Genomic DNA, 142780 nt, shown 5'->3' on the forward strand with positions numbered 1-142780 from the left:
ACTGCAGTTCTAAAAGATCTACCGACCGCTAAAACAGCGGAGTGCTCACTGCTTGGCGACCGCATCAGTGATCAGTGCGTCACCGGAGGACAAGGTGATGCGCCCCGCTCCACAGCAACGAAACACATCAGGCGCAAATAAAAGACAGAAAACATTAAAGGAAATGAGCCGACATGAACGATCGCGTGTCAGTACCGACGCTCTGGCACAGCGCGTTGCCCCCCTGAGCGCAGGAGCTTGTCACCTGCTGACAGCAGGCTGCTGTCTTTTCCGAGGGCTGCATCTTGCCGGTCATTATCACGTGACAGCGACTAGTCGATGACAGGCATAACAAGTCACTATAGAGCGGTGAAGTCAAATAGTGACTAGTTCATACAACCCCTACTGCTCCCCAGAGTGTTCTGCAGCATAATCAGCACGTTCTCTTTGAACTTGATATCAAATTTTCGCCTCCTCTTCATCTCCGCACGGCACGGTTGTCACGGTAACCGGTATAGCGGTTAACCCCGGTAAAAAAGTTGACAATAAAAATAACCGTCCAGTTTTTAAAAAACTAAATTATCTCGGTGGGTTTACCGTGGCCGCGGTTTCGGCGCGGTGACCCTTACAGCCACCGTCGCTTCAGCTGAAGTTCCCGCGCACACGCACTTTTTAGTTTGCAACCAAAACTTTGAAGCTGAAATAATGGCCGAAGGAGGAGACGGCAGCGCCCAGGACATCCATCAGCCCTCAAAGAAGACTAAATCGGAAGTATGGGCATATTTTGGATTTCTGAAAAATGCTGAGGGACAGTTAATAGAAGACGGCTATCCCGTTTGCAGAACGTGCAGGAAACAAGTGTCTGCAGAAGGCAGCAACACTTCGAATCTAATGGCACATCTGCGTGACGATCACCCACGTCTCTACAGCCAGTGCAAGGTAAGTTAGCATTAGCATTTTAGCTTAAATGCATGACGCGAGGACTTTTGGTTGAGGGAGAATGCAACGAGTCACTATAGACTGCAGCCGCAGCGTCCTCTGCCAGCATTTAAACCGTGTCACGGACACCCTGTTGCTGGATGAAGCATCTTATTTGTTGATGATGAAGAGAAATATACAATTAGTTCCTTGTCATTGATTTGTTTACTTATTCAATGCCATTTATACTTGAACATTTGGATTTGATTACATAGTGTAGTAGTTATTTTAGTCATTTGTTTAAAGTGGCTATTTATTTTAAATACATATTTTTTAAGGTTGACTTGTACAGCGCTCAAGTCAAGTGTGGACTGGAGTTTTAGATTTTCATTTTGATAATGAAGAAAACAAGTATATGAGAAAACAAGTGGTGTTTCTTTGATTTGTTTACATATTGTTTATGTTTTGAATGTTTGGATTTGTATCATTTAAACCTGCACTGACTACTGTAACATGTTCCAGAAAAAGAAGCTATTTGTTCCTTTACTTGTGAAAAGTTGCACTTTTGCTAAGGCTTTGTGTTATTTTAGGTTTAATAAACACTGTTAAACCTTTTCAGAACTATTTCAGTTTGTGTAGAACAGGACTATCAATGCTTTCTGAACATGTGCAACACCGTTTAAAAAATACCGCGATAATACCGAAAACCGTGATAATTTTGGTCACAATAACCGTGAGGTTACATTTTCATACCGTGACAACCCTACCGCACGGTTAAAGTTACCCTTGTTTGCTTGTTTCTCCTCAGAGACACGATGGATATAAGGAGATGACAATAGTCAAAATGTCCCCAAAGGAAGGGTCAGTTAGCCTGTTAGTGAAGGGGAGGTAGCTTAGCCTGGCCTGCCAGACTCCTCCTCTGTTTAATTCTGCACAGAGAAAGGCTCTGGGAACTCTCCTATTCAGATAACCCCACCCACTGACAATTCTAACCGAGCCAATCAGCGCTGAGCAGCGTTCGTCACACACCATAATGCCGAGTTTGTCATAAACATGGCGACTTAAGCGGAGTTCGCTGCGGCTCTTTCCTCTGTTCTAAATGACTTGGACACGTCTTTAAAACAACAAGTAGAAGCGCTAAAAACATTTCTTCTAAAAAAAAGATGTTTGTGCCGTTGCCAGACGCCATTTTTGACTCCAGCTAAAAACTACAGCGCCGTGCGGTACAGTCGGCATTTCTGTCTTTTTTCTGATTGGTTATTTTTGAGGTGCTAGTCCCGCCCCTCATGTGCCTCTGCCTGTGAGTTACCAGACTCTTTCTCTGTGCAGAATTAGAGGACGAGTCTGGCAGTAGCTGTCATAAAACCCTGATCCAGCCCATTGCCTCCTGCTGTTGTTGTTATTATTATAATATTATCACAAATATAAAATGAGCATCTTGGAAGTTTAGGATTTTTTATGGTTTTAGTGTTTTCAGCAGCAGAGCCTGCTTCACGCTTTGTCTCATTTCCTTTGGGTTCAAACAAAATAACAAACCAGGCCAAACAGGTCCTTTCATGTTGTTTATTTATCTTATTTCATCCATAATTCATTTAGTTCTTAAAGCTCAATTTTTAGGTTGTTAATCTAAAAACGATTATGTAAATATAATTAAATAACCTGTTAAAAGCAATAGAATGTGGCAAATAACATCTGCTCACTAAAATGTTGCTGTGGGAGACCCCCAGACCAACTCCCCCATCACCTGATGTCTTTGTCCTCAGAGCTGAGGACAATACTGGGACATGTGACTTCTCTGAGGAACAGGAACTTGTTAGCAGAAGGTAAACAAAGGCTTTGCTACTCTGAGAGGAGGGACACGTAGAAAACATGCAGCCCCTGTGGCCTTCAAGGACCAGTTCTGCTCCCCTGTTAATGTTCAAAAGTACTGGTACTTTCATCTGCAGCAGTTTCACTTGCTGGAGAGGGTGTGTGTGTGTGTGTGGCTACTTTTTTGATGTGGAGTCCTTTTTCACCCTTGACCCATTTTCATGTCTGTATTTCGCGTGTCTTTAGCCCCGCCCACTAGCTTGGAGATTTCCCCGTTCCTAAGAAGTGTTTGTAAACAAAACCTACTGGTGCGGGACCCGGACCGATGTGATGCAGTCCGGTCTGTGCTGCCCCAGATGTGAATGCGCCAATACAGGCCCGATTATCAATCAATCAAAGCTTGTCGGGAAGCCCAAGGCGCTGAACACGGTACATGAGAAAGTTAAATATGGTGAATAAATCGAAAATAAAAGCAATTCAAATATTACAAAAAAGGTAAAACATTAAAGTAGAAGACAAATGGGTAAAACAAGGGAGAGAGTGAACCAATGAAAACAGGGAAATAAAATCAACATAAAAGAAATGTGTAAACTTTTTCCCCTGGGCAACATATGGAGAAATGACTGAATTTGGTGGCGAACAGTAAAAATCATAAATTTGACTACTTTTAATACAGGATCAAAAACTGGTTTGCACTGAAGTCAATGGGACGTTTTTGTCCATAACAGGCACAAGAGGGTGGTAAATTTTAAATCTGCTGCTACACAAAATCTAAAAAAGCATAAAATGTGATATTTTGCCAGACTCTTGACATATCCAAGGCTGATTTAAAAATGTTATTTCAGTCACTCAAAATATGTTTTATGTAAAATATCTCCTCATTTGTCTGCCTTTTTTAATGAAAAATGAGCATCACATAATCAAACTGGCATATAAAGGGTTAAAATTTAGATAAATATTCAGTATTTGATTTTTTAGATCAGAACTGAAGTTGATCCCAAGATTTAGACCCAAAAAGCAGAAAAAAATATTAATCAGGACTAGGGCTGGGCAATATATCGATATTTTTAAAATATCTGTATAATTTTAAAACAAGATATAAGATGACTTTATATCTTTATATCGATATAACTGGTTAAACTGCTATGCTAGCGATTAGCCGCTCTGCTAGAGACATGTTGCTCCGTCTCTAAGCGGCTATTACATGTATTCTTAGAAGTTTGCTCAATCTAAGAGCCTCTGGGTAAATGTGCTGCTCTAAACTTTGCATTTGGCGTCCTGGTTTTAAATTATTTGGGGACGTTCAACGTCAATGGAGTTCTGTTTTCCATCCTGCTTGTGCAGAGAGACAGCCAAATCCCTCCCTCCCCTGTAATGAGGAAACAACTGCGGAAAGCTGGAGTGGCCAAATTACCTCAAATATATTGTAAGGGTTTGAATAGTAAACTACATGGTTACTGTTTTATTTTGAAGGCGATCTCAACGGGTGAGAAATGTTGTTCTGTTTTTTTTCCGCTCTGGCTTGCTATGTTAGTAAATACTCCGTTACGAGCGATTCTGTAGTAAACGTTAAGATTTTGTAAGGCGTGGGTTACGGCGACAGTATCCCGAAAATAATACTCATAAATGAGCAACTAGAGACTTTAGATCATTACAGTATAATCGCTGATATGAGTCAATACTCTTAGGGTTAGGAGGAAAAATATCGAGATATATCATATATTGGAATTCAGCTAAAAGATATTGAGATATAGGTTTTGGTCCATATCGCCCAGCCCTAATCTGGACCATTTTTCAAGCTGTTTTAAAAGTGGCAATTTTTTCCTCTAATGGCTCAAGTGTATAGTAAATTTTAAATCTGCTGCTTTATAAAAACTATAAGTGCAAAAAATTCAAAATTTTAGATATTTCATAACATAATCCAGATTGATTTGTACTAAACACCCCAGGCAAAAAAAAGGTCTTTTTTAGAAATTAACTCAGTTTTAGTGTTTTTTTTTTTTTTTGTTTTTGTTTTTTCATAATGTGTCAGACACAAGGCCCACGGGCCAGATGCGGCCCACGGAGCATTTTTGTGTGGCCCGCGAGATAAATATCAAAAATATATTAAAACTGGCCTGCTGGCCGATTTTATCGCAAAGACTTCAACTCCCATGATGCTTTGCGGCGTTAGCACGGAGCCGACGCGCCCCCTCCGTTGTCTTTTTTCCAGCTTCTGCTGCTGGTGTCTGCAGCTCCGCGTCTCGGACAAACTACACTGCTCTCACTCAGCGCCGAGTTCACTCAGCTATTTTCTGACGTTGAAGCCCAGAAACGGAGATTCTAGCCGCTCAGTAATGTGTTCACGACTGAAAGAGAAAGTTTTCCAACTAACGTCCAGACAGAGCTGATATAACTCCAGCGAGCAGCGACACGCTCAAACCAGCACGACTCTGTGGCTGCTGTAGTTTTTATTTTTCCTCCCCGACACACAACAACGTGGTCAAGCTGCTCCGACATGTTCATCAGCACAAATCTACCGTAAATCCTCTAATACAGGCCCGGGCCTGTATTTGACTCAAGCTCATCAAGCTCCAGGCCTTTATTGGAAGGAGGGCCAGTATTAGAGGCAGGCCTCTATTTCTATTTGAGCAAAATGAACTAATGGTTTGCTGGAGTTTTTGACAATTAAAATTGTGCCCACATTTTCAAAGTTAAACACATTTCTTTTAACAACGGTAGTTTCTGCTTCAGCCCTCTCCCCCCTCCCCCCGCGCAGCAGCCGCAAACTCACTGATGCGTCTGCAGCCTCTCGGCGTTCCTGCTGCTCTAAACATTAAAATAATTATTTCATTTTCTGTTCCTCACTTCTGATTACCTTCAATGGTGTCTGTATGTTGCAACAGCAGGTACAAAAACTAACTTGTTTTTATTTGACTATTTTTCTGTCCTGTCTGTTTATTATCTTCCTGCATCTCCTCTCAATCCTAAAGAAAAACTGCTGCCTGGGTTCATATATATTCACCTTATGAGTTACCTTTGAACTGCAGTTCTAAAATATCTACCGACCGCAAAAACAGCGGAGCGCTTGCTGTTTGGCGGCCGTATCAGTGATCAGTGCGTTGGAGGACAAGTTGATGCGCGCACCACCCCGCTCCACAGCATGCAGCGAAACGCATCAGGCGCAAATAAAAGACAGAAAACATTAAAGGAAATGAACCGACATGAACGATCGCGTGTCAGTACCTACGGTCTGGCACAGCGCATTGCTGATCACAGAGAATGTGATCATACGATAATTCAATAGGGAGCGTGGTTTCACAGACGCGGAAGTGATAGCGTCGGTGAAACGCCGGCTGCTCTAGGAAACCCCCGAGCGTTCGAGCGTCAACGAAGTGACACGGAAATGCCGGGCTTTCCAGAAGTAAGTAAGATAACTTACTATGAGCTGATAGTTTGTTGGATTGATCGGTAGGTTGGAAACTCTGATCATGAATCTGAAGAAACGATGACTGAGTGGTGAGCTGTAAAGGCGACTTCCGTTTATAGCCGCGGTTTGTGACGTAGGTGCGACGTGGAGGGAATCCCCGCGAGGGGCATGCTGGGAGTCCCTACTTCGCGGATTTTCACCTATGGCGGCCAGGTCTGGAACGCATCTACCGCGATAAACGAGGGATTACTGTAGTTCATACACCCCCTACTGCTGCTCCCCAGAGTGTTCTGCAGCATAATCAGCACGTTCTCTTTGAACTTGATAGTGTAATGACCTGGCTGGGGTTGTAAGCCAGGTGCATTCTGGGTATTGTGTTATATGTGTTTCCTATAGTTCTGCTAGTTCCTATGTGCTGATTTGCGTGTTGTGTGAGTGTTATGTAAGCCACAGGGAAGGTGATGTGTGTTCTGTGGAGCGGGTTGAATTAGCATGGTTAACTGACAACGTGACTCTGTGTGGTAGGAGCGTGATAGAGGATCGTGTCTGAAGCGTTATAAAGCTTGAAGAAAAAGCCTAATAAATGTCTGCGTGAATCCCTACTGCCCCCTGCTGGTTGATTTAGGGACTATAACCCTGCTGCTGGGACGCTTGTACTTGCTTGTTACCACATTCCATCCGGCCACAATAAGAGACCGGCCATTATTTACCTCTGCTGACTCTGACACCGGCCAAAATTGGAGACCCGGCCTTTAATTGAATACCGGCCTGTATTAGAGGATTTACTGTATGTGAGCACCTGTTGTCATCTAATGTTGTCATTATTATGATGAAGATGAACAAAACAACAGGAGTCTCCTCCTCAGCTCAGATCAACCCCATGATGCAGGTATCTGGCTGGAACAGGTGAGCATCACAGTAAACCAGTGGAGCAAACTGAGCTTTAAATATGTTGGTTTTATGCTCTTTTTCTGCTCCACAACATGAAAGTTAACAGGTGAGATGTTGCATTTTCATTTAAGATAAAGTTATATTTTTATTTTGTTGTTGGCCCCAGGGCCGGCTTTGCCAACAGGCGACACAGGTGGCCGCCTGGGGCGCCATCTGATGGATAGGGCGCAAAATTACAAAAAAATAAAATAAAATAAACAAAGTTTTTTAAATTTATGTTTGTTATATGAAATGCACTCTACATACTCAAAGTTCCCCTTTGAAATGACATGAAATTAAAACATCAATATTTAAATTCTAATGATCTGGCTGCATGACGAGCTCCCGCTTGGGCCACCGCTCCGATGCATTTGACCGTTAAGGGTGCCGTAGATCACGTGCGTGGGTAGCGCTGTAGAAGGACACCCTGTTGTCGTCGCGTTGAAACTTTTGGTATTTTACGATGAAAAGAACACCTAAGCCATCGGGATCAGCATTCCGAAAGTGAAGGAAGGAGAAAGAAGAAAAAAACGGGCCCAAAGCAGAGGTATGTAGACTTTATAAATTTGGCAAAGGAACTTTTTGCGTTACCATTTTAGCTAACTGCCTCTCCTGCCACGCACGGTCCGTGGGCAGACCCTCGCTAGCTGTTTACATACACAATACAGTATCTCACAACTTTAACCCATTATTTTTACTTTTGAATCGTCGTGTCCAGATGCAGTGAGACAATATCTGCAGCCACACAGGCACCTGTTGACACCACGGGGGCGGGACCGTCTTCTACACCTGTTGAGTCTCACTGTGATGATGAAGAATGTAAGACTTTTTTTACTGGTTTTTGGAGTATGATTGCAGCCTTTTTATGAACTTTGTTTCAAGTTTTAAGTACGCATACAATATGAATTTAATATTTTCATATCAGAAGAACGTTAGGTGTGGGTGTAGCAACATTTCAACACATCGGGCGGGCGGCACCGCCGCGGCCGTGGCGGGGACTCCCCCGCTGCCGCCGGGCCCGGCGGGGAGTGAGAACTGCCTATCGCACTGCCTAAACACAGCATGACATCTTATGCCGTCTCTTTCTTGTTTACGCTGCAGCGTCTTCTATCCAGGCATCACGCAGCAGCAGCAGCACATTTACTGAGCTACAATCTCAGCATCTAGAACCAGGTGAGTAAGTTACTTGTTAGGCTATTTGTAATCAGCAGTAGAAACGGGCTTTTTCAAATTAAACGGCTTATCACGTATATCGATTTGCAAAATTAATTAATTTAAATCCACACCAGACACTTGTGTTTGGCACAATCAGTGCAGCATTGATTTAGCATTGAGAATATTAATTAATGAGAACATGCACATCTGAAATTGTCTCCTTAAGATGTTTTTGTCAGTTAGGCTGTAAATTTGTAAAAAGAAAAGATGGACATTAGTTTTTGTGACATAGTGAGTCATCTTCAAGGCATAAAGGTTTATGCCCTTGTAACCCAGAAGCTAGAACCTTAATGAGGTATTAACTAATTGGCTTACTAATATGATCCATCCTCAATTTAGATAAAATATAAAATATAAATTAAGGAAATTAACAATACTAATTAATAGATATCTAATTAACTAATAGATAATTTCATAATGAATTATTGGAAGGGTGAATAACTAAAATAACGAGTTTAATATTAAACATCGGTTAAAACAAGAATCTTGAACATCCCTAACAGAAACAGAAGAGGAAAGCTGTATACTATTGGTCCAGGTGGGAATCTGAAATTTCATTGGCTGAGAGAAATAAGTCCCGCCTCCGCGAAATAAAACCGTGCGACGCAGCTGAGCGAGAGGAGAGACAAACGGCTGTGCAGCACGCAGATACAGAAAGCAAAGACTGAGCGGTTAGAGAGAGAGAGAGAGAGAAAAAAAAAACAACGGTCGAGGCCGTGAAGAACCCTGATTTGGGTGCCGCATAGATAGAGGGAGAGGCGGACTTGACTCCTTCTAATAAGAGCTAGGAACTTGGAACCAACGCGGTGAGTAAAGAAAAAAGAAGAGAAAAAGCTAACGATGCAACTTAAAAAAAAAGGAAACTTAAATAGCTTATCAAATTAATTCCATTCTTATAGATTTGTGTGGAGACGACAGAGTGAACCAATCCTCTGTAGGAGGGAACCGTTGGAGCGCGTTGGTGAGTGAATGAGATTAAATTCAGTAAATTATTAAATTCAAAAAGCTAATTACAGCAACCGAGGTGACAGCAGTGGGCTGCTAGACGTTAGATCCCAGGAGTTAACATCTCAAACTACCAGTTAACGGTGGTAGGGCATATAGGAGTTAACGGCTCAAACCGCCAGTTAACGGCGGTAGGGCATATGGGATTCCCAGGAGTTAACGGCTCAAACCGCCAGTTAATGGTGGTACGGCCTAGATGTACAAGGTCCTCAGGGGCGTTATAGCTAACGCCATAGAATTAGCAATGCGTCCCTTAACCAAACATTTAATAATAAAAAAAATAGATAAATAAAAATAAATAAAAGCTAACTGATTAGGGAGGAATTATTTTACAAAGGTGGACCAAAGGACCAGAATTTATATTTTGTTGAATTTTGTTATAGAACATTTTATTTATTTATTTATTTATTTATTGTGTTACAGATATACAAGGTGTCACAATGCTGTATAGAAACACAACTAAATGTATCCTTGTTGTCATGAATGTATTTCTTGTTGAATAGTGTAGAGTAATAGAATCTAACTGAGCCTATTGAGCTGAACAATTGTTGTCATATGTAATTATATTTCCAGAGCTACTGAGAATTATTTTAATAGACAATCAAATTGATGTTATGTTAGTTGAACTGTGAACCCAAACATGATTGGCTATGCCAATAGAGTGAAGCATTTGTTTAAGTCTGTAAGACTTTATGCTGTGATGTGACGAGAAGGGTCGATGCCAACTCGCTAACAGTCCTGTTGTTTACAGGCTGGGTTTTTTTTTTTCCTTGGGTTTGATCCCGACTCCTATGATCACTCACTTGGAACGAGAACTGGATTTCTTCCTGACGAGGGAGATGGCGAGCCTTAACCACTGAACGAACCAGGACATCTCAAGTAACTGAAGAGCAGACTGCTCTCTTCTGTGAACAATCTCAACGGTGCGGTAGGAAAAAATCGCACCACCGGACTCTGACTTTCACCCCAAGCATGGGGATTTGACTTGACGCCGGCTGACTTGTGACTCATATGATCAAATCTCATACCGAGCATTTTACTATTGTCGATTGTTTTCATCTGTTTTTGTGTGTTATTTTTATGTGTTATATTTCCCATTATTATTAAAATTTAGTATATAAACCGTTTCATGCTATACCCGTGACTCCAGTCATTCTTAAACAACCTCCAATTCTCCCCGAACCTAATTATTGGCCCATTTGTTTATTTTCTCTTTTAATTATCTTATTGTATCCTGTAATCCGGTTACATAAAACTTGGCGAGCCAGCCAGGAGAATTGTAGAGTTGCTACCTTAGCTAACCATTGACTGACATCATAAGAGTGCCTGGAGGTCACAGTGGTTTGCCATTTTGGCATTATTGGTACTTTTGAGTGTTTTAAAATGGAAGTTGTGAAAACAGAAAAGGTCAAAGTTTCAAATGCTGTTTTAATCAGTGGGTTAACTGATACAGACCTTGATAACGAAGTCTTTGGGTTTATGGAAGGATTCGGACCAGTTAACAGGCGCATTAAGTTACCAAACTGTGATCAGATTATTGTGGAGTTTCAACATGAAGCCACTGTTAAGGAATTAAAGAAACAATGTTTACCCTATGACAAACCTTGTACTAGGAACCCAGATGTTTTCTTTCATATTCAAGACCTAGCCAGCGCGTACAGTCTAGAAACTAGCACATCTGCCACTGATGCCTATCTGTCAGAGCTCAGGGACATAGCTGCGCGTAGCAATCAATCATTTAAAGACCTTCTAATGGAGGAACTGGCAAAAATTGGGGAATCTTTAGGAAGGGATACCCATGCATCTGAACCAGTCACTGAACCAGAGCCAATGCTCCATAGTGACCAAGTTACATATTCCCTGCCTTTAACACCAGAAGTTAACTATATGAACAACTCAAAGGACAATTGTCCACCTACAGAGACTGGAAAACAAAACCCTTGCATTCCACCAAATCTTTTAAACACACCTGAGGTTCAGCGAGTTATTGTGGAACACATTGTTAAAAGCAGTGAGGTTATCCCTCCGCCTACTTCACAATACAGACTAAAACCGTTCTCAGGGCGAGTTCCACACCCTTCTTTTGAAACTGACTATGATACTTGGCGTAGTAGTGTAGTGTTATGCATAAATGATCCTTCACTCACCAAGTCCCAAATTGTACGAAGAATCGTGGAGAGTCTGTCAGCCCCAGCAGCGAGCATCGTTAAAGCTCTTAGTCCAAAATCCGACCCGGAAACGTACCTTGAACATCTCGATTCAGCTTACGCAGCTGTCGAAGACGGCGACGAGCTCTTTGCTCGCTTCTTAAACACAAACCAGGACAGTGGTGAAAAACCTTCCGATTACTTTCAGAGGTTATACACCTTGTTAAACCTAGTTATTCAGAGGAATGGAATTTCCTCCAGTGACGCCGACCAGCAGCTGCTCAAGCAGTTTTGCAGAGGCTGTTGGGACAGCTCGCTGATTTCAAACCTGCAACTCGAACAAAAGAAAGACAACCCGCCTCATTTTACAGCACTTCTCCTCAAACTGCGCACTGAAGAAGACAAACAGGCTACTAAAGCAGCACGCATGAAACAACACTTAGGGGCACAACGAACTAGAGTGTATTCAAATGTGCAAACAACATGCTCTCAGAGTAAAAACACTTGTGAACTGGAAATAGATGATAACTGTGATGACTTACGCAAACAAATCGCTGAGCTCAGGAGCCAAATTGCACAGCTTAAGGTTAACAACACAGATAAAAAGGCAAAGAAAACTCAAAAAGAGTCAAAACCCCGTGTGGGGACTAAAATTCCAGATGAGCCCAAACAGATTCAGCAGATAACAGCAGTGGTGCCCAGACCAAAGCCTGGATACTGTTTTAAGTGCGGAGAAGATGGGCACATAGCTTCTAGCTGTAGCAACGAGCCAAATCCAGCACTAGTTGCAACTAAAAGACTTGCTCTTAGACAGAAGCAGCGCGAGTGGGAGATGTCAAAGCCAATTGCTCAGTCTCCTCCTTTAAACCGGTAGAAGCTCCTATCGTGGGACAGATAGGTGCTAAAGTAGAACCAAGTCCCTCTAAGGAAAGGACAGAGAGACTTTTTTGCAAGCCAGTTCATGCTCATTCAGTGCCAAAACTTCCCAAAAGATTAGTGGGTGGGCGATGCACAGCTACAGTCTCAGTTAACAGTGTTGAATGTAATTGTTTACTGGATTCAGGGTCCCAGGTAACCACCATTGCCAATTCTTTTTACCAAGAACACTTACCTGACCTCTCAATTAAACCCATCAGTAATCTGTTAGAAGTCGAGGGCGCAAACGGTCAAGCAGTTCCTTATTTAGGATACATAGAGATAAGTGTCACATTTCCAAAAGAGCTCGATCAGTCTGGACTTGAGTTACCTACCCTTGCGTTAGTGGTTCCGGATATAAGCTCAAACTCTGATACACCACTACTCATTGGCACAAACACACTCGATCCTTTGTATGAGCAATTGTCTGCCAATAACTTACCTGATTCCAAGGCACTCTCTTATGGGTACCAACACGTGCTAAAAGCCTTAGCAGTCAGAAAAAAACAAAGCAAAGATGGACGAGTTGGTGTGGTGAAGCTTTGAGGGAGAACCCAAGAAGTTCTCCCTGCAAATAAAAAACTGTTACTAGAAGGGTTTATGCAACCCAGCCAAAACAAGCATGAGCCTTATGCACTCATTGAACAACCCACCAATGGTTCTCCACCAGGGGGTATAATTGTAGACTGTTGCCTCATTTCCTTACCTTCACATGGTCCATACAAAGTACCTGTTGTACTAAGAAACGAAACTAACCATGACATCACATTACCCACTAACTGTGTGATCGCTGAGTTAGTTAAAGCCGATCGTGTTATGCCATATCCAGAACCTGACAAAAGTGATCAGAAAGTACTTGCGGCGTGTAGTTCGCAGCAACAGACTTCACCTTCAAATCCTCCTCTCAGTTTTGACTTCGGTACTTCGCCCTTGTCCGAAGAATGGAAAGGGAGGATCACCAACAAACTTAACACTTACTCCGATGTGTTTTCGCACCACGATCTTGATTTTGGTCATACACAACAGATAAGACATCACATCAACTTAAAAGACGAGACCCCATTCAAACAGAAATCTCGGCCGATCCATCCACATGATTATGAAGCCGTGAGAAAACATTTGGAAGCCCTCTTGGAAACCGGTATAATAAGAGAGTCGGAGTCTCCATTTGCCTCACCAATAGTGGTAGTTCGGAAAAAGAATGGTGAGGTACGTCTATGTATAGACTATAGAAAGCTTAATCTGCAAACCATTCGCGACGCATATGCCCTGCCTAACTTGGAGGAGTCCTTTTCTGCTCTCGCTGGATCACAGTGGTTTTCTGTGATGGACCTCAAGTCAGGTTACTATCAAATAGAGATGTGTGAAAAGGATAAACCTAAAACTGCTTTTGTTTGCCCGTTTGGGTTTTATGAATTTAACCGTATGCCACAAGGAATAACAAATGCTCCAAGCACTTTCCAACGGGTTATGGAAAAGTGTATGAAGGACATTAATCTGAAGGAAGTGTTAGTTTTCCTAGACGACTTGATCGTCTTTTCCAACTCCTTGGAAGAACACGAAACCAGACTTTCTCACGTTCTTGAACGGCTTAGAGAATACGGACTCAAGCTATCACCAGATAAGTGTCGTTTTTTCCAGACATCTGTGCGTTATCTTGGACATATAGTATCTCGAGATGGCATAAAAACCGATCCAGATAAGGTGGAAGCACTCAAAACATGGCCGAAGCCTCAGACTTTGAAGGAACTCCAATCTTTCTTAGGATTTACCGGTTATTACCGACGCTTCGTTAAAGATTACTCAAATATTGTCAAGCCACTAACATCTCTCACGGCTGGTTATCCACCCAAACGGAAAAACTTTAAAACACCACCATGTAGATCAAAGTACTTGAACCCCAAAGAACCCTTTGGGAATCGTTGGAGCCAAGACTGTGAGAAGTCCTTTCAAACTATTATTGAAAAACTTACCACTTCGCCAGTTCTTGGCTACGCTGACGCAAAACTCCCATATCTAGTACACACAGATGCTAGTACGACCGGACTCGGTGCAGCGCTATACCAAGTGCAAAACGGTGTCACACAGGTAATCGCTTATGCAAGTCGCGGTTTAAGCTCTAGTGAAACTAGGTACCCTGCGCACAAGTTGGAGTTTCTAGCCTTAAAGTGGGCCATAACAGATAAGTTTCATGACTATTTGTATGGGAACACATTCACTGTCATTACTGATAATAATCCGTTAACTTACCTCTTAACAACGGCAAAACTCGATGCAACGAGCTATCGTTGGCTAGCTGCGTTGTCCACCTATAATTTTGACATCAGATACCGTGCAGGTACACAGAACGTTGACGCGGATGGCCTGTCTAGGAGGCTGCATGATAAACCTGAAGACAACTCAAAATTCACTGAGGAATGCCAACGACTAGATGAGTTCCGATCTCATCTTTTATCCTCTGTCAAAGAAGTCGAGCTTCAACTTCAAGCCGAAGCAGTGAAGGCAACATGCCAAAAGCACATGGTCTTGGATGAGACTGATTCTCCTTGTGGTTTAGTTCAGTCACTTGCCATGTCTGCAGCGGCCATTCCAGACCTATTCCAGTTGGAAGACAATAGTGACAGTTTCTTTGCTGTGCCCAAGTATAACCATGCTGACCTTGTCTCCTTGCAGAGGAAAGATCCAACCATTGGCCGAGTCATTCAGCTGCTTATGACTGACAATAAACCGCCAACTGATACTATTGCAGAACCCCCGGTGGTTCTTAACCTTTTGAGAGAGTGGAAACGGTTTGAGTTTCAAAATGATTTACTGTACCGGAGACGCCAATTAGGACCAGAGACATCATTGCAGTTAGTCTTGCCTGATTCATTACGTTCAACAGTCATGCAAAGCCTACATGATGATATGGGGCATCTTGGGGTTGAACGTACGACAGATCTCATTCGGTCCCGTTTTTACTGGCCAAGAATGGCTAGTGATATCGAAATCAAAGTTAAAACTTGCGAAAGATGTATCCGTCGGAAGGCCCTCCCTGACAAAGCTGCTCCAATGGTGAGTATTACCACCACCAGACCTATGGAGTTAGTTTGCATGGATTTTCTCTCCATAGAACCAGACAGTAAGAACACTAAAGATGTCTTAGTGATTACAGACCATTTTACAAAGTATGCAGTGTCCATCCCAACCAAAGATCAGAAAGCCACCACCGTCGCGAAGAACCTGTGGGAACATTTTTTAGTCCACTACGGGTTTCCTGAGCGTCTTCATAGTGATCAGGGACGGGATTTCGAATCACGTACAATCAAGGAACTTTGTTCTTTACTTGGTATCCGTAAAGTCAGAACGAGCCCTTATCACCCTCGTGGCAACCCCGTTGAACGGTACAATCGTACATTACTCAGCATGTTGGGAACTTTACAAGCCACTGAGAAACATCACTGGCGCGATTTTGTAAAACCACTTACTCACTCGTACAATTGTACAAAAAATGACGTGACGGGATACTCTCCCTACGAGCTAATGTTCGGTAGGCAGCCTCGGTTGCCTATAGATATTGCCTTTGGGTTACCGCATTTGAACAAGCCCTCTATAACTCATTCTCAGTATGTTAAAGAACTGAAGAGTCATCTGGAACAGAGTTATGACATTGTCATAAAAAACTCTCAAAAAACAGCGAGGAAGAACAAAGAACGGTTCGACAGAAACATTCGTGAGTCCACACTAGGTGTGGGAGATCGTGTTTTAGTCCGAAATCTTCGCTTAAGAGAAAAGCATAAATTAGCAGACAAATGGGAGCAAACAGTGTATATAGTTCTCAAACAGATGGAAAACTTGCCAGTATACACTGTAAAACCAGAGAACGGAGAAGGACCCAACAGAACACTCCACAGAGATCTTTTACTGCCTTGTGGTTTTCTCTCTTCATTAGAAAATGAAACAGAACGCGTTACGAAACCTAGCAGACCTCATACAAGACAGAGTTCAGCCTTAGAACCTGACCCAGATGAGCCACTTGACGAAGAGGTAGATGAGTTTTATTACTCTGATCTTCCACAAGTGCTAAACCGACCATCCTATCAAATAGCGGTCACCTTGCCAAATAGGGAACTCATAGCAGATTCAGGACCGGTAAATAATATTCAACAACAAAACACACTATCCTTACACACAGGGGATCGCAAGGAACCAACCTTAGCTGGTAATGAAAATGCTGAATTGTCCTTACTTGACAAAGGCATCAACACCGAAACATTCTTACCTGACAGAATGAGTGAAACTGCGACATTCTTACCTGAAAGAGTGAAAGAAGCAGCAACATACTTACCTGAAAAAACGAAAAAAAACGAAGTATACTTACCTGACGTAGAAACGGGGGATGAAACTAACACAAACCTACTTCAATTGGATGGTGTCCTAAAGTCGCAGCAACGTGATGTAAGTTTTGAACCCATCATACACGATCAGACACATACATCTGAAAAGACCAAAGTCTTAGAGAATAGCTCATCAGCTCTGTCGGAAACAGAGAGCTCACTTCGTCCTGTCTCAGTTGAGAATCAAACCGAAACGGATGAGCATGATACTGTGCAACCAGAGATGTATGTCAGGAGATCTGAACGAAGTAGTCAGCCTCCTCAAAGACTAACTTACTCTCAATTGGGCAATCCACTAGTGACCGTAGTTAGGTCCCTTTTCCAAGGACTTAATAAAGCTTTTATTGACTCTCTTACTCAAGAAGTTGTGTACCCCGTAGAAACAATGCACAGGGACGTGCATGATATTTAATGGGGGAGGATGTAACCCAGAAGCTAGAACCTTAATGAGGTATTAACTAATTGGCTTACTAATATGATCCATCCTCAATTTAGATAAAATATAAAATATAAATTAAGGAAATTAACAATACTAATTAATAGATATCTAATTAACTAATAGATAATTTCATAATGAATTATTGGAAGGGTGAATAACTAAAATAACGAGTTTAATATTAAACATCGGTTAAAACAAGAATCTTGAACATCCCTAACAGAAACAGAAGAGGAAAGCTGTATACTATTGGTCCAGGTGGGAATCTGAAATTTCATTGGCTGAGAGAAATAAGTCCCGCCTCCGCGAAATAAAACCGTGCGACGCAGCTGAGCGAGAGGAGAGACAAACGGCTGTGCAGCACGCAGATACAGAAAGCAAAGACTGAGCGGTTAGAGAGAGAGAGAGAGAGAAAAAAAAAACAACGGTCGAGGCCGTGAAGAACCCTGATTTGGGTGCCGCATAGATAGAGGGAGAGGCGGACTTGACTCCTTCTAATAAGAGCTAGGAACTTGGAACCAACGCGGTGAGTAAAGAAAAAAGAAGAGAAAAAGCTAACGATGCAACTTAAAAAAAAAGGAAACTTAAATAGCTTATCAAATTAATTCCATTCTTATAGATTTGTGTGGAGACGACAGAGTGAACCAATCCTCTGTAGGAGGGAACCGTTGGAGCGCGTTGGTGAGTGAATGAGATTAAATTCAGTAAATTATTAAATTCAAAAAGCTAATTACAGCAACCGAGGTGACAGCAGTGGGCTGCTAGACGTTAGATCCCAGGAGTTAACATCTCAAACTACCAGTTAACGGTGGTAGGGCATATAGGAGTTAACGGCTCAAACCGCCAGTTAACGGCGGTAGGGCATATGGGATTCCCAGGAGTTAACGGCTCAAACCGCCAGTTAATGGTGGTACGGCCTAGATGTACAAGGTCCTCAGGGGCGTTATAGCTAACGCCATAGAATTAGCAATGCGTCCCTTAACCAAACATTTAATAATAAAAAAAATAGATAAATAAAAATAAATAAAAGCTAACTGATTAGGGAGGAATTATTTTACAAAGGTGGACCAAAGGACCAGAATTTATATTTTGTTGAATTTTGTTATAGAACATTTTATTTATTTATTTATTTATTTATTTATTTATTGTGTTACAGATATACAAGGTGTCACAATGCTGTATAGAAACACAACTAAATGTATCCTTGTTGTCATGAATGTATTTCTTGTTGAATAGTGTAGAGTAATAGAATCTAACTGAGCCTATTGAGCTGAACAATTGTTGTCATATGTAATTATATTTCCAGAGCTACTGAGAATTATTTTAATAGACAATCAAATTGATGTTATGTTAGTTGAACTGTGAACCCAAACATGATTGGCTATGCCAATAGAGTGAAGCATTTGTTTAAGTCTGTAAGACTTTATGCTGTGATGTGACGAGAAGGGTCGATGCCAACTCGCTAACAGTCCTGTTGTTTACAGGCTGGGTTTTTTTTTTTCCTTGGGTTTGATCCCGACTCCTATGATCACTCACTTGGAACGAGAACTGGATTTCTTCCTGACGAGGGAGATGGCGAGCCTTAACCACTGAACGAACCAGGACATCTCAAGTAACTGAAGAGCAGACTGCTCTCTTCTGTGAACAATCTCAACGGTGCGGTAGGAAAAAATCGCACCACCGGACTCTGACTTTCACCCCAAGCATGGGGATTTGACTTGACGCCGGCTGACTTGTGACTCATATGATCAAATCTCATACCGAGCATTTTACTATTGTCGATTGTTTTCATCTGTTTTTGTGTGTTATTTTTATGTGTTATATTTCCCATTATTATTAAAATTTAGTATATAAACCGTTTCATGCTATACCCGTGACTCCAGTCATTCTTAAACAACCTCCAATTCTCCCCGAACCTAATTATTGGCCCATTTGTTTATTTTCTCTTTTAATTATCTTATTGTATCCTGTAATCCGGTTACACCCTGAAGAAGGTCGTACCGAAACGAGTCGGCGTTTCCTTGTTTAATAAATGAAAACCTCAGAGTGCCTCGGATCACCGGTTCTTCATCCTCATATTCTACGATTTATTTGATGCTGAAGAGTACCTGAGAGTGAGACATAAGTCTTTTCAAATATTCCCCACTTCCACCTGTTTTTGATAATTTTATTCATGTTTTCATAGAACAGATTAAAAAAGATCAATAAAATAAAAAGACCAGTAACATTAAAAATAATGAAAAGCATCACTGCACATGACTGAGGAATATTGAATGTGAAAGTGGCACTGTTCTTAATTTATGCTTCAGAGGGTTAAGTTGCTGTGTGTGTGTGTGTGTGTGTGTGTGTGTGTGTGTGTGTGTGTGTGTGTGTGTGTGTGTGTGTGTGTGTGTGTGTGTGTGTGTGTGTGTGTGTGTGTGTTTTCTCTCACAGAAGAAGAACCAACACCACACCAGCAGACTCAGTGCTCCAATCCAACAGCCTGAAGAGACACCATCATCAGCTTCAACAGAGGTCTGTGTGTTCTGATATCAAAGGTTATGTTAAGGAAGACTGTTTTCTTGTATTAGGTAAATGTTTAAATATGCAGTTGTAACTCCCTGGTGCCACCTTAAAAACCTGCAGTTGGTAACAGGACATGATGTCTCAGTAAATAGGAAGTAAGTCTGTGAATTAAGGGCTGTGTCTCAATTCAGGGTCTGCATCCTTCGAAGGACCCAGCCCACCCGGCCGACGTGGGCTGCGTCCTCCGTAGACCGGGTAGACCGGATGTTAACGGCTGTGAATTTGGACAGGCCTAGCCTTCATGAACTCCCTCGGCGAATGTTCCGTCGCCTAGCAACCGTGGAACCGCTGGGCAGAAGGGAGAAGGAACTTTAAACGATGAAGCTCGACGTTTTATTTAGCTTTTTAACACCCAGAAACCCAAATTTAGAAAACAACTGCAAAATCTTTTTTTAACCTTTCACATGTTGTTCTAGGAGGCCAGATAAACGGGCCTATTTACACATTTTAACAGCCAATAGTGTTGCAGAACTGAACAATAGGACCTATTAGCAATGTAAATGTAGTTTTAAAAAGAAAAAAATGGGGAAGGTTTATTTTCTTTAAATCTGATGTTGTAATATTACAACCGTGGGTCTCTGGGGGTTAATCATTTCCTTGACTGTTGGAGAGCTAATTCAGAGAAAATACTTTAGACAAGCTGAGCCTGAGCAAAGATGTGATAATAGTTTTTAATACTTTCTAAGGGTCTTAATTTGACCAAAACCCATTTATCACCTTTTAAGACTTTTCAAGACCCAGCGGATACCCTCTAGTAAACAATTCTCATTTGTAAACAAAAATAAAATTCAAGAGTTTAATGCAGAACTGATTTTATTTAGATATTTCTTTTATATGTACATGTTTAATCTTTATTAACCATTTTTTCTAGCAAAGTAAAAAGCTGTCAAAGTTCTTCCTTCTCTCCTGTGCTCTCTGCTGCTCTGCCTCCCTCTGCAGCCTCATGTCCTCCCTGATCAGATCCAGAAGCTGGTCATCGCTGGCACCTTCCCCTGGATGCCCATTTTCTCCAGAATAGTCTTAACAAACATGTAAGAAAAGAAACAGGAAGAGAAAAGAGGACAACGGGTTATTCCTTTCATGTTTTCGCAGAAAAAAATTAACTCAAACGAGTTTTTAAAATATGAGATGTTATTGTACCTCCATGCCACAGCCACCGAATACTTTGCTCCGGTGATCATGTGGTCCATCTCCGCCCTAAGCTTAATAAAGTCCCTGGTTTTCTCTTTTGTTCCTAAAATACAAACTTCTATTAAAATCAGGGGGAAACGTAGCGGGAGAAATACGACACCGAGCGGCCGAACATACGAGCCGAGACCGCAATACAAGCACTTTTACTGTAACATTTCTAACTAAAATAACGTTCATGTATCACAAAAAGTCCTTAACCTAACAGTTTTCAAGTTTATACTGACATTTATATGCGCAATCCTCTCCGACAGCTCCCGCTTCACTGTCCGCCATTGTTTTTAAGTTTTTCTGCTGGCCGGCCCGCAAGGCATCTTGGGAAATGCTACCTATTGAAGGATACACCGGACCCATCCTTCATTCAGGCGAAAAGAAGGCCGCATTCGTCGACCGCATTTGAAAGAGTCTTCGAATTGGGACAGGCCTAGTCGCGGCGCTGTGACGTAACCGGCCGACGAATCCGGCCGACGTAGGATGCAGACCCTGAATTGAGACACAGCCAAGGAGAAGGCATGTGCAGCATGGTGACCTTAGCCAGATAAATCCAGTGGCATCCACATACATCCTATGTCTTTGGTAGCATTGTGGGTATGTATAGACTTGTTTTATATGTTATGTGCATGTATAAATCATTTTCTTTCGAGTAAGTTAATTGTTTTTGTAAGTTTAATGATAAAACCGATCTTGTGCAGTTTGAGCTAGCAATCGCTAATGGAGCTAGTTAAAGGGGAACAGCAAACACATTAAAGCCATTCATTATAGCAAGACTTGTTAAAATCATAATTTGATGTTTGTAATTGAGTTAAAAAGATAAGTAATTCATATGGACATTGCATGTTGACATATTTAAAAAGAAACTGGGTTAATACATTTTCATCGTTATATATGTACAGGGTGAATAAGTACAGTGATTATGCCTTGTACTGTTTGTTACAGTTTCACCTTTCCCTGTGTCAATAAACCTGTGAACCGGGAATCGTGTCGTCGAGAGTCTTGATGTGGGAAAGGAGTTTAGCTGACTGCCCATCCCTAGCAGAGGCTAGGGATGGGCAGTCTCTGTGCGAGAAAACACACATACATACACACACACACACACACACACACACACACACACACACACACACACACTGTGAACATGCATGAGCTGCTGGCCCCATGGATCCTGCTGACTGGCCACAGCAGATGAACAAAATGGAAAGTAGAACTTTCTTTATGATGACACTGATATTTGAGTTTTCCTTTTGATTGCACAGTTTAATGATGCTTTTGATTTTGCATTCCCCCCATGTGACATTTGCACAACATTTTGAGTTGTTGGTTATTGTAATATTCTCAGGTTACTTATCTTTCAAGCTTACATTTATTCTTCAGGCTGTTGACTTTAAAGAGTTGCTGTGTGAAAATTTAAAATAAAAAATTAGTAACTAAGGATCGAAGGATCTTTCATGGCGGTTAAAACGAAGAGTCGGACTACCCGGCCCGGAGGGTTACCGGAGTCCCACCCTGGAGCCAGGCCTGGGGTTGGGGCCCGTGAGCGAGCGCCTGGTGGCCGGGCTTTCGCTCATGGGGCCCGGCCGGGCCCAGCCCGAACCGGATACATGGGCTCGTCCAACTGTGGACCCACCACCCGCAGGAGGAACATGAAGGGTCCGGTGCAATGCGAATCGGGTGGCAGACCAAGGCGGGAGCCTTGGCGGTCCAATCCCCGGACAAGAAAACTAGTTTTTGGGACATGGAACGTCACCTCGCTGGCGGGGAAGGAGCCGGAGCTTGTGGCAGAGGTTGAGCGGTACCGGCTAGATATAGTCGGACTCACCTCGACACATAGCATTGGCTCTGGAACCCGAGACCTGGAGAGGGGTTGGACACTCTACTTTGCTGGAGTTGCTCCGGGTGAGAGGCGGAGGGCTGGGGTTGGCTTGTTGTTAGCCCCGAGACTCTCTGCCTGTGTGTTGGGGTTTACCCCGGGGGACAAGAGGGTAGCTTCCTTGCGCCTTCGGGTCGGGGAACGGGTCCTGACTGTTGTTTGTGCTTATGGGCCAAATATCAGTTCAGAGTACCCACCCTTTTTGGAGTCCCTGGGACGAGTGCTAGATAGTGCTCCATCAGGGGACTCCATTGTCCTGCTGGGGGACTTCAATGCTCACGTGGGCAATGACAGCTTGACCTGGAGGGGTGTGATTGGGAGGAACGGCCCACCTAATCTGAACTCGAGCGGTGTTTTGTTATTGGACTTCTGTGCAAGCCGCAGTTTGGCCATAACGAACACCATGTTCGAACATAAGGATGCCCACCGGTACACTTGGTACCAGGGCAGCCTAGGTCACAGGTCGATGATAGATTTTGTAGTCGTATCATCTGACCTGCGGCCGTATGTTTTGGACACCCGAGTGAAGAGAGGGGCAGAGCTGTCAACTGATCACCACCTGGTGGTGAGTTGGATCAGATGGCAAGGGAACATGCCGCGTAGACCTGGCAGACCCAAACGCATAGTGAGGGTCTGCTGGGAACGCCTGGCAGAAGAACCTGTCAAGACGGTCTTCAACTCCCACCTCCGGCAGAGCTTTGACCACGTCCCGAGAGCAGTGGGGGACATTGAGTCCGAGTGGGCCTTGTTCCACTCTGCGATTGTCGAGGCGGCTGTTGCTAGCTGTGGTCGTAAGGTGGCCGGTGCCAGTCGTGGTGGCAACCCCCGTACCCGCTGGTGGACACCAGAGGTTCGGGGAGCCGTCAGGCTGAAGAAGGAGGCCTACAGGGCGTGGCTGGTCTGTGGGTCTCCGGAGGCAGCAGACAGGTACTGGATAGCCAAGCGAGGTGCAGCAGTGGCAGTTGCCGAGGCAAAATCTCGGGCATGGGAGGAGTTTGGTGAGGCCATGGAGAAAGACTATCGATCGGCTCCAAAGAGGTTCTGGCAAATTGTCCGGCGCCTCAGGAGAGGAAGGCAGCAACTCGCTCACACTGTTTACAGTGGGGATGGGGAGCTGCTGACGTCAACTGAGGCTATAGTCGGACGGTGGAAGGAATACTTTGAGGAGCTCCTCAATCCCACCAATGCGCATTCCGAGGAGGAACCAGAGCTGGGAGGCCTGGGGATGGACTGTCCGATCTCGGGGGCAGAAGTTGCTGAGGTAGTCAAACAACTACACAGCGGCGGAGCCCCGGGGGCGGATGAGGTTCGTCCTGGGTATCTCAAGGCTATGGATGTTGTAGGGCTGTCATGGTTGACACGTCTCTACAACATTGCGTGGTCATCGGGGGCAGTTCCTAGGGAGTGGCAGACCGGGGTGGTGGTCCCCATCTTTAAGAAGGGTGACCTGAGGGTGTGTTCCAACTATAGGGGGATCACACTCCTCAGCCACCCTGGAAAGGTCTACTCCAAGGTACTGGAGAGGAGGGTCCGATCGATAGTTGAATCTCAGATAGAGGAGGAGCAATGTGGTTTTCGTCCTGGCCGTGGAACTGTGGACCAGCTCTATACCCTTGCAAGGGTGATGGAGGGGGCATGGGAGTTTGCCCAACCAATCCACATGTGCTTTGTGGATTTGGAGAAGGCTTATGACCGTGTCCCCAGGGGCACCCTGTGGGGGACGCTCCAGGAGTATGGGGTGGGTGGCTTTCTGTTAAGGGCCATTCAGTCCCTTTACCAGAGGAGCGTGAGTTTGGTCCGCATAGCCGGTAGTAAGTCGGACCTGTTCCCAGTGATGGTTGGACTCCGCCAGGGCTGCCCTTTGTCACCGGTTCTGTTCATCACTTTTATGGACAGAATTTCTAGACGCAGCCGTGGTGTGGAGTGTGTCGAGTTTGGTGGCAGGAGAATCTCGTCTCTGCTTTTTGCGGATGATGTGGTCCTCCTAGCTTCACCCAGCTCTGACCTTCAGCTCTTGCTGGGTAGGTTCGCGGCCGAATGTGAAGCGGCTGGGATGAGGATCAGCACCTCCAAATCTGAGACCATGGTTCTCGACCGGAAAAGGGTGGCTTGCCACCTCCGGGTCGGGGGAGAGGTCCTACCTCAAGTGGAGGAGTTTAAGTATCTCGGGGTCTTGTTCACGAGTGAGGGTAGGAGGGATCGGGAGATCGACAGGCGGATTGGTTCGGCGTCTGCAGTGATGCGGACGCTGAGCCGATCTGTCGTGGGGAAGAGGGAGCTGAGCCAGAAAGCCAGGCTCTCGATTTAACGGTCGATCTACGTCCCAATCCTCACCTATGGTCATGAGCTTTGGGTAATGACCGAAAGAACGAGATCGCGGATACAAGCGGCCGAAATGAGTTTCCTACGTAGGGTGGCCGGGCTCAGCCTTAGAGATAGGGTGAGAAGCTCGGACATTCGGGAGGGACTCGGAGTAGAACCGCTGCTCCTCCGGATTGAAAGGAGCCAGTTGAGGTGGTTTGGGCATCTGGTCAGGATGCCTCCTGAACGCCTCCCCGGGGAGGTGTTTCGGGCGTGTCCTGCCGGCAGAAGGCCCCCGGGTCGACCCAGGACACGTTGGAGAGGTTACATCTCCAATCTGGTCCGGGAACGCCTTGGGGTCCTGCCGGAGGAGCTGGTGGACAAGGCCGGGGAGAGGACGGCCTGGAGCTCCCTAGTTGGGATGCTGCCCCCGCGACCCGGACCCGGATAAGCGGAGGAAGACGAGAGACGAGAGTAACTAAGGAATAACTCTGGAGTTGCTTTTTCCAATGTGTGGTGGGTGGGTGGACTTGGGTTTGGGTGAGAGGCGTGCAGGCACGGGGGGGGGGGGGGGGGGGGGCACACATGGGCAGTCTCACCTTGGGCACCAAATTACCTAGAGCTGGCCCTGGTTGGCCTGTGATAAAAGATTTAACCTACAGTAAACAGGAAGTGGAAAGGCTGCAGATAGATGAATAGAATAGAAAATCCCTTTATTGTTCCTCAGTGGGGAAAGCTAGATGTCACAGCAGCGATGACACGTATTACAGGAGAAAAAAAGGAGAATAAAAATTTTGAAAAATGAATAAACAAGAAAACATAAATCCTGAATAGATTTTAAAAATTCTGATTATACCACAAGTAATGAATACCACTGATGCCTTTTATTTAAAATTGACTTGCTCGTGTGTAATTTGGTTATTCCACATTCAGTGTTAATGTTTGTTTCCAAATTTAAAGGTTCAAAATTGCATATATGTTGATAAAGAAAATGTGCAAATTTGCCGTCACTTTTTCAAAAAATATTAAGTTTGGCCCTCGACTCCGTCCCAGAATTTCATTTCGGCCCCGTGTGAGTTTGACACCCCTGAATTACATCAATGACTTTCCAGGGGTTAAAAGCCTCAAAATTAGGGCTGCTCGATTATAGCAAAAATAATAATCCCGATTATTGTGACTGAAATTGAGATCTCGATTATTTAAGATGATTTTTCAATTAATGTTGATTGTATTTGTTTTTATTCTGTCATAAAACTGCTCAGGGCACAATCAGGACTAAAATAAATAAGAAACAAGATGATCACTAAAATAACTCCTGATTCCCAGTATAAAAAGACCAATATTAGGGCAGGGCGATATGGCCAAAAAATAAAATACCCGATTTTATTTGTTTTAATTCGATTTCCGATTTTGTCCGATTTTTCTCAGACAGGTTCCAGCAGTCAAGAGCGTCTCTCAGTCCTTTGGCGATAAGTTCACCGGTGTGATACTCAGGAAAGTATGACGTTTGGAGGGAAATACTATGTAAATCCCACGCATTGTTACTCCACATGTCGGTTGTTGCCAAAAAAAAGGACAGCTCCTCCAGTTCTCTGCCAACTTTTTAGCGTGTGTTTCTGTACAGCTGCGGCAAGACTACTTCACTGAAATACTTTCGGCTGGGTAGCTCATACCTGGGATCCAATGTTTTCATCAAATTTATAAACCCCGTCTTCTCCACGGTATATATGGGTACCATGTCTTTTGCTGTACACAAAGCGACCGCGTCGGTGATTGTAGTCCACCGGGCCCCTTTCTTGTCTTATGCGGTCCCCTGTGCGAACGATTCGGCTACAGTTAGCTGTTTTTTAGCTGCTGGTTCTTGGTCACTGCGGCTTTGTTCGTCTCGGAGAGACTGGCATTTTTTGTGTTTGGCTTGATGCCTCTGTTTTAGGTGTTGAAACAAGTTAGTGGTGCTGCTGCCTTTGATTGCGACGGGTTTTAGACAAAGGTTGCAGCGTGGGGTCTCTTGTTTTATGTCTGTTGCAGCAAACCCATACCAGTTCCAAACAATAGATGATTTTATCCCCTTCTTCGGAACAAACTTCCCACTCTCACCTAGGGCTGCAGCTATCAAATATTTTTGTAATCGAGTACTCTATCCAATCTTTTATCGATTAATCGAGTACTCTAATAAATTACTCTTTTGCGTTTTGTAAACCATATCAAATAGCATGTTATAAAATATGAAAGACCTCTTGAAATGAGCAAACAATTGCCAGTTATTCTTCAAGTTTTATTCAAATTTAGTTTTGAAAACTTCAGCACTTCAACTTTACTTCACAGTAAACAAATGCGAGCGGCTGTGGCCCAAACAGAACCAGAACCGCTCACGGCGCATGCGCAAACATGGCTCGCCAGCCATTTCCCTATTAACACACGTTCGTTTTAATTTCTACGCTTTTTTTTTCTCACACAATAACAAGGATTGTCGAGAAAGCATGTTTGCCGTGATTATGTCAAATTACACTGATCACAAAACATTTATTTACTTTCTTTCGTTTTTTTCCGTCACTCATAAATACCTGTGTCCTCCTGTAGCAATCTCGAGGGACAACAGACATCAGTAACAACACAGTAAAAAGTCAGACGTGTTGTAAAAACTGCTATTCTTAGCACATTTTAAGTCCAACGTGTTGCTACCAGATGCACAGTGTGAGCTGAAACTGCGTGCTACAAATGAAAAAGTCGCACAGTGTCTGCAGAATATATAGAAATACAGGCTAAAATGCATTATCTTGTAGAGGCTCCGAGTCCGCTTGCAGAAGTGACATTTACATGTGGATGTTTCCTTGTCAGGTTGCAGCATTGAGGAATATGGTGTGGTAGGCTAAATCCATTTTACAGTATTTACACTGGAGTATGTTTTCCGCCTTAAGACGTGAAAAATGGTCCCACACCTTTCGCATTTTGTCTCTTTTTCGCACTCCACCGGGGTCCACATTGTCCGCCATGGCTTAAGAGAAAGTAAAGTTATATTCGCTACTCGCGTGTGCATTCAGTGCAGTGTGTATGTGCGTCACTTATTTCGGTCTGGGTGAAACATGACCCCGGGTGATTGCAAAGCCATGAATTAATTAAACATTAATTAAACGAATCCTCGAGGCAGAGAATTTGACTCGAGGATTTTTTGTACTCGAATTATTCGAGGTACTCGAGGAATCGTTTCAGCCCTACTCTCACCGCCATCACCGGTTGCCATGTGGTCGCTTGCTGTCCGTTGTTTTGTGTGTTATTGCTCGCTCGTGGGTGGGGAACCTGATGCTACGGGACCTCCGGAGGACCAAAAAGGCGTCATTACAAAAACTCGATTTACCTACTTTATGAATCGCCCGCAACAAAAAATTCAAATTAATTCATTTGATCGATTTTTCGCCCAGCCCTAACCAATATACATATAGCTCATAGTTTATGACCCAAGGGCTATAGACCTTGGTTTAACTCATTTAAGTCTAACCAGTACAGACCCAAATACCAATGTCTTGCAAATACTGACAGCAAGAATTATACAGTGGCATTTATAACAAATAAATGCAAATAAATTGATGTTCACAAAATTTTGAATAATATGTATTTAGTCATGTTAAGGTGCTGTAGGAGCGTGCACTAGCACCGTGTACTCAGAGAGGTTAGTTATTATTTATCAGAATGAGGAACTTATTTCTATCTATTTCTACCTTATTTATAAACTATTTATTTACAGGTCCATCAGTGAATGTAATAACTGTCCCAACCACAGCTGCAACCCCCACCCCCCAACCCAGTTTCACAGCAATCAGGGGCAAGCTGCACGTGTGTTTAGTGCGCCACACGCACACATTTGTGTCACTCACTCTGGTTAATCCAACAGGAAGCCGGCTCTGAGAGCCGTTTCTGTAGCGACCAACACATCACTACATCATTCCCTTTCCTAATGTCCTAAAGAACGGTCCGGAGCGCAGGCGTAGTGTTTAGCTAACCTGCAGGAAATGTCAATGGCAGTTATCCTGAAAGTAGCTAAGGGTTACCAGAGATGTTTCTGAGATGTTCGCTAGGTACTTTTAAGATTTAAAAAGTCAAGAAGGGGGTCTGAAAAGCTGTTGGAAATAGCGTCAAAGTCGCTAAGTTACAGCCTTACACACCCTCCCGCTCTCTCAGGACTCAGCTGCTCCTGAATGTACCCAGGACTAGGCGTAAACTTCGAGGAGATCGCGCCTTTGCTGTCGCAGCTCCTAAACTGTGAAACGAGCTTCCTTTAGAGATAAGACAGGCCAGTTCCTTACCTGTTTTTAAGTCACTCTTGAAAACCCACCTCTTTACCCTTGCTTTTGACACATTGTGAGATGTTGGTTGCTAGTTTTGACTAATTTACCTGTTTTGGGGTAATGCTGTTTTTATCTAGTTTTTATTCTTATTATTGGGCTGTTTTAAATTCGATTAATTGAGCAGCCCTACTCAAAATGATTGAATTTGTTGTTTGAGCAACAGATCTATGAAAAAATAAGTAAAAAAAAAAACATTAATGTATACATATTTTATAGCCACTTTTACAAGCGGACGTTTTTCTCTAATGACTCTTTTGTATGAAAATTAAAGTGAAGCCTGAGGGTTAAGGCTCATATGATTTATAGAGGCTCAAAGTTCAGTTTCCAATTGTAAATACATTTCATTCTACTCTCAGTTTAAATCAATAATACAACTGTTATATGTGTGAAAACAAAGTTACAGCTGTCTGTAATTCACATAATATGTTTCTGTGTTTCCTACAGATTTTCAACAGGTGGTTCTGGTTAAATAAGAAGCTTCAGAAGAACAGAGTGCTCATGTCAACCACCAGCACCTAGATTTTCTCCACAAAAAGGAGGAACAGGAGAAACTCTGGTCTAGTATGGAGGGAGAGCATCTCCCTTTGAATAAGGAGACTGATGCTGCCAGGTTTAAATCCTTTAGCCATAAAACACATTTAAACAAACACACGAGAGTCCACACAAAGCCGAAACATTTTGCTTGTGAGCACTGTGGACAAAGGTTTCACCAAAAGACTAATTTAACCGCGCACATGAGAGTCCACACGGAACAGAAGCCCTTTCTTTGTGAGCTCTGTGGAATGAGATTTAGTCAAAAGGCACATTTAAATAGACACATGAAAGTCCACACAGGAGAGAAGCCCTTTCCTTGTGAGCTCTGTGGAACGAGATTTAGCCAAAAGACAACTTTAAACAGTCACATGACAGTCCACACAGGAGAGAAGCCCTTTCCTTGTGAGCTCTGTGGAATGAGATTTAGCCGAAAGGCACATTTAAATAGACACATGAAAGTCCACACAGGACAGAAGCCTTTTGCCTGTGAGTTCTGTGGAATGAGATTTAGCCGAAAGGCACATTTAAACAGTCACATGAGAGTCCACACAGGACAGAAGCCCTTTCCTTGTGAGCTCTGTGGAACGAGATTTAGCCAAAAGACAACTTTAAACAGTCACATGAGAGTCCACACAGGAGAGAAGCCCTTTCCTTGTGAACTCTGTGGAACGAGATTTAGCCAAAAGACAACTTTAAATAGTCACATGAGAGTCCACACAGGACAGAAGCCTTTTGCCTGTGAGCTCTGTGGACAAAGATTTAGCGAAAAGACTATTTTAAACACACACATGAGAGTCCACACAGGAGAGAAGCCTTTCGCCTGTGAGCTCTGTGGACAAAGATTTAGCCATCAGACAACTTTAAATAATCACATGAAAGTCCACACAGGAGAGAAGCCTTTTGCCTGTGAGCTTTGTGGACAAAGATTTATCCGAAAGACACATTTAAACAGTCACATGAGAGTCCACACAGGAGAGAAGCCCTTTCCTTGTGAGCTCTGTGGAACGAGATTTAGCCAAAAGGCAACTTTAAATAGTCACATGAGAGTCCACACAGGACAGAAGCCTTTTGCTTGTGAGCTCTGTGGACAAAGATTTAGCCGAAAGACAAGTTTAATCAAACATGAGAGTCCACACTGGCTTTTCGCCTGTGAGTTCGGTGGAAAAGATTTACCCAAAAGGTCAATTTAAACGGTCAAAAGAGTCCATAAAGGACAGAAGCATTTTGCTTGTGAGGTCTGTGGACAAAGATTTAGCCGAAAGACAAGCTTAAACAAACATGAGAGTCCACACTGGCTTTTCGCCTGTGAGTTCGGTGGAAAAGATTTACCCAAAAGATCAATTTAAACGGTCAAAAGAGTCCATAAAGGACAGAAGCATTTTGCTTGTGAGGTCTGTGGACGAAGATTTCGATGAAGGAAAACTTTAAACAATCATCTAAGCATCCATTAGGGCTGAACGATCGCAGGGGTCTCCAACCTATTTTGGCCTGTGAGCTACTTTTACACAATGAAAGTACAGCAGTTACTACCATATGATTTATTTACATTGTATTATGTCCCCGGCTCTCTAGGAGAGATGAGGATAGGGGAGTAATAAAATTGGTGTGTGGGTGAAATAATAACAATGGGCTGCGTCGCTAAAATAACAAAGGATTTTAGTACAAAACAGTATTTACAACATTAAATGGAATATCTATGTAAAAACAAAAAAAGGAGCTATCTACAAAAAAGAAGGGGAGAACGGAAAATGCCAACCCAGAAGGGGTAGGGGATAAACCGAAGAAAAATACGAATAATAAGAGCAGTCCTGAGAAGCAGGAACGCTCAAGCAGATCCAAAGTCAAATTCTAAAGCCGGTCCGAAGTCGCGTTACCAAAAGTCTATCCTAATTCCAAATTTCCATAAGCGAGTCAAATACCAAAGTCTAAACGAGAGCAATACTAAGTAAGAGCACACGAGGAGAAGAGAATAGTATAAAGAGTCTACACTACCCTGGACCTTCTCGACGAACTGTGGGCAGGTGAGCAGCTTTTAACAGCTGTCCAGTGGTTAGTGAGTACAAACATCTTGGCACCGGGAGACTGTCGAGGCAGAAGCCATTGAGGCCATCTTGTTGCCGAAAGGGGGCACGGCACGTAACACCCCCCCTCTTAAGAGAATAAATGGGGGGTCTTAAAAAGGGCCAACATTTATTCTAAAAGAAAACAAGGTCTCCTGCTATCTACATATAATAAAAAAAAAAACTAACTCACCCTAGTCTTCATGGAACACAGAAGGTGGGCAGATTAAACACAAATGATCACGCTGTGCCGATCCCCAGCACTTCGTAGTGTTTCCGAGAAGTCTGCTGACGCTGACACTAGCCTTCATTGGATCCAGCACTAGCAAACAAAAGATCACAAGCCTACAAGGGAGCCTCATGATTAAAACTGCGTGACAGAGCGGCCGAGATGAGGTTGACAGAGCCCTTCTCATGGCGAATCTCCAGGTTGACTTCCTGGAGCAGGAGGGCCCACCACATCAGCCGCTGGCCAGTCTAGAGGGTTGTGTCTGGAAAAAAATAATAGGAGTCAATGAATTGTTTTTAACTCAGACAGGGAAGTGTTGCAGAGCCTATCAGAGGGCTACAGTTTTCTTTTCGGAGGTTGAATAGTGCAGTTGTGCACGGCTGAACTTCCGAGAGAAGCAGCATACTGGATGATCAAGCCCGGTGTCATCCTCCTGGAGGAGGACGGCTCCAGCCCCTGCTTGGCTGGCGTCGACTTCCAGTTTGAAAGGTCGGGTGAGATCTGGATCAGCCAAAACAGGAGCACAACAGAGAAGGTTTTGCAGAGATACTAAAGCAGTTTGACATTCCAGGGTCCGTGAGAAAGTAATGCGAGGACTCAACATGTTGGTCAGAGGTTGAGCCACAACAGAGAAGTTCTCCTAGAGCAAAACGGGATGCCAGACTTTGGTCTGTTTTCTGAGCATCAGCCAACGATATATAAGAAACAGGTAAATCCACTTGAGGACCTCTAGAGGCCAGATCAGGCGTTTTTACTGCCGGATCTGTCTCGGTAACATCAGACAACATCTAAAACACTGAGTTGCTAAGCAAGATTTCCGGGTCTTTCTTAAGCTGAGCGCAAGGCAGCACACAAGCAGGTAGCTTATCCAGACTTTCCCCGATTTCAGGCGAAGAAATGAGCTCGAGGTAACACTAACCCACCAACAGCGTCGTTCCCCAAAATCAGGTCTACTTCCTGGATCGGCAACTCATCTAAAATGGCTACCCTTAAGTCACCAGTAATCAAAGGGCAAGTGAGGTGAATATGATGAACCTCCGCCGGAACCGAACCAATGTCAATACCCCGCAACAACACAGAGTAGCCAGCTTGGCTAGTGACAGAAAATGGTAACACACTCCGTTTTATCAGGGTTTGAGAAGCTCCCGTGTCTCTTAAAATTACCACCTCATGGTTAACATTGCGGCCTAACAGAGACACCACCCCAGCTGACAAAAATGGCTTAAAGCTTGAGTGTGAGGGGTTTCACATTTATCCAAACGTTTTGAGTTTTCAGCACAAGCAGCTATGGGCTTCGTCGGAGGGGGATTACCACTCCTCCGGTTTTTCTGCTGGAGAAGAGCGGAGTCATGAATGAAATGACCTTTCTTATGACAATTAAAACACTCAGGCGGTACGTCGTACTCAGGAGAAGTAGCAGAGGGTCTCATATGTCGAACGGAGTCAGCTTTTGACTCCCAAGACCGATAAGTTAGAGTAAACTCGTCGGCTAATAAAGCAGCAGCAGAAAAAGTTGAGACTTTCTGTTCATTTAGATACAAAACGAGTCCCTCCGGTACATGTATTTTAAACTCCTCTATCATAATCAATTCTTTCAAGTCACCCAAGGAGTTTACCCCTGAGGCAGAACACCATTTCTCAAAAAGGACCGATTTAGCATGAGCATATTCAACAAACGTCTGGTGAGGCCGAGGTTTTTCAGAGCGAAAACGCTGACGGTAGGCATCAGGAACGAGCTCATAAGCATTTAACACGGCAGCTTTTACACACTCATAATTTGAACTGTCCGTTAGAGACAGAGCCTAAATTACCTGAAGGGCCTTACCTGAGAGCTTGCACTGCAAAAGTAGAGACCAAACCTCACAAGGCCACTGAAGGGTCACTGCAATCTGCTCAAAAGCTAGGAAATAGCCATCCACCTCAGTCTCTCGGAAGGGCGGAAGGAGGGAGATACACTTAGAGACATCGAATGCGAGCGGTAACGAAATGCCAGTCGGTGGAGACAAGGCGTCTCGGGACAAGTCATGTGGAGGTGAAGACGAGGCTGCTGGGTGATCTGCGGCCAGGGGATAGCTAGAGGAGGAAGTAGCATTCAGCGTCCTTAGCTGTAGTTCAAGCTCCCAGAGGCGAACCTCGGTGTCCATCCTTTTTAATTAAAGTTCATTGCGGAGATTCCGAGAACGTCAGCCTGAATCTTGAGACGAGCCAGTCGCAGCTTCAGTCGGGCTCCTGTCAGTGGTGAACGGGTAGGACTAGCTCCAGACGAGACAGAAGCCGGAGGCGAGCATTCAGCGGAGGAAGGTGGAGCTGAAGCGAGGGTCTCCCTCTTTAACCCTCTGGGGTCCATGGACGCGTGTACACGTCTTTTGAACAGGTCTGATTTGGGACGCTGTAGCAGCAAGACTCCGCCTCCCTGAGTTTTGGTTTCAATTCAGCTTTAAAAAGGAGATTATAAACTACACTCCAGTTTTTTAAATTGTGTTGACAGGCAATGTAAAAGCTGAGTTATACTAAACTAAAAAAACAACCTATTTTTAGACAATCTGATAACTTGTCAAAACAGCAGTTTAGTAATCCGTGAGAGGGAATGTGCTTGTGAACGTAAAAAACCCACAAAAACATGAGATCCTTTTGCCGTTGGTGCAAGTCTCACATATTCAGCTGATAAAAAGCATCATTATGTAGCTGAGAGAGAGAGGAAGGCCGCACGAGTAACAAGATGTGCGCAAAAAGGAGCCGCTTCATGGGGAAAGGAGTGGCGCGAACGGAGTAACAACAAACAATTAGACAGATATTGATGGTAAACTTCATATTTTGGAGCGATCCGGACAGATATATTGTCTCTGCAGTTTAGTAGGCTTTTATTAGGCTTATATAAAGGATGATGAGAAGGATAAATGTCCACCAGGCAGTTCAGATAGTACGGCTGTTTTTTGAACTGGAAGCAGAGGAAGTGGACGGAGACTCACAGCCGGAGCCTGAGGCAAATAGCGAGGATGTTGATGACGATGTGGCAGATCCATCCTTCCTCAGAGAAGAGTTGGGTCATGATGAGGTAGAGGATGAAGGCAGAGATCCAGCTCCGAGACAAAAACAAAAGGAGTGGGCGCCGCCGCTCAGCTGTCAGATCTCGGCGTGAGACAGAGCCACTCCCCTCTCCAAAATGCATGTACATTATTGCCATATTAAAAATATAAGTATAAATTCAGATAGTCCAGGTTGTCCTGAAAAAAATGATACCCCATAAGGCAATATTTATTGTTTTTATTAGAAACTACAAAAGAAAAACAAAAATGAGTCAAAACGGTGATTTACACCCTGGACCCCAGAGGGCAAATACATTTTTTTTAATGCTTTCGTTCTTTTTTTAAACACAGAAACAGTTTTGTTTACCTGTTTGTAGCTACAGTTTCGCCGACGGCTGCCGGCTTCTTCAGGCTGACGCTGATGGTGGCGCGTCACTTCCTTCTCCGTTTATCTGCGGGCAGCAGAGGACGTTGTCGCCCTCTACTGCCCGCTCTCCCCTCTCCGACGATGCAGTCCCATGCGTGGTCCAGCGTGTAAACTCCGTCGTCCCTGTTCATGGTCCCACATCCACGTCTCCTTATCTCGATTGCTTCCTTGATCCATCTTTTGTATTTTTGTTGTTCGGTGGTTATGATCCGTGTGTTGTCCCAGTCCATTATATGGTTTTCTCTTAAGCAATGATCTGTTACGGCTGACTTTTTTATTGTACTTTCTGCTTCTTCTTTTGCTGCTCTTGTGTGTTTACGATTTGCCTCTTTCTCGCACTCCTTTCTGTGTTCTATTGTCCGTGTAATGAGTTGGCGTCCGGTTTCTCCTATGTATGTTTTATTGCATATTTTGCATGGGATTTCGTAGATGACTCCACATTTTTGTCCAGCTGATATTTTGTCTTTTGGGTGTACTAATCTATTTCTAACTGTTGTGTATGGCTTTGTTGGTGTGTTTATGTTGTTTTTTTTCATTGTTGCTCTTATTTTTTCCGTTATGCCTCTGATGTATGGTAGGGTTATCACTGGTTTTGGTTCTTGTCTTTCTGGGTTTCTGGTTCTTTTTTTGGGTTGTTCTTTGCTTTCTGTTTTTGTTTGTTGTTTTCCTTTGTTTATTGCCCATGTCGGGTATGCGCAGGTCTTTAAAGCGTGTTGTATGTGTTTGTCCTCTTGTTTACGGTTTCTCTCTTCTGTTATTATGTTTGCTCGGTGATATTATGTTCTGATTACTGACATTTTGTGTATGGTGGGGTGTTCTGATGTCCATAATAAATATTGGTCTGTGTGTGTTGGTTTCCTGTATGTGTTTATGTTTAGGGTCCCGTCGGTCTGCCTGGTGATTTTCATATCCATAAATGCTATGCTGCCTTCTGTTTCTAACTCATAAGTGAATTTTATGTTGTCCGTGTCGTCAATATTGTTTAAGTGTTGTGTTAGTGTTTCTGTTTGACCTTTTGGTATGATTTCCAGTATGTCATCCATGTAGCGTTTCCATAGTTTTATTTTGCAGTTTGGGGGGGCGGTGGCTATGGCTTTTTGTTCCAGGTCTTCCATGAAAAACTTGCACAGGGTGGCTGATAACGGGTTACCCATGGCGAAGCCTTCCAGTTGTTTGTATATTGTGTTATCGTATGTGTTACTTCACATAAAAAAAGTCAGCCGTAACAGATCATTGCTTAAGAGAAAACCATATAATGGACTGGGACAGCACACGGATCATAACCACTGAACAACAAAAATACAAAAGATGGATCAAGGAAGCAATAGAGATAAGGAGACATGGATGTGGGACCATGAACAGGGACGACGGAGTTTACACGCTGGACCACGCATGGGACTGCATCGTCGGAGAGGGGAGAGCGGGCAGCAGAGGGCGACAACGTCCTCTGCTGCCCGCAGATAAACGGAGAAGGAAGTGACGCGCCACCATCAGCGTCAGCCTGAAGAAGCCGGCAGCTGTCGGCGAAACTGTAGCTACAAACAGGTAAACAAAACTGTTTCTGTGTTTAAAAAAAGAACGAATGCATGGATTTAGAAAGACACAGCAAGAACACACCTAAGACATTTTTTTTATTTGTTATTTGCTATATTTAGTCTTTTTTTTATTTATAAATGTACAGTCTAGATTACCATTCTAAATTATAAAAAACATTCGTCATAAATGTTTGTTGGTTTCACAGTAAAATAAACAACTTTTTTCCAATTCGGATTTTATGTTTTTGAGTGATTTAAGGTCTAATATGCAACCCCTTTATGTCCAAATATAAAAAATAAGTATAAATTCATAAAGTCCAGGTTGTGCTGAAACGTTTGATACCACATAAGGCAGTGGTTATGGTTTTTATTTTGGAAATACAAAGGAAAACTCTAAATTAGTCAAAAACGGCAAATTACACCCTGGACCCCAGACGGTTAAGTCGAGCCGGTCCTTTTCCTCATCTGAGGGCAGCGGAGACACACCAGGACTGGATGGCGAAGGGAGGATTCCCTGGGTTTCAAAATAGTCCACCACCAGTTTGCGCAGAGCGTCCTTAGTCAGCTGTTTCGACAGAGGGAGACTGAAGTGGGCAGCAACCTGCTGCAGGTCGGTTTTGTGGCAACTCCAGAAGCCGGCGCGAAGGAGCCGCCACAAATGCAGGCAGGTCAAAGGTCGCCATGCTCCGACCCTAAGGGACACACGAGTTAATATTTTTACACACCGGAAAATATTGGAAAGAATGGTAAAAATAAATCCCGGACGAGCCCTCACGTTATTACTTCCCCGGCTCTCTAGGAGAGATGAGGATAGAGGAGTAATAAAATTGGTGTGTGGGTGAAATAATAACGGGCTGTGTCGCTAAAATAACAAAGGATTTTCTTACAATACAGTATTTACAACATTAAAAGGAATGTCTATTTAAAAAAAAAAGAGCGATCTGCAAAAAAGAAGGGGAGAACAGAAAACGCCAACCCAGAAGGGGTAGGGGATAAACCGAAGAAAAATACGAATAATAAGAGCAGTCCTGAGAAGCAGGAATGCTCAAGCAGATCCAAAGTCAAATTCTAAAGCTGGTCCGAAGTCACGTTACCAAAAGCCTATCCTAATTCCAAATTTCCATAAGCGAGTCAAATACCAAAGTCTAAACGAGAGCAATACTAAGTAAGAGCACACGAGGAGAAGAGAATAGTATAAACTCTAAAGAGTCTACACTACCCTGGACCTTCTCGAAGAACTGTGGGCAGGAGAGCAGCTTTTAACAGTTGTCCAGTGATTAGTGATTACAAACAGCTGGGCACCGGGAGACTGTCAAGGCAGAAGCCACTGAGGCCATCTTGTGGCCGAAAGGGGGCACGGCACGTAACACATTGATACTTTCCATGTGTGAATGTGCTTATGTTAAACATGCTATACTTACTATATTAACATGCATTGTACTCACAAGTTGATTTCTCTGTATTTCAGTACATTGGTATATATATATTTTTAAAAGTATAAGTAAACTAGTGACATTCTGAAAACCAAATTGAACAAAACATATTTAGTTTTTTAAACTAATCAGATACTTTCAGATAATGAATAACAAATCTACTTCATGTGAATGATTTGGTAATTTTTTTTAGAAGGTTAGTAACATAACTTTTTAAGCACACAGGAACAGCTAACCTGTAAAGCTGATGATATTTTAAATAAATTACAAGCTAAATGTGATGAAAACACAAAAGTCTAAATAGTTTGAATTGAAGTAAAAAATGTAAAATCAGAAATAAGACTTGTTCCTGCTCTCCTGATCTACTGAATAATTTTTATGGGGTTTTTTTGGTCATGAAAGTTAAGTTTTGCTGCGTTTATTGCTGACAATATGAAGGTTGGAGGTCCGCAGGTCTGAAGGCTGTGCGTTACACAGAGCAGAGAGACAGAGAGCAAGAGACCAGAACCAAAAGAAATGATCACATCACACCAATCTTAAAATATTTACAATGGCTTTCAGTAACTTACAGGATTGATTTCAAAGACCTTTTACTTACTTTTAAATCATTAAATGGCCAACGACCTCTGTATATAGCAGAGATGTTTGAAATGTATCACCCTTCAAAATCACTTGGGTCAGCAGATGAATCCCAACTGGTACAACCCAGAGCCTGCACCAAGCACGGAGAGGCTGCCTTTAGCTGCTATGCGATCCGTCTCTGGAACTGTCTTCCAATAGACATTAAGACCTCTCTCACCATTTCCATTTTAAAATCCAGATTAAAAACTAAACTTTTTCATGATGCTTTCCATTAATCTATCCTTGCATCTGTGCTCTACTAGGTCTTTATCTGTACTATGTTAAATATATTCTATATGTATTTTATATGTATACTTATTTGTGCTGTTTTATTGTGTATTATTGTGTAATTAAAGTGAATTGTTGTAATAAATTGTAGTTATTGTGTAAAGCAGTATATACTAGGAATGATTAATAAAAATAACAATTAGAACTGAACCTGAGTTACATGGTAATAACAATTGAAGAACTCAGAAACAATACACTAACTTACTAAGTAATTACCATGTAAGTACTAAGTAATTAGAGGACTGTAAAAGAAAGCGCTACCAATAATTGTACTTAACATGCTTTTATTTTTGTGTACTATGTTCTGTCTCAATATTCTTTGATTTTATTTTACACAACATGATGTGACATTTTAACTATTTCATTTCACTTGTGATTGTTTTAACTATGTGAAGCACATTGGGTTACCGTTTTGTGTATGAAATGGGCTATATAATAAACGACCTGAGAGAGAGTGCACAATCATGTTTTGTTACTAAATGAGACACTCAGCTGAAACTGGGGGAAATATATGATGAATCTAACAGAGCCGTGTCCAGGACTTTTAAAATGGGGTGGCCCATGTGGGGCACTTGTTTATGCATGGGTGGCACCAATGGTTATGCTTATTTAATTATTTACACAAATCATTTATTTATTTACTTTCTAGTGAATTTTGGAGTTTCACATTGCACAATCACCATTTTTTTCTATTCATCTTCTAGTTTTGTGGTGGTTAGCAAGTCACTTCTTGTTGCATTATTGCTACCAACTGGAGTTGAGTGGGACTCTAAATACTATTTATGTGAATATGAAAAAATAAATATTAATACTACAGAAATGTTCTGTAGGCCTGGGCTAGAAGACAACGTTAAAGGTGCATGCTACCACACACTATTTTTGGAGTTTACAGCTCAAGCCTTTTGTCGACAATGTAAAATCAATTTAAAGTGGAACTTAGTAGGGTGGCACCTGGGGGTGGCCAATCAGATTCTAAGGGTGGCATGTGCTACCCCAGGCTACTCCGTGGTCACGCCCCTGGAATCTAAATCACAGGAGATGTCCAGAGTTTTTAAAGCCCGTGTTCATCATGTTGGGGGGGGGGGGGGGGGGCACAAAGAGGCTACACTCACACACAGTCCTTGGTACCACAGACATATATATTGACTTGGGACTGTTTGTATGTAAATATTGTTGACTGCTTGGCCGCTTGATCAGAACCAGAAACGTATGTGTAACAGACCATCTGGGTGTTCAAGGGGCCGTATGTGGAGGGCCACACAGAGGCTACGCTCACACCCAGTTCTTTGGACTGTTTGTATGTAGATGTAGCAGGACTGGATGTCGTCTCAACCAGTTGATCGGCCAGCCTATCACACATATTAATCAAACCAGCCCACCATTAAAACATATTACAGATGATAACAACTCTACTGCTTGTACTATAAGATTAATGCGCACAGTTTAATTTAAGACATTTAACTGCATGTGTGCGCGTGTGTGTTTGCACTGAATGTGTTCGTGCACATGGTTCACATGTGCGACCATCAAGAACAAAGTAGAAATTCACAGAAAGAAAGCGAATTGACTACATATTAATTTGGTACAAGTGTGAACCTAGAGCCCCACGACTGTTATTATTTTAGGTACGGAGAGTGATCATGCTAGATAAAACAATGGGCTGAGACAATGTCTTCCTCCAAACTTGAGTTTATTTACACACAATGCATAAAACAAGTTCTTCTATATAAAAAAGGAACAAGACAGCTAAAAACCCCAGAGGGGACTAATGACACCTTCTGCTGGAGGAGGGAGGTAAACCAACCAGGGCTGTGTAACATGCATTTACTTAGTACACACGGCAATCATCATGCAAACAAGAAAAAGAATCAAAACATGCACTACTATCCACACCAACTGGTAATACAGCTGAGCCCTCTCACGTATGCGCATAGGCGTCATTTTAACCGGGGACGCCGGGGACATGTCCCCGGCAAAATTTGTGATTGGCAGCTGTGTCCCCCCCACTTTCAAAAAAGCCTGCTGATGAGGATTTTTGTTTTACCAGCTCAGATCTTATACCAGGGGTCGGCAACCTGTTCCCATCAAAGAGCCATTATTACCAGTTTCACCAGGGTAAAGAAAACACCGCAGCAGCCGCAGCGTTGTGGGCGGAGCCTACCCTCAGACAGCAGAGCACTGCTCACAACCAGGTGACAGCAGCCAGTACCAGTCGCTCGCATGGGCGTCGCACCCGTGGGGGATTCAACACCCACACTTTTCCAGCTGTTTTGCTTACCTCCACACCAGTCTGGTTTCTTTACGTCACACTCACTCTGTTTGCCTCATCTCCTTCTTCACCTCCCAGCCGATGTCGGGTTTCCAGGAGAGCAGGAGAGGGAGGGACGGAAGAGCTCGACTGAATTCATAATTTTACATCTTGACATTAGCTGTACAAAGTCTGAGTTTGATAAAGTGAAGAACAACAATTTGCAGAGGTTAATAACAGGCGCGGTGCCAGGTTTTCATGGGCCACGGTTATTCTGGACGGACCTTAATAGTGACTTAGTGAAGCAGGCAGGACGCGCTAGAAAATTTCGTTTAAAAAGACGTCATAAATGTTTTCCCCCGTCATTTTTATTTATAAAATATGAAGTAAAAACTCCCAGTTTAATTTTCATTCATTTGTCATTAATATTTAGTCTACACCCGTGCGTTAAGTGGACCATCTTCCAGTAAAAGCAAAGCTTCCAGCCCACCTCTCCAAATGCGTAAAATGTGCATCAGCCGCTAGTTAGGCGCGCCGCGCGCACCGTCAGCTACGTCAGCCCAGACAAGAGCAGAGCAACTAGAGAAAGAATAGAGGATAATTGTGTCTGGATGTGGATGGAGATTACATTTTACAGCAGCCTGATCATCATTTAAATACGTAAACCATCACCTGTCTTCTAGTCCACGCTATCAGCATTATTTTAATTGGTGTGTGTGTGTGTGTGTGTGTGTGTTTTCCACTTCCAACACTGGTCTAACCAACCAGACCTGCGTGTCCAGTAACACATTAATGTTACAATTAAACAGTTTCACTTCATGTAGGCTAGGAACGTTTCACCTGCCGTGGCCCGACCGCTTCTGCTCCACATAAACTTTGTGCGTGATCAAATGTCTCTACATGTGCTTTCTGAGCTGCTATTCTGCCTCAGACTGGATGCGTCATGCGTCTCCATATTAGAGACGGGAACAAGCGCTGTTCAGCCAAAGTTGAATAATTTCATAAAAACATTTTTCCAAGTGACACATCCCTCAGAGAGACCGGGTTTCCAGACCGCTTCAGTGGGAGGAAATCTTATCGTATGCACCGTGGTTCTGCGCTGCGCTGCGAACCCCTCTACAGATCTTCAGCCCACTGTCCACCGTGGGCGCTCCGAGCCGCGCTGAACAGTGTCCAGTATAAAGCTCTGATGTTCTGATGGGAATCAAGTTACCTCTGCGATGTGCGCATTGAAATGTCAGCTCATCCATGCGCATCAGTGTGCGTCGGGCTAATTCTTTCAAAACAACCAACATCCTTGAGTTTATCCATCAAAATACAGTCAAATGGAAATATCTGTAACCTGCCGTTTAACTGTTTTGCCTTCTTGTGAAGATTGTTGCAAACAGAAACAATTAAACTTGGTTAACCCCAGAGCCACGCGCACTGCACTGTACTTCTGACTGTAAATGAGGGGGAAACGATTTAATCGGATCCTTTTCTTTTCAACATGGTTTAATGTAAAGTTTCATTCAGTACAAACTTTAGTTACACCGATCTAACGAGACAGAGCCTGGATTTGTATTCTGAACAGTTTAAACATGTTTAAAACGGAGACGTGCGTGACGCGCCTAAAATTCACTCCTGCTCCGCTATTATGGAAATTACACTAACAAGATGAATAGCATGAACTTATTTTAGGCACAGACAACATCCCCCACACTTTTGAAAATCTTGCAACGCGCCTGGTCGCTCGTGTACGTCAAAGTTATCTTTCATAAGAAGATAATCAATAAAACGATTTATATAAAGATGATCCAGAAGTTGTAGCCCGTCTCTGCTACAATATTTTGATATTTTTCACCCTGTTGGTGGTTTTACTGAGCAGGTGCCACTTTTGTCATACGTTTCTTTTAAAAACATGTTTAGACTGTTCAGAATACAAATCCAGACTCTCAGAACCAGAACGCATGCGGGAAGGTTCCTCCCACTGAAGCGAGTGTTTTCCAAACCCAGTCTCTCAGAGACTTGTCACTTAGAAAATGTTCCCTGATTATGAAACTTTGGCTGAATAGCGCTTGTTCCTGTCTCCAATGTGGCGACACATCCAGGAGCTGAGGAGAATCCCAGAATCTGACATCCTCCAGCTCAGGAAGCGCCTATGATTACGCACAAGCGTGACGCGTCAACCTGGTCTCACAGTAAGACCGGGTTGGACCTGTTCAGGTTTACGCAGACAATCTTTACATTTAGAATTGGCTTACAGATGTAAAATGAATGCAGTAAAATATAAAGCTTTTTATTTAAATATCCATTCATTATTTTACAAGCACAGAGAGCCGCCGACCCCTGTGCTAGCCTATATTGTCCCCAGCAATTTTTAAACCCCACTCAAGTGTATGGTTATTGTCCCCAGCAATTCTGAAAACAAACTGACGCCCTTGCGTATGCGGCCCTCCACAGCCAACTTTCTAGTCGTCACAGACCCCCCTTTCTAAAAGTGACTCACAATGAAAACATTAGGAGTTTCATAAAAGGAAAAATAAGTATAACAAAATAATCAACTGAACAAAAACAGCAGTGCCAGCGCTTTCTGTTAAAAGGAAGGAAATAATTATTAAACTGCCGATTTCCTTCCTTTTCAATTAATCAGCACACGCTTACCTGTTATGTTTCATGGGAAGGGCTCACAGACAACGGGTAATCGGCACATACACACCACTGATCCTACAGCGCATTTCAATCAATCAATCAATCAATCAATCAATCAATCAATCAAAGCTTTATTTATAAAGTGCCTTCCGCAACCCTGTCAGGAAGCCCAAGGCGCTGAACATGGAGCAGTAGAAGTACAAATATAGTGAATAAATAAAAAATAAAAGCAATTCAGAAATAAAAGCAATTCAAATTACTAAATACAAATTACAAAAAAAGGTGAAACATTGTAGTACAGGACAGATGGGTAAAACAAGGGATAAAGTGAACCAATGAAAAATGTGAAAGAAATTAAGCATAAAAGAGGGCCGAATCAAACATGTTCAGGAAACGCCAAGCGGAGGAGGTGTGTTTTAGGTGACTCTTAAAGGCTGGTAGAGATGGGGACAGCCTAACTGAGGGTGGCAACTGGTTCCAGGGTGACGGTGCTAGGACTGAGAAAGCCCGGTCCCCGCGAGTACGACACCTAGAACGAGGGACAGCGAGCAGGCCTCGGTCAGAGGAGCGCAGAGCGCGTGATGGGGAATGTCTGTTCAGAAGTGTGGCCAGATAGGGGGGAGCACCACCCTGGAAGAAATGATAAACAAAGACGAGGATTTTGAATTGTGCACGATAGCAAACCGGAAGCCAGGGCAGGGAGGCCAGAACCGGACTGATGTGGTCCCGTTTCCTGGTCCCAGTCAGGAACCTTGCTGCGCTGTTCTGCACAACCTGTAGGCGACACAGTGATGACTGACACAACCCAGCATATAGAGAGCTGCAGTAGTCAAGCCTAGAAATAACAAAGGCATGCAGTACCCGCTCCAGGTGGGCTCTCGACAGCATAGGCTTGATATTTGCAAGGCGTTTCAGGTGAAAGAAACTGGACCGGATCACTGAGTTGATGTGAGCCTCAAATTTAAGTCCAGCATCAATTTTCACTCCCAAACTGGTAACAACTGGTTTTGAGTAGGGAGAAAGAGGGCCAAGATCAGCATAACGACCCACATTCCTGCTGTTGAGGTGAAAAACAATGAGCTCTGTCTTTCCCTCATTCAGATGTAGATAGTTGGACATTAGCCAAGACTTCACCTCATTAACACAGGACACAAAGGACTGGATAGAGTGACCTTTCTCCTGACACAATGGAGAGTAAATCTAGCAATCGTCAGCATAGAGATGGAATGATAGGCCATGTTTACGAAAGATTGACCCCAGAGGTAGCAGATAAATGGCAAACAAAAGAGGACCAAGGATCGATCCCTGCGGGACCCCCCAGCGGAGCCACTCCCAAGAAGAAAAAACATCACCCAGTTTAACGCAGAATGTCCTGTTGTGGATATATGATCTAAACCAATCCAGAGCAGACCCTTTGATCCCAACCCATCGTTCCAAGCATTCGAGTAAAATCGCGTGGTCGACTGTGTCAAAGGCTGCCGTCAGATCTAACAACAGAAGCACCACAGATGTTCCCTGATCTAGTGATAGATAGATGTCATTTAAGACCCTCAGTAGAGCCGACTCTGTGCTATGGCCAGACCTGAACCCTGATTGGAAAACCTCAAACAGATCAGAGTCAGCTAAATGTGAGACCAGCTGCTGATAAACGACTTTCTCAAGCAGTTTAGATGTAAAGGGCAGGGTAGAGATAGGCCTGTAATTTGTGATCACAGAGACATCAGCACCAGGTTTCTTCAGGGTCGGCCGAATAACAGCTGCTTTCAAAGCAGCTGGGACAACACCTGTGCTGAGGCTCCCATTGATAATCTGACCAAGTGATGGGCCAAGGCACGGAAAGGCAGCCTTCCAGAGGCGAGGCGGCAGAACGTCAAGTGGAGAGACAGGTGGCTTCTGTCTAGCAACTAGCTTACTCAGCTCAGAGTATGAAACAGTATTGAGGGAGCTCAGGGTGGGTGGTGATGGAGGAACTGGAACAGGGTCAGCAGAGTTACCAGAAATAGCAGCTCTAATGCCTGATACTTTATCAACAAAGAATCTGTGAAAATCTTCAGTTTCCAGCAGCTGTAGGAGACATGAAGCTAGGCTCCTGATACACCAGAACAGAGTTTAGTGTTTTGTAGATGTCGCGTAATGGTTGTTGGCTCTTTTAAGAAAGATAAACCATTCTACATAATAATCTGGAATATTAATTTTTACAAATTAATAACCAAATGTTATAGAGATTAGAAGACTCAAAGGTTGTTTTCATCGATAAACTGACGATCATATCCGTTTGTCTGTGTTTCAGTTCAATGAAAAGGTGAGTTTAAATTTGAAGAGTTTTATTTCTTCAATTTAAACTAATGATTTGAAATGACAATCATAGGAAAAATAATCAACATTGGCAACCTTGTTGGACAATCTTTAACAGTTGATATTTTAAGCTTGCACAAATAGACCTTGTGTTGGATGTGCTAAGATTTGAGAATGATGGAATTATGAATGCGTGCATGCAGGTGTCTGAGATTGCTTCAGGGAGAGAAAAGGTGTCTGAGTGAAAAGTGATGTTTTGCAATTAACTTTAGTTCTCATCAGAAAACAGCATCAGAATGCTATCTATTGTGTTCTGCCTCACCGCACTTAGGACCCCCTTTAGATCCGGACCTCAGGAGGATGTTTCTCCAGATGACACCTTGGCTGACAGAGAAGACGAAGGTGTGCTGACGGTCCAGTCCAGAGTTGACCTCGGTACACGTTGCTGAAGCGTTCGGCAGATGCGCTTTCTCAAGTTTAAATTAACTCAGAAACCAAAAGACTCTGGGACGAGGCTGCGTTAGCTGGTTGCATTTCAGCTATTCTGTCTGGCTTGACAGAAATAGCGTGGTGGGAGAAAAGAGCCTGCAGGGCTCCTTTCCCCGTGGCGTTTGTTCCGCACACCTGCTCTCATCCGATCTTACTCATGAACTGACTAACTTACCAAAACCACTTCTCTTCCCAAAGTAAACTTGTTGTGCGTCAGAGCAAATGTGTTTTGAGTTACTGTGAAGTGGGACCTGTGTGAGAAGTGTGAAGGTCATTGCTAAACATCTTCAAAAACACTAATTAATTAAGTACTGATTCATTATAGTTCATTATGATTACCCAAAGCATAATAATCATTCATTTGATTAAAATACATTTATAATGAGCAAAATGATAAAATGATTATTTAACAAAAATAAGGGAAGTTTAAGACTCTTTTATTATGACTAGACTGTGGAGAAGTCCTTCTTCTGAAGCTGCAGGTGTTGGATGTTGTGGCGTCCTTCAGACTTGCTGTCGGCTCAGGTCTTAATCTGTGGGTGAAAATGCTGCGTGACCCAGCTCTGACCCAGCCAGGCAAATACGACCTTTGGCACAGAAAACCCATACTTCCTCACGTTACATAGAGAATCCTGGGGTTCTTGGAGTTTGTTTCGATGATGTCTGAAAAATAGGCCGTTCTGGCAGCCCTCACAGCATCCTGATAAGCAACCAGAGATGCTTGAACAACTCATGCGAGACCTGTAGGCCATCCTTTTTCCACTTTCTCATAGAGGCCCTACACGCCCGCCTACAAGCCCGTGTGACATCAGAGAGCCAAGGCTCCCTCCTAGGCCGAGACTTGCAAAGTTTGAGAGGGGCAACCACGTCCAGGACCTGATTACAAAGTACATCAAAGTGTTGTGAATAGTGTTCAGTGTTAGATGGATCAGGGTTAAAGGTCTCTAACCTTACAGACATACAGTCCACAAACTTTGAAATAGTTTCTGCATCCAGGGCTCTGAACCTAGTAGCTGGAGCTTCACACACAGGGACAGGACATGGCAACGTAACATCACAGAGTATAGGAGAGTGGTCAGAGAACACAGGAGGCAAAGTCACAAGGTTCATGACGGGTAGACCAAAAGAGAGAACCAGGTCCAGGGTGTGACCCCTGGCATGAGTTGGGGATGATACCCATTGAGTTAGATTGAATGAATCTAGCAAATTAAAAAAACCTTTAGCAAGCACATTGTCAGGACAGCAGATATGGATGTTAAAATCACCAAAAAATAGGACATAATCATATTTTAGGATGCAGTCTGCCACAAGATCACAGAAATCATTAAGGAAGTTAGAGTAGAGCCCTGCACTGAAGCCCTAGGCCCTCGGGCCGGGCTTCGTGCCAACGACTGTGCAATTACCTCGGACATGGGCCGGGCGCCTTTATTTTTAATCGAGTTCATAAAAAAATTGAAACACAAATGCAGCAGTAGAGCCCTGCGCAGGACTGTTTTCTTCATCCCGCTCCTGCCCGCTCCCGCTGAATTTCTGACAATTACCGCCTGCAACCGCAACGTGTGTGTTACACTCCCGCCCACACCTGCAGCGTGCATGTCTACTCCCGCCCGCACCCGCAAAACTCGGAGAAATTATTACCTCACAATAAAAGAGATGTATTGCGTTTGCGTCCTCTCTGGTCCTGGAGAAAACATGTCACAACCCGCAGCTCTTCCATCCATCTGATGCGGCTCTCTGTGCTTGTAAAATAATGAATGGATATTTAAATAAAATGCTTTATATTTTACTGAATTAATTTTATATCTGTAAGTCAATTCTATGTAAAGATTGTCTGCGTAAACCTGAACAGGCCCAACCCGGTCTTACTGTGAGACCGGGTTGACGCGTCACGCTTGTGCGTAATCATATCGGCGCTTTCTGAGCTGAAGATGTCAGATTCTGGGATTCTCCTCAGACGGCTCCTGGATGCGTCACCAAATTGGAGACAGGAACAAGCGCTATTCAGCCAAAGTTTCATAATCAGGGAATATTTTCAAGTGAAAAGTCTCTCTGAGAGACAGGGTTTGGAAAACACTCGCTTCAGTGGGAGGAACCTTCCCGCATGCGCTCTGGTTCTGCAACGAGCTCCAAGCCAATCTCCACAACTTCAGCTCGCTTCGCTGTGCACATACGCGCTGACAGCGAGCTGCGCTGAGCAGCTCAGATGTTCAGAAGGAAATCTTTTCTTGGGTGATTTAACTACATCTGCGATGTGTGTAACGAATAAAATGTCAGTTCGTCTACTTGCGTCGGGGTAATTCTTTCTATTCTTTCTCTGTCAAAATAAACGGTCGAATACGGGAACTGTCCGGTCAACCCAAGCCCTGCTTTTAACTGTTCTGTTTTCTTGTGGAAATTGTTGGAAAGAGATAAAATTTAACTTGATTACCACCAGAGCCAGTGCGCCGTCATCTCCGTGACGGTAAATGAGGGAAAAACAAATTGATCGGATCCTGCACGTCTTTTAACACATCGGTCAGGATTGACACACTTTGTTTTCATTTAGTTGGTTAAAATAAAGTCGGGCTCGGGTCGGGCCAGAGAATCCTGAAAACCTTTTCGGACCGGGTCGGGCTGGGGCTCCACCCCCTCGGGCCGGGCTGGACACGGGCTCAGATTTTAGGCCTGTGCAGGGCTCTAAGTTAGAGTCAGTCTTTGGAGGGCAATAAATCAGCACAACGAGCAGCCGGGGGGAGATGCACAGTTCAAATAAGCACAGTTGGAAGGAAGAAAATGACATGGTGGGTGTAAGCTGTTTACAAGGAAAGCTGGATTTAAAAACAGCAACCAGCCCTCCACCTCTGCCCCGTGATCTGGGGATATTAAAACAGGAGCAACCAGGTGGTACCAGCTCCAGCAGGGCGCTTGAGTCACCAAACGGGATCCAGGACTCACAGATGCAGAGAAAACCCAAGTCATGCTGAATAAAAAAGTCACGAAGTATAAAAGTTTTGTTCAGCACAGACCTGGCATTGACCAGACCAAACCGGGTCTGCGGCGGGGCTGCAGCACCGAGATCGTGCACGGGCCCAGTCTCCTTTAACTGTGTGCCCGTAACCGAGCGCAGATTCTCCCAGCAAACCCCAGTCTGGCGAGATCTTCTAGCCGATCGGCCGTGGCGCATTGCCAGTTCACCCTCAGAGCCGGACAAGTTCCCTGGGCAGGGCGCCGAGTAATCCAGGAGACATCTCAGAACCACCGGGTCAGAAGCTGGGCCGAATCGGGCCAGCCACTTCTTCAGGGATCCAGGCCGACGTTTCACGCGCCGGCTACCTCTCTTTCCCCGTCTTCTCTGATGCTTCCTTCTCGAGCTGGGGCGGACAGAGGGCCAACACATCACGGCTTGGGGGGAGAGAGCACATGGGCAGTCCAACCAGCAGCATCGTCCGTGAGGTTCCCAGCTCGCGGAGCCCGCTACATCAACGGGAGGACGAAGCCTCAGCAGCGCGGCTCGATCGTAAGTCAGCAGAGGATCCACACCATTCAAAAAAAGCATCAGAGACAACAAAAATGCATAAAAGCCAATAAAACGCCAATAAAAGCCAGTAAAAAGAAAGGTACCACTACGTAAAGAGGACGAGCAGCTCGCAGCGTGCACCCGCGCGAGCGCCATCTTAACTCATCTCAACTTACACGTACACACACATGTACACACACACACACACACATACACACACACGCAGCATAAAGCCCCAGCCTTTCCAAACAATTGTATAAAAACTAAAAGGATCCCTTACCCGTAAAAATAGTCCTCCATGCACCCAGTGTACAGCTCAGACACGCTGCCCCACCTGTCTGTCAGGACACCAGGTAAACGCTCTCGCGCAGCTTCTTCTTCTTCTTCTTGTTTATTGGCGGGTGGCAAGGCCGGATTAACCATATGGGCAACTGGGCATTTGCCCAGGGCCCACGAACCTTAAAGGGCCCAGGGCAGCAAGGGCACGAGCAAAATACTGTATCTGTAATTTCCCGCTTTATGAGGACTATGGTGACCGTACGTCCTCTTTTACCCGGACATTTCCACTTTTCACACTCTGTCCAGGGCGTCCGGACTGGGGGTTCTTGTATTGATGAAAATGTCCGGTTTTTCATCCAGGAGCAGGGATCGGATTATGGGGGAGCTGTATATCCTACACATCCAGGGGAGCCGGAAAAACGTTTTCCACCTATATTACATCATTTATGGACTCTTCTGAGCAGAGAGCAGCAGAGCGATGCTCCAGGCTGCTGCGTCCAGCGCACGGTCCATTCTCAAAGTGGCGCAAACAAAAAACTATAATTAACACACGATCGTTCATGTCCGCACATGTTCTCTACTTTCTGTCTTATATGTGCCTGAAGCGCTCTGCTACTGCGGAGCTCATCACCTGTGCTGCGGTGATTTCACCTCACTGACGCAGCATCGAATCGCGCACTCCGCTTTGCGGTCAGGAGATCTTTGATCTGCTCAGAAGTAACTGATGAGGTGAAAAAGTAAGAATCCAGGCAGCAGATTTTCTGGAGAGTTTAGAGGAGATGCAGGAAGATGTGAGACAGACAGGACAGGAAATAGTTCAATAAAAACAAGAAAACAAAACAAAAAGTAAAATGTAGGTAGATTTATCTCCACTACACGTTTTCACCTGTATAAAACAATAAGTTACACACATGTCATATTTATACATCTGATACAATTCAGATCACCTTCAACACTCTGTCACACACCCAGGGCCGTTTCAAGGCATTTTGGGGGCCAAGGCAAAATATGGTCACCCTATATTAAACAAACTGTCCACCCGGGCTTTTGCGCTGCACAGAGACGCTTCGCTGCCTATGACTGAACGTCAGTTGAGAGTCAGTCTCATGCAGACTGACCAATGAAGAGAGGGCCTCAAGTTAAGACCCCCTCCTCATTGGTCAGTCCACACGAGGTGGGTCAAAGGTTACCCTGAGCGAGTTACGTGATGTCAGGCATTCAAGTATTGAGTATATTTACTACATATTACAGTAAAATATTCTGTATGTGACCATATTATGGTGATCCTTGTGTCGTGATGATGGGGTCCTTCAATATTGTTGCCCAGGGTACAACAAAGTGTTAATCTGGCCCTGGCGGGTGGCATCTAACTTCTAGGTGCATTTCCGCCACCTACTGAGCTGGAGTGTGAGTCGGAGTAAGAGTGTATCAAAAAAAAAAAACTAAATTCTATTCACTGTGTTTTAGATACTCGATAACCAACCTATATTTCCTTTCTTCACCATTTAACAAAGTCTTTACATTTATCACTCCACCTCCTATGTTTTTTAATTTCTCCCCGAGTTGTCCTTTCCTCATATTTTATGCAGTCACACAAAACATGTTCCACCGTTTCTCCCCCCACCCCACATCCACATCTGATGTTTCCCCATCAGATGCATCGTATTATTAAGCCCACTATGTCCCAATCTTAATCTCAATATTATCCTTTGATCTCTACTATTCATTCTTATATTTTTCCATTTTCCTACTTTCCCTTGTATCTGAAATAAATGTCCTCCTTTCTCTTCCCTTTCCCACTCTTCCATATATATACATATACATATACATATATACATACATATATATATATATATATATATATATATATATATATATATATATATATATATAGTCATGTTCTGTGGTATTCTTTTGACCCACGACATGCAGAATCAGAGACGGGAAGAGGGAGGTAAGAAAATAAATAATTTATTTTAAACTGGAGAACTCAAAGCGCTGCTCAAACTGATGCAGGATGTGCCAGGATGTTCTAAAAGAGAGACAAAGGTTAATATCCGTGAGAGATGATAGGATGGATAACTGAAGGTTTAGGCTTACTGTCAGGAGGTGGCTAGAGGGCATACGAAGGAGCACAGGTTGGTTTATGAAGAAGGCTTGTAAAGGGGTCCTGATGAAGACGAGGTCCAGGGTTCCTGTGTGGTGAGCTTGAAAGGGTAGGCGGTAGGGGCGTAGTGGAGAGCGTACAGCCAGGGGTTGGAGCTGAATGAAGTGGAGCTGATGAAAAGTTCTTGGAAATGGCTGGAGGAGATGGTTCCTTGAAGGGATAAGAGGAAGGATTAATCTTGGTCCTAGTCTGGTAGAAAGCTGCTTCACAAAAACATTTCTTAGTCTAAGTTTTAATCTTTAGCTTAACAATAGATTTTTATTCTGACTCGAACTACCCAGGTTGAGTAATCATCCGGCAAGAGTGTTGAGGAAGTCAGCTCCTTAAATACACCCTGGAGGATGATTGGAGATGAGCTGCAGCTGGCTGTTGCTCCTGCTCTCCAGACACGCCCACCTGCAGACTCTTAGACCTAAAAACATTGATTGTGAGAATAAAAACAGCCCGTGACAGTACCCCCCCGTCAAGGGACGCCTCCTGGCGTCCTGGCAGAGGCAGTGGCGGAGGCCCGGGAGGCCTCAGAGTCCCTAATCAGGGAAGGATCCTCAATAAAGGAGCGGGGTATCCAGGACCGCTCTTCAGGTCCATAGCCCTCCCAGTCAACCAGGTATTGGTATCCACGGCCGCGGCGACGCACATCCAGCAAGCGCCTAACCTGGTAGACGAGACCTCCACCGACAAGCCTGGCCGGAGGGGGAGGAGTAGGAGGGGGGCACAGCGGACTGGCAGACACAGGCTTAATGTGGGAGACGTGGAAGATGGGGTGTGTCTTCATGGATGCTGGGAGGTCGAGGCGGACCGATGAAGGGTTAATGATTGCTGAGATCTTGAATGGACCGATAAAACGAGGGGACAACTTCTTACAGGAGTTCTTGAGATTGATGTTGCATGTTGAGAGCCAAACTGATTGCCCAGGGGCATAGGAAGGGGTGGGCCGTCGATGGCGGTCAGCCAAGCGGCGATTGCGTTCCGCCGTTCTACGAAGAGCCGCTGAGGTGAGGGACCAGGTGCGTCGGGCTTGGCGTATGAACTGTGGCACAGAGGTGGAAGACAAGTTGTCCAAGGGAAACAGAGGTGGTTTAAACCCAAGGGAAGCCTCGAAGGGGGAGAGACCAGTGGAGGAAGAGGTATGGGCGTTGTGGGCATACTCAATCCACGCCAGCTGGGAGCTCCACCCAGAGGGGATGGATGAACACAGGCAACGTAACACCGCCTCCAGTTCCTGGTTCATCCGTTCACAGAGACCGTTGGTCTGGGGATGAAAACCTGAGGAGAGGGCGACACGAGCCCCCAGTTGGGCAGCAAACTCCTTCCAAACCCTGGAGACAAACTGGGGGCCTCGGTCGGAGAGGATCTCAGAGGGGGTTCCATGAAGGCGGAAGACATGTTTAACTAGGAGGGTAGCAGTTTCTGCAGAGGAAGGGAGAGTCTTAAGAGGGATGAGGTGACAGGCCTTAGAAAAGCGATCTATAACTGTAAGGATAACATTGAAACCACGGGATGGGGGAAGGCCGGTGACAAAATCCAGAGCAATATGTGACCATGGTCGTGAAGGGATAGGGAGAGGGTTGAGAAGGCCGTAAGGGGGCTGGTTGCTGCTCTTGTTACGGGCACAGACATGACATGCATTTATATAACTCTTGACGTCCTTAAATAGAGAAGGCCACCAGAAGAAACGTCTGATCAGGCTTACAGTTCTTCCAACCCCCGGGTGTAGGGAAAACTTGGCTGTGTGAGCCCACTGGATGACTGAGGCCCGTACTGTGGAGAGAACGAAAATCTGGTTAGGAGGTCCATTACCTGGATCAGGCTCGGTCTTCTGAGCCTCCAGGACTTTGTCCTTGATGTCCCAAGTGATGGATCCGATTATGCAGGAGGGAGAAAGAGATGGTGGTTCCTGGGGGCGAGCTCGATAAGGGGGTGAAGAAGCCCGGCGCGGTGCTGAAGAAGCAAAAGAGACACTCCCACTACGTTCTCTTAGTCTTTTGTCTATGCGTATGGCCAGGGCAATAAGTTCCTCAAGGGTCGATGGTTCCTGACAGTAAGCCAATTGATCTTTAATGCGATCATTTAGTGCTTGGGCAAAGGCTCCCTTCAACATGTCACCACTCCCAGAGAAGTTGGCTGCTAAAGTCCTGAATTCTATGGCAAAATCCGTTACTGATTGACGTCCTTGATGTAGGTTCCAAATATTCTTAGCCAGCTCCGTTTGGGACTCAACGTCCCCAAAATTTAAGTTAAAGTCAGCCAAAAAGTCAGTTAACGGCCCTTGGAGAAAACTAGCTTGGCGACTCCTTGATTCGGCCCATTGCAAGGCTTTGCCCCGGAGTAGACCCACTATATACGATATCTTAGCGGAATCGTTAACAAAAGAATCTGGGGATCTTTCAAATGCCAGTCTACAATGTAGCAAAAATCCCCGGCTTTTGCCGTACTCACCGGAGAAAGTTTCGGGAGGTGGTGAGTCCGCGACCCGGAAATAAAACTGAGCTGCAGACCCCGGAAGTGCCTGTGGGGTGCAGACAGCGGGGCCCGGGGCAGAAGCCTCTGAGGAGGGGGGTCCCGGGGTGGTAAGTTGTGTGTGGACTTGGTGCAACATGGTATCCATCTGAAACAGTCGTTGGTTAGCATTGGAGAGCTGTTCTAACAGAGATTGTATGGCTGATTCGTGGCTGGCGAGGGTTTCAGAGACGGTGGGGGAAACTGATCCTGCGACGGGGTCGGGATTCGGGCCGGATGATTCTGTCATGTTCTGTGGTATTCTTTTGACCCACGACATGCAGAATCAGAGATGGGAAGAGGGAGATAAGAAAATAAATAATTTATTTTAAACTGGAGAACTCAAAGCGCTGCTCAAACTGATGCAGGATGTGCCAGGATGTTCTAAAAGAGAGACAAAGGTTAATATCCGTGAGAGATGATAGGATGGATAACTGAAGGTTTAGGCTTACTGTCAGGAGGTGGCTAGAGGGCATACGAAGGAGCACAGGTTGGTTTATGAAGAAGGGTTGTAAAGGGGTCCTGATGAAGACGAGGTCCAAGGTTCCTGTGTGGTGAGCTTGAAAGGGTAGGCGGTAGGGGCGTAGTGGAGAGCGTACAGCCAGGGGTTGGAGCTGAATGAAGTGGAGCTGATGAAAAGTTCTTGGAAATGGCTGGAGGAGATGGTTCCTTGAAGGGATAAGAGGAAGGATTAATCGTGGTCCTAGTCTGGTAGAAAGCTGCTTCACAAAAACATTTCTTAGTCTAAGTTTTAATCTTTAGCTTAACAATAGATTTTTATTCTGACTCGAACTACCCAGGTTGAGTAATCATCCGGCAAGAGTGTTGAGGAAGTCAGCTCCTTAAATACACCCTGGAGGATGATTGGAGATGAGCTGCAGCTGGCTGTTGCTCCTGCTCTCCAGACACGCCCACCTGCAGACTCTTAGACCTAAAAACATTGATTGTGAGAATAAAAACAGCCCGTGACATATATGTGATTTAATGATAGATTTAATTTCAGCGGCACTATTTGCAATATTTATTATTTCTCTCTCTCTTATTGCCTTTTTCTCAAAAGAATCTGCCATTTCATTTCCTTATACTCCTCTATGTGCCGGTACCCATAAAAATTTAACTTCTGTACCCAATTTCCTTAATCTAAATATGGTTTCATATATTTCATATAAAATATCTATTCGACTTTTGGTAGACATTAATTTAACTGACACTAATACAGATAACAAATCAGTACATATAATTCCTTTTTTAATTCTATTTTGTTCCATCCATTGAAGACTAAATAAGATAGCTATCATCTCCACTGTGTACACAGATAAATGATCTGGAGTTCTTTTCCTAACTACTACTCCTATATGTGGTATCACAAATGCAAAACCGGTTTTTTCCCCCCACCATTTCCTTTGATCCATCTGTAAAGATTTGCACAAAAGACTCATAGCTGTTTAATCTATCTTCTGTAATTTTATCCCAATCTCCTTTCCCCCCACTGCTTCTTATTTTATCATAAATACTATAATCAACACACACTTCTGGAAATATCCATTTTGGATTAACTGTATATAAAAACTTTTTAATTTGTACTTTATCTTGGACCTTGCTCTCTTTTGCCCAATCTTGCACTTTCCAGCTACCATATTCCTTCTTCATTTTCTCCATTTCCCAACACGGACTCAGTGCCCTTTTTGCCATATGGTCGTTGTCCTCACACCCTCGTATACTTGCCCAATAATTTAAAGCTATCTGTTTTATTCTAAGCTGTATTGGCATCGCTCCCATTTCCACCGGTAGAGCCACAACAGGTGTAGTTTTCCGTGCTCCACAACACACTCTTAATGCTTGACTTTGTATGATTTCAATCCTTTTCATTAATGTTTTAGATGCTGAACTATAAACTATATCCCCATAATCTATCACTGATCGTATCATTGCACTGTACATGTATTTTAATGCCTGAGCGCTAGCCCCCCACTCATATCCTCTCACACATCTCATTTTATTTATTACTTTCTTACATCTTTCCTCTATTTTAGTTATATTATCCTTCCATATTAACTTTTAATCAAATATTACTCCTAAATATTTAAACTTATCTACTTGCTCCAACTCTTTTCCATACAATGTTAAATTCTCCATTACTTTCTTCTTGCCTTTTGTAAACACCATACTTTTAGTTTTTTCCACTGAAAATTTGAAACCCCATTCATATGACCACTTTTCCACCATTTTAATTGCTTCCTGAACTTTCTTTTGCACATATTGGATATTTTTCCCTTTCTTCCATATTGCTCCATCATCTGCAAATAATGCCTTACCAAACTCATTCCCCACATTCTGAAACACATCATCTATCATAATAGTAAATAATATCGGACTAATGACACTTCCTTGAGGAGTGTCATTTTCTACTTCACACCCCCTAGAAAATGTACTTCCTATTGTTACTTGAATATTTCGCTCACTCAAAAAATCTTTAATCCAGTTATACATTCTTCCTCCTACTCCTAATTTTTTAAGTTTAATTAACACTCCCTCTGTCCACACCATGTCATAGGATTTTTCTACATCAAAAAAGACTACCACTAAACTCTCTTTATTAATTAATGCTTTTCTAATTTCTGTTTCTAAATAAACAATTGCATCCATCGTGCCTCTCCCTTTCCTAAATCCACTTTGATACTGTGATATCTTTTTATTTCTTTCTTAATAATCTGTTAATCTATCCACTACCATCCTTTCCATTATTGTACCTATATGAGATGTTAATGCAACGGGTCTATAACTATTTGTACTACTTGATTCCTTTCCTACCCTAATTATTGGTACAATAACTGCTTCTTTCCAATTTTTTTGGCAATGTTCCTGTTTCCCATATCATATTATAAATCTCCAATAATTTTAATTTCATTTGTTTCCCTAATTGTTTTAACATTATATAGCATATTTGATCTTTTCCTGGACTAGTCATACCTGTTGTAGCTAATGCACGTTCCAACTCAAACAAAGAAAAAGGCATATCCATAGTACTTTTAAAATTATCTTCCCCATCTCCTCCCCCTTGTATTTCATTTTCTCCTCTAGTTACTTCTCTCCTTTCTCTTCTTTCTTCTGATAAATTATCAGTACTGTGGAATTTAACAAATATTTTAACAAGTACTTCTACTTTTTCCTCATTAGTTACAGCTAATTCATCTCCTACTTTTAACACTGGATAACTCCATCTTTTCCTTTCATTTTTCTTATCATTCCCCAAACATTACTTATCGGCATAGTTCTCCCTATTTGTCCACAAAAAATTCTCCAACTTTCTCTTTTTGCTTTTTTAACAACTCTTCTCACCTCTGCTTGCAACTTTTTATACTTCAGTAAATTTTCCATATTATGTGTTTTCCTTAGTATTTTTAGGCTTTTATTTCTTGCTTTAATTGCTTTCTCGCAGACTTCAGACCACCAAGGTACATTCTTTCTCTCCCTTGTGTTTCCTTTAGTTTTTGGTATTGCAAACTCTGCAGCCTCAATTATCACACTTCTAAATACTTCTCCCATTTCCTCTACTTTATCTGATATCACTACTTTTGACCTCCATTTTTCCTCTCGCGCAGCTGGACACAATCGGGGCTTTTAAGGAGCCGGCATAATCACGCGGGGAGGAGTGCAGCGCTCATAGAGAACAAACAGTCATCTGTCACACAAGCATGCTCGCTCTCGGCGGCTTTCGCTCTGTGATTTAATCCCAAAATGGACAATTTCCTTCCGTCATATCCAGAGCCGGATTAACGCAAAGGCAAAAGTAGGCACGTGCCTAGGGCCTGATTGGCTGGATGGGGCCCAGACAGAGGGACACAATTCAAAATAAATAAATTAAAATAAAATGTACAAATGTCCTATGACAGAATTTGTAGATTGAACTCCTATCTACAGTTTATTTCAATATTTATTAATTAACTAAAAATAGTGACAATATTTATCTTAACCACAGACTGTTACATCAGCTACGTCACATTAATGCCAGCCCTTGACTGTAGCCTACAACTTGGGCGCCACCCAATTAAGGACGTCAGAGAAGCGGTCAGTCAGAGCGGGACTCAACAAAGCTAGCAGGTGTTTTTGAGTAGGCTAACTTTCACGATGCTTTCGGGTGCGGCAAAACGTTAAAAAAAAATGAAGAGGAACTAAAGAAGAGACAGCGGGGGGCTTTACAGAAGTTTCTGTCGAGCTGCTCGGGCAGCCGTCCGACAGCTGTGAACCTGCTCGAGTCAGCAGAGCCAGACCCGGAGGAGACACAGCCCAAAGACGAGGTGGAAGATGTGGCGGAAGACGCTGTAGCGCCAACGCCGTCAACATCAACGCCGTCACAGAAGGACGAACTGGAAGAACAGCAGCCAGCCAGAAGTGAGCCCAATATAGTCTTACAGCAGCCTGCTGCAAGGGTCTGCAGAGGCTGTCAGCAGGAGCCTCTAGACCTAGAAAGGGTGTTAGCAAGCTACCCATCTGATCCTGCAAAGTGGTGCCAAACTGATGACAGGATGCGTGAGTACTTTGCACTAAACCATCCCTCTCAAAATACTGGATATTTCTCTGCATCACAGAGGAAATCTGGAGACATAAACCGAAGCTTAACCAAGGAACATTTCTTTAGACGTGTTTCTGCTGTGACTGAGGCCTGTGATGCTGGAAGGCTGAAGATTATCCCGGAGTGGAGCATGCTAAATGGTTTCCTTGGTAAGTGTTGCTGGTTTTATTAATTATTTTTCTAATATGTTTTATTAATGTTCAAATAGCATAACAAACAATAAGTTCACACTCAGAAAATTGACACAGAATTTCTGTTTCAGCAGAGGCAAAAACAGCCTGAATGAGCATAAAGCAAGATCAAAACTTAAGATAATGTTTTCATTTCATTAAAATACTTTCCTGTAAGATTATAGATTGTATTAAATTTATACTGTAATAATTTAAGCTGCGTGTTTATAGTTTGTTTTTGCACCTTTAAAACATGCTTCAGTCCATTCAAATTCATCTATTTATTCTTTCCACCATCATGTGATTAATTTGTCAACATTTAAAAATGCTGTAAGCTATTGTATTTAGCAGAACATCTTTTTATTAAATGTGTTGATTAAATGTAAACAGAGCAAATAAGAGAAGCATATTTGCTCTGTTTACATAGTTTAATGACACCTAGTGGTTATTTAATGGTACTACCGCCTTAACAATGACATCCCCAATGGATGAGATTAGGATAATTTATTAACATTTAATACAGCTGTGTAATGACGTAGAAATCATTAATATCAAAAAATAGTCTGATAAAATGTTTAACATACAACACATGACTTATTCTGGCATACAAACAATCAATTTGTATCCAAAGACTAGGCTATGTAAAATGTGAATGAACTTTTATTAGTAACTTTGGTAACTTTCAGATTTCATTTCATAAAATAACATTGATGGAGGCGGGGGGGGGGGGGGGGGGGGGCAAAAATGCAGCCTGCCTAGTGTAGTCCATTTATTAAATCCGGCTCTGGTCATTTCAAGAGAAGAAACAAAACACTTTCTAATGCCTTCAGACTGTTTTATTTACCTGTTCAGTTTTGGCGAGGTGTGCTAGCGGCAGCAGGAGTATCCGGGATGTAGTCCCGTCTGTTTCTAAATAAACAAACATGATTCGGAACAGAAAAGATGCAGAAATCAAGCAAGGGGTGTGGCTCACTAAGCGCCGACGTCACGTTAGTTCCGTAGGAAGCACAGAAAGTCCCAGCCTCAGAGTAGGAGCTAAAATGGTTCTAGGAACTACGGTAAAAGGTTCCCAGTTCCTACTGTCCAACGCGCGCAAAAGGGGGCTGGAAAGGTCCTAGGAACTACAGAAGGTTCCTACAGTCCGAATGCGCCTTATGAGGACACACACAGCAGTTTAATAAAATAATGTGGTTCAGAGTCTCCAAAAGCCACACATGCCTGCCTTTGTTTATCTTATTATGGTGGACACCGCGGTCTTTCGCCCAGCGGCTCGGGGATTTCCACATTCCTGAGAAGTCCTTCAGATTTACAGTATATGTAAACACTACACCGCCCATCGAGACCGAACTGACGCTATCTTCCCCGGACCGTACCGACGCTAATGTGTAAGTGGCAATTAAGGCTCCATCAGATGTTGTTTTTCATCTGGTGGTGGGGTCCAGAAGCAGCTGAGATGCTGACCTCAGCGCTCTGACTGGATCATGATGCTGCAGCTAATCAGACACGTTTCATTTCCTTAAAGAGTCTTAACACCTCCTGAACTGAGTGATGAAACTAACCTAAAGCAGCCAGGGCGCATGATCAATCTGGATACAGTCACACTCACCCTGTCACAAAAGGAAGACTTCAGCTTGTTAGAGAGGAAACGTTTGTGAGCGTGACGAAGTGGTATGGATGATTTCCCATTCGCCCCTGCAATTTATTTCTGTAGCCTGCTGGCACTGTGATGGGGGATATTTTAACCAGACTGAAATGTGAATATTGCACTGGTGTGGATGTAGTTACAATTTGGGATTTCATGTTTGCTTTGTATCCAGATTAGGTTGTGAGGGGAGGGCCCACGCCCACCCAGTACTACCTCCCTGGATCATCCTATGATTGGCTGCTTCATTTGGACAAACCAAAGGGAGTGGGATTTGTTTCTTTGGTCTTAGTTTGCTTGTATTGTAGAAACAGTTTTGTCTTTGGTATGTGTCAGCAGTTCCCAAACTTTTTTAGCTGCGCACCCCCTTCTATGTCCCGACCATGTCGACGCACCCCCAGCCCCCCACAGTAGGGGCGTGGCTATGGAACCACTTAATTATGCTTTAATAACCAAGTAGTAGAGTAGGAGTTGACACAGCCTGCGCACAGCTCCGTGAGAGGCTGAACGGATGATTTTGTCAACGAGTCTCGTTAGGTGCTATTTCAGCCAACAATTTTTAAATCACTCACTCCGGCATGCGCTCTTCTGCACCCGTGGGCCGTGGTTCCGCTGGAGTGCATCTGTGACATGACAGACTCGCTCCCGCAGCTTTTCAGTGTGCTGTCAATAGCAAGGTGCGTTGAGATTGGTGTCCCAGTGTCAGTCAGATATTGCACAGATGCTCTCACCATTGAAAAAACGAAAAGTATCATAGTATTGACAGCGCACACGACAGAGCGCTCAGTGCGCGGCTGTGGGTCACAGGCCGGTTTGAGAGCATGCGGCGAATATATATATATATATATATATATATTTATATATGTATATATATATATATATATATACATATAAATATATATATATATATATTTATATATGTATATATATATATATATATATATACATATAAATATATATATATATATATATATTTATATATGTATATATATATACATATATAAATATATATATACATATATAAATATATATATATATATATACATATATAAATATATATATATATATATATATATATATATATATATATATATATATATATATATATATATATATATATATATATATATATAATAACTTGTTTCATTTATTTACGGACACTTTTATTAGGTCCTGGCTATGCTACTGCTGCACACCTTAAAAAATGCCACAAGCATTTTTGTTAGCGTCAAACGGCAGTTGAAATTTATTTATATTAAAGTTATTTATATTAAAGGCAGCATGTTTAATCATGCTCAAATGAACAAAAACACATAAAATGATCATAACACAACAATGCGCCCTCGCATTTGAGTTAATCTGAAACACTATAACAAAGTTATGCAATATCTTCTACTTTTAAGAGCAAAGAATGATAGATCACAGGCAGGATCACAGGCAGGAACTTCAGGGAAAATGTTAAAATATTTTGAGCTGCGTTGAACAAAAAGTGCAGCAGTTTAAATGGCCGTGGAGCTAACAACACAGGTTATGGAAATATTAGAACGCCAATAATTTGATTTAAATCACAATAAAGTTACACACAAAAAAATTGCATGGCTCAGGAACCGGTTAAAAAAAATAACTAAAGCTGGATCCCGAGGATGTTCAAGCGCAGCGTCGGTGGCTCAGCCTGCAGCAAGTTAAAGAGAGACAAAGGAGGGAGGGGTGAATATTTCCAGTATATTTATAGCAATAATATCAACACCATTTGGCCGAATACTTACACATATTAATGTGACGGGTGGGCCTGCATCTTCGCACACAGCTCTCCAATGTTTGGCACAATTGAAGACAGTTTAAGCCTCAAATCTTTCTCAACAGCACCCAGTCTTTGCCGATGTTTAGTCTTAACTGCTGTCAGAGCAGAGAAACCAGCCTCGCATAAGTGGGTTGTAGCAAAGGGGATCAAAACTCTCAAGGCTCGCTTTGCCAGGACTGCGTATGATGGCATCAGCTCAGTTCAAAAATCCACAAGTGGCTTTCGTTTGAACTGCAACTGCAGTGCGCCATCAGATGACAGCTTGATCAAGCTGTTCCTGCTCCTGAAATGACAGCTGTGTGACCGGGAGGGAAACTTCAAATGGGTTGCGAATCCACGCTTGGGATTTGTCGATGGGTGGGAAGTATTTCCGTAGCTGTTCAGCGAGTTGGTTGAGGTGTTCAATGATGAGACTTTTGAAATGCACACCCAGGAGCACGTCATTAACCAGCAAGAAGTCGTGAAGCGTAGGGAAACACGGGAGTGTATTCTCACTCACACAGCTCGCCCAGAACCGGAGCTTCTTCATCATAGCTTCAGTCTTATCTTGTGTGTTGAACAGGGTAACACTGACTCCCTGCAGACTTAGATTAAGTTCATTCAGAGCAGAAAATATGTCCGCCAGATAGGCGAGCCTCTTCAGAAAGTCTTCGTCATGCAGGCTGGCAGCCAAATCAAACGGATTGTCCTCAAAAAACTGCTGAAGCTCGTGTCGCAACTCAAAAAGCCTCGTTAACATTTTGCCGCGGGACAACCAGCGCACTTCAGGGTGCAGCAGCAATGCTTTGTGTTCGCTGCCCATCTCATTGCATAACAGCGTGAACAGTCTTGAATTTAGCGGGCGAGCTTTAATGAGGTTCACCAGTTTCACAGAATCATTCAGGACTCTTGAGTAGATCAGCTGGCATGTTTTTGGCTGCCAAGGCCTCCCTGTGAACGCTACAGTGTAACCACATTTTCCTGATATGAGCTATAAGCCCTGTGTGCTTCCCTGTCATTGATTTTGCCCCGTCAGTGCAAATGCCCACGCAGCGAGTCCAGTCGATCCCGTTGGTCCTCATAAACACATCCATTAAACTGAAGATTTCCTCTCCTGTTGTTCGGGTAGTAAGGGGTCGGCAGAACAAAAAATCTTCTTGCACCGTGCCTTCAAAAATGTAACGGACATACAGGTGCTGGCCAGTAAATTAGAATATCATCAAAAGGTTGAAAATATTTCAGTAATTCCATTCAAAACGTGAAACTTGTACATTATATTCATGCAATGCATACAGACCAATGTATTTCCGATGTTTATTACGTTTAATTTTGATATTTATAGGTGACAACCAATGAAAACATCAAATCTGGTATCTCAGAAAATTTGAATATTCTAAAGGCCAATGAAAAAATGTTTGTTTCTCTAATGTTGGCCAACTGAAAAGAATGAACATGAAAAGAATGTGCATGTATAGCACTCAATACTTAGTCGGGGCTCCTTTTGCCTCAATAACTGCAGTAATGCGGCGTGGCATGGACTCGATCAGTCTGTGGCACTGCTCAGGTGTTATGAGAGCCCAGGTTGCTCTGATAGTCGTCTTCAGCTCCTCTGCATTGTTGGGTCTAGCGTATTGCATCCTCCGCTTCACAATACCCCATAGATTTTCTATGGGGTTAAGGTCAGGCGAGTTTGCTGGCCAATCAAGGACAGGGATACCATGGTCCTTGAACCAGGTGCTGGTGGTTTTGGCACTGTGTGCAGGTGCCAAGTCCTGTTGAAAGGTGAAGTCTGCATCCCCATAAAGTTGGTCAGCAGCAGGAAGCATGAAGTGCTCTAAAACTTCCTGGTAGACGGCTGCATTGACCCTGGACCTCAGGAAACAGAGTGGGCCAACACCGGCAGATGACATGGCACCCCACACCATCACTGACGGTGGAAACTTTACACTGGACCTCATGCAACGTGGATTCTGTGCTTCTCCGCTCTTCCTCCAGACTCTGGGTCCTTGATTTCCAAAGGAAATGCAGAACTTGCTTTCATCAGAAAACATAACTTTGGACCACTCAGCATCAGTCCAGTCCTTTTTGTCCTTGGCCCAGGCGAGACGCTTCTTGCGCTGTTTCATGTTCAAGAGTGGCTTGACACACGGAATGCGACACCTGAATCCCATGTCTTTCATGAGTCTCCTCGTGGTGGTTCTTGAAGCGCTGACTCCAGCTGCAGTCCACTCTTTGTGGATCTCCCCCACATTTTTGAATGGGTTTGTCGTCACAATTCTCTGCAGGGTGCGGTTATCCCTAGAGCTTGTACACTTTTTTCTACCACATTTTTTCCGTCCCTTCGCCTGTCTGTTAATGTGCTTGGACACAGAGCTCTGCGAACAGCCAGCTTCTTTAGCAATCACCTTTTGTGTCTTGCCCTCCTTGTGCAAGGTGTCAATGATTGTCTTTTGGACAGCTGTTAAGTCAGAAGTCTTCCCCATGATTGTGGTGCCTTCAAAACAAGACTGAGGGACCTTTTAAGGGCCTTTGCAGGTGTTTTGAGTAAATCAGCTGATTAGAGTGGCAGCAGGTGTCTTCTATATTCAGCCTTTTCAGAATATTCTAATTTTTTGAGATACCAAATTTGGAGTTTTCATTAGTTGTCACTTATGAATATCAAATTTAAATGTAATGAACATTGGAAATACATTGGTCTGTGTGCATTGCATGAATATAATGTACAAGTTTCACGTTTTGAATGGAATTACTGAAATATTTTCAACCTTTTGATGATATTCTAATTTACTGGCCAGCACCTGTATACCAGAAGATTGGCCAGATTTTTCACATCTGTAGACTCGTCTACCTGCAGCGAGTAAAACTCGCTTTCTTTCACCCGGCTGACTAATGTAGCCAGGATGTCCTCTGACAGTGCATCGATGCGGCGTGACGGTGTTATTTAATACTGGAATCATGTCTAACATTTTAGCTTCTTTCTCTCCAATCATGCACCCCACCGTCTCTCTGGCAGCTGGCAAGCACACATCTTCAGCAAGTGTGTGAGGCAGCCCGTTTCTCGCTATTCTGTAGCTGAGAAGATATGAAGCCCGTAATGCGTCTTTTGTAGACCCGACATATGAATGAAACTGCAGTTGTTTTTTGCTGCTTTGTAACTCCTCCAGTTTTGATTTAAAAAATGTAAGGGGTCTTTGAATTACATTGCCATGCTTTGTGTGAAGGTGCCGACGTAGATAAGGTTTCATGCAGCTGTTTGCTAGAACCTCGCTGCACACCACGCACTGCGGCTTTGGGCAATCTGCATCACCAACCCAAGTGAAGCCCAGACGTAGATAATTTTCATCATATTTCCTTATTTTTTTCCCCATCTGGTGTTCACCCTCATCACCTCTTTTGCCATGCTGCCATCTTCCCTCCTTTGCTGTTTCCTTCGGCTCATCATTTTTGGACTCCCGCTGTTTTTTTTCTCCCGGATCCGTAGCAACTCTCTCATCTGTTGCCTCGGACTCACAACTCTCCCTTGGTTCCTCTCCTGCTTTATCACTAACTTTGACTTTCAAATTCTCACCTGACAGTTTCCCTGATTTCAGCCAATTGAGCATACTTGCAAAAATGGCAGAGGCTACAAGCTAGGTGCGCAAATGCAGTGTGTAGTAGTAGAAGAAGAATTCTTCTTTTATGATTCATTTTAAGATGAAGTGCATTTTGAATAGAAATTTTTATTTCAATTTTTATTTTAATTATTTTAAAAATTACAAAGGAATATTTTTTGTTTATTTACACATTTTTATTGTGAAGGGGAAAAAAACAGTAATTTGACGCCATTACACTTTTCACCTCGCGCACCCCCGGGGGTGCGCGCACCACACTTTGGGAATCCCTGGATATGTCAACACTTAAGCCCTTTTCAGATAGACATTCTGGAATATGTGTGGACAATTCAATCCGGTTTTGTACCGGAACTTGTCCTTTCGGCTGCCTTCCCACAGCAGGGAAAAGTTCCAGATGTCTGGGGGGGGGGGGGGTCGGACTTATGTTAAGCATAATTCTGCGCACACGAAGACGCATAAGAGACCTGGATGATGAAACACAATGGTTAAAGGAATCACTGAAGCGGTGTGAAGCGCTCCGTCGCGCGTCTAGGAGACGGTACCGTAGGAGGCGAGCTGCCATGGTTCGCCGCATGCTACAGCAGCGGGCTATCTGGGTGCGCACAGCGTCCCCCGGTCCCCTCCTCCCTGTCCGGAACTCGACCTCACCAGTCTGAAGCAGCCACCCTGTCCGTGACAAGTCCGGTCCTGTTACTAGGGGCGTCGTCCGGTTAAATTATGGAAAAGGTTATCCGGATGTTTGTGTTCAGACACAAAGGTCTTACGGACAGAGTCCCGAACATTTCCATTTTTCATGGCCTGTCTGAAGGGGGCTCTAGGCACATTTATGTGGATGTTTATTTCCTTTTGGATTTAATGTTGGAGCACTGTAGCCTAGTGAACTAGACCAAATTCTTGCTTTGCAAAGTTTAAATAATACATTTATTTAGTCTGGCTTGCCAGGCTAGGAGCACTGATGACTGGGGCTGATTGTTTGCTGGTGTGATTTTCTGAGGTATTTAAAGGAAGCCAGGTAGAGGCTTGGGGAGGTTTTTTTATTTTTGATCTGTAAAAGGAAAGCAATGAAATAAACGCCTGAGAAGCATTTTGGCTCCCAAAGAAAAATGTCCCTGTGCTGCAGTTTGCCTCTAGTTCATTCACCTTGAAGACCTTCTGGCTGCTCTACATTCTCACACACCAGCTTTTGGACCATCTCCTGCCCAACTCATTTTCTCCTGTTTAGTTTCCGGGTGCCTGTACTTGACATCCGTCGTCGCCGATTAGCTCCAGTTCCCTGCTTTCCATGCAACCAATTCAGTGGCGGTTTTACCATAAGGCATAGGTCGGCTGTTGCCTGGGGCCCCCTTTTGTTGGGGGGCCCCCTAGCCCTGACTGGTGGCACCCCTCTGTTAATGCCACAATGGACTATTCCTTTAATACGCCGACGCACAAACAGGAAGTGATTGGTAGTTATTCCACTCCAATCCAGTTGGTGGCAGTAATGCACCAAATTGTTGTTTGCCAAGTGCCATAAGACCACAAATAAAAAGAAGAGAAAGCAGAAAAAGAAGAAGAGAGGCAGGAGCGTTCGTAACAAACTCGAAGAGGTAGTTAAAACATGAAGGAGTTATCCTAGTGGCTCCAATAATCCTAGTGGCTCCAATAACAGAAAGAAGCAGCTTGCTTTAAAAAGCTATCTTCACTTCCAAAAGTGACGTCGTTTTCCTATGTTAACATCAAAAGGAAGCAGAAAGGAAAGACAATGGAAAATGTTTAAAGGGAGGAAAACATAGACCAAAATTGAAAATAGAAGAAAAAAACAAAGGCACAGGAGCACTGACAGGAAGAAGAAAGCACTCAAAGAGAGAGAAAGACAGGAAAAAAGAGGAGCACTAATAAAAAGTGAAAATAACTCGTATCAGAAGAGGGGAGAGTTTCACAAATCCTGTTAAAGATAAGACTGTCGAAAATTTAGAGTAAGGGGCCCCATGTCTGTGTTTGCCTTGGGCCCCCAAATTGCTAAATCCGCCACTGAACCAATGAACAAATTTTTATATACCTGTTCTGATTTCCTGTGTATTCTCTGCATGTGGGTCTAACATGTGCCCGAACCATGCCACTATTTAGGTACAATGGAGGGAAATAAGAGAAGATAATATATATATTTTTTCTTTCTAAACATTTTATAAAATGTTTTATATAACTCCTGTGGAGTTTTGCTGGACCAGTCCTGTGTTCAGTTAATAAAAATCCAAACATGAAAACATATTAAATCACTTTTTGAATGTCCTGTGGGACTTTTTACTATCAAACTAAAATAGTGTCACCATCTTAAGGTGAATGCACATAAACTGAGGTTTTAATTTTGTCCTCTGTATAAATTAAACTTACTGTAACATAAAGTGTTTTTGAAAGTCTAACACAGCCAGCACGCAGCTTGGTGTTAAGTTTGGAATAATGAAACAGTAAAAGTTGGGTAAACACACCACTCCCATCCAGTTACACCCACATGACAACATGAATAACTCCGCTTTGACGTCATACAACCTCCTCTTCTCTTTATCTCAGCAAAAAGGAGTTTAAGATTATGCCAGATTAAGCTAGTTTCAACTCTAGATTTACTCTGAATGAACAAATTGCCTTTATTTTTACTTTATTGTAAATGACCTTAAACCTGCTGAATTTAATATGTTAACTTTTGTGAACAGATAGCAGCTGACCAAATGCTGCTTACAGTCTTTATTATTACTTTTAGTTTCAATAATTACATTTAATTTAAATATATCATTTTTATTTGAGAAAGTAAGTTAAAATATAATTAACCTTTTTATAAATCCATTTCAATTAACCTGTGTTGTTATTAGTTTGTGAATGTTGAGCATTTTTAAGGAAATAAATGCAGAAGTATTACAAAAAATATACACAATTCATACTTACATATTACTGCAAATATATTCTGCTCATAAGAAACTTACACACACACACCCTCTCCAAGCCAAGCTAGAACCTGCAGGCTGAGGGAGCACCAGGATGTCAGAAAGCTAAACTCCTCCCAGCTCTCCATCTTCCTTCTCTGACCTTTGACCCACGAACCCTGGATACCAACTAGAAATTTGAAATGGAAGAGAATGCGACTTTTACGGTTCATTCTGTTTACATTCATTTAATAAAATAACAGCAAGAGCCTCAACAAGCTAGCTTGGTCTGGGCTGCCCCTGGATTTAGACGTGAAAGGAGGACGCTGGTGAAGCTGACCATTTTGGAAAACTCTTCCCACCCACTGTGGAGGCCATGGACAGCTCCTTTAGACACCAAGATGTAAAACAAAATGCTTCCCTAGGTCATTCATTCCCTGTGCAGGAAGAGTGTATAACTCCACAGTTTAACTGGTACTGGCATTATCCTGGTACACAATAACATTAACTAAATATTCAGTATGTGTTCAACGCTTGGCCAATACAGATGTTCATTATGTTCGTGTTCCTCATGCTGCATAGTTCTGGAAACCCAATTTTCTATTTTATTGGTTGAAGGTTACAATATTAGATAATTGTGTGTTTAGCTGTAATCTTATTTTTCTTTTTGTCTAAGTGTATGCGCTGCTGTAACGAGTGACTTTCACCACTGTGAGACTAAGAAAGTAGATTTTAATCCAAGTTGACACTATACAACTCCTGTTTTCGTTGGTATTTTAGCTTAATTTGAACTTTATTTTATGCATATTGCTGCTTATAACAGGGATATGAAAAAACCACCTCTCAGACTCAATAGGCATGTTTCCATTCCCAGAACTCCCGGGTAGTTCCTGGGATGGGGAACTTGACCAGGAGATAGGATGTCCCAGTTCTCAGCTGTTGTGTCTCCATTCAAATTCAGCCCTTTCCAAACTTGCAGACGTCAGCATATCACGATTGCTTTGACAGTGAGTGATGTCACTGATCAGCCCCAAAAAGCACCTAAAGTAACATTAATATTAAAAGCATTTATTTTATAGAAGTGTATCATGATTTAATCCATTCAGAAACAAGAGCAGCTCTGAGTTTTGTGAGACAAGTCCATTAATTAAATATGTGGGTGAATTTCCTCAACAGCTGGGGGGGGGGGGGGGGGGGGGTTCCACCGGGAGTTAGACTTTAAATAGCAAGTCACCTCTAATCAACATTTTTTTGCTGATAAACTAAATGAGTGCCCAATCGTGCCTACGTAGACACATGTAGTCAATAATTTGGCACTTTAGCACATCCTAGTTAAAATGTAAATATTCTACCTAAAACTTTCAACTGTTGTGCCCTCTTCAGGTAAAAACTCTGCACTGCAATTGAATTTAAATCTGCCAGCGCTATTGGCTAAGAGGTACACTATGACCTTAGCTGGTATATTATGATGCCACAATGTGGTTGAGAGCCTGTGTGTATTTGTTGGCAGCTCCGTCCTCTCGGTCTGCCAGGCAACAGCATTTGCTGCATTTTCCAAACAGGAAGTCGGAGTGGAATGAGACTTTTGAAGGGGTGACTTGCTCTTTATATGCGATTGGTGCCTTTTTTTTTTTTTGCTTCCATTCTGCTTCACCTTCTAATTTTACTGCTGCCGGTTGTTTTGGACGTCTGCTGATGCCATTTCCTATTGAGTTACAACCAATCAGCGTGAGTTAACCGGAGGTTCCGCTCAGCTACTCCACCGGGCCGTTCGGGAGTACCTACTCCTGAGCAGGTAAATGGTAAATGGCCTGTATTTGATATAGCGCCTTCTAGAGTCCTGGAACCCCCCAAGGCGCTTTACAACACAATCAGTCATTCACCCATTCACACACACATTCACACACTGGTGGGGATGAGCTACAATGTAGCTGCCCTAGGGCGCACTGACAGAGGCGAGGCTGCCGAGCACAGGCGCCACCGGTCCCTCCGACCACCACCAGCAGGCAACGTGGGTTAAGTGTCTTGCCCAAGGACACAACGACAGCGACAGACTGAGCGGGGCTCGAACCTGCAACCTTCCGATTGTGAGGCGAGCGCTTAACTCCTGTGCCACCGTCGCCCCAGAAGGGTCCTGAAAACGGCCCGGTCAGGTGGAGACACACGCATGTCGGGAGGTTCCTGTATACCAACCCTGAAGTTCTTGTAGTGGAAACACGCCTTACGTCTTGAACTTCCTGTCATTTTAAAAAGCAGAATTGATTAAAATAAATGCAACACATGATGGTTAAAGTGCTTTCATTAAACTCAAAAGGGGAAAAAAAAGAAAAACTGGACAAGCCAAGTGTCAGGTAGTAATTAGTATTTATAGTTTTTGTACTCTGATTCAAAGCTTTATTGAACACCTGAAGAAAAGACTACTCAGGCAAATCACATCAGAATAAGAACCATCTGGAGCCCAAAAGGGACCTGTTTACACAGATCACACACACACACACACACACGATCATTAAAGTATATTAAACCATGTAATACAATCATGTAGGTTTTTAACAGAAAGATTTATGCATTTTTTATGTTGAAACACCAAATAATCCATTTTATAATGAAGTATGAAAGATGCTGTAAAGCTAAAATGAGAAGTCAATACTGTAGAAGTGCATCTGAAAAGTGATCAAACTCGGAGTGAAGTTTATTGTGCAAACACCACCAGTCCCACGAAGCTCACTGACACTTCGTCTCCAGAAGCTGGATATCATTTAGCCACACGCGGCTCCACACAGCGAACGTGCAGGTGTAATGCTGGAAAAGAAAGCTCAGAATGCATTTAATGTGACAATCAATTGTACATACTGACATGACGCGTTTAATGAAGTAACTACCTTGGAGTCTGTCTGGATGGGACACAGATCGTTTACGCTGCTCTTTCTGCAGGAGGTTCTTGCCATCTTCACAGTTATGATGTACTTCACTCCTGCAACCACCTTCAGAGAAGAGCAGGTGAGATGATCAAATAGAGATTATGTTCAGGAGCCGTCAGCAGCACGTTACTGCAGCAGCACGTCATAGCTGCTGATAGGAACCGCTGTGGTCAACAGAACCTTTCCACCGGAGCCGTCAGCAGCGCGAGTCGGCTGCGTCTCAGGAGCAGCATGTCGCGGCCTTTACGCGCCGGTTCTATTTTCTACGCGCGACGCCTCCGAAACGGGTCAAGTTCGACATTTTTGGGGAAGGAAAGACAGGAAATCGGACGCGGAAACGGAGAGAAGCTCCCGAGATTTTCAGAATAAAGAACGTACTGCCTTCCGGTTGCTTTACTTTAAAAAAGGTTACTAACTGTGCGTCCCCGTGAGAAGTTATCACCTAGCTAGCGGTCTCCTTTGTTTTTCAGGTCCGTATTGGCGATTATAAAACGGACAGAACATAAAACACAAACCATGTTGTAATTTTCTCCTGCTTGTTGTTGTGTTTACTGACGAAGTCACTCGTGTGACTTTGTGCTCTGTCGGTGACAGCTGCTCCCCTGCTGCTTCACGTCTCGTGGGAGGGGCCAAGCAGCAGCTTACGCGAGCAAGACGTGCTGCTGCAGTAACGTGCTGCTGACGGCTCCCGTGGAAAGCCGGGGTTAATCTAACAGCTTAAATGTCTCCCCAGCCTTGCTGAGTGATTTATCTCTAAATAAACAAATCAGCTGTGCTCATGATCAAAAACATGCAGGAAATGTGCTAGAACCAGACTGCAGTGCCGGGTATGTCACCTCCACTTTTTCTAAGTCCCAACAGAGCAGCCCTCCAGTCTGCAGTTGCAAGGGGAATATTCTGGCCACAGGGGGTGTGTGGCCTTTCATTAAGCCTGTAAAGTGTCATTGTAGAAAATTAATAAAAAAAATGAAAAATTAGCTAGGTATCCCTTTAAGGCAGAAACATGCAGTTTTTGAAGTGGTCATGTTTTACAATGCTGAAGAAGATCAGGGCTTTTTTCTTCACACTTATTATAAACTCATAGGAGACATGGGAATGTCTGGAAAGAAAAAGCAATTACCGGAAGAAAAAAAACATTGAAAGGGTTTATTTTGAAAAAATATGTCTCGTCAAGATCAAGACGCTCAGAAAATTAATAAAAACTAAACTTAAGATTTTGTCACAGCAACTTTTAAAGCAGGATTCTGAACATCTTGCCTGTATAGCTTCATGATGATCTCAATTCATCACGACAGAGATCCGCCGGGACCGATGAGCCCCTAGGAAATCTGAATATGGCAGGTATGATCAGGGCCAGATTAACACTTCGTTGTACCCTGGGCAACAGTATTCAAGGGCCCCATCATCACGACCCAAAGATCACCATAATGTGGTCACATACAGAATATTTTACTGTAATATGCAGTAAATATACTCAATACTTGAATGCCTGACATCACGTAACCTGCTCAGGGTAACCTTTGACCCACCTCGTGTGGACTGACCAATGCGGAGAGGGTCTTAACTTGAGGCCCTCTCTTCATTGGTCAGTCTGCATGAGACTGACTCTCAACTGACGTTCAGTCATAGGCAGCGAAGCGTCTCTGTGCAGCGCAAAAGCCCGGGTGGACAGTTTGTTTTATTTTGCCTTGGCCCCCAAAATGTCTTGAAACGGCCCTGGGTGTGTGACAGAGTGTTGAAGGTGATCTGAATTGTATCAGATGTATAAATATGACATGTGTGTAACTTATTGTTTTATACAGGTAAAAACGTGTAGTGGAGATAAATCTACCTACATTTTACTTTGTTTTCTTGTTTTTATTGAACTATTTCCTGTCCTGTCGGTCTCTCATCTTCCTGCATCTCCTCTAAACTCTACAGAAAATCTGCTGCCTGGATTCTTACTTTTTCACCTCATCAGTTACTTCTGAGCAGATCAAAGATCTCCTGACCGCAAAGCGGAGAGCGCGTTTCGATGCTGCGTCAGTGAGGTGACATCACCGCAGCACAGGTGATGAGCTCCGCAGTAGCAGAGCGCTTCAGGCACAAATAAGACAGAAAGTAGAGAACATGAGCGGACATGAACCATCGTGTGTTAATTATAGTTTTTTGTTTGCGCCACTTTGAGAATGGACCGTGCGCTGGACGCAGCAGCCTGGATCGCTGCGCAACAACGATCAGCGCTGTGCTGCTCTCTGTGCTCTCTGCTCAGAAGAGTCCATAAATGATGTAATATAGGTGGAAAACTTTTCTCCGGCTCCCCTGCATGTGTAGGATATCCAGCTCCCCCATAATTCGATCGCTGCTCCTGGATGAAAAGCCGGACATTTACAATACAAGAACCCCCAGTCCGGACGCCCCGGGCAGAGAGTGAAAAGTGGACATGTCCGGGTAAAAGAAGACGTACGGTCACCATAGTCCTCATAAAGCGGGAAATTACAGATACTGTATTTTGCTCGTGCCCTTGGCCCTTTAGGGTTCGTGGGCCCCTGGGCAATTGCCCAGTTGCCCATATGGTTAATGGAGGTTTCTTCCTGTTAAAAGGGAGTTTTCCTCTCCACTGTCGCTGCATGCTTGCTTAGTATGAGGATTGCTGTATAGTGACTTGATGCAATGTGCTGGGTTCCTTATATAGGAAACATTATTTCTGATTGGCTTAATGAACTGTCCTGTATTGGAATGTTTATTATGTGAAGTGCCTTGAGACGACTCTTGTCATGATTTGGCGCTATATAAATAAACTTGAATTGAATTAATCCAGCCTTGGGTATGGTACTGGATCTGATGAAGGTACTAATCCTCCATCAGGCCACATTAAAACCAGAAGTGGATTAATGCCAACTTCTGACCCTGTTTACAAGGGATTGAAGGCAGTTGGAGACAATTTTATTTAGAACAGCTTTTAGAGAAGACTCCATAAGTGACACTTTTTATTGTATTAAAGAGCAAGCCACCCCCTAGCAGATTATTCTTCAACTCCCACTTCCTATTTGAAAAATGCAACAAATGCTGTTGCCTAGCAGACCGAGAGGGCGGAGCTGCTAACAAATACAATCACACACAGGCTCAACACAACATTGTGACATCATATGGTACCAGCTAACACCCTAGGGTACCTCTTAGCCAATAGCAATGGCAGATTTAAATTCAAATGCAGTGCAGAGTTTGTACCTGACAACAGCACAACACTGACAGTTTCACGCCGGGGACACACCGGCCGCGGAAGCGCCGAGAAGCGAATCGCTCACGAAATTCGGCCGCTGCTCGCCGCTCCTCAGTTCAGATCAGACGCGCCCTAGTCGAGGCGCGCCTCGGCTCAGCTGTAGTTTTTCTTTTAAACACTTGGTGTCCTCCATTTCCTCTCTGCCTTTTCTCAGCTCTTTTCCTCTACGTTTGAGTGTGTGTGTGTGTGTGTGTGTGTGTGTGAACCTATGGTATGAGTTCTTTCTGCCAGTTGAATCTCTTGGAACCCGCTCCAAGTCTGCAGCTGTATCCTAGCAGTTTCTTCAGAAATGAGCACATAAATAATCATGTTTTTCAGGGGTCGTACAGCTTCTTGTGTTTCTCAACTTCCATAATTAATTTAAAGTCATCCATCTTAACTGCTTGCCTCAGACTTTCTGCCTCTCTGTCCTGTTTGCTCCGGTGAAAAGACACCCAAAACCACTCCCCCCTTCACGTGGTCACACACGCACACAAGTTCGATGTGTGTGCGTGTTCGTGTGGTTTTTCTGCAGTGTCTGATTGCGAACACATTTGACTATTGAGGAATTTTATTTTGAAATGCTTTATTTTGTTAACTTTACCGGCCTGCCTCTTATGTCCAGGTTTGACTTCCTGCCAGAATTGACGCGATTCACCCGCGGCTCGCGAAAAAAATAGAGCCGATGCCGAAATGATCGCTGCACGGCGCGGGCTGGAGCGCCGGCACGAGGCGATTCGCGGCGCTTCGGCGGCCCATGTGGTCTATAGAATAGCTTAACAAGGGCGCCGAATGAAGGCGGTCCCATTTTCGCGGCGCTTCCGCGGCCGGTGTGTCCCCGGCGTTAGCCAGAAAATTAAAAATTTAACTAAAATGCACCAAAATGCTAAACTATTGAGTACACGTGTCTGTAGCACGATTACACACACATTTATATAGTTTATAAGAAAAAATAAGTAGATTTGGGGGTGACTTGCTCTTTAAGAATTTTATTTTACACCAATTTGTGATTATTTTTGAAAAGTGTTATAAACATGCTTTTATCATTTTATGACAACAAAAACTGTTGCATCATATGGGTATTAATTTGAACAGAAAATGACTTACAAGGCATTAATTCATACCAGGTAACCACAGCAGATGTATTGAAAAAAAGAAAAGGGAACGAGGCCTTTAAAGGACATCATTCCCCGTCCTTGTTTGATTTACATTTAGTGGTAAATTCATAGGAGAACTTGACAAATTCCATAATAATGTAATATAAGTCTTATGTCAATGTAAAAGTTTTAAAACAACATTTGCACGAGCTGCTGTGAACTTGTGGTTGGGATGCTTTCATTTTAATTGTGACTAGCTGTTAGCTCCTTGATCCAAACAGAACTAATCTCTGTTTCTCCAAACTGAAGCTTTTTAAAAAGCTACCTCCAACAGCTCAACTGTGGATTTATGCCTGATCACTTACATAAGCCCTTCTAAAGACTTTTGTTTTAGTCAGGAAGGATTTCAACAGTAGCATTCAGTCGTCTGCATTTTGTTGATTTAGTCTTTTTAAAAATACACACACACAGGCTCACAACAGCATTGTGACATCATAATGTACCAGTTTACATCATAGCATACCTCTTAGCCAATAGCGGTGGCAGATTTAAATTAAAATACAGTGCAGAGTTTTTTCCTGACAACGGCACAGCACTGCCAGTTTTAGGCAGAATATTTAAATTTTAACTATCTAACTACTGAAGTGCCAAATTATTTACACGTGTCTGCAGCACGATTAGACCCTCGTTTATTTAGTTTATCAGTAAAAAAAAGTTTATTTGGGGGTGACTTGCTCTTTAAGCACTTTGGCAGTCTGGTTAGCTAGTCTGCAAATCAATAAACATTTTCTCAGAACCCCGCCTTAAACTGTCTGGCTATCACTTTAAACAGGCCTTAGCACTGGAGGATAGCTCGTGACAAAAAGAGGATTTAGTTAGACACGTTCAGCTCTAGTTCTGGACACGTTTTCATCTGAAACCGACAACGAAAACCAACCGACCTGACTCTGAGCCTTTATCACTCCGACTACGCCGTGCTGGTACACGTCGTTGCTGCCTCGGTTGTACTGAGCAACGGCGAAGTTGAGAGCATTTTGGACCCCATCGTCATTAGGGTCTATGTCCTGTGGGCCACCAACGAGGCTACCGAGCCCGACGGCGAAAAGAACCACGAGAGGAAAGCCAATCTTCCACATCTTCGCTCGTTCACCGAAACTACGTATTGAGAAAATAGAGCTACAAGCTTGAACTTCCGGATTCTTCTTTATGTAAACAACAGCAAGAGCGCGAGCTTATCTCTCAGCCAATCAGGAATCACCGAGACACACACAAACCCCGCCTCTGAGGGGTTTCCGCCCCGCAGCCAGTTGAGGTAAAGGCTGCGTTCAGGAACGGATTATCCCGGAGGTTGCTCTCTCCAGACTGGAAGTGAGAACATTCCCTCCGGACACTTAAAACGTGACAAACAAGGTACGTTAAAAACGCGGAGGGGCACGGGGGGCAGATTTCGGCTCGCGCAACTTTTCGAAGTGCTGTGTGCAACCCCCCCCCCCCCCCAACAAATTAACCATTGTCGACCTTTATCCTGTTACAGCACAAAGAAACCTGAGCACGCGCACGTTTTGACCCTTCACAATGCAGAGACTGCAGCTTTTAAAGTAACAAATCCTTGCGGTGTTTTATGTTGATATGAAAAGTAAAAGTTTGATCTCATTATTTGATTTTCTGGACCCCCCCCCCCCCCCCCTGCAGGGACACTTTCTTTGGCCTGGATGTTGTCCAGCAGCAACTCCTTATCGGGTCTGCTGTGGCCTTGGCGGCAGGTGGAATTCTGGCATATGTCATGCAGAGGAGGAACAAAGCCAGATCTATCCCTCTTGGTGAAGGATGGTGGGGAGCAGGAGAGAAGACTCTCTCGGAGGATCACACGATCTACCCCTTTTCAGTGAAAACCTCAGATGAAGAGATTAAGGTGCTTGCAAAATACCAACCCAGTTTCTAACAACAGCAGCTTTAGTGTGAAGGAATCAGCTGTTATCTTGTTGAACAGGACCTCCATCGGCGCATCGACAGCTTCCGCTTCTCAGATCCTTTAGAAGACTGCGGCTTCAATTATGGCTTTAACTCCACTTACCTTAAGAAAGTGGTTTCGTACTGGAGGAATGAGTTTGACTGGAAAAAGCAGGTGGCGATGCTGAACAAGTATTCACACTTTAGAACCAAAATAGAAGGTACACACAGCTCCACGGGGTTCAAACGGGTTAGATTCAATGTTTTCTCTTGTAAAAACTTTTTCTGGTGCTGCAGGACTGGATGTGCACTTCATTCACGTGCGCCAGGCAGTCCGAGGGGACCAGAAGGTTCTGCCACTCATGCTCGTTCACGGCTGGCCCGGCTCTTTCTACGAGTTCTACAAGATTCTGCCCCTCCTCACCCAGAGCCAGGATGGAGTTGCATTTGAGGTCGTAATCCCCTCAATCCCTGGTTATGGCTTCTCAGAAGCCCCTTACAAACAAGGTAATTATGAATAACGTGTGCACACGTCTGCTTCTGCGGACAGCTGATGTTTTAGCAGTGTGCTTCCTGCTTCCTTTCCAGGATTTAACAGTCTGGCTGTTGCTCGGATTTTCCTGACACTCATGGAGCGCTTGGGCTTTTCCCAGTTCTATGTGCAAGGAGGAGACTGGGGCTCGCTTATCACCACCAACATGGCACAGATGAAGCCTGAGTAAGCACAAAACCAGCTTATTAGAAACCATGTTGCACATCGGCATGGCTGAGAAAGTTCCCTCAACTAAGCTGTTGGTGAAAGAGCTCATTGTAGCGTTCCTCAGCTGTGGAACCATGCTTCCACTGTGTGCAGATGATTACGAAGTCATGACAGCACAGATTCCCGAAGAACGGAGCTGATAACATTGTCCTGCCACAAGATCACATTTACAGCAGTAATTATGAGTCAGGAACCCAGAAAGCAGCTGTTTCACAATACTTCTGTTTTCCAGCTGTGTGAAAGGTCTCCACCTGAACATGTGCATGTCAACACGGGGGTTCAAAGTGCTGCTGTCTTTGATCATCGGCCCCTATCTGCCCTTCCTGGTGGGCTTTAGTCGGGAAGATGTTCGCCGGCTGTTCCCTTTCTTTGAGAAGAATGTCTGGGAAGTACTGAGGGAGAGTGGCTACCTTCACATTCAGGCCACCAAGCCAGATACTGCAGGTGAGGCTGTGAGACGGGCTCAAGACGACTTTTCTTATTTTCACAATTTAAAGGTGGGGCAGATGTTTGTGGAGCTTTTTTGCCATAATTGCTCTTCACATATTGACTTTAATCGCTTCTGAAACGTACAATCCTGGAAAAACCTCAACCAATCACTGTGACTGTCCCGTTGTAAAGGATGGGATCGTGATCCATCAAACTGCCCTCTGCACACTCCTCTTTCAGCTTGGAGCTCACGGACAGGAAAAGAAGCCAGGGCCGGGCTAGCTAGTGTGTCGAGTGGAAGTTTCCATTCAGGTTACAGTTCAGTTTAGTCTGCTTCTGCTGAGAAAGATTCAGGTGACAGGCTCGTCTGAGCGCAGCCTGTCCCGTCGACTGGCGGAGCCGTCGGTCACTTACCTCGGCTACGAGCACGCATTAAAAGCCGGCATGACAAAACAAAAGAGCGATTGGGAGGAGGATGTGGAGTTTTCCCAGATTCTTGGTGATAGTTTGCTGCAATGAAGCTAAAACTGTCACCATAAAAACTCCCCATTATGTTAGCCATCATACGTACTTGTTATATAGTTATGTAGGCGCCATATTAGAAATATGGCAGAAAAGGAGCCAATAGCAGTTCAAAAACATACAACTGATTCCTCAGGAACAAGTATGTGTGTTGCTTTGTCCTAAAGGCTCAGCTTAGAGGAAACACCTGAGGATGTTGGACCTTTAGAATTGTTTATTTTTAAAGTTGTTGCTTGACTGGCAAGAAAAACATCCTCATATCCGACCTACGAGTGATTTCCTTCTGTGTTTGCAGGCTGTGGGCTAAACGACTCCCCCGTGGGCTTGGCAGCCTACATTCTGGAGAAGTTTTCCACCTGGACTAAAAAGACGAACAGAGACCTGGTTGATGGTGGGCTGGAGAGGTACTAAAGATAGACATGCTTTAGTCAGTTGCTGCCCTCTGTTATGAACTAGAAATGTCTTTTTTGTACAGAAAGTTCAGCCTGGATGACCTTTTGACAAACGTCATGATCTACTGGACCACAGGCTCCATCGTCTCCTCCATGCGCTTCTACAAAGAGAACTTTAAGACCAACCCAGAGAGCCGAATCGATGCAAAGTAGGAGACCAAATGCTCACATCAATTTTAATCTCATTTTATAATTTCTCTAACGATCCCACCTTTTGCTTCAGGACGGGAATATTTGTGCCCACCGGTCTGGCCGCGTTCCCTCAGGAGCTGATGCACTGCCCCAAGTCGTGGGCACAGATTAGGTATCGAAACATCTGTTCCTACACGTTCATGCCAGCAGGTGGCCACTTTGCCGCCTTCGAAGAGCCCCGGCTGCTTGCGGATGACATTTTCCAGTTTGTTAAAAAAGTAGAGAAGCTCTGAAGACTTAAGCGTACTCCCGGTTTCATGCAGGTGTTTTAGTATTTTATTATACCTGATAGTCTGTACACCACATACACATCTTTTTTGTTCCTTTCCACGCCGCGAGTCTTATCGCTTGATTTACCACATTATTGCAAAGATGTAAACATGAACCAGACCTCGGCTCACCACTGTTCCCTTATGACTGAGGAAAGCTTTGTAATTGTTCAAGTTCTGTTCAGTAAAGGTATATTGCACTGACGTTTGTGTTGCTGCTCTTTTTCTACACCAGAAAAGTAATTCTCTAGAAATATAAACACAATCGCCCACCAGTCATGCCTCTTTAGGAAGCTTTCGCTCTGCATCAGAAGCTTTAAAAGGTAAGACACCACGACGGTCTGATGTAGATCTGCGTGACTTGAAACAGACAGAAAACGCACATGCACAGCTAAGTTTAATACTTAATTTGAACGCCCAATAAATTTGACCAGATTACACTTCTGGAGCGGTGATCCAAGATCAGACAACACACTGCTTAACTTTAAGGGTCGGTTGCTAAGCCCTTAATGGTCATTGGTGCTTGGAACCACACGTAATCCTGCCAGTCTGATCCGTCTGCCTTTAGCTTCTTACAGGCGCCGGGGTCAGTAGACAGGGCAATCACTTGCTTTTTTACCCGCGTTGGGACTTTAAACTGCATCTTAGGGCGGAACCAGTCCACACCACAATCCCTGTGGGCCAGCGCCAACACTGTGGTGGGCATTAAGCGAACGGGTTTGGTGTCGGACAAAAGGTCGGCGACAAAAAGAGTGCGGAACAGTTGCCTTAAGCATGACGACACTCGTAGAGGCTGACTTCCATCGGCCAGTACCAGGGCCTCCATGTTGATCTCGTATATCTCCTTGGGGAGGATGACCGAGCTGCCCATCAGCAGTAAAACACGGGGGATCCTGCTCAAGGAAAACAGCACCTCCAGTCGCTGCAGCACCTCCTCCATCTCCTGGAGAGTCTGATGGCATTTACGCCGGTCCTTATTGGCAGACTGTGCGAGCCTCCGACTCACTGCATCTTTATCCTGGGAAGCAGAACGTCCCAAGCACTGTTGGTTAATCTCAAATCTACAATAAATTCACCTGACAGTGAGACATTACATTTATGTATTACCTGTGCCGTAGTATGCAGCTTCTTCTGGGAATAGACCAGCTGGTCGTATGTCATGGGTAGCTGTTGTCTCTGATAGAGAATGCATTTGAGGATTTCGCTGACGAAACGATAGCAGCTGTTCTGAGTTACGGCTCCAGGGAAGGCCACGTCCACACAGCCTTCTTCCCGTGCTCGTCTCACCACCTCGGCATCATTTTCCTCTGTGTTAACTTGCTGATTGTTGGCAGTCTGATCGAAATCCGGCTCAGAAGGGTCCTCTTGTGCATTATCTGTCCAGAACCAGAATAAAGTTATTACAGAGCGTAATGGACCCGTCACGGTCAACGTTAATGAAATGTATCAGAGCCATTATTCAGATAAACCTGATGAGCTCACTCGTCTCAAAAACTAACATGAGGAGTGAAATCAGGCTGTGGAGGAAGATTACTTTTGATTCTAATCAGATCAAATCACTTACAGAGTCGCATCTTATTGAGATTTATGAGACCTGTGCTTCAGCAGGACTCAAATCTTTTAAATCACACAATCACAAGACCCAACACACCACCACATTGTGCTGACTCATCTCCACTAAGGGAGTTGATCTTAAATGCTGAACTCTTTCTGCAACCAGTGTCAGAAATGTGTACGAGTGTCCTTCCTTTAACTTACTCCAGTCAGGAGGAGCAGAGTCATGCAGCGGGACACCTTTAAACCCCACAGGAAGTGCTGTGTCAGCCATGAAAAAGGAGTTACATCAATGTGACAGATTTCAAAAGAATCTGCATGAGCAATTTTCAATCCTCTTTGTGGCTTTTGAGTCACAAATGTTTCCAAATGCGATTCAAGGAAAAATGGTGCAAGATGTTTGTTTTTGCTACTAAAAAGTCAAGATGAATATGCAAATGTTAACATTTAACAAGTCACATTTAACTGAGTTTTGCAATTGTGGTTTGCAATGCACGTGGCAATTTTTTCCTAAATAAAATGTTGAACTGCATCACATGACACAATTAAAAATCTGATATTTAATTCTTAGTAAAAAATGTGCAAAAAAGTTTTTTAGATTTGAAAACTGACCATCTGTTGGTAAATATCCTTACAATTTTTGGCATCTTTAAAAGTAAACCAGGAATCTAAAAACCACATTTTAGCAAAAACAACATCTTACAATAAATGCATTATTTATTTCTTCATTTAAATAATTCCAAAGTTTACATAAAAGGAAAACTAGGTCCACTAATTCTTGATGTTGACTCTTTTCTCTAGTTTTATTTTTAACATTTAGGTAACCAATAATGAAAAGAGCCTTAAATGAACATAAATGCGTCAGGTGTAACCACGCAGACTGATGGATGACACGTAAGCTGAGGTAATGCAAATTAAAGAGAAAGAACATTGCAAACACAGCTTAAGGGACTTTTGAGGTAAACATCTTATTTCAAATGAGACGATCCTTAAAAATAATCTAACTACAACAACCGTGCTGAAAATTCAACGGTTCTACTTGGTGCTTCTCATGTTGTAGTTTTAATATTTAACCCTAACCCTAACTGGTTTAGTGAAATAATCATACTTTAACAACTTGTATCTTTCTAAACATCTTGTTTTATGTTTCTCTTGTTCTGAAATTACCCGATCCATCTAGCCGTGATCACATGTATATTTTATTGGCGTTATTGGGCACATCTAATGTGGTCAGTTGCATTTAGTTTTGTCCACAAGCAATAATTTGAAATATTATGTTGACATCTGACATCATCAGGCGTTACCTACTGATCAAACTGACCGGCACAAGCTTATTTTAAGTTGATCAGGAAACAGTTTGGGTATGAAACCAAATATAGCTGCACATTAGCCTAAACGGATCAAAAGCAGGAAAGTAAGCTAACTCTATGCTACCTGCCTTGAGACGTGGTTGTGGGAACAGCAGCATTTTCTTTGGCTTCAGTAGAACTCCCTCTGCGTTGTTCTGGACACTCTTCTCTTATTTTACCATCATTTTTCGTCTCTGAACATGTGTCGCTGGCATCAGACGGGAGTCGTTCAGCTCTTCCCTCTGGCTGGCTCCATGAACTGGAGACGTTGGAGACACTTTCCGCACTGCCGCCTAAAGGCGTTATTTCGGGTTCTCCATCAACGCTAACATCCTTCTGTGGTGAAAACGAGAGCCGTCCCTTTATCCCGCCACCCGTGGTGTCAACAGCGGTCTCCGTTTCTGTGGCCGCCGCCGAGACTGATGTAGGTTTTGAACAAGTAGAATTATCTGCCATGTTTTATTTTTGAAAGTCCGCGCCGGTGTTTTCTCGCACTGCATCATGGGAAATCCAATAGATGTCGCATTCAAGCTACGTAGCACAAAATCGGAAAAAATAAGCTTCCCAACGCCACTCTGGTGTTCTTACAATAATTTAACTATTCTTGTTTCATTTATTTTACTTCTCAAGAAACGATTTATATCATCATCATATTTTGGGTTCACACAAAACGTTTGTTGTTATTTGACAGCCCTTCTGTTTCTGGTAGCAGCTGCAAGGACTTATAATGCCTTTTTAACCTATGAATTGTGAATGCAGGACATTTCAGATATTTGTTTTTTGCACACTACAGATTCAACCACGTGTAATATTACCAAACGACAGTTTCGTCAATTGGAAACCAAACGTTTTTGTTATAAGTAAATATTTATGAAGTGATGTATTGTCTGATCTTGCCCAAGGCACATTTAAACGGAGAACGTGCTTGAGACACCCTCTAGTGGACAGTTTATGCACTGCATCGACAACGTGAGGATCAGTTCCAGGTGTGATGATTAGATTAGGTGGTAACAAACAAGGACAAGGTTTGCTTAAAACTCTAGCAACGGGACGTTGGCTCTTCGTCTGTCTGGTTTGATTAATAATGTCTTCAGTTCAGGTCGCGGTGAGAGTGCGCCCTTTGAACAAAAGGTCAGTAGAACAGAGTGACTTATTATTTTAACAGGAAAACAGAAAACAAACTTTTGCACGGCTTGTTGCAGAGAAAAACAGTTGTCATCAAAGGTGATTGTGCATATGAAGGAGAACACCGCATCCATTCATAAGGTAGGCTAGACCGTCACAGAATGAATTCTACTTGAGTTCATTTGAGTGATTTTTTTTTTATTTCAGCCTTCTTCTTTACGTGGAGACAAGTTGAAGGACAGAGGCAAAATCTTTTCTTTTGACTTCTCTTTTGACTCAACTGACAGTAAAAGCTCCACGTTTGCTTCCCAGGAGAAGGTGCTGTCTGTGTTTCATCTGTTTAACTCTTATTTGCACCAGTGTTGAACCACTTCTTGCATTTTATTTCTATAAATGTGTAAAATGGATATTTTACACCTGTTTCAGATTTTCCAGGACTTGGGATCTGATGTAATAAAAGCAGCTTTTGAAGGTTTCAACGTCTGCTTGTTTGCATATGGCCAAACGGGCTCAGGGAAAACTTACACCATGATGGGACATAAGGTAAGTAAAATACTTGCAATATGCATGCTGAACACTGCAGCGTAACGGCAATATTTACGACTTCACAACAATCAGTGCTGTATGCATACCTCTTCTATTATACCTCCGTCTTTACTCTGCATGTGATGACCTCTTGCCACTTTGGACCCCAACTGAATGCTGCCTCATTAGACTAGCTTGTTCTTCCTCACTAGTCAGAATTTTTGATGAGTGCAGCAACACACACACACACACACACTGCACTAGGGATTTTACACTAGGAGGTTTCTGCTTGGGGGACTTGTGCAAGGTCATCAGCAGAGTTGCTGTCAACATCAGAGATAATTATATAACTTAATGCTTACTGTCTGTTACTTTGTAATTAAAAACAAGAGGACGTACTGCTCCGGCTGGGATTGCTTTTATGCTTCACTACCTCCACAGCTGATGAGCTGCTGTTGTTCAGCGGTCTGTGTGTGTGCTGAGTCGTGGTTATGGCATGGTGTAGACAACCAGATTAACTGAAGTATAATAGGATCGAAATGTAATTGTCATTTCAGTGCGAGCTTCGTCTATTTCAGCGGGTGTAAAGGCAGATGTCTTCTCAATTTTAGGTGGATAAAGGTTTAATTCCACGGATCTGTGAGGGCTTGTTCTTGGAGTTATCCAACAGAAGCAAAACTGAGACTGTCTCATTTCACACGGAGGTCAGGTAAGGCCGTATTATCGTTGCCTTCTGTTCAGCATTCGTTGCTTCTTCAAACCTGTTGTGGTGATCAGTTTCAGTGGATATTCAACACATTTATGGAAGGATCCGTCCATCCATTTTCGTCCGCTTACTCATGGTTGGGTCCCGGAGGAATTGGCCTAAGCAGGAGGCCCGGACCTCCCTCTCACCAGCCACTTGGATCAGCTCCTCTGGGGAAATCCCAAGACGTTCCCTGGCCACCTGAGGCATAGTTCCTCTAGCGTGTCCGAGTCTTCCTTTGGGTCTTCTCCCAGTAGAATGTGGCTGGAAAACTTCACCAGGAGGCCTCTTAACCAGATGGCCCAGCCACCTCAACTGGCTCCTCTCTGTGGAGGAGCAGCAGGTCTACTCCAAGCCCCTCCCGGATGACTGAGCTTCTCACCGCTCGTATCCACAATCTCGTTCTTTCAGTCACTACCCAAAGCTCGTGACCACATTCAGAGTGGGAACGTAGCTCGACCGGTAAATCAAGAGCTTAGTCTTCCGGCTCGGCTCTCTCCACCACAGCAGATCGGTACAACGCCCGCATCACTGCAGACGCCGCACCAATCCGCCTATCGATCTCCCGCTCCATCTTTCCCTCACTCGTGAACAAGACTCTAAAATACTTAAACTCCTCCACTTGAGGCAGGACCTCATCCCTGGCCTGGAGAAGGAATTCTACCCTTTTCCGACTTGTGGGCGGATGTGAAACGATAAATTTAATGTCCCATATTTAGTTTTGTACATAAAGAAACGATAAAACCCTCAGAATAGTGCAATGTTCACAAGAGGCATCAAATCAGTATTTATTTACTAAAATGACATATTTAATCGTAGCCAGAAGAATCAGACGTGATGAAGGCACGTTTGCCATACATGGAGAACTCTTCAGAGGTTTACCGGCCAGGATTACATGCAGCCTGTGCGCTGGGCCCAGACACATGGGCAGTCACATTTTTTAGCTGTTTAATGAAACTTTAACTATGTGGTTGTTTAATCTCCACCCTGTTCTAACATGACGCTAAATCAGAGCTGATCTGGACTGTTTGCCCTAAACGATCTGTGAACTTCTGAGAAAATCTGAAGATTTAACCTGTAAAGAGTTCAGCCCTCTGGACGAGGAAGAAAAAATGTTCATGCACAACACATCACTTACCGCACACAGCACCTGTTTCTACAGAGAAAACCAATTCATGATGCCGTCATCTCCCCCACACTTCAGCCCCATGAAATATTTACAGAACGCTGTGAAAAGGTAAATCTAAGACAAGGATGTCATTTCTGAAGCAAGACCTGAATCTTCAAATAAAAGGTAGACGGGAACATTTCACCAAGCTGGCTGAGACTGAACGGTGTAAAAGCAAGGCTGCCTGACCCATTACTACCACTACTACCACTACTGCTTTCCTAATTGTTCAGATAAAATTTTTTGACAAATTTGATGCCTTTGATAATTTAGTTCAGTGCTAAATAAGGTACTTTGTCTATATTGGCTTCATCTTTTAATAAAATTTAAACTATTTTAAGATGTTTAATACAAACATTGAATTGTCTTCAGTTTTATAAAAAAAGGGGGAAATTCAAATTAAAGTTGTTCCTTAAACTAATTTATTACGGCAAAAATCACCTCTTAGGTTAAAAGCTGGAATTTTTAAAGCAACACACATATTTACTAGGTCTCTAAGACCCGGTTTCCACATATGTGGACGTTGATGTCCTTCACTAAACTTTTTTTATTTTTAGAGGAACTTTATTGACTTAAAGAAAAAACATTTTAAAGCTTAAATTTTTTTCCAGACGTTTACAGCAACTTGGAGCGGCCACCCACACAAAATAAATTGGAGCGATATCACGTTCTAACATAGCTTTATAATTTTCACATTAGTACAATGTACTATCGCGTTCTAACAATATAATATTTATATTGTATAAATGTGATTATTATAATATTGGAACAATAAAGCAAATGTGATATTACTCCAATTTTATTTTGCATGGGTGGCCGCTCTACGCGGCTGCAGAAGTTTGTCAAAATTAAGATAAAAAAAACGTTTTTGCATGTTTATGAGAGTCGACTAATCTGTAATGCCTACAAGTGTTTTTTCTTAACGCACACCAAATACAAATTCGGGACTTGGGAGGTAAAATAAAACAAATGAACACCCATGCAAACGTTATTGCTTCTCCCAGACATTTGCAGGCTTATATTTTTATTTGTGGTATAATTTAAGCATGTACGTTTATTTATTTAATTTTCCTGATCTTTGTTTCCTAACATTCACAAAAAGTCAGTAAAAACCCTATTTTAATCCTGATTGAGTTCTCAACAGTGTTGGAAACATCCATAATGATGCATGCATGGCTACATCCACCAGATGCATTTCTTTGTTTACGCCGTTAATTCTTGCACGGTCCTAATGCCTAATTGTTTGATTCCTTTCATTGTTTCTGAATTTGTGACTCTGATTTAGTCACAGCACAAACCAACAATGGTTTTCACTGAACCTCGCTGCCAAGCCTATTATGCATGTAATTGTTTATTTGTTGCCAGAACAACCAACTTTCAAATTTGGCTTTAAAAAGTAACTTGTTTCCATTTGATGCTCCGCCATTCAGTCAGATTTGTGCCATTGTGTCCTTGTGTAAAACCTTGAATTAGTCTTTTTTATTATTTTTAAATTTATTTGTCTTCGCACCAGCTATCTGGAGATCTACAGCGAACGTGTTCACGACCTTCTGAAGAAGAAATCACCAAGCACTGATGGAGGGGGGTTGAAAGTGAGGGAGCACCCCTATGAAGGACCCTACGTAGAAAGTAACGTGTTATTTTTATCCTTTTTATTCTTAAATACGTTGTTGTAGAAAGTCTGAGGACAAAGATACTTTTGTAGATCTGTCGAAGCACGTGGTGCACAGCCATGGCGACGTGGAGGCTTTGATCAGTCTTGGCAACACCAATCGTACTGTAGCCAGCACAGGCATGAACGACTTCAGCAGCCGCTCGCACGCCATCTTCACCATCACCTTCACCCAGGTCAAACACGCAGTTTGTGTTGTTGCTTTGAACTAGTTTGTTAAACATGTGGCATAATCCCTCCTCATACCACAGGCATGGTTTGATGCAGAGTTGCCACGTGAGAAGCGGAGTAAAATCCACCTGGTGGACTTGGCGGGCAGTGAGAGAGCTGATGCCACCCACACCGCAGGCCCCAGGCTGAAGGAAGGAGCCAACATCAACAAGTCCCTGGTCACCTTGGGGAGTGTGATCTCAGCTCTTGGTAAAAGCAGCTACACACACAGTGACCTATTGGTGTTGGCTAGTGCTGATCATATCTTATTGTTCACGGATTGGGATTAAAGCCGTACTTCATTTTCTTGAGCCAGTATGTCCTAAAATAAACCTGTGCATGAAAGGCCACCCCCTGTTGCCAGAATATTCCACTTGCAACTTCAGAGTGGCCGGTTTGGTGTGTTGGACTACCTAGCGCTGCAGTCTGCTTCCAGCATGTTACTTGCATGTTTTAGATCACGAGCACAGCTGATTTGTTTAATTTAGTGCTGAATCACTCCTGTAGACACTAATGAAGGCTGGGGAGACATTTTAGCTGTTAGATTAAGGAGTTACGATGACTACTGCACGAGGAGATGAGACTTTTGCTTCTCCTAAATGGACTCTAGGGGGTGCTAAAAGCAAACAAAAATGCATTAGTTATTTAGTAGGGATGCACCAATACCGATATTGGGATCGGTGCCGGTAAAAGTTAAGATACCAGGAACCGATACCAGTGCAGTTGCCTGAAAGTGGCTTCACTGTAACTTGTCTTTTCTGTTCACCTAATATATTTAGTGATAATTTCTATTTTTTTTTAACTACCCAAGTCTTTTTTTCCTATTGAAAGCAGAGAAGAAATTAAAACCTGTACTCCAATTCATTGCATTTTTTTGTGTGGTAGAAGTATCAGTATCGGTAAATAGTATCGACGAGTACTCGGATCCAAATATCAGTATCATATCGGTTTGGAAAAAAATGGTATCAATGGATCCCTACTATGTAGTCTTGTTTCAAAAAGAAACGGAAACATCTGGCCTGTTTGAATGAGAATTTTTATACTAAAATGGAAAAGTAAAGTTTTTTTTTTTTGTTTTCAACACAATTTATTTTCCTCCTGTTTTTGTTCCCAATGCAACTTGCCAGCTGATATTGGTGAAGGTGGACAGTTGGCCAAAAAGAAGCAGATCTTCATTTCTTACAGAGACTCTGTGCTGACATGGCTTCTAAAAGACAGCCTGGGTGGAAACTCCAAAACTACCATGATAGCGAGTAAGTTTAGGTTTTTCGTTATTTACTCACCTGTGAGCATTACTTAATGGTGAATTTCACCTTGCAGCCATTTCCCCGGCTGACTCGAACTACGCCGAGACTCTGAACACTTTACGTTATGCGAGCCGTGCTAAAAACATCGTGAACACCCCCCAGGTGAACGAAGATGGCACCGTGAAGATGATCAGAGAGCTGCAGGCTGAAGTGGCCAGGCTTCAAATACAACTAGCAGAAGCTGTTCAGGTCCTTGCATGCTTCTCAGCACATACAATCTGAGTTTTCCTCTAAAGTCTGATTTAGTGTTTTGTTGTTTTGCAGGGTTATGGCTGCGAGTCACCCACAACTCGGAAAGTAGAAGAGAAGCTACATCAAAAGGAGGCCAAGGTAAAATAAAAGAACAAAATGTTTGCGAGTGTGTTTCTTTACACATTAAATCAGTTTTTTCCTTTATTTCTTCCAACAGATTGAAGTTCTCACCAAGCAGTGGACCAGTAAGTGGGAGGAGACGCCGACTGTTCTGCAGGTACAGTATGTATGTATGTTTCTATTTATGATGATTTTTTAAATTTGACCTTTTGCTCTGATAGTTTTGGACAGAATAGAAAGAATTAAGAAGACAAACATTCATTTCCCTCCATCTGTTTAAATTTTGCAAATGTGTTTATGGAGACAGGAAAAATCTTTCTACTTAAGAATATTTTTATTCAAAGCTGAAAGCCAGAGAAGAGATGGGACAGCTGCTGCAGTAAGCAGATCCCACCAGCTGGTGTCACTGTAAGCCCTGTAAACACCCACTTCATGAAGGGGGTCAAGTTGGCAATTGAATTAGATTTTCTAACCATTTAGATTTCAAAGGCATTAAAAAGCAAAGCGATTGCAGCAGTTGTGGTGGTGTGAAATGGTGTTTTTCTTTGGAGGGTGAGAAGAAGGAATGTAAACAAGTAGGTCTTCCCCGAGGCAGGAATGGTGCATCACCCTAGAACTCCCCCAAGGTGCAACACACAATGCCGTTATTCCTAGTTATAAAATCGTGCCGAACTATTTTCTTGGGTTGAATTGGTGCCCAACCTTCAAAATAACACCAACTGTCATTTTTTGGAACTATCTGTATTCTGCGAAGTAGCCTGTTGCATTATGCATCAAGCTGTGATGTGTGCCAGTCAGGGGAAAGAAATATGGAGGGACTGCGAGCCAGTGATGAATTCTTTAACTAACGTCGAAGTCTTGCAGAGTTGGGATGAACAGGTCCGGAGAGATGTCCGATGGCAGACTTTAATTTCTCACGTTTTAGTCCCTGATGTTGTAGCAGGAGCTGTTTGTAAGGGACAGATATAAATAGATGGTTGCGTTCACATGAATGCAGAAGAGCATGCATGTATGGTGGGGAATTAACACTCTGGTGTCAGACCGACATACGCGTATAACTGTGTATGCCTATCTGACTGCACACACATGTTGTCAAATCATCATGCATTTTTTTAAAGCTGTACGACACCCCGATGGTCCAGTTTACCTGTCGGGTCATCATACTATGTTTTGGGCATTCAACCATATGGTACCCTGACGGGCGGTTTTACCAGTCGGATCATCGTACCCTTTTATTACCAACCTTATGAGACTCAGACTTGTCAATTTAATATATTTTAAAGCTTTATTTTCTGTAAGAATTTTAGAATTAGAAGGTGGCAAATAAAACATCTGATACACGTTAATCAGTTGGTTTTAGTGGATGGTAAAACATTATCAACACAATCGACAAATGCTTTCCTCATACTTGGCTTTCCGTATCCTGACCTGACGGCTCCTCAGAACGAAGCGCAGGTTTAGATGAAAGCCCATCGACTGCATGTATGCAGCTCTGACATGTATGGTGCTGTCAGAACGGACTCGTTAGCTTCTGTTGCTGCTCCTAATTGGGTCTGATTACTGACATGTAACACTTTGATGTTTGGCTGTCCAGCAGATTAAACTTGTAGTCGTGTAAATCAGTTAGCATGTTCTGTATGTTGAGGCGATGAAACTTGTTTAGAGCTGTTCCCATCCAGAAGCATCAGTTATCATGCATGATGCAGTGTAAAACCCAGGTGAAAATGCCGCTGTCGTGGTGACCGGTGGACCTGCCGATGCCGCTGAAATTCTGAAGTGTTTGAATGACTTTATGGATTTGACATTTGTCTTCCTGAGCACTTGCATTCTGCCTTTATGGGGAAAATGAACAGGATTCCTGCTCATGCGTCGGTACAGAAGCACATCCAGGCAGCACGTGTCAGATATCGAGCTCCGACTCTTGTACACGGCTTTTGAAATAGTTTCCAAGAGTCTGCTTCCTATTTTGTGTTTAATTGATGGGGAAGCGCAGTGAGAATTTCCACTTGGGCCTTAAGGAAACACGTTGACCAAAAGCGTCGTAAACTGATGAATTTTGGATTCTGTATTCAAAGCAGATTTAGAAGGCAAAGTTATTCAGCGTCGGCTTCCTAGATTGGTTACAGGGCACGTGGCAAAGAGAAGGCAATTAATACGAGATGGATTTCAGAGCAGCCTCTCACCAGTCGGAGACGGTGACAGATTCAGAAAAGAGAGGCAGGAATCATGTGGGGTTCTATATTTATGTTCTGTACACAGGCCTACACATTTGAGAAGTTTTAGTTTATTAGTAGGGCTGCACTCTGTTCTCCTAGCCATGCTTTCAGGTCTGCTTGTAATGTTTTAAGAAGAGAGGAACTTACATTTGACTGAGATAAATGAACCACAAGATTTCTTTGATCCTGTAGCTTTTGCATTTTCTGAAACACGCTACCATCAGCACCGCTTTAAACCGGGATGGCTCTGCTCTGGTACTGGTCAATGGGACTGGTAATGTCAGCGGTTTGACGTCGTCTTCATAACGGTTCACAACCTTCACACATTCCGTTTCATGTCTACAGCAGCTTTTCTTTACACGTGAGTTCAGCTTGGTCCCAAACCGGAGCAGCTTTCAGAATGTGATCAAATAAAAACCGTTATTTGATCATCTAAGAAACACACGTCTAATGTCTACAAGGACCAAAGCGTCTCGCACGAGGAGCCAAAAATGAATAAAACAGCACTTTATTGATGACAGCTGATATCATTTTCAACCACTAACTGAATTTGAGACCTGAACAACGAGAATCTCTGTGGAAATTTTAAAAAGCACCATTCTGTATGTAGAATAAGTTGGCTGAAAGGAGTTTAAACTTTAGTAGAATTTCTCACACAAATCCTATAAATGTTTTATTCCGGTTTCTTTTTCCTTTGTTTTTCCAGCAAAAGTTGCATAAAGTGGTTGTTCCTTGGACCTTAAAGGGGACAGGGTTAGGGTTAAAATCCCTTGTTTGCATATTTTGGTGCTGCCATGTGGGTCTCTACCGCTTCTATGAACACCCCAAACATGAAATTAACCCATCCACCCGTTTTCTGTCAGGGACTTTCTGAAACCGCTTGATTTAGACACACAATTCCTGAAACCCTAACCCTAACCCTGTCTGGACCGGTTTTACAATCTGAACAGAAGAATTAGTGACCAGATCCTTCCCATTCCATGCCAGTTTGGGTGATTGAAAAGACCCATTAAAGTGAAAGAGCCCTGAAACGGCTCATTCTGGAAGGTGATGAAAATGTCAAACAGCTGAAATAGCTTTATGTGAGATAGAATTACTATACAGCATGTCCTAAACATGTTTTTATGGACCATAAAAATGTAACTTAACAAAACTAGTCTCACGTCCTCTGTAATATCGGTGCAGTTGATTTTCTCATCATAGCAACACGTTTCTGGTTAAGATTCTGCTCCTGAGTGTAACAAACTAATGACGGAAAGAAGGAAAATATCTGCTGTTAACAAGCCGACGGCTCTTTAACGTTGGATGTGATCAATCATTGCAAGCAAAAGACTTTGTCGTTTTAAAAGCTGGTCACGTAATTGCCTTTCCTTTTTATGTGGAAGTCGTTTGCACCTTTTATAAAGACTAGAAATAAGGGATATAAATGCAACTCTTTAAGGAAAATGTACCTTTCAGTGTGACACCGCAATCTGAGCTTAAAGGTTTTCCCTTTGTTTTGGATTCGGAGCTAATCTGTTCTCTTAGCAGATTGTTCTACTTGACTAAGTTGACGGGCAGCGGGGGAAGCTTTGGTTCTGAGATGTGATTTGTCCAAGTTGGAAACCCACACAGCCGAGAAAAGGGCTGGACGAAAACGGGAATTAAAATTCTCCTCGACTACAAATTGTGTTTAATGGCAGCTTTAAAAGCAGCCCGATGTTTTGGCTGCTGGTTGAGGCCACAGCTAATTACAGTAGCTCACAAGCTGCTTCAGTCTGAACTTCGTTTACTTTTTGGGTCGCGCTGCTGTTGCCACACCATGACGGGTTGAAGAGCAACAGTCTGTGCTTTTAAGGAGAAAATGGGAGGATCTGATTGGTTCCTGGTGTTTAAGGAAAGTGACACGGAGCAATAATCTGCCAGGCTGCCCCTCACCTCTGAAGTCTGTGAAAAATCCCTTTTAATTAAGTACAGAGGCCTTGGTCGATGTCTCCTTCATTAGGACAAAAGGATTTCTCCCGTCTCACAACTGCCAATGACTGAGGTGGAGCTGGTGGTGATCATGTCTCTCACTTCGCGGTCCGATCTATACAGTGGAGCAGGAGGAGGTTGAAAGTGAGGGCAGCTAGTTGTGTTTCATCTGTATTCACTGAGATTTTCTGCTCTGCCTCTTAGTCGCTACGTATAATCTATGACGAATAGGAGTCATTAGCCCTTTAGATGGCATCCCTCGCACGTAGCAGACATTTTGTTTATGGAGCAGAAAAATCTACTTTGGCTTGTTTACTCCTTTTTGTTTAATTGCAAAATCAACAACCCCACAGTCGTCTCTTCTGCAGAAGGTTGGGTCCTTTTTAGGTAAAATGGAGCTTTACATCGTTTTGAAACGAATACTGCTCCTTCATGGCCACGTGCTTCCTGTGAGTCATGCTGCCACATTTTCACAGCGACAATTCCTGGAGGCAGTGAAGCGTTCTGAGAAGCAGATCAGACATTTAAGTACAGCTTTCCCGTACTTTAGAGAAGACTGTCAAGGATTAAATCAATGTCTCATCACTTTTCTCTGGAGAAAATAAAATACAATTAAAGGGGATTTATGAATGTGTAAAAATTCTTTATTATTCACATAATTTCTCTTTTGTTTTTGTGTCTAAATAAAGACAAATAGAATTTTTTTCTTGTTTTAATTTTAAATGGAAGTATATACTCCAAGACTGAAATGGCAGGTTGGTATGGTGTTCAACAGCACCGGAATTATTTACAGTAAACCAGTAAAGGGGTGTGTGTGTGTGTGTGTGTGTGTGTGTGTGTGTGTGTGTGTGTGTGTGTGTGTGTGTGTGTGTGTGTGTGTGTGTGTGTGTGTGTGTGTGTGTGTGTGTGTGTGTGTGTGTGTGTGTGTGTGTGTGTGTGTGTGTGTGTGTGTGTGTGTGTGTGTGTGTGTGTGTGTGTGTGTGTGTGTGTGTGTGTGTGTGTGTGTGTGTGTGTGTGTGTGTGTGTGTGTGTGTGTGTGTGTGTGTGTGTGTGTGTGTGTGTGTGTGTGTGTGTGTGTGTGTGTGTGTGTGTGTGTGTGTGTGTGTGTGTGTGTGTGTGTGTGTGTGTGTGTGTGTGTGTGTGTGTGTGTGTGTGTGTGTGTGTGTGTGTGTGTGTGTGTGTGTGTGTGTGTGTGTGTGTGTGTGTGTGTGTGTGTGTGTGTGTGTGTGTGTGTGTGTGTGTGTGTGTGTGTGTGTGTGTGTGTGTGTGTGTGTGTGTGTGTGTGTGTGTGTGTGTGTGTGTGTGTGTGTGTGTGTGTGTGTGTGTGTGTGTCGCCGGCTGAACACAATATACAGTTTGACTCTCGCCACCATAATCTGAAGGATTTATGGCATCTCGTTTGCCGTTAGCCTCTCGGCTTGGCGGTGACGCATGGTTTGGATGCAGCCATTCTTCGTGGCCTTCGGCGAGGAAGAGCAGTCATAAAGTATTCAGTTTTCTGCTGGTTGCCATTTAATGTCTGTCAGCGTTTTTATTGCGCACCATTGCAGCTAAAGGCTACTGAATGTATTGTTTCTTGTATGTTCTGGTGTGACCCGCAGGAGGAGACGGTGGCTCTGAGAATGGAGGGCAGCGGAGTCGTCCTGAACTGCCAGTTACCTCACCTGATAGGCATCAACAAAGACCTGCTCACCACTGGAATCAGACTCTATTATCTGAAAGTGAATAGATCATTGGGAAGTTAAATGCCAGCTCTGTTCAAGTCTGCTTTTGTGTCACAATCTTTTGATCTTGACCGCAGGAGGGCAGAACCCTGATTGGGAGTGAAGAAGCATTGTGTAGTCGGGATGTCGGTGAGTTAATTTCACGACCCTGTACTCGTGGCACCATAAGCCCAGCTGCTGCTCTATTCAAACTACCATAATTGTGTTGCAGTGCTTGATGGACCTGGACTCCTCCTTGAACACTGCCTGTTTGAGAACAGCGCTGGGATCGTGGTTCTGTTCCCTCAGGATGGTGCACCGTGTTCAGTCAACGGGTCTGTGCTCTCCGATCCCTGCCAGCTCAGTCAGGGTAGGGATTTTCTTCTTTTCCTGCTTAAGTAAATTTTCTCCTGATATGAATTAAATATGAGAAGAAAGGAGCAATTCAATTCAAAAATACTTTATTAATCCCAGAGGGAAATTGGTTTAAGTACACACAATTCTGAGATCAGACATGAATACATAGACACATGACAAGAACTGGTGACTGTGGTCATTCGGGATCCTGTTTCCCCCAGCGAGAGCAGCCATCTATGGGGCTCATCTACTGAACAGTCACAGATAGGAAGGAGATCTTGTGAGAAGCAAAGAGTACATTGACTCCTACAGGTTGATGACCTCGCCAAGCTGAAGTCCACCAATCCGAAGGCGGAGGGGTGGGTAGTGGGGTTAAGGTCAGGTTTTCACAGCATCTGTCTGCATTCCTTCGTGGGGGTTTAGTTGCTTGCAGCTCAAGGCTACCAGGGTGTCAGATTCGGATAGCAAGACTTTGTTTGGGTCAAGCTGAGATAATTTTCCTCTCTGCCTTCAGTCTTCAAACTGATCATTCCAGTCCTTCAGTGAAGCCAATGTTGGGTTTTTGAACCTGTCCATACCGTCCGGTGATTCTCACAGAGATGACATCCATTTTGCGCACTAATACCGGTATCGCAGCTAGAACATTTTCCAACTACGAATCACCTCGAGTAACGTCCCAGTCTGAGAAGTCTCCACACGGACGGTGCTTTCCGTGGGTGCGGGTCGCCCTCCAATCGCTCCCGTCTTCGCAAATTTCCAGAAAACCAGATATCCTCCCACTCCAATCAGGAGAAATCCAGTGATCATCAGGCTGAATATCCACACGTCTTCGATGTCCTCAATGGAAAACTGGGAGAGGCATATGATCTTCCATTCCCTCCAGGAATCCCACATATATCCCACCGGGTGTGTCCCCTGTGGACAAGTGGGAGCCCCCTGCTCCGTTCTCATTGTTGAAAAAAATCTTATCGATTGCATTGAATGACCAGTTTATCAAATCCATGGTTAGTAAAAAAATAGTTTTTCAGAAGAAATGCAGAGAAGCACTCTGTGGGCAGACAGGACAAAGAGCCTTGGGGGGGAAAAAGATAAGGGAGCGAAAGAGGGAAGAGTCTGTACTCCGAGTGCCTGAAGAAGAACTAGCTCAAGAGGGTTTATATGAGGATAGTCAGGGGGAGGGGAAAAAAGGCACTTACGGGTTACCCTCCACAGAGAGGGCAGTTTTGCTATGGAAAAAAAAACCACCTCGGACAGATATGCGCACAGACTTAAGACATTACACAACATAAGTGTCCACTAGGTGGGAGCAGCGCTCATCACCTCAGTTTGGACAGGGGAGGGAGATGATGTGTTAGAGGGCACATTGACTCCAAGATACGGTTCCACGGCCTTCACCGGTCTCAGTCCCGCCCAGGCTGGGATAGGGAGAGTTTCCATAGCGACGGCAGCATTCCACATTTCTTCTGAGGGGAGTTTACACTTGAGCCTCACAGGCTCCAAGGACACCTGATTTAGATAAGAATTGTTTTAGGGACAGACAGATAATTTCCTCTCTGCCTTAGGGTCCTGTTGGTCTGCAACCCCTCTAGATCCAATAATGGCGTAATTTATCAATCCCAGTCCGTGCTGATCCATCCACTCGCTCCTTGATCGAATCCACCATCTGTGCCAGAGCCTGAATCTCAGCCAAAGTTCCAAGCTTACGACTCATCTTGACAATTATGAGTTTGTGTGTTTACAGCACGATGCAGTCCATCCCTGAGCTTCGGGATTGAGCCAATATTCCTCGAAAGCTCGTTAATTTTCTGGTAAGCCAGGTAACCGCTCAGGCCAAACAGCAGGAATCCCGACACCAAAACGACGAATATCCAAACGTCTTCAGAATCCTCTACAGACAGTTGAGAGAGGCATATCAGGTGCCACTGTTTCCAGGAGTCCATGATATACCCAGCTGGCTCTGTCCCAGACGGGCAGCCGGGAGCCCCTTCTCCCGTTCTCATTGTTGGAAAACTTTTGTCTATCGAGACCAGCTGACCAGATCCATTTTTAATAATTCCCAGTTTCCAGAATAAATGCAGAAAGCGCCGTGCACACAAAGACAGGACAAGGAGCCTTGGGATGAGGAGGGAGGGAGAGGAGAAAAAACGTCAGTACTCTCCAAGTGCCGGAAGAATGTGCAATGCACGACTTTATAATAATTTCTCTCCACACTTCACAATTATTTGGCTTATTGGAGTTGATGACACTTTTATCCATTTTGAGTGCAGCAAGATGACGTCAGCGCATCTCCTCTACAAATGAAATCCACTTTGTGTCCCAGGCTGTTCTGCAGCTACGCACTCGAGCCATGAGTGGACTGTGAATGCAGCTCTCCACAGGGCAGATGCCATTTCGCTTACCAAACATTTTGAAGGGCGAGGGGCCCTGGACAAAGCTCCAGACAAAACCCCAGGCCCTCCATTTAATTGGCAGATGGAGTTGATAGGGCCGACAGGTTTTGAAGTGGGTTGAGCATTAACCTTTCAAAGGACTGAAGCGAGTTGAGCTGAAACTATGACCCCCCCCCCCCCCCCCCCAGCAGGTCCTGCATGCCGAGGGCTGGGGGCTTTAACCACTCCCTGACTGCTCGCTCGTATTGCTTTGCTTTCCCAAGACAAAAGCACAGATTCAGGCTATAGTGGTCTCATTTATAACCCTTTCAATTTTTCCACTATCCCCATCACAAATTCATTCATCTGAAGTCATTTTCTTCAACAAATGATGGCAATTTTCAGTCCAACAGCAGCTAAAATCTATCGAGGCTTTCTCAGGTCATTAGTGGTGGTAAGATTAGTATTTGCTCTGAGAGAAGAGGAGGATGGCAGAGAAGAGACCTCAGTCTGGAGGTGGCCGTACGAGTAGAGCTGCTCACTTCTATTCTGGAGCTTTACAAGACTAGTCAGGTTTCTTGGATCTTTTGCTTCATTAAATGATCTTCCTGGTCTAGGCTGCAGCCATACGTAATAGTTGGATAGTATTCCTTGTGGCAATGCATCCAATCTCCTGTGCAGAGGAAACTGGAAAACTTGAGTAGCAAATAAGTTCTCAAAGTTCACTATAATCCCTCAGTCACGAGAAGCTTCCTGTGCTTCTCAAGGCCAAGGACGCTGCTTTTTTATGCATCGCAGACACTTGGCTACACCAAATGTTTTCCAAGAGACCATTTAGCTGAAGCAAATCACATGTTCAGGGCCGGATTCCGTGTTCATGTAAGGTCACAAGTTCAGCCTGTTTTAGTTGGATCCTCCTTTGGTGGACACTCTTAATGCTTTAATAATTTGGTTCTCTGTAGGTGCAGTTATAGAACTAAGAGGAGGAACCACACTTTGGTTTAATCATCCAGGTGAAGCTTCCCAGCTGAGAGAGAGACGGCAGGTACAGAAAATACCTCAGACACATCCCTGTAGACTTTTCTACTCATCAGTGTAAACGTTGGCTACTCAAATGCCCGATTCACACCGGGTATGGAATTAACGCAGTCCAAGTTCCGCACAGCTTTTGCAAAGACCAAAAAACGTTCGGTCCACTCGAAGCATTCTCGCCCGACGCGATGCTCCTGTAAGTTTCTGCATTGTTTATTTTTTTCCGAATGCCGCATGCAGATTTTCATTAAGTTAAAGGTGGAATATGGAACATTTTTATAAGAAACTATATTAAAAAATACCTCCACAGGGTGTTTAATGGTGTGCAGAATGTACAGTTTCTCCTATAAAAGCTAGATTAAAAAAATTAGATAATCTAAGTTTTATTTTGACGGGCATGGCACTGGGTTTATGTTTACATCTTCCAGCCAATAGGGGGCACTGTTGCGGTAAAAAGTCCGCTTGGGAAAAGTGAGGCTGGGACTGTGTAAACCATTTGGACTCGTTAAGTCAGGCAGCTTATTCTGAGCCCAGATGACGTTGTAGCGGTAAATACTGTTGTAAAATAAACTTATTAGTAGAAATTGGTCTTTATCCTGCACGATTCCTCACTGGACATGCTCGCTGGTCACTTCATGTCCGTAGCGAACCAACACCCTGACGGCTGAATTTATTCTGTTGTTGCACTTCTTCCTCTAAACACAAGATGTCGCTATTGTGTCCGTGTTCCATATTCAACTTTTAATGAAATTAAATGGGCAAGACAGGAAGTGAGATGTGGTTCAGCAACGTGCATGCGTTATATTTCAGAATAAAACCCTTGTTGACTTATCTTTTTTTTATTATTGAGCTACCAGATCAGTGTATGGCATTTTTACATGTGTATCTTTTATACGTATTGTCGATTTTAATGCAGGAGCAAATTTACGGAGATGCCCGGAAGCTGTACGGAAACTTGGCCGCATCCATTCCGTAGTCGGCATGAATCAGGCGTTCCATTTCTAAACGGTCCCAGTCAGGGAGCCTGTTGGCTAAATGCCTTTTAAGTGCAAATGTGACACCAGAAGCTCCTGAAGTGTGATTTCTGATTTTACTGCAACTTTATTGCATTTTTCATTTAATTTCATTGCATGGAAAATAATTGAACTTTTGCTTTTCAGAGTTAAAGCAAAAATACTCATTAAATCAGAATCAATTTAAAATAACTTTTTGCAGTTTTTGACCACATGCATTTTAGTCTTTTTATAAATTAGATTGCAGAAGGGCATTATGACAAAATATGTAGCTTTATTACGATGTCATCACAGCAATGTTAAGCAGTATCGCAATTTTTCATTTAGCCTTTATACAGTTTTCTTTTAAGATGCACAATAAAGCTGGATATTTTCTACTTCTATTCCACAATAAATATTTAAATGTATTATTCATTTCTTCACTTTTTGATCCGTTTCCAGTGAAGCTAAATTTTAGTAACGGTCATGAAAAAAGTTGATCCTTAAGGAATAACCACTACAAGTCTTATTTCTAGGCTTTTTACTGGTAATTGCCTGTTACCTGTTACATTTTAATCCTTGATCAAAGAAGATTTCCAGGTAAATTGCTTTAAAATGAAGCAGATTTTTGTATAAAGGAGCCCTGCTCTAACCATCATGCTTTATGTTTTTTGGTTAAAGTTCTGATTGGTCGTTTAGGATAAAATGAATTTCTAGTGTTGTGTGTCTAAAAGTCGTTACCTTGATCTAGCATTTTATAGATCCAGCTGTACTTTGACAGCTCTGGTTTTATGTTTTTGAGAATGGCCCACACACTGCTGCAGCAGCGCTCTTCCAAAAAGTCATTCTCATTCATTTTTAACTTCTCAATGAGAGTTTTGACACTTTCTCACAGACTCTGTCTTAAAGTGTGTTGGAACAGAAATAACTGTCATGATTTGGACGCTTCAATATTTTCTCAAAGGCTTTTATTTTCTCTGAATATTGCACAGATGCCCTGTAATCAAAGATTCTGGCTTAATGTGCAGAAAATACAAAGTAAAAATGTCCTCTTGGTAAAATGCGCGAACGACCTTGAACTGTTTTGACAATTTCCCCAAATCTTGTTGTTTTTTATTTAAACTTCACTGTTCTGCAAAAGTGTCAAGAATACAGAGTTTTATTTATAGTGTATACCAAAAGTGAGCCATTGTTTAATTCAAATCCTTCATAGAGACTTGTCACTCATTTCCTTTTTCCTGACAGATTTTTTTGAGTGGTTTCTCATTCTGTTCTCTGCAGAGAGGGCTGCTGTCTGCATTCTGGCCGTGTCTGACCGACTCGTCCAAATCGACAGAGAATGCGTCTGCGGCGATGCAGCAGGATTCAAGGTAAAGCACGCAGACACTTTCTGTAGCTCTCTGACCATTGCTGCACCAAGTCCAGCCTTTACAAAGCCTGCTAGTTGAACAGCGTTCATCAGGTATGTCGACCAAATCAGGGCCATAAATCAGGGCAGCATTTATGGGAGTGGAGGCATGTAAAACGCTGTTCTGTAGTGCTTCATGCTGAGTGGGAATCAAGTCCGATACAACCGGGGACTTGTCTCAAAATCACTTTAAAAAATTTTGAAAATAGCTTCTTTGAATTTGCATCTCTGTTTGGCTCGATCGACTTTGTTGTTGTTTCATCTGACCTGCGGCCGCATGTCTTGGACACTCGGGTGAAGAGAGGGGCGGAGCTGTCAACTGACCACTACCTGGTGGTGAGTTGGCTCAGATGGTGGGGGAGGATGCCGGTCAGACCAGGCAGGCCCAAACGTATCGCAAGGGTCTGCTGGGAACGTCTGGCAGAGTCTCCTGTCAGAAGGAGCTTCAATTCCCACCTCCGACAGAACTTCCAAAATGTTCCGGGGGAGGCGGGGGACACGAAGTCTGAATGGACCCTGTTCCGTGCCTCCATTGTTGAGGTGGCCGACCGGAGCTGTGGTCGCAGGATCGTCGGTGCCTGTCGTGCTGGCAACCCCCGAACCCGCTGGTGGACACCAGCGGTTAGGGATGCTGTCGAGCTGAAGGAGTCCTATCAGGTCTTTTTGGCCTGTGGGACTCCAGAGGCAGCTGACGGGTACCGGCAGTCCAAGCGGAACGCGGCTCGGGTGGTCGCCAAGGCAAAAACCCGGGCATGGGGTGGGTGGGAAAGCGGTGCGCTACCAACACTGTCTATAGTGGGGATGATGTGCTGCTGACCTCTACTCAGGACGTTGTGGATCGGTGGGCAGAATACTTCGAAGACCTCCTCAATCCCACCGACACGTCTTCCAGTGAGGAAGCAGAGTCTGGGGACTTAAGGTTGGACTCAAGTCTCTGGTGCTGAGGTGACTGAGGTGGTTAAAAAGCTCCTCTGTGGCAAGGCTCCAGGGGCGGATAAGATCCTCCCGGAGTTCCTTAAGGCTCTGGATGTTGTGGGGCTGTGTTGGCTGACGCGGCTCTGCAATATTGTGTGGACATTGAGGCAGTCCCACTGGACTGGCAGACCGGGGTGGTGGTCCCCTTATTTAAAAAGGGGGACCGCAGGGTGTGTTCCAACTACAGGGGGATCACACTCCTGAGCCTTCCTGGTAAGGTCTATTCAGGGTTCTGGAGAGGAGGGTCAGATTGTTTAACCTCAGATTCAGGAGGAGCAATGTGGTTTTTGTCCTGGCCGTGGAACACTGGACCAGCTCTATACTCTCAGGGGTGCAGGGTATAATGTCAGGTTTATGCACCTAAGACACCACATAACAGCACAACACAGGAAAGAGACCCAAAAGTCAGAATTCTGTTTAAGCTCGAGGAGAATGGAATAAAGTCACACCAACCCAGTCTCCACTGAGCTGATGCTTCCTGAAAACCATTCTGACCTCTGAAATCTGAGCACCTCTATTTATTACAAGTTGGGAGCTCCCTAGTTACATGCCTGAGAGCTGATCTAAAGGGAGGGGGGAAACGCAGCTCTCAGTCCTAGATTGTTGCAAGTTTAAAACAAAGAGCATTCATTATTACACAAGGAACTTTCAGTGTCTTATCACAAGATGAGTCAGCAATTGACAGAACAGCGGATCTTCTCAGGTCGTCCTTGGGTCACATTAAGTCAGATTTTAACACCCTTAAAAACTCATGAGGGAATTTTACAATACAGCAAATGTTTAAGTATAAATGATAAAATCATTGAGCATAAAACATGTTAAATGAAACAATCTTTAATTGTAATAAAAGCATAAAACATGATAATTGAAAACATGAATAATAGTTCTGACATATACATACTAGAATCACACTGTTTGCTATCAGTTGTGGATTCTGAGAATGACCAAGCAGATTAATATATGAAGCTTATATCAGGTATAAATATCCAGGATACTTAAAATCGATGTAAGTTCATACACCAACCTGTTTGGTCTATTTTTAATCCAAAGATTAATGTTTAATTTAAGATAATGTAATAGCAAAAGTTTATTTTTGAATCAGAAGTTAGGAATCTTTGCTTTTTCAATAACCAGAAATATTTATACCTTTCTGTGTTCCATTTCAAAAAATGAAGCAAAGTTTAAAAATGAAGAATTAACTAACAATTTTAAACTTGACTATTTGAAACGACAATTTAAATGACAATTAAATTGTCATCCATGAATTGTTATTTTTAACAGCTTTGATATTAAACTTGTTTAAAAGGCAAACCTGTGACTGAAAAGCTAAATTGAAAATACGAGTTTGGATGCGTGAATGTTCTCAGGTTCCTTTCAGAGAGAGAAGCACGTTCTGGGTTGGAAATGATGGTTTTGCAGCTAACTGTTGTTACTTAGAGAAAACGGCATCAGACACAATCTGTGTGCTACCTCACCCAGCAAGACGACCCTTTGTGAGGATCCGGAGGTCGAGGGAGGATGGTGTCAGCCTCCAGGTACTCGATCCGGTAGAGGAGACTCGAGGAACCGACTCTCTGGTCCGAAGATGTTGCCGGGTACAGTGTCGAGCGTCTGGCTTAACTCTGAAGGAGTTTCTCATCTTAACTCTCAAAATCAATAACTGGAAGAGTTTTTGTGTCAGCTGGTTACAGTTACGTTTATTCGTAGCTATTCTCATCGGCGTGACAGAACAGCAGGTGGAGGTTAGGGATGGCCGTTCCCGTATCCTCAGTGATGGTGGTTGGTTCACGAACTGAAGTTTCTCTGCTGGAAAGTTAGTTTAACAAACCCCTCAGAACACGCCCTCTCGGAGCAAGAAAGCTTTGGTCATGAGTCAAAAAAACATGTGATGGCAGTTACCCTGTACTCTGGATAAACTCTGTGTTAGATGGATAAGGTGGAAGTTGACCTTCTGATTTGCTGAACACACATTACTGATCATCAACCATAATCATAATTATACCCAAAGCATAATAATTCATTTCAGTAATTAAAAATACATTTATACTGAACCAAGTGATGATTTATGATGATTATAATAAACCTCAATCAAGTCAGTTTATTAAAAATTTTTTAAATTATTGTCGTGAACTTGAAGTGTCCTTCTTCTGGGACGGAACAGCAGCAGATAAAGGATGGTGTTCAGCAGACATCAGGACTCCTCGATTAATCTGTGGAACTAAAAGTTAGTCTGACTCGGCTGACCCAGCTGGGAAAATGTGACCTTTGTCACAAATTAGAGGCCCTTCATGACGCTACAGGGGGATCCTGGAGGGTGCGTGGGAATTTGCCCAACCAGTCTACATGTGTTTTGTGGATTTGGAGAAGGCGTTTGACCGCGTCCCTCGGGGGCCCTGTGGGGGTACTCCGGGAGTATAGGGTACCAGGCCCTCTGATACGGGCTGTTAGGTCCCTGTATGACCGGTGTCAGAGCTTGGTCCGCATTGCCGGCAGTAAGTCGGGCTCGTTCCCAGTGAGAGTTGGACTCCGCCAAGGCTGCCCTTTGTCACTGATTCTGTTCATAACCTTCATGGACAGGATTTCTAGGAGCAGCCAAGGTGTTGAGGGCATCCATTTTGGTGGCCTGAGGATCAGGTCTCTGCTTTTTGCAGATGATGTGGTCCTGTTGGCTTCATCAGAACGTGATCTTCAGCTTTTGCTGGAGCGGTTCGCAGGCGAGTGTGAAGCAGCTGGGATGAGAATCCGCTCCTCTAAATCTGAGACCATGCGCATCCCCATCCCGTCAATTAGGAGTTCCAAAAATACTTTTTTCAGTATAACGACGTTACTGCAGGATTTAAAAATATGTAAAAAGTAAGAAACTTGTTGGTCTAAATGTTTTAGTATTTTTCTAACTGATCTGTTTCCAGACAAATTGAAGCCTTCTCTATTTTATTTATGCTCACAATAAGCTTGTGTACTTGGCTTCTTCATGCATTTTTATTTTATGCATTAATGCATCATGAAAACTTTATCTATTATTTCAGAGTAAATAGAAGTAAAAGTAAGACATGCTTATTCATTCCACTTTTGGTTTTTTAAACACAGGAAAGGTTTCTCTTTACCTTGCTGACGTTTCGTTTGCGGCTGCAAACATCCTCAGAGCTGACGCTGATGGTGGCGTCACTTCCTTCGTTTATCCGCGGGCAGCAGAGGACGTTGTCGCCCTCTGCTGCCTGCTCTCTCCTCTCCGACGATGCAGTCCCATGCGTGGTCCAACGTGTAAACTCCATCGTCCCTGTTCATGGTCCCACATCCACGTCTCCTTATGTCTATAGCTTCTTTAATCCATCTTTTGTATTTCTGTTGTTCGGTGTTTATGATCCTTGTGTTGTCCCAGTCCATTATATGGTTTTCTCTTAAGCAGTGATCTGTTACGGCTGACTTCTTGTGATTTCTGCTTGTTTTGCTGCTCTTGTGTGTTTTTGACTTGCCTCTTTCTTGCACTCCTTTCTGTGTTCTATTGTTCGTGTGTTGAGTTGGCGTCCGGTTTCTCCTACGTATGTTTTATTGCAGAGTTTGCATGGGATTTCGTAAACGACTCCACATTTAAGTCCAGCTGGTATCTTGTCTTTTGGGTCCACTCTTGGATCGTGCATGGGACTGCATCATCGGAGAGGGGAGAGCGGGCAGCAGAGAGCGACAACGTCCTCTGCTGCCCGCGGATAAACTGAGTAGGAAGTGACGCCACCATCAGCGTCAGCTCTGAGGAAGTTTGCAGCCGCAAACGAAACAGTCAGCAAGGTAAAGAGAAAACGGTTCCATTTTAAAAAAAGAACCAAAAATGGAATTAGAAGACAAACAGCAAGAACGTACAAAAGATGCTTATTCATTTATCTCTATTATAAAATCCTGTAGGTCTTTTTTCTAATTTAAAAATCAAAAGTTGTTTGCTGCAGTTCATCTTTTTTTTTCACATTTATCCAAAGTCTGAAGGCACATTTTTACTCCCCGCCATGCCGTGGAATTGTGTGGCAGATCATTGAGCTGTCACCGTCTGTTCACTGAATTAGTGTCCAAAATCCAATTCTCTGGTCGACGATTCACCACCAACTAAAGCGGAGAGCAATTTGAGACTTCCCTCTGGTCTCTCTGATCCGCTAACCCTGTTTTTCAGCACGTGGAGCAGTTTGACGTGTCATTTCCTTCACAGAGCGGCCAAAAAAGAACTTTCTGCTCATGCCATTATTACCGCTTTCACTCAGACACCTGCAGCTGTTTTCCAGGTCCACCACTTTAATGTTCAATTTAGATATGAGGGTCTGAAAACACACATGCTGGCGTGGATTACTGCAGGGCTGCCATTTGTTGTTGACACGGCTACTGTCGTCATTATCCTGCATCACAAACTCTCGGCTTGAGCTCCGCAGCAGCCCTGTAGGCTGCCTTTACAGTAAAAGAAACATCAGGATCATTTGAGTCCTGTCCACTTTTACTCAACATGCATAATTAAATATTAAACAATGGTGCTTATTTATTTTCCTTCTCTAACCTACAACATTAAACTCTAATCTATTCAAGCTCTGTGTGGAAATACGTTTTTTTACTTGTAGCTCGGATTTGTATTCTGCTCTTGTTCGGCTTCTTGCCTCACTTAGCATAAACTCCCTTGCAGCAAGGACAGCACTAATCTCAGTAATCTTGAAAATAACCCTCAGCAGTAAGTTGGAGCAAATAATTTGAATTCAAACGCTGGCTGTAGATATGTTGCACTCTGGGAGCGACACAAAATATCCGTGAACTGACCTGCAGCTTATGGAGAGGTGCTGCCCGTTCTGAACAGGCTCAAAGATCCAGCTTCCTCCTCACACACAAACTAAATTCACACTTTAACGTATGTTTTTGGTTGTAACAACGCCGCACAAACATTAGATCAGATGTGTTCGATTTCAGAGCTGGGACTCCTTTCAGAGGTCCCCAGGGCCCGCTCACCATCTAGCATGTTTTAGTTTTTTCCCTCTGCTTCAACACACCTGAATTAAATGAATGGCTCATTAACTAGCTACTGCAGGACTTGATGACTTGCTGAAGTGTTAATTCAGCTATTTGAATCAGGTGTGCTGGAGCAGTGAAACATTGCAAAGGTGCAGGACGGTGGACCCTGAGGGTAGAACCTCATTTATTCTTCATGCTTGTAAGGTAAAATAACCTTTATTTTTTGCTATTTTACAGAAATTACTACTGTAGGAAGATAACATTGGTTAAGAAATAAACTTTGGTGTTTTAGAAAATGTTATAATGAAGTGAATTTGTATAATTTTTCTGATTTTCAGATCTTTTTTTTTTTACCTATATGGGGGAAAACCAACTTAAAGACTTTATAAAATGTTGATGGGATTTATTCTCCTCACTTGACCTGCTTTAAAAGATGTTTGCTAACTTTCACCGACTGATTTTAAATCCCCCACAAAGCTAGAAAGTTCAGAAAGGCGCAACTTTTAAAGCAACAGTGACCAAAATGCAGGCTGCTGATTAAAAGTGGAGGAAATTATGAAAATGTCATTGTTTATTTTATTTATTCAAGCAGGTTGTTTAATATAATATCCACCAAAACCAACCAGAGAAGGATGTTGGGAATTGTGGTACATTTGTTTGATTTGTGATATTCTACCGATGCATACCTCTTCTGATTTCTGCCTTGTAGTAAAGCTAAAGAGGCCCTCTAAGAATATATAACACTTAAATTAGGGAAATGAACTGTTCTGATGAGCTTTAAAAGGTTTTTTATTTTTATTTTAGGGTCACTTGTGGTTCATTTGTTGGCTCTTTTGCTACCTGTAATCCTCGGTCTGTAAACCATAAGTGGCTGTTTTGGTATTTGACTTCTATTTAGAAGATGTGAAGTAAGAGACTTTCAAATAGCAACTAGATGTTTTAGGAAAATGCATATTTATATTAGACCACATGTTGTTCTTGGCACACAGTCAATACTTGATACCTGGCAACAAATCTTGGCGTAAGGCCAGACTGGAGCCTTATGGGCCATTCCCATCTGTACCGGGTCGGCCCGGGCCGGGTAGCCCCAGTCGGCCCCAGCCTGGCCCGGTTGATTCCACACATCCTTGCCTTAAGCCCATGTGGGCTGATTCTACCCACCAATCAGAGGCTTGCTCTAATGGAAGGTGTGAATTTGCTGTCAGCAGTGGGTGTGTTGGCCCTGGTCGGCCTGAAGCAGACCCCCTCGAGAAGAGGGCTGAGAATGAGCCTTGGTTGGCCCGGAAAAATACCAGGCCACCCAGATATGTAAGCAACCTACGCTACCCGGCCCGGGCCGACCCGGTACGGGTGGGAATGGCCCATTTAAGGAACACGTAGGAGCTCTGAGGAAGGCTACAGCGTTAGCCAAAACTCGTCAGCAAAAAAGGTGAAAACAAATCTTTGCTGTGTTTGGAAAATAATTAAAACAATGGATAACACTCTTTACTGAACTGCAAAGTTGTAAACAACCCTGCCACAGCCTCCAAGAATAGGCTTGACCTTGACCTTCGTCATCACCCTTTCCTTATTCTGCTCTTATTCCGCTTTTCCTGGGATCCACTGATTTCCCTCTTATTCATTTTCTCTCCCTTTTTTCTTTTTATTTTTTCTCATTTTAAACACACTTAAAATCATGTTTAGAAATTTTATACTTGAAATATTGTTTTTGTGACTCTCCTCGTGATTTTTATCTTGATAGGCACTTTGTAAAAGATTGTTTTGTTTAGGCTGAGCTGATGTTCACTCTGGTTTTAGCTCTTTGTTTAGTCCACGCTTTCTTTACTTCGCCTCAGATATTACTCTTTTACTTCAGGGCTTCTTCCTGATGAGTAAAGTTACTTTTTTTTGCACTTTTTATTGATGGTTAGCAAAATGAAAACAAACTGGTAGCTACCAGGGATCTCACTTATCAAAATGGCGTAGAATCCTTACTAAAACCGTACTTAAGCTCAGCAAAAAAAGTACTTACGCCAAGCAGGTTTGTGATCTATCAAACATGGAGGACACACAGCTGCACGCAATCTCCGCTTCATAAATCAGAGACTATCTCGACCGGTTCTCAGCTGCATTTTAGTCACATCCCGTCCTCACCACGCCTACTTACTGCCATAAATAGTCAATGGAAAGTGCCTTGTGGATCTCATGCATATACATAAGCCGGCTGTTGCAGCGCTCCGCCAATGGCATGGCGACCGTAGATCAAGGCAGATGAAGGAAGCACAAGTTGAGGTACCTGTGGGTGAGGTGGAGAAATGAAAGGAAGTGCTTTTGCAAAACAAATGAGAGAAAATCCACGGAGTGGCACAGCGTTGCTGAAGCCGTCAATGCTGAGTTCTTCAGAGAGATCTGTGGCGGACATAAAAAAAAAAAAAAAGGTTCAATCAGGATTCGATCCCCAGACTCCCGGGTGAAAGTCACACGCGTTAACCAGTCAGCCAAATGGAGATCTGCCCTGTACAACTAGCCAGGGCGCATGATGTTCTGTCTCAATCTGTCCCCCTGCTGATATTCTGCATTCTGGCTTCAGGGTGTGCGTGTGGGGGTCTTGTTCTGTGTGAAAACGAAGTGGTACAAGTGATAATGCTGCAGGATTTCATAATGTTATCCTTCTCAGCAGCAGCACTGCAGGTGCTCTCCATGTCCAGCATGTGTGCCAGGTCCGCACATTTTTCCGCTAAGTTTTCTTTCATAAATCCCCAAGTTTGCGTGGAAATTTGCTTACGCAGTTTTCTGACCCTGTTTTGTGCGTAAGCTAGCTCGATGAACGAGGCCCCTGCACACTGAACTCTACTTCAGCCATTGCTCCACACTCAGGGGCGGATTTAGCAATTTGGGGGCCCAAGGCGAACACAGACATGGGGCCTCTTACACTAAATTTCCGACAATCTTAACTTTAACTGGATTTGCGAAAATCTACCCTCTTCTGACACGATTTATTTTCACTTTTATTAGTCTTCCTCTTTTTTCCTGTTTTTCTCTCCCTTTGAGTGCTTTCTTCTTCCTGTCAGTGCTCCTGCTTTTGCCTTTGTTATTTTATTTCTATTTTCCATTTTGGTCTGTTTTCCTCCCTTTAAACATTTTCCATCGTCTTTCCTTTCTGCCTCCTTTTGATGTTTACATCGAGAAACGACGTCACTTTCAGAAGTGAAGATAAAAGCTTTTATGAAGCAAGCTGCTTCTTTCTCATTGGAGCCACTAGGATAACTCCATTTCATGCTTCATGTTTTACTATTGCTTTGAGTTTGTCACGAACGCTCCCGCCTCTCTTCTTCTTATTTGTGGTCTTATGGCACTTGGCAAACAACAATTTGGTGCATTACTGCCACCAACTGGATTGGAGTGGAATGACTACCAATCACTTCCTGCTTGTGCATCGGCGTCTTAATAACCCTCTTATGACCATAATTATAACAGGGCCGCCTGGTATGTTTTTAATCTTATGGCTGTAAAATTGTAATAAAAAGTACAAAGTGTGTGTAACTCTTCTCCATTTTTCAGAACAACCTCAGCTTTCAGTGTATGGTTTGTATTTAGAATTTATTTCTATTAAAGCCTTTAAAAAATCAGCTTCAAAGTGAAAAAAGCAAAAAACGGATTTGAATTTTTTACATTTCTTACTGAACAGGAACTTTAAAATGACTGGGCAAACAATTTAAACTTTGAACTGAAATGCATCTATTCTTTAAAAAGTTTGAACCTTGGTATCTTTTTTAGCTGTTTTTAAGACCATTTAGTATTGTTAACTTTCAGATGTTTTTATTTGATGTGGTAGACCTTGAAGCAGTTTCTCTCCAGCTGCAGGCCGAGTCCTGCACACCTCACACTGTCATGGGGTGCTTCTCTGGCACACCGTGTTGCTATACCAAGAACTTTTGTTGTAGCAAAAATAATTATTTATTGTAAAAAGATAAATAATGCTGGAATGAAGCTGAATCTTACAATTAGCAAATAGTTGAGGGTTGTTCAAATAAATAAAAAAAGACTGAACAAACATTCATACCCTGGTTCACTGGAGATCTGTCCTTCTTCGTGGTCACTGTCTTCAGATATAAGCCTTCTGGGACACCTAATAGATCGTGTTGATTTTCTTTGAGGCATTTCCATAATTTCATGCTGGTTTTTATGCTTATTAGCTTCCCCGTTCCGTTATCCGCTTCCACCGCGGCGCTGCGCTCCGTTTCAATCAGGCTGTACAGCAGGATATCCCCTCGTAGCGATATTTTCCATAACTCTGATTGCTTCATGCTATAGATCGTTGGAAAGCTGCTTTTATGTACTTTTAGGAACCGTTGGAATTATTTGGATTTGATCAGCCGTTCAAAAGTTATAAAACGGAGCATTTTGGATGACAAACTTGGCACGTCTCTGAATCTGTGTTGTGATTCGTTGCGCTCAAGACAGGGAATCCCGGTGGCTACCGTAATGTATTGTATATGCACGAAATGCCCCATTTTTAATCTTTTCAGCACTTTTGGAGTTTTAATGATATCTTGAATGGTTCAGGAATTATGGTATTGAGAAGTGCGCATGTCCAATCCCGTCTGCGGCCACAGGTTGGTAATAAGAATATTGTGGCATTAACAGAGGGGTGCCGGTGGTCAGGGCTAGGAGGCCCCCCACCACTAGGGGGCCCCAGGCGGCCGCCTACCTATGCCTAATGGTAAAACCGCCTCTGTCCAGACTCCCTTGTTTCAGTCCGAACTACAAAGTTGTTTAGTGCAGTTTCTGGTCGGGGAGTGCTGTTTCATTTGAAGTTGCTCATATTTCTGGCTCAAGAACCTTTTCTATCATTGCATCACTACCATGGGTTTACCTCTGTTGGATTATTGCAATGCATCTGGCCTCAATCAAGTCATTGTCCAGACTACAGATGAGTTTAAATAGCACTGCTCAGCTTTTATCTGGTGTTAGAGTGAGGGAACGTATGGCTGTGATGTTTCTCTCAGGTCAGCAGTTCAGTTGTTAGTTGTCCCAAAAACAAGACTGGAGGGTCTACCATTACATATCAGTCTCTCCATATTTTAAAGTCTTTCTTTTTTAAAGCTGTAATAAATAATCTAGAGAAAAGGCTAGGTTTTGAACACAAACATGGTCAAAAAACACTCACCCCTCCCTTCAGGTATGTTCCCTGGAATGATTCTGCTGGAACCGGATACCCGTGATGCCAGAAGTAACGTGATGGTGCTAAACACCAGTCGCCATTTTCTAGGTCCAAATGACTTTCGTTGTCCATGACTTAAAATGGTTGTTTATTCTGCAATGGCAAATCTGCAAAACAGGCTAGCTTTTAAACAGTCACAGAATTCACCCCTTCTGTCAGCCATCATCCCTAGACCACCTGCGTGATACCAAAACCCATATTGCTAGAGCAAACGAGAGCGCTAAACACCAACGTTTTTTAGGTGTGGACGTCTTTTGTTGTCCATAACTTGGTGTTTTTCTTTTTGCGACACTGGTAGTTTGTCCTAAAGTTGAAGTGGTAGAGGCGGCTGTTTCTCCTATTATTGGGCAAAGAACCTGGACCCCGGGAAGTGTGGGGGTTTGGCCAGACAGACGACACAATGGTCCAGTGGTTGCTTTCGGTTCGAATAGTTATTGGTGAATGTTTTTAGACAAACGCGAGAGAACCACATTATACTTTTTAAAAATAATTTCACAACATATTTAAGAGGCATGACAAATATTTTAAGCTAACTTGTTTTCAAAATTTTGTTCTAGCGTCTTTAATTTAGCATCAAGTATATTTTCAGAGTTACTCTTTAGTTTGTTTTTAATCATGCTGTGAAGCCCCTTGGTCAACGGCATTGTTTTAAAATGCTTTCATAAATAAAGGTGGAGTGGGAAGAAGTGGGACATGTCGGATCAGTCAGTCCAACCTTAATCTGTGACGCGCTTTTCATGCAAGCGTAGCTCAAAGCGCTTGACCAGGTGAGAAAATTGACCCACAAGTCAATTCCACATCTTTTTCCATAAAATAATGCCGGACGTCTTCTATTTACCCACCCCACCCCCTCCACACACAAAAACACACACAAGCTATAATGAAAGGACCGCTGGATGAGTGCAGATTAACAGATATTTTACACTCGGCCATCAGGAGGTTGGACCTCTTCCTCCAGATGTGGCTCACACATCAGCACCAGGTACTGGGATGGGTCTATTTGTAACAAATACTCTGATCACATCAGATAATTTTTGAGGTTAAACATTGTTGTTTTGCAGTTCAGATGAGTTCAGATTGGCAGATGTTTAAGCAGTTTTGAGGTCCCGCTCTTTAAAATGGTTAAGCCTCCATCGACATTGTCGGACTGACCCTGAAACCAACTATTGTTAAACAATAGAAAAAACAGTGTAAACGTGTGGGTTGTAAGGGACATAAACAATCAAGAAATGACGTTCACCTCCATTATTTTCATTGTGAACAAGCATCAGTGAGTACAGGACGTCCTCCGGATTTCCAGAAACCCTTTAATCATCACCGGGACCCAAGCTCTGTCCATCTTTGCTTCTGCTGCTTTCACTCTTTGTCAACCTGCTGATGCACACAAAGCTGTGCTAAAGCTGCCGTTCAGTTCACAATCATTTTGAGCTGTATGTTTGGTTTCTGCAGCCCCCTCTGGAGTGCTGAGTATTGTGTAAATCCTCAAATCAACAAGCACAGATTCTATTTAATTTCACAGCTAGTGGAGTGTCTCTAATCTCATCCAGCCATTTGGGCTGTTTGCTTTTCAAATCTAATGGCTGTTTATTTTTTATTTAGTTTTGTGATGAGGGTCTTAAAGGTTATTGCAGTTTTCCTCCAACTGTTCGGGGTCTCCGGTGTCGCGCCACATCAAATGATTAAATTGGTTCCTGAAAACAAAGAGCCTGGCAACAAACAATAGAATAAACACAACGGTACTCACACCTCACCTTATGTTTATGGGTTTAGCAGACGCTTTCTTCCAAAGCGACTTACAAGTACAACCTCATTAAAATGCATTTTTCTTTCCCCTTTTGGGAAATGTGAATTTAAATTTTTCGTTTGCTGTGTAGTCACTTAATCCAGATGGACGTGCCAGGAGCAAAGAGCCAGTCCACAGAGCCCAAAGTCGCTCTTAAGTCCACTCCAGAGAAGAACGCGACTACAGTACGTACTTTCTACCCTTGCCTGAATTCAGGATGACCCCCCCCATACCCCCCCCCCCCGGTCCAGGAACGTAACTGGACTTTGGTTTATGTAATTGCAACTCTGCCTCGCCAACGTTATTCATGATTTGTAAATTAAGGCCGATGTCGTGCTTATTCCTTCTCCAGCCAGACCAGAACAGATTTATGAGCCATGAATCCCTTTTCCCTTGGCTTGTGTGTGTTTATTATGCACATATTCAAAGCCTTTTACACATTCCTGTAGGGGTTTCAAAGAAAATGACACTTTGTGAAAGCATGCGCGCTTTTCCGTTTTTATAAACGCACCTTGTTATTTCTCCCTTCACTTCCCCTCATTTTGTCACCGTGCTTTCAAATTTAATTCCACACATAAATAAAAATTAGCTTCCAAAGTGAGCTGGATTAAAATGACTTGTTTCTCAGTAATGCCAGAAATTTGTAGTCATTTGCATAAAACGGGTTATTTTGACATCTTTGAAAGTTTTCTCATTTCCTTTCTTTCTCTCCACCTGCACAACATAAACTAGGCCATTCCTGAAAGAGATCCTGTCCCTCACACCAGTTTGGAGTTGGATGGAGACGCACTACAAGGTGGAGTAGGCATCGGGGATGGCCAGGAGCAGGAGAGGGACTTGTGTCATAAATCAGGGCCAGGGCTCGTGTCTGAGAGTCCACAATGGGGAGCTCTGAGTGGAGCTGGTGTTGCAAGTTATAATGCAGAGGAGCTTTGGTCAGGGGATGCCAGCCTCCAGCAGACAAGTGTCCTGGGCCCAGGTGATGGATGTGGCACGAAGCCAAAAGGGAATGCTAATGAGATCAGAGGTGTTGTGACTGACTGCTATAAGGGGAGACCTGGCTCTGAAGGGAGCTCATTAGGCAGCATGTCCCACCTGCTGAGGAATGGAGGAAGTGGATTCACGTCGGTCCTCCCAGAGACCAGCACTCAGATGGCCTGCTGTCCACCCAAAGACACAACGTTTGGGAACCAGCACACTTGTGAGGAGATGGATGAATCTGGAGGTGTAGAAGAGATCCCAGAAGTTGGTTTGACAGAAACTGCGGCACCTGCAGATCAAAACTCGGGGCTGGCCTCTTTGTTTAGCAGAGTTTCTTGGCTTTTCCGGGACGCCCATCGTCTCCTTTGGAGTCCTCCTACATTGCTGCAGCAAGTCGCAACAGAAAGACTGCAACCTGTTGGTGCCGCTTGGGCCAACCAAGTCATTTCTCTGGTCAAAGAAAGTTCTGTTCTTTCTGTGGTGAAGGACAGCCAGGCCTTCTCCGTGGCCGCAGGAAAATTCATCTTCTCCTTTTTTAAGGATTATCATATATTTTCTGTTGTGAACGATCTTTCCCTCGTGCAGCTCCTGCAGACAAACATAACTCCCCATTTTCAGCTCAAAGAGGCAGCTTGGGTGATTCAGAGCAGTGTTAGTCCTGATGATGCACAACGCCCAGCTCTGACTTCAGCACAGACCAAGACGGAAGAATTGCAAGATGATGAGCAGCAAACCTCCCAGGACTTCACCGAGGAAGATTCGCAGTCCCAACAAAAGCAAGACGGGGACGATATTCATGCTAAACAAAACGGTGAGAATGTTCCAGAGCCTCAGCTGTTCAAGCAGATCAGCATGACACAAGCATCTGAAGGCCCAGATAAGACACTGGACAACTTAAAACACATCAACATGGTCACTCAAACACTGATAGAATTTCCTGATGCTCTTATGAAGTTTCAAAACGTCCCGCTGCAAGACATGATGGACTCTCTACAGTCGATCGTCTCTTCAGTGCCCTCCTCCCAGATACGGGCTCTTTTCTGGCTGAGTGCAGCTAAATGCCGCCAGCCTGAACCCCAGCCCGGCCTCCTGATCCTGATGGATACTGATCTTTACACGCTGACCGCCGACTCTGGACTCCCGGCCTTGTTCCACCACCTCCCTCTGCTTCAGCTTAAGGAGATGCAGATAGGCTTAGGGGGTCAGAGTTTGCACCTAATCAGCACAGCTGAGGATGGCGTACTCTGTGTTTATACCCACAGCCAGAAGAACACCAAGGAGCTTTGCAGGGCCATCCTGGATGCCGTTTGTCCTGAAGACGGCAGGATTTCTCAGCACCCGCTAATCCATGAAGATCTGATGAAGTTATCTCTGGACTCTGGGGTGTCTGTGCCTGACCTGCTGCTGGACACTGGGTTAAAGCTTTACTGTCGATTCCAGAGGAGCTTTGCAGATCTGGGTTATCATATTTATTCTAATATGAACGAAGCAGAAATGACTCTGGGAGATGTGCAGCTGTTGATGTACACAAGTGTTGCAGTGCAAATGGCTGCCTGTCCTCCCAGCAAACGTGTGGCCCAGTTTTTCCTTTCAGATACGCATCTGGGTCTGGTGAGGGAGGACGCTGTCTGTCACCCCGCCCCACAGGCCGTCACAACCGCCTGCCGCTCCCAGTTCCACGATTTAACTATTCGCCGGTGCTCTGATGTGCGCTGCATACTGGTGCACGACGAGGACAAGAATGGAATGGTCGGGCTGGATCTGGTCCTCAGCGCGAGGGCCAGGGGTCACCCTGAAAGCGTGGCGTTGGCAGCTACCTCGTCTGAGCGTGCTTTAAATTCATCTCCGCCTCCAGAAGTGTGGAAATTAACTTTCAGTTGCTCCGCTGAGGCCACCTGCCTGATTAATCACTTGTCAAACGTCTGATCAAGGACTGAACGGTGGGTAATGAACAGCCCAGCTGGAAAACGCCCGCTCACTGAGAGCAGTGGCACAAGTGCATCCAGCCAGACAGACCAAAGGACGACTTCATCGCTAAATGACAGAAGACTTTGACCTACTTTGAAGCTTCTTTTCTCTTTTCACATCAATACCTTTGCTCTTATTTTTATCTCTAAAGCACTTGAATTTTCTACAGTTTGATGTTTAGAGTTAGCGGTTGAAATTTTGCATTTATAATTAAAAGATCTGTGTTAGTTTTAATAGGACTTGTATTATTTTTATGACTGACCAAGTGATTTCATGTATAAGGTGGTTATATTAATGTGTTTTCTACTAATTGAAGGTCTTTATGTAAAAATAAATAAAAGTAATGTGAAATTTTAATGTAAGACTTAAAATAAAAGGTTAAACTCACTTTTGCTGTGATGTTTTATTCACTTCTCTTATTTGGGTTGATGTGAGACTGTTTCTATTTTTGTCTCCATGGTTTCAGTCGAGCTCAGTTTCTCCGTCTTTTAGAGTTTCATTTACTCACAAGCTGACCCTTCATAAACCTGTTATACGCTGATCATTCAGACCTTACAACCGCTAGTAAGAGTTTTGTTTTCGGAGAGACTTCAGATGAATCCAATCTGTTGCCAGGCATCCAACTTTAGTGAAAATTGGAATATTTTTGATGAGCTGATGACGATGCATCCCTTTGGACGTCTTGATTGGCTTGCTTTACCTTATTGAGCTTAAAGAATTTGTAAATGAAGACGCCGTTTAGTCGGTTTTCTGCTGCAGAAGGGTGGGAGAAAAAACTGGAGCAGTTCTTTAAAATCTCATTTAAAAACTTGACCTACTGGAGGACGGCATGGTGGTTTACAGCCATGTACACGTAGCGTTGGCATGTTCTCCCTGTGCATGTTCGGGTTCTCTCTGGGTAATTGGATTTCCTGCACAGACCAAAAACCTGAATCTAATGGATGTAAACTAGTCTCTAAAGGAATTAATGAGCATTCTTCTCTTTCAGTTTGATTTATACGTTCTGTCTCAAAGACCAAAATCAGTTTTTTCTCTAGAATAATAAAAAGTAACTGCAAGACGACAAACTTTTAATTATTTTGCAGGATACAGATTACTTTACAGTTGTCAACACGCTAGAGCTGCTGGGTGGTTATGCTAAACAGACAGGCACCCATGCAAAATGCACACTTGCTTGTCTAGGACTACATCATGCATTGTGATGCGACATGATGCACTTTTTGCCTCTATAGTCAAAACAGTGATGAAATGTAGTGTGGAGGTCATTATTAATGGGAATGTTACACAAACATGCCATTGTGTTTTTAGTTGTTGCTGTGGGTTTGTCAGCTTTTCCCTCTTAAAGGGTACTTAGCAACTTTTTCATATTTTTTAATTTTCTAGAGCCAGTATGGGATAAAATGACTTTTAACAGAGTTAATGAAAGGCCACCCAGCCCCCATCGCCCCCGAGACCAGAATATTGAACTTGCAACTTCCGACTGGCGGGCTGCTCTGTTGGGACAGAAGTTTGAGCGGACATACCTGGCGCTGTAGTCTGCTTCATGAACACAGCTGTAATGATGAGTCACTCCTGTAGACACTAATGAAGGCTGGGGGAGATGTTTCAGCTGCTGGGTTAAGGTGTTGAAAGACAACTGCACAGCGAGATATTTTGTTTTTCAGTTCAACAAATGAACACTAGGGGGTGCCAAAAGCAAGCCGAAATGCCTAATCTAGAGGATCGTAATGATCTGATGTGGTTTCTACAAAACCATTTGGTTTGAATTAAAATCACGCAGACATATCTTTTTCTGACGCAAACTTAAGAAAATGTTAAAAGTATTTCAGTTGAGGCAAACACTGCGTCTGAAATGGAACCAAGCACCAATAAATGGATCCTCTTTAAATCAGTGCTGTGATTTCCCACTGAGTCTCCAGCTTTAATGCACATCAACATTGACTCCACATAACAGGATAATTTGTTTACCTCCTGCCTCAGAAGCATGTGAACGTGCTCCAGTCACTCGTGTCAATGCTTAACTGTTAATGGCTTAAATCTGTTCAACATTGATTGGGATCATTTGGCCTTCCCGGAGCACAAATCAACTAGTTGACTCGTGTTTTCTAAGCAGCGGGTTGGAAGCTGGTTTCATGGTTACTTAAAAAAAAATTGGTTTTGACAATAATCAGCTTGTTTAATTGGTTTGGATTAAAATGGTTCAGGTTTCTGGTAGCTTAAGTAAACTTCTGATTAATTCAAGTCTAATAAAAACCTGCAGCTCACACTAAGGTTTTGGCTTTGTCGAGCTGCTGGTGTTGAACTTGTGACTGTTATCAGTCAACACGAAGTGCTGGAAGCTGGATCTTTTAGTTCTTTTTCCCAGTGTTAATGTATTCAGCCTACTGGAGCGAACTTTGGTGTGTGAGTTGGCTGAGATAGCACGAAATATCCAAGGCAGGAATCCAGAACACATTTCATCTCAGCTTCTTCACTTATAGAATAAGTGAATTTTTATTGATAATGCTTGGGTTATTTTGCTTCAATTCACTAAATCTCCCCTAAATTGTACAGCTTTAATAAATTCATCACTATTACCTCATTTACTTTTGGTGGTGTCATTATTAGCTGATTTATTAAGGTTTCTAGTCACATAAAATGTCCAAAATAACTTGTTTCCTCTTTTTAAATTAAACAAATGACTTAAACACATTTCATGTTTTCTAATGTTTATATTTTCACTTGCCCTGACTCCTGTTTGTCCTTTTTGCTGCTCCGGTTAGTTAACCTTTGCATTATTTATTATCTATTAAACCATTATCTCATCCATGTGATCAGTTTGACACAAATGTCTAGGTAATCACTTAAGGCACCTGCTAAAGTAGGATGCATATTCATTTTTGTACTTGTGATTTCTACAAAAAGCCACATCATACAACAAAAGGAAGTTTTGCTTTAACTAGATGGGATTCGGTTCTTATAATGGTGGTCTTGCAAAAGCCATAAACAAAAAATAAAAATACGAGTTACACATATACATTACCTTGCAACAATACATGCAATAATTCACAATAATCCCATCAGATTATATGGATTAACAGTACCTTATTGTGTAACCACTTGTAATTAAAACATGATTAAAATGGCAAACTTCATAAATTGAGCAGCCATATTTAATAACTTCTGCAAATCTTAATTCGAAGCACAAACTAGAATCTTAAAGTGACAATGTGTAGTTTTCACCATTAATCTCTGGAAATATCCATCAAAATGTAAATTAATTAAAAGATGCCCAGTTGTTGGAAAAATATTGGCAGTTTCATAACATATAATTATAAAAATCTGTTCTAAAATACATGAGAGCGGGTCTAAGTCTCTGGGCGATGCCATATTGGATGCCATGTTTCCTTCTACGGAAGCCCTTGAGGTCAAAATGTATTTACTGATTTGTAACAAATTGTTACAAAACAATCATTAATAAACGTTGTTTTACACATGTACCTCTTCACTCGTTTCCACTGATGGTAGGGAATCTGGTCTTGTTATTTTGCAGGAGATTTCACTCCCAGGGAATTTTGACCCTAATGGCCATCTGTTGGTAAGGTCTTATTTGTACACAAAAGTAATGCTTGCTTGCAATCATTTATGTAAGTACTGCCCCCAATCACCAGAGAAAAACCACACCGTCACTTTAAGAAAAAAAGGAAGTGTTTATAAACTGAACAATGTATCGGCATTATCAATCAATCAAACCTTTATTTATGAAGTGACTTGCTGAGACCTTCAACTTTAGGACAAACCAGAATCAAAAAAGAAAAACACCATTTGAAGTCATGGAAAGCAAAAGACTTTTGGACCTAAAAACCTGGACCATTTGAAGAGGTCTCACAGTACAGCCTGGAAGACCAGTTAGAAGGGCATTGCAGTAATCGAGGCGGGAGGTGACAGTAGATTGCACCAGGAGCTGGGTGGCATGTTGTGTTAGGTATGGTCTGATCTTTCGTATGTTGTACAGCGCAAAGTGGCATGAACGGGCAACAGAGGCAACATGATCTTTAAAGGTCAGGTGTTCATCAATCACAACACCCAGATTTCGAACTGCCTTTGAAGGAGCCAGAGATAGGAAGTCATTTTGGATTGAGATATTGTGCTGTATGGATGGTTTTGCTGGGATGACAAGTAGTTCAGTTTTAGAGAGGTTCAGTTGGAGATGGTGGGATTTCATCCATTTTGATATGTCAGAGAGACAGTTTGGTCGTCTGGTGGAAATGACAGATAGAGCTGGGTGTCGTCTGCATAGCAGTGGTAGGAGAAGCCATGTGATCGAATGACCTTACCCAGTGAGGTGGTGTATATGGCAAAGAGAAGAGGTCCTAGTACAGAGCCCTGGGGGACTCCTGTGGCAAGATGGTGCACGGTAGAGGATTGTCCAAGCCAAGATACACTGAATGATCGTCCTGTGAGGTACGATTCAAACCAGGCGTGTGCTTTCTCTGTGATGCCCATGCTAGAGAGCGGACAAAAGGAAGCCATGGTTGACAGTGTCAAATGCAGCCGATAAGTCGAGCAAGATAAGCGCTGAGGATTAAGGATTCAGTCACTGCTAACAGAGCAGTTTCAGTGGAGTGGCCCTTTTTGAACCCAGATTGGTAAGGGTCAAGCAGACAGTTTTGTGAGAGGTATTCTGTGATCTGCTTGAAAGCCACCTTTTCAATGGTTTTGGACAGAAAAGGGAGGAGAGAGATAGGTTGGTAGTTCTCCACATGATTTGGAGGAAGAGATGTTTTTTTTAGTAGCGGTTTAACCTGCTGTTATAAAACCACACAGACACTTCGCCCTCGCTCCTTCAGGCATTGGTTTGAGCCGTCTCAAAGCACAGACATCTGGGCTGAGGAACAGCTTCTTACCTTACCTTATGACTTGTTGGTGCCACAATTTCCCATCTCTGGTGTTAAGTAATGAACTTAGGTCAGTCTAAGTTGTCCTCCTGTGCCTCTGACACGCTGTTGGTGTTAAAGATGAGTACCCTGAGAAGGCAGAGCTCATTGATAGCAGACAAGTTGTCATAATATTGATTATTTTGGATTAAAATGTCATATTTTTGATCTGAAAATATGTTTCCCTGTGCAGATCAGATAATTGCTCATTGCTTTGTGTCTGTTTTAGCTCCAATAGTTTGCATGTGATAAACTGACTCCGTTTAACATTCTACAGAGGTGTGAAAAACCATTTGCCCCCTTCCTGATTTCTTATTCTTTTGCATGTTTGTCACACAAAATGTTTCTGATCATCAAACACATTTAACCGTTAGTCAAAGATAACACAAGTAAACACAAAGTGCAGTTTTGAAATGATGGTTTTTATTATTTAGGGAGAGAACAAAATCCAAACCTACATTGCCCTGTGTGAAAAAGTTATTGCCCCCCCCCCCCCCCCCCCCGTTGAAAAACAACCCAACTGTGGTGTTTCACACCCAAGTTCAATTTCTGTAGCCACCCCCAAGCCTGATTACTGCCACACCTGTTTCAATCAAGAAATCACTTAAATATGAGCTTCCTGACACAGAGAAGTAGACCAAAAGCACCTCAGAAGCTAGACATCATGCCAAGATCCAAAGAAATTCAAGAACAAATGAGAACAAAAGTCAATGAGATCCATCAGTCTGGTAAAGGTTATAAAGCCATTTCTAAAGCTTTGGGACTCCAGCGAACCACAGAGAGAGCCATCATCCACAAATGGCAACAACATGGAACAGTGGTGCACCTTCCCAGGAGTGGGCGGCCGACCAAAACTACCCCAAGAGCGCAGAGACAACTCATCCGAGAGGTCACCAAAGACCCCAGGACAACTTCTAAAGAACTGCAGGCCTCACTTGTCTCAGTTAAGGTCAAAGTTCACGACTCCACCATAAGGGAGAGACTGGGCAAATATGGCCTGCATGGCAGATTTCCAAGACACAAACCACTGTTAAGCAAAAAGAACATTAGGGCTCGTCTCAATTTTGCTAAGAAACATCTCAATGATTGCCAAGACTTTTGGGAAAATACCTCGTGGACTGAAGAGACAAAAGTTGAACTGTTTGGAAGGCAAATGCCCCGTTACATCTGGCGTAGAAATAACACAGCATTTCAGACAAAGACCATCATACCAACAGTAAAACATGGTGGTGGTAGTGTGATGGTCTGGGGTTGTTTTGCTGCTTCAGGAACTGGAAGGCTTGCTGTGATAAATGGAACCATGAATTCTACTGTCTACCAAAACATCCTGAAGGAGAACGTCCGGCCATCTGTTGGTCAGCTAAATGTAACGGAACTGAAGTGATGTAACTATCTAGAGTTGTATTTTAATACACTGTAAGTAGATCACTTGTTATAATCAGAAGAATAGGCTGTTTTTATCATCAGGGAGTTTAATTAAACACTCTGTTTTGACTTTGAGACAAGAAAAGAGAGAGAGTTGGGATCGTTTGAGAATCTTTAATTTCTTAATTATAAATTCTTAACAATCTACCAGGACTAACTCTGTGATGGATGAAAATGGATTTGGATGTTGTGTTGGTGTGTGTGTGTGTGTGTGTGTGTGTGTGTGTGTGTGTGTGTGTGTGTGTGTGTGTGTGTGTGTGTGTGTGTGTGTGTGTGTGTGTGTGTGTGTGTGTGTGTGTGTGTGTGTGTGTGTGTGTGTGTGTGTGTGTGTGTGTGTGTGTGTGTGTGTGTGTGTGTGTGTGTGTGTGTGTGTGTGTGTGTGTGTGTGTGTGTGTGTGTGTGTGTGTGTGTGGTTGGTTCAGACTCCTTAGGCTGACGTCATTGAATCTGGTCGTCTTTGTTATGACTAGATATCACGAGGCTTATAAAGTGATGACATGACATTTGCCGTGTACGTACCCAGTGGGGGCCTCCCAGGTAGATCAGGAAATGCCAGGTCTGGAGACCTCGGATGTGCGCTGGAGCTGTCGGAGCAGCGGTCGCAGCGTTTCAAAGCCCGTCTGAAGGGTCGACCCAGGTAACCATCGGCGGCGTCAGCAGGTGCTCTTATTTTGAAAGGATGTCGTCTGGTTGTTAAACGACGAAAATCTCCAACTTCACAGTTCTTAGTTTAAAGAAGAAAACACATCTGGCCAGGCTGTGCTTCTCTTTGGGATGACGGTGACTAGAACTGAAGTCAAAATGGAACTGAGCTTAAAATGGCGTTGCCTTGTTTTATATCTCTGAATTGTTGATAAGTTTTAGTAAAGCGGATTGGACACTTTAAGTCAACAAGCCAGATTCTCCTGCGGCAGCCGAAAGCTCTGATTGGTTGGAACAATGTGTCATGCGTTTCTATGGAGATGAGGGTCAGTCTGTCTGTGCAATAGTCCTGTTTTCATTAAACATAAATCATGACATATTTATTCCACAGATCATTCACTTGATTATTATTGATCAACATCTGTTTTGCTTAATTTTTTTAATCACAAATAAAGTACTTTGATTAAGTAAAAGCGTTCTTCTTCTCCTTCGGACTCTTCTCCTGGAATGTAAACAGCCTGAGGAACACCCGACCTTGGCTTTTATACACGGGTGTTATTGTGTACAGGGGCAGCTGTGTGGAGCTGAAAATAATGAACTTCATAACCTTACATATAGCTGAAGCCATCTTGGGTGCTGCAGCAGGACAATGACCCAAAACACACCAGCAACTCCACCTCTGAATGGCTGAAGAACAACAAAATGAAGACTTTGGAGTGGCCTGGTCAAAGTCCTGACCTGACTCCTATTGAGATGCTATGGCATGACCTTAAAAAGGCGGTTCATGCTAGAAAACCCTCAAATAAAGCTGAATTACAACAATTCTGCCAAGATGAGTGGGCCAAAATTCCTCCAGAGCGCTCTAAAAGACTCGTAGCAAGTTATCACAAACGCTTGATTGCAGTTGTTGCTGCTAAGGGACGCCCAGCCAGTTATTAGGTTCAGGGGGCAATTACTGTTTCACACAGGGCAGTGTAGGTTTGGATTTAGTTCTCGCCCTAAATAATAAAAACCATCATTTCAAAACTGCATTTTGTGTTTACTTTAGTTATCTTTGACTAACGGTTAAATGTGTTTGATGATCAGAAACATTTTGTGTGACAAACATGCAAAAGAATAAGAAATCAGGAAGGGGGCAGATAGTTTTTCACACCGCTGTACCTGAGACCTGTTTGACTTACTCAAACCATAACCAATCCATGCATTTGTTTCAAAAATATACATGCATCTTACAGTTCTGATGCTTTTCTGATGCCTAACTTTGTGGTAGCAATATGTCTGTGCAGATGTAGCTGCAGAACACCAACACGCCACAGTCTGCGGATTCTTCATGAAAGTCTTATGAAATTGTGTTTTTAATGAGTCTTTTTGGCAATCCCACAGGCAGTTCTATCAAAATAAGTTTTCTTAGTCTTCCAGACCTCCGTTTTACCTCCACTGCTTCTGTTAACTGCTATTTCTTAATCAGCCTGCTTTATAAAATGAGGAAACGGCTCTCAGGAAACATTATCTTCTCCTGGCCTTCTTTCTCGCTTTGAGGGCATCAGTAATTTTAATTTTAGTGATCGAGGCAGATGTGTGGAGGTGCCTGTGGCTGCTGATTGTTGGGGCAAGGTTTGAAAAGTCAGCATTATGAAGACTTAAAACTTCTAGCACATGGCCTTCAATAATGAAGACCATGAACAAACTAGAGCTAATTAAGGTAGGAGACCTCGCTCAAAGTTACCTCTGAGTTCAAATCCCTTTTTGCACTCTGGTCTCCATCTTTGTTTTCTGTCTAAAGTGAAAAATAAAATATTTAATATTCTAGAAATAGTTTGACATTAACATTCGTCATTCTTCTCCATATTCATCACCAGTGATGCCAGTAACGCGTTACTCCTATAGAACGTCATGTCTTGGTAACTACTAATCTAACGTTACCATTTCCGTACTAGTAATCAAATTAAAATTACTCGTCCAAGCCATTCTGCATTATTTTGTCTATTACTCTGAGTTTTTTCTGCTTAGGAAAACTCCGAGTAAAGGAATAAAACATGACAGAGGAGGAGCCAAGGTCAGCCACAAGCATCTGGCTGCAGACATCAGCTGGCGTCTTTGCCGTGACCGGACATGACGTAACCGGAAAAACAAGAGATCGGGTCATTCCCTTTGCCGGAAGTCATTCCCTTTGCTGGAAGTAGTTTGGATTTGACGAGAAAAACCATACCGTGTCGTTTTTCTCTTAGATATGTATATGTTTATATACATATCTAAGAGAAAAACTGTATGCAAACTGTAGACGGTCCAGTGAACCGGGCAGTGCAGAGCAGATGAAGTCCCTGACCAACTTCTCGAAGCATTTGCTCACGATGGGGGTCAGGGCTACGGGTCGCCAGTCATTCAATGTGGAGATGGTGGAGGATTTGGGTACAGGGACAATGGTGGCCATTTTGAAGCAGGCTGGGACTACAGACAGAGAGAGGGAAAGGTTGAAGATGTGTGTAAACACTCCAGCCAGCTGAGCCGCGCATGACCTGAGGACGCGGCCGGGAATCCCGTCCGGACCAGTAGCTTTGCGTGCGTTCACCCTCCTGAAGCACCTCCGCACATCCTCTTCAGACACAGTGTGCGCACTGACGTCATCTGCGGTGCGCTCACTGTCCGGTCTCATGGTGTTCGCTGTGTCGAATCTGGCATAGAATACGTTTAGATCCTCACACAGAGAGGCCGTGGTCTGCGGTGTGCTGGTTGTCCCTTTAAAGTCTGTGATTGTGTTTAGTCCCTGCCACATACTCCGGGGGTTGTCAAACTGTTGCTCCACCATGTCTCTGTACTCACGTTTGGCTGCTTTGATCGTCTTCCGGAGTTGGTAATGTGCGTGTTTGTAGTCTGATGTGTTCGCGGAGGCAAAGGCGGTGCTCCGCCGTTCGCACATTGCACATTGCATCTGATGTGGTTTTATAGACCATCACTATAGCTTATAGCAGACCAAATTCACTCCCACTCAGAACTCTGCTTCTCCAGATACGAAGGTTCTGATAACATCACATTTACACATCGTCATCCCTCACCTTCCGTCCACTTAGATTCATTCATCATATAAAGTGTTTCTAGTTGTCATGTTTTTAATTGTTTAGAAAATACATTTCTTACTTTTTATAAACTCGACTCTGAATTAATTCGGAGTGTCTTACGATCCCTGAATAAACAAAGAATTCTAAATCTTCTGGTTAAACCTTCAAAGACCAATCAGACTGGATTTCCATATTTATATGAAATTCACATCTTATTGGCCAAATGTAATGTAGTACATTGAGCTTAAAAAGCACCCAAAATAAATACGTATGCTAACCCTACACTGTTATCTTATACACTTTGTCAGAGCTCTGACGAAGCTGAAACTGTCAGCAAAATAAGGTAAAAAACGTCGTTACTCTGTGTAGAAGATAACAGAAGAACAATAAAATGCCAAACATCCCCCACAGTGCTGAGCTGCAAGTACAACCCCCACCTGTGGAGGTCGGGCCCTCGTACCACCCTCATGGAGCCTGTTTCCGACCTTTGTAGCCCGCTAGAGGTCATTTTTAAGGCTCTGGAAGTGCTCCCCCGTTCCTTCTTGCACAAAGGTGGAGGTAACAGTCCTGTTGCTGGGTTGTTGCTCTCCTACGTCCTCCTCCATGTCTCCTGATGTACTGGCCTGTCTCCTGGTAGCACCTTCATGCTCTGGACGCTATGCGGACAGACACAGCAAACCGTTTAACCACAGCTCGCATTGATATGCCATCCTAGATGAGCTGCACTGCCTGATCCACTTGTGTGGGTTTTAGACTCCTCCTCATGCTACCACTGGAGTGGAAGCACTACCAGCCGTGACTAGAACATCAGCTGAAAAGGAAAGGAACTGACAAGTGGTCTGTGGTCACCACCTGCAGAACCACTCCTTAAATGGGAATGTCTCGCTAACTGCCTACAATTTCCAACTGCTGTCTCTGACTGACTTAGAGTTGCATTGTGTTGTTTTGTATTGCGCTGCAGTGTTCCCTTTATGATTTTTTTGAGCAGTGTAGTCATTTGCTAGAAACGGACATTTTGACCATGCTCTGACACTAACAACCATGATGTAACCCAGAAGCTAGAACCTTAATGAGGTATTAACTAATTGGCTTACTAATATGATCCATCCTCAATTTAGATAAAATATAAAATATAAATTAAGGAAATTAACAATACTAATTAATAGATATCTAATTAACTAATAGATAATTTCATAATGAATTATTGGAAGGGTGAATAACTAAAATAACGAGTTTAATATTAAACATCGGTTAAAACAAGAATCTTGAACATCCCTAACAGAAACAGAAGAGGAAAGCTGTATACTATTGGTCCAGGTGGGAATCTGAAATTTCATTGGCTGAGAGAAATAAGTCCCGCCTCCGCGAAATAAAACCGTGCGACGCAGCTGAGCGAGAGGAGAGACAAACGGCTGTGCAGCACGCAGATACAGAAAGCAAAGACTGAGCGGTTAGAGAGAGAGAGAGAAAAAAAACAACGGTCGAGGCCGTGAAGAACCCTGATTTGGGTGCCGCATAGATAGAGGGAGAGGCGGACTTGACTCCTTCTAATAAGAGCTAGGAACTTGGAACCAACGCGATTTGTGTGGAGACGACAGAGTGAACCAATCCTCTGTAGGAGGGAACCGTTGGAGCGCGTTGGCTGGGTTTTTTTTTTCCTTGGGTTTGATCCCGACTCCTATGATCACTCACTTGGAACGAGAACTGGATTTCTTCCTGACGAGGGAGATGGCGAGCCTTAACCACTGAACGAACCAGGACATCTCAAGTAACTGAAGAGCAGACTGCTCTCTTCTGTGAACAATCTCAACGGTGCGGTAGGAAAAAATCGCACCACTGGACTCTGACTTTCACCCCAAGCGTGGGATTTGACTTGACGCCGGCTGACTTGTGACTCATATGATCAAATCTCATACCGAGCATTTTACTATTGTCGATTGTTTTCATCTGTTTTTGTGTGTTATCTTTATGTGTTATATTTCCCATTATTATTAAAATTTAGTATATAAACCGTTTCATGCTATACCCGTGACTCCAGTCATTCTTAAACAACCTCCAATTCTCCCCGAACCTAATTATTGGCCCATTTGTTTATTTTTTCTTTTAATTATCTTATTGTATCCTGTAATCCGGTTACATAAAACTTGGCGAGCCAGCCAGGAGAATTGTAGAGTTGTTACCTTAGCTAACCATTGACTGACATCATAAGAGTGCCTGGAGGTCACAGTGGTTTGCCATTTTGGCATTATTGGTACTTTTGAGTGTTTTAAAATGGAAGTTGTGAAAACAGAAAAGGTCAAAGTTTCAAATGCTGTTTTAATCAGTGGGTTAACTGATACAGACCTTGATAACGAAGTCTTTGGGTTTATGGAAGGATTCGGACCAGTTAACAGGCGCATTAAGTTACCAAACTGTGATCAGATTATTGTGGAGTTTCAACATGAAGCCACTGTTAAGGAATTAAAGAAACAATGTTTACCCTATGACAAACCTTGTACTAGGAACCCAGATGTTTTCTTCCATATTCAAGACCTAGCCAGCGCGTACAGTCTAGAAACTAGCACATCTGCCACTGATGCCTATCTGTCAGAGCTCAGGGACATAGCTGCGCGTAGCAATCAATCATTTAAAGACCTTCTAATGGAGGAACTGGCAAAAATTGGGGAATCTTTAGGAAGGGATACCCATGCATCTGAACCAGTCACTGAACCAGAGCCAATGCTCCATAGTGACCAAGTTACATATTCCCTGCCTTTAACACCAGAAGTTAACTATATGAACAACTCAAAGGACAATTGTCCACCTACAGAGACTGGAAAACAAAACCCTTGCATTCCACCAAATCTTTTAAACACACCTGAGGTTCAGCGAGTTATTGTGGAACACATTGTTAAAAGCAGTGAGGTTATCCCTCCGCCTACTTCACAATACAGACTAAAACCGTTCTCAGGGCGAGTTCCACACCCTTCTTTTGAAACTGACTATGATACTTGGCGTAGTAGTGTAGTGTTATGCATAAATGATCCTTCACTCACCAAGTCCCAAATTGTACGAAGAATCGTGGAGAGTCTGTCAGCCCCAGCAGCGAGCATCGTTAAAGCTCTTAGTCCAAAATCCGACCCGGAAACGTACCTTGAACATCTCGATTCAGCTTACGCAGCTGTCGAAGACGGCGACGAGCTCTTTGCTCGCTTCTTAAACACAAACCAGGACAGTGGTGAAAAACCTTCCGATTACTTTCAGAGGTTATACACCTTGTTAAACCTAGTTATTCAGAGGAATGGAATTTCCTCCAGTGACGCCGACCAGCAGCTGCTCAAGCAGTTTTGCAGAGGCTGTTTGGACAGCTCGCTGATTTCAAACCTGCAACTCGAACAAAAGAAAGACAACCCGCCTCATTTTACAGCACTTCTCCTCAAACTGCGCACTGAAGAAGACAAACAGGCTACTAAAGCAGCACGCATGAAACAACACTTAGGGGCACAACGAACTAGAGTGTATTCAAATGTGCAAACAACATGCTCTCAGAGTAAAAACACTTGTGAACTGGAAATAGATGATAACTGTGATGACTTACGCAAACAAATCGCTGAGCTCAGGAGCCAAATTGCACAGCTTAAGGTTAACAACACAGATTAAAAAGGCAAAGAAAACTCAAAAAGAGTCAAAACCCCGTGTGGGGACTAAAATTCCAGATGAGCCCAAACAGATTCAGCAGATAACAGCAGTGGTGCCCAGACCAAAGCCTGGATACTGTTTTAAGTGCGGAGAAGATGGGCACATAGCTTCTAGCTGTAGCAACGAGCCAAATCCAGCACTAGTTGCAACTAAAAGACTTGCTCTTAGACAGAAGCAGCGCGAGTGGGAGATGTCAAAGCCAATTGCTCAGTCTCCTCCTTTAAACCGGTAGAAGCTCCTATCGTGGGACAGATAGGTGCTAAAGTAGAACCAAGTCCCTCTAAGGAAAGGACAGAGAGACTTTTTTGCAAGCCAGTTCATGCTCATTCAGTGCCAAAACTTCCCAAAAGATTAGTGGGTGGGCGATGCACAGCTACAGTCTCGGTTAACAGTGTTGAATGTAATTGTTTACTGGATTCAGGGTCCCAGGTAACCACCATTGCCAATTCTTTTTACCAAGAACACTTACCTGACCTCTCAATTAAACCCATCAGTAATCTGTTAGAAGTCGAGGGCGCAAACGGTCAAGCAGTTCCTTATTTAGGATACATAGAGATAAGTGTCACATTTCCAAAAGAGCTCGATCAGTCTGGACTTGAGTTACCTACCCTTGCGTTAGTGGTTCCGGATATAAGCTCAAACTCTGATACACCACTACTCATTGGCACAAACACACTCGATCCTTTGTATGAGCAATTGTCTGCCAATAACTTACCTGATTCCAAGGCACTCTCTTATGGGTACCAACACGTGCTAAAAGCCTTAGCAGTCAGAAAAAAACAAAGCAAAGATGGACGAGTTGGTGTGGTGAAGCTTCGAGGGAGAACCCAAGAAGTTCTCCCTGCAAATAAAAAACTGTTACTAGAAGGGTTTATGCAACCCAGCCAAAACAAGCATGAGCCTTATGCACTCATTGAACAACCCACCAATGGTTCTCTACCAGGGGGTATAATTGTAGACTGTTGCCTCATTTCCTTACCTTCACATGGTCCATACAAAGTACCTGTTGTACTAAGAAACGAAACTAACCATGACATCACATTACCCACTAACTGTGTGATCGCTGAGTTAGTTAAAGCCGATCGTGTTATGCCATATCCAGAACCTGACAAAAGTGATCAGAAAGTACTTGCGGCGTGTAGTTCGCAGCAACAGACTTCACCTTCAAACCCTCCTCTCAGTTTTGACTTCGGTACTTCGCCCTTGTCCGAAGAATGGAAAGGGAGGATCACCAACAAACTTAACACTTACTCCGATGTGTTTTCGCACCACGATCTTGATTTTGGTCATACACAACAGATAAGACATCACATCAACTTAAAAGACGAGACCCCATTCAAACAGAAATCTCGGCCGATCCATCCACATGATTATGAAGCCGTGAGAAAACATTTGGAAGCCCTCTTGGAAACCGGTATAATAAGAGAGTCGGAGTCTCCATTTGCCTCACCAATAGTGGTAGTTCGGAAAAAGAATGGTGAGGTACGTCTATGTATAGACTATAGAAAGCTTAATCTGCAAACCATTCGCGACGCATATGCCCTGCCTAACTTGGAGGAGTCCTTTTCTGCTCTCGCTGGATCACAGTGGTTTTCTGTGATGGACCTCAAGTCAGGTTACTATCAAATAGAGATGTGTGAAAAGGATAAACCTAAAACTGCTTTTGTTTGCCCGTTTGGGTTTTATGAATTTAACCGTATGCCACAAGGAATAACAAATGCTCCAAGCACTTTCCAACGGGTTATGGAAAAGTGTATGAAGGACATTAATCTGAAGGAAGTGTTAGTTTTCCTAGACGACTTGATCGTCTTTTCCAACTCCTTGGAAGAACACGAAACCAGACTTTCTCACGTTCTTGAACGGCTTAGAGAATACGGACTCAAGCTATCACCAGATAAGTGTCGTTTTTTCCAGACATCTGTGCGTTATCTTGGACATATAGTATCTCGAGATGGCATAAAAACCGATCCAGATAAGGTGGAAGCACTCAAAACATGGCCGAAGCCTCAGACTTTGAAGGAACTCCAATCTTTCTTAGGATTTACCGGTTATTACCGACGCTTCGTTAAAGATTACTCAAATATTGTCAAGCCACTAACATCTCTCACGGCTGGTTATCCACCCAAACGGAAAAACTTTAAAACACCACCATGTAGATCAAAGTACTTGAACCCCAAAGAACCCTTTGGGAATCGTTGGAGCCAAGACTGTGAGAAGTCCTTTCAAACTATTATTGAAAAACTTACCACTTCGCCAGTTCTTGGCTACGCTGACGCAAAACTCCCATATCTAGTACACACAGATGCTAGTACGACCGGACTCGGTGCAGCGCTATACCAAGTGCAAAACGGTGTCACACAGGTAATCGCTTATGCAAGTCGCGGTTTAAGCTCTAGTGAAACTAGGTACCCTGCGCACAAGTTGGAGTTTCTAGCCTTAAAGTGGGCCATAACAGATAAGTTTCATGACTATTTGTATGGGAACACATTCACTGTCATTACTGATAATAATCCGTTAACTTACCTCTTAACAACGGCAAAACTCGATGCAACGAGCTATCGTTGGCTAGCTGCGTTGTCCACCTATAATTTTGACATCAGATACCGTGCAGGTACACAGAACGTTGACGCGGATGGCCTGTCTAGGAGGCTGCATGATAAACCTGAAGACAACTCAAAATTCACTGAGGAATGCCAACGACTAGATGAGTTCCGATCTCATCTTTTATCCTCTGTCAAAGAAGTCGAGCTTCAACTTCAAGCCGAAGCAGTGAAGGCAACATGCCAAAAGCACATGGTCTTGGATGAGACTGATTCTCCTTGTGGTTTAGTTCAGTCACTTGCCATGTCTGCAGCGGCCATTCCAGACCTATTCCAGTTGGAAGACAATAGTGACAGTTTCTTTGCTGTGCCCAAGTATAACCATGCTGACCTTGTCTCCTTGCAGAGGAAAGATCCAACCATTGGCCGAGTCATTCAGCTGCTTATGACTGACAATAAACCGCCAACTGATACTATATAAATGAAACTAACACAAACCTACCTCAATTGGATGGTGTCCTAAAGTCGCAGCAACGTGATGTAAGTTTTGAACCCATCATACACGATCAGACACATACATCTGAAAAGACCAAAGTCTTAGAGAATAGCTCATCAGCTCTGTCGGAAACAGAGAGCTCACTTCGTCCTGTCTCAGTTGAGAATCAAACCGAAACGGATGAGCATGATACTGTGCAACCAGAGATGTATGTCAGGAGATCTGAACGAAGTAGTCAGCCTCCTCAAAGACTAACTTACTCTCAATTGGGCAATCCACTAGTGACCGTAGTTAGGTCCCTTTTCCAAGGACTTAATAAAGCTTTTATTGACTCTCTTACTCAAGAAGTTGTGTACCCCGTAGAAACAATGCACAGGGACGTGCATGATATTTAATGGGGGAGGATGTAACCCAGAAGCTAGAACCTTAATGAGGTATTAACTAATTGGCTTACTAATATGATCCATCCTCAATTTAGATAAAATATAAAATATAAATTAAGGAAATTAACAATACTAATTAATAGATATCTAATTAACTAATAGATAATTTCATAATGAATTATTGGAAGGGTGAATAACTAAAATAACGAGTTTAATATTAAACATCGGTTAAAACAAGAATCTTGAACATCCCTAACAGAAACAGAAGAGGAAAGCTGTATACTATTGGTCCAGGTGGGAATCTGAAATTTCATTGGCTGAGAGAAATAAGTCCCGCCTCCGCGAAATAAAACCGTGCGACGCAGCTGAGCGAGAGGAGAGACAAACGGCTGTGCAGCACGCAGATACAGAAAGCAAAGACTGAGCGGTTAGAGAGAGAGAGAGAAAAAAAACAACGGTCGAGGCCGTGAAGAACCCTGATTTGGGTGCCGCATAGATAGAGGGAGAGGCGGACTTGACTCCTTCTAATAAGAGCTAGGAACTTGGAACCAACGCGATTTGTGTGGAGACGACAGAGTGAACCAATCCTCTGTAGGAGGGAACCGTTGGAGCGCGTTGGCTGGGTTTTTTTTTTCCTTGGGTTTGATCCCGACTCCTATGATCACTCACTTGGAACGAGAACTGGATTTCTTCCTGACGAGGGAGATGGCGAGCCTTAACCACTGAACGAACCAGGACATCTCAAGTAACTGAAGAGCAGACTGCTCTCTTCTGTGAACAATCTCAACGGTGCGGTAGGAAAAAATCGCACCACCGGACTCTGACTTTCACCCCAAGCGTGGGATTTGACTTGACGCCGGCTGACTTGTGACTCATATGATCAAATCTCATACCGAGCATTTTACTATTGTCGATTGTTTTCATCTGTTTTTGTGTGTTATCTTTATGTGTTATATTTCCCATTATTATTAAAATTTAGTATATAAACCGTTTCATGCTATACCCGTGACTCCAGTCATTCTTAAACAACCTCCAATTCTCCCCGAACCTAATTATTGGCCCATTTGTTTATTTTTTCTTTTAATTATCTTATTGTATCCTGTAATCCGGTTACAATGACCTTTCAAGATCATTTAACTTTTGTTTTTTCTCCTTTCTGAGGCTCAGTAATAGCGTTAGCAAGTCGTCTTTCTAGATGTCTAAGGGCAATCATTTGCTGCGCTGTGATTGGTTGTTTAGACTTTTGTGTTTAGTAACTGGACAAGTGTACCTAATAAAGTGGCTGGTGGGTGTATTTTTCACTCATCACTGTTTAAAAGGTTATATGGAAAGAATAGTACTTACTGAAGCCTAGCTTTAAAGCTGGGGTCCATAGTGTGACATCAGAGATTTAGAAATCTGAACAGCGATAGCCCCTGCTCCCATCCTCTCCTACTGAGATGAAAGCCAGGCCTTATACCTCGCATGAATGTTTTTGATATGTTCCTGCTCAGACACACTTGACTCTATCTGCTGAATCACAGCTTTCACTGGGGTCTGCATCATTACTCATTTTAATCAAATTTTCAGCGATGAAGCAGGAAAACATGTAAAACATGCAGTCTCAAGCGTGACTGAAGTACAACATATGTGTGATTTAGAGCATGAGGCAAAGTGGACCAGAACATAACTTTTATAACCTCATTTACTCATATCTAGAACGGAACTAGAGCATGATGCAATGTGTAGCTCAGGTGGATTAGCTTTTTTCTTTTCAGTTTGCTTCTGAGACCAATTCTGTTGGTCAACGTTTTGGGATTGAGTAAATGATTCATTTAGCTGTAGAGGCCAGGGGAGGGACTAAGGGGAAATATAAATTATAAACTATCGACGGGGCAAAGAGGAGGGATAGCATTTCGCCTGTGTTCATTAGCTGCCGATCCTTTTTTGGTGTAATTTAGAAAGAAAGAGAGAAAACAAACTTTTACATGGCACCTCTCAAAATATAAACCACGAGGCGCTTAACAAAAATAAAACATTTTAAATATAAAAAATATTTTAATAAAATTATTTAAAAATATGGTTAAGATGAGAAAAATTATTGAAAATTGTGATTAAAAATGTAAGGAAAGAGAAAGTGAATGAAAAAGCTCTTATGCTGGTATTTTAAGTCTGTTGCACGCACACAAACGCACACACTACTACAACAATGAACAATACAATTAGTTCCTATTCAACTTATTTGTGTAGAATATTTGTATGACAACCTCACTGTTTTGTCTTACCTGTTTGTCTGTTGTTTGTTGTGTACTATTGTCTTTCCATTCTGCCTCTTTCCTCCCTGCCTGTTCACTTCGGCACAGAAGCAAATCCGGTCTAACGGAGGATTATCCCACATCTCTACTGCTCTACAGTTAAACTGCTCTGGGATGTTATGGCACCCAGATCGAGCATTCTGTCTGCTTCAACAGCCGGGACAGGTAAAAACAAAGTCTCTATGGTACTGCACCTCTTTACTGGTCTGAGCTCTTATACTTTCATGCCCCTGTGCAGGGGTGGCCAATCCTGGTCCTCGAGGGCCGCTATCCAGCAGGTTTTAGTTTCCTGCTTAAACACACGCTGGTGATTAACAGGCTGCTGCAGAGCCTGATGAGCTGTTGAACAGGTGATTCATCCAGGAATCAGGTGGGCTGAAGCAGGTTAACAAATCAAACCTGCAGGATGGTGGCCCTCGAGGACCAGGACTGCCCACCCCTGCCCTAGTGCATGCTCTACAGTGTAAAGATGTGTGTTTGTTGGTTCTCATACAGACAAAACAGAAGAACAGGGGTGATGGGGCCTGATTGGACCAAGGCTCAGGAACCATTTGCTGCTTGAGATTAGACAAGAATATTCTCCTGAAGCTTTTAAAGTAGAACAGAAATCTCATTGTTATGCTTTAGTGTTTTTAAAAGGCTCGGAGTAAAGAGCACTTCTGTGTGTTTAATATTTTAGTCATTTTGTATTATGAACCAGTTTCAGCCTGTCCCTTTCCATTTGCTTTGTTTTATTTTTGTGTTCAGCACGTTGGGCATCAGTTACTGTAGGCAGGTCCTTTATAGACAAAAAGGCTGAAATATTTCCTAGTTTTTTTCATAGAACAGCAGCTTGGCAATGCTTCATTGACCATTCTTGGTTGTGAGGCGGGTTCTACTGTTGTCTTTAAAATGATCTCTGCATGCAACTGGACAACTAAAGCCTGGTTCATGCTTCTCCGTCAGCTCCGCAAGGGACAGACGCGCACGGATTGATGGAAGCGTTTTGCTCTTTTACTTCTCCGTCTCCTGGAGAGTGTTGCAAAGCAATTCCCCGGCAGGACAACAGAGGGCGTAGCGCTGTTCTGTGGTATCCTGTCATGTATCGGTCCAAGATCGTGTGTTTATATTGTGTTTTTTGTGTATATAAGAGACTTTTAACACGGACATATTTGTCTCTCATTCTCCCACCTCTTCATGCGCTCCCCACCTCTAAACCCACGTTTCCTGTCATTTCCGTCCACAAATAAAACGCTCGCTGCGCATCTTTTCACTCCTCCAGTCACGGGAGGATGAAACGTTCATATTTTTAGAGTTTTTTCGCGAGGTATTCTTCAAGCTTCAAACCGTGTCCGCCGCTAGTTATCCTCTGCTCTCTTTGCAATGGCGGCGCTGTAAACAACAGTGGCGTCCTGACCAATCACAAGCTTGCGTAACCCGTCTCGTTTGATGGATGTTTAAAAAAGTGGGCTCGACTCCGTACGTACTTGCCTGCCTGCCGGAGCCCTACGCGAGGACGGATAATGGCGTTGCGTGTCTCCGCACTGACGCAGACGGAGAAGCATAAATCAGGCTTAACAACGTGACAACAGATGTCGGTAAACGAGGCAGTCCACTGGGACAGCAGTAGCTCAGGAGGTAGCGCGGGCGGTCCAGTAATCAGAAGGTTGCAGGTTCGATCCTGGCTCCTGCTGTTGTGTCCTTGGGCAAGACACTTAACCCACCTTGCCTGCTGGTGGTGGTCAGAGGGACCGGTGGCACCTGGGCTCGGCAGCCTCGCCTCAGTTAGTGTGCCCCAGGGCAGCTGTAGCTACATCGTAGCTCATCCCCCCAGTGTGTGAATGGGTGAATGACTGATTGTGTTGCGAAGCACCTTGGGGGTTGTAGAACCCTAAGAAGGTGTTGTACAAATACAGGCCATTTGCCATTTACCACTGTTGAAGAAGGCGAAAATATAAATACATCTATCTGCTCCTGATTCTAATAAAGCTCAAGTCCAAATTGTCCAAAATTGATGTAAAAGCTGTTTTAAATGAGCTGCTGCCATCTTGTTCTACTCTGTTGCATCACCACTAGACGAATAGAGGGCCCTGATTGGCCCAGAAATCCAATAAAGCACTGTAATTGGCCCACCATTGTGGACCAATCACAGCACTCGGTCGGTTTGAAACCACTAGAGCTGTGATTGGCCAGCCAGAATGCTGCTAGGGGCTCCAGCGGTTCCAATAGAGCGTTCCTAGACCAAACTTCATTCGAGTTAACTGGGCTAATAGAACAGGGTCAGATGGTTAAAAAGAAGGATTTTAACGTTTGTAACGACGTACCTCAGTTTCAGTCGGGTTTTTTAGATGTCCAGCCTGAGCACCCTCACATGTCTGAGTTTATTTTGCTCAATAACAGGACAACATAATTTACATAATCATTACTTTCTGGTCTAATGAGGGCCAACGTTTGCCAGAGATGGCAGGTGTTACCCGGGCCTGTGGTGGAATGTATTGGGGAGGTGATTCTCACAGGAGACGGACACAATGGCCAAGTGAATGTCACTGGCATCTTCTAGCTGCACTCATTTGTAAGTCTTTGTCCACGGGCCAGAGAAGAACTCTGCCCTCCGTGTGAGATTGTTGCACAGTGTCATTTTTAAATTGGACTTCCCACTGCCCATCCCAGTTCTGTTTTGGACCTCACATAATCTTCATTAGCATTTGCAGGAACTGCGAGACATTTACCACCATGGATTGTGACAGATTTCACAAGCTTGGTTTAACTGTTGCCCTGGGGGGGTAGAGGCAGTTCTCACCATCTGTTGATTGTGACTGTACCCTGCTCATTTTCATGAGGCTGCCTTTCTGCTGCAACCAACAGCACCGTCACAACTCTGGTGTGTGCATGAGGAAGTAGAAAAACAACTCATTTACAATTTAATCTCCCCCAGACCCAGAGGAGCTTAAGGGACAGCTCTTCTTTGGCATATAAAACCCAATCTGATAGCTTTTTGTTGTTGAATTCCAGTGTAACTGTTTTACTTTACACTTGGCTCAGTTTCTATTGGAAAATTAGTACTTTTAGGCTTTAAAATACTTCATATGATAGTTTCTACACTTTTGAGTTATTTTGTATTGGAATTCTGGACTGTGTGGAAATGTTCATATTGCTCCTTATATCTAAAAATTGATATATAAATAAATATATATCTATATATTAGGGATGTGTGCTGGTGAAATGTTGGTGATACAATACATATCACGATACAGGGGAGACAATACAGAGGTGTGAAAAACTTCCTGATTTCTTACTCTTTTGCATGTTTGTCACACAAAATGTTTC

At 43.3% G+C, this 142780-nt stretch overlaps 5 protein-coding genes and 1 pseudogene across 8 annotated transcripts; 2 read left to right on the top strand and 4 right to left on the bottom strand.

Moving 5' to 3' along the window:
• Positions 1 to 52949: 52949 nt before the first annotated feature.
• Positions 52950 to 59413, bottom strand: LOC129160947 (uncharacterized). 2 transcript variants are annotated; one of them, XM_070541899.1, is made up of 3 exons: positions 56457 to 59413; positions 56113 to 56329; positions 52950 to 56044 (listed from the first exon to the last, which is right to left on the bottom strand). In XM_070541899.1, exon 3 carries the CDS (start codon positions 55938 to 55940, stop codon positions 53625 to 53627), a length of 2316 nt encoding a protein of 771 aa, XP_070398000.1. In that variant the 5' UTR covers positions 55941 to 56044; positions 56113 to 56329; positions 56457 to 59413; the 3' UTR covers positions 52950 to 53624. The 2 variants fall into 2 exon arrangements, with proteins under 2 accessions (XP_070398000.1, XP_070397999.1); XM_070541898.1 differs by having other exon boundaries at positions 52950 to 56329.
• A 3807-nt stretch (positions 59414 to 63220) lies between these two features.
• LOC107375464 (zinc finger BED domain-containing protein 5-like) lies at positions 63221 to 67427 on the bottom strand (annotated as a pseudogene).
• Positions 67428 to 72677: 5250 nt separating this feature from the next.
• On the bottom strand, positions 72678 to 78725 carry cst3 (cystatin C (amyloid angiopathy and cerebral hemorrhage)). The gene is made up of 3 exons (XM_015944009.3): positions 78531 to 78725; positions 73213 to 73314; positions 72678 to 73132 (listed from the first exon to the last, which is right to left on the bottom strand). Exons 1-3 carry the CDS (start codon positions 78723 to 78725, stop codon positions 73055 to 73057), a joined length of 375 nt encoding a protein of 124 aa, XP_015799495.1. The 3' UTR covers positions 72678 to 73054.
• A 135-nt stretch (positions 78726 to 78860) lies between these two features.
• ephx5 (epoxide hydrolase 5) lies at positions 78861 to 82367 on the top strand. 2 transcript variants are annotated; one of them, XM_015944007.3, is made up of 10 exons: positions 78861 to 78999; positions 79124 to 79187; positions 79282 to 79501; positions 79580 to 79760; positions 79837 to 80046; positions 80128 to 80257; positions 80532 to 80743; positions 81546 to 81654; positions 81726 to 81851; positions 81926 to 82367. In XM_015944007.3, exons 2-10 carry the CDS (start codon positions 79165 to 79167, stop codon positions 82125 to 82127), a joined length of 1413 nt encoding a protein of 470 aa, XP_015799493.3. In that variant the 5' UTR covers positions 78861 to 78999; positions 79124 to 79164; the 3' UTR covers positions 82128 to 82367. The 2 variants fall into 2 exon arrangements, with proteins under 2 accessions (XP_015799493.3, XP_070398220.1); XM_070542119.1 differs by lacking the exon at positions 79124 to 79187 and having other exon boundaries at positions 78867 to 78999.
• Positions 82368 to 82544: 177 nt separating this feature from the next.
• mad2l1bp (MAD2L1 binding protein) lies at positions 82545 to 85563 on the bottom strand. Its single transcript, XM_015944008.3, has 3 exons — positions 85156 to 85563; positions 83271 to 83539; positions 82545 to 83181 (listed from the first exon to the last, which is right to left on the bottom strand). The coding sequence occupies exons 1-3, from the start codon at positions 85520 to 85522 to the stop codon at positions 82648 to 82650; spliced, it is 1170 nt and encodes a 389-aa protein (XP_015799494.3). The 5' UTR covers positions 85523 to 85563; the 3' UTR covers positions 82545 to 82647.
• A 1-nt stretch (position 85564) lies between these two features.
• On the top strand, positions 85565 to 120457 carry kif16bb (kinesin family member 16Bb). 2 transcript variants are annotated; one of them, XM_054749794.2, is made up of 19 exons: positions 85565 to 86197; positions 86269 to 86332; positions 86399 to 86509; positions 86618 to 86734; positions 87328 to 87425; positions 90143 to 90258; positions 90335 to 90477; positions 90553 to 90721; positions 91639 to 91764; positions 91832 to 92007; positions 92083 to 92148; positions 92228 to 92296; positions 97901 to 98020; positions 98101 to 98152; positions 98235 to 98372; positions 101691 to 101773; positions 104034 to 104122; positions 117187 to 117280; positions 117828 to 120457. In XM_054749794.2, exons 1-19 carry the CDS (start codon positions 86151 to 86153, stop codon positions 120000 to 120002), a joined length of 4053 nt encoding a protein of 1350 aa, XP_054605769.2. In that variant the 5' UTR covers positions 85565 to 86150; the 3' UTR covers positions 120003 to 120457. The 2 variants fall into 2 exon arrangements, with proteins under 2 accessions (XP_054605769.2, XP_054605770.2); XM_054749795.2 differs by having other exon boundaries at positions 92228 to 92287.
• Positions 120458 to 142780: the final 22323 nt, after the last annotated feature.

The sequence above is a fragment of the Nothobranchius furzeri genome, chromosome 12 (assembly GCF_043380555.1).
Source record: "Nothobranchius furzeri strain GRZ-AD chromosome 12, NfurGRZ-RIMD1, whole genome shotgun sequence".
NCBI classification, from domain to species: domain Eukaryota; kingdom Metazoa; phylum Chordata; class Actinopteri; order Cyprinodontiformes; family Nothobranchiidae; genus Nothobranchius; species Nothobranchius furzeri.

Coding starts and splice junctions, on each gene's coding strand:
- mad2l1bp (XM_015944008.3), bottom strand. CDS start 85,522: ATGGCAGATAATTCTACTTGTTCAAAACCTACATCAGTCTCGGCGGCG. Junction 83,540..85,155: donor TCCCACAACCACGTCTCAAG/GCAGGTAGCATA, acceptor GGTTCTGGACAG/ATAATGCACAAGAGGACCCT. Junction 83,182..83,270: donor AGCTGCATACTACGGCACAG/GTAATACATAAA, acceptor TCTGCTTCCCAG/GATAAAGATGCAGTGAGTCG.
- ephx5 (XM_015944007.3), top strand. CDS start 79,165: ATGCAGAGACTGCAGCTTTTAAA. Junction 79,188..79,281: donor CAGAGACTGCAGCTTTTAAA/GTAACAAATCCT, acceptor CCCCCCCTGCAG/GGACACTTTCTTTGGCCTGG. Junction 80,744..81,545: donor CACCAAGCCAGATACTGCAG/GTGAGGCTGTGA, acceptor CTGTGTTTGCAG/GCTGTGGGCTAAACGACTCC.
- kif16bb (XM_054749794.2), top strand. CDS start 86,151: ATGTCTTCAGTTCAGGTCGCGGTGAGAGTGCGCCCTTTGAACAAAAG. Junction 90,478..90,552: donor TCACCATCACCTTCACCCAG/GTCAAACACGCA, acceptor CTCATACCACAG/GCATGGTTTGATGCAGAGTT. Junction 90,722..91,638: donor GAGTGTGATCTCAGCTCTTG/GTAAAAGCAGCT, acceptor GCAACTTGCCAG/CTGATATTGGTGAAGGTGGA.
- LOC129160947 (XM_070541899.1), bottom strand. CDS start 55,940: ATGTCGTGGGTCAAAAGAATACCACAGAACATGACAGAATCATCCGGC.
- cst3 (XM_015944009.3), bottom strand. CDS start 78,725: ATGTGGAAGATTGGCTTTCCTCTCGTGGTTCTTTTCGCCGTCGGGCTC. Junction 73,315..78,530: donor TGATAAAGGCTCAGAGTCAG/GTCGGTTGGTTT, acceptor TCTTCTCTGAAG/GTGGTTGCAGGAGTGAAGTA. Junction 73,133..73,212: donor CCATCCAGACAGACTCCAAG/GTAGTTACTTCA, acceptor TTTCTTTTCCAG/CATTACACCTGCACGTTCGC.